Source organism: Coffea arabica, unplaced genomic scaffold (genome assembly GCF_036785885.1).
Source record: "Coffea arabica cultivar ET-39 unplaced genomic scaffold, Coffea Arabica ET-39 HiFi ptg000028l, whole genome shotgun sequence".
NCBI classification, from domain to species: domain Eukaryota; kingdom Viridiplantae; phylum Streptophyta; class Magnoliopsida; order Gentianales; family Rubiaceae; genus Coffea; species Coffea arabica.
The window spans coordinates 1-114993 of record NW_027266176.1 but is presented as its reverse complement, the minus strand read 5'-3'; the positions used below and the strand labels follow the sequence as shown (position 1 = coordinate 114993).

The window sequence follows — 114993 nt, the reverse complement described above, 5'->3', positions numbered from 1 at the left end:
ATTGTAGGATAGTGACTGGTGATATTCATGTCATTGTGCTCCATTGTGGGGGGACCAAAGTATGAATTCCTAATATGGATCCTCAAAATTATTTGTTCATTAATCTGCTGAATGATATTGCCGAGAAGGCATTACATGAAATGCCTGGAAATGTTAATCTTCTGCTACATATGAGGTGTGCAATACCTGGAACAGAAGGTTACATTGATGTGAATGATAATGAAAGCTGTCCATGAAATATTCAAGGTATATGAAGGTCAACTAGTCATCAACATACAGGTGTTCAATATGGACATTATCCCTGCTAAACAGGGGTGACATGTTGAACAGAAATATTGATGGTGACTATGAGAATTTAGGAATTCAGAATAAGCATGTTGTGAGGAAAGAGCAGCATATTGATGGTGTTATCAACTCTGAGGATAAGGGATATGGATGTGAATCTAACTCTGATGAATCATGGAAGCAAGGATTTGATGATGACAGTAAAGATGATATAGGTGATGAGCATATGACAATGTCTTATAGTGATAGCAGTATGATGATTTTTCTAAGTTTGATGATAATGAAACAGGTGAAATTGTACCAGATTCTGAATCTAAGCAAGAAATTGACCCTTTAAGAGAAGTGTAAAGATCAAGGATGTAGACTTACAATCCAAGGGACAACATAGAGTTCAAGAAGAGGCAACTATTCACTAATATTGATGCCTTAGAGCAGCATCGAAGGATTATATGATCCAAAAAGGATTTCCCATTAAAAGGCTGAAGAATGAGAAAACTAGGTGTACTGCCAATTGTGCTGTTGATGAATGTAGTTAGAGGATTCATGCGTTCCCTGTAGTTGATTCAGTAACATTTATGATTAAATCATCCATACCTGAACACACATGTGTAATGGATATCAAAAATTGTGAGGCCACCTCTGATTGGATGGCCAAGAAACTTGTTGCTGTGATAAGAACCCATCCTCACATGTCAAGAAAGGGCATTGAAGCTGAGATACTAAAATGTGGTATTCATCCTAGCAAATAGCAAATATATAGAGCCAAACAAAAGGCCAGAGAAGAAATTGAAAGCAAAGATCCTGAATCATATAGTAAACTACCAAAGTATGCTATACTTCTAAGGTAACATAATCCTAGTAGCATATGTAAAATTCATTATGATAGACCAAATCTACTAGTTGAACCAAGGTTCCTGAGACTTTTTCTCAGCTTTAAAGGACAAAAAGATGGCTTTTTGGCAGGTTGTAGAGCCTTTGTTGGATTTGATGGATGTCATTTGAAAGGCAGTTTTGCTGGAGTATTGTTGACTGCTGTTGCATTGGATGCTAATAACAGCATATTTCCCATTGCATTTGCTATTGCTGAGGTTGAAACAAAGAGATATGGAGTTGGTTATTTCATTTCTTTGAAGAATTCTTTGGACCATTTTATAACTATATTCGCTTAACTTTCGTGAGTGATAGACAAAAGATATTAAACACATTATCTTATCAGTTAAAATTTCTACAACCTATTGTGTACCTTGGTATCCTCTGACTGGTTTTGCTCTTCATGTAGGGCTTGAATCTTGCATATGAACAGCTACTGCCGTCTGTGACTAGAAGATATTGTTGCTGACACATTTGCAGTAACTTCAAAGCTCAGTTTCTTGGAGTGTTATGGACCAGCTTCTTTTGGCAGGCTACTAAGAGTTATGATGCAATTGGCTACAATAAAGCAATGCAAAGTATCAAGGACATGAATGTAGAATCATGGAGATACTTGTCCAAGATTCTAGTCTCTGCTTGGACTAGGCATGCATTCTCAATAGAGATGAAATGTGATCTTGTCACAAGCAATTTTCTCAGTTGTAATAGCAACCTTGGTTTTTTCCATCAGTTTCATATACACCCCCTGAAATTTCGTTGTTGTACCTTTGTACTATTCAACATAAATTAACTCACTGATGACAATCTTGAGGGCAGAGGTGGAATATAGTTATTTTCTCTCTCCTGATCATATTTTATATTGATTTTCCACCTCAAATGGGTTGAATTTGATACCACCTATTTAGTTCTAGGGGAAGTTGCTGATAATTTGCAAACTTCAAGAGAGATGACTGAGACTGTTAGAAATTTCAAGGAAAGTTTCTGAAATTATCCCTTTATGTTATGTAGAAGTGTTCAAGAACCTGTTTGCAGAAGTATGCTTGGACTCTTAGAATGCTCATTTGGCACTAGTGATTTTCTAAATATTAAATTCCTGTCCTATATTATTTAATTTGTATGCTGCAAGGTTAAACAATATGTTGGAAAACCGTTAATATCTAATTAAATTATATGGATAATTTCACAAACCTCTCCTAAAGTATCTAATAGTTGCAGAGAGTTTCTCTCAAGTTTTAGAAATTACGCCTAGTTCCCTTGCTTTTACTATTTAGGTAACAAGATAGACCCATCAGGCTAAATTTTTCCTCAAATACCCTAAATTACCTTTGTTCTATTAAAAACAAAGAAAACTAGTTTCCTTAACATTTTCTTCCAAATTTGCAACAACACCACCACTATGCAAACACTTCAAACTTCAATGCCAAATCTAATTATTTCCAAACATGCAACAAACCTACTAGGCAAACAGTTTGAATAATTCAAGAATTTCAGTAGCTTCAAAAATCCCAACATCTATCTTGTAATATCATCCCAGCCTAAATGTTTTTGAAAAATCAATCCTCCCTTGACAACTAATAACCAAACTCATACTCTAAACTTCAATTCAATACCTACCACTATCTTAAAACAAGTAATAATCTAACCATCCACTACTAGTAGAATAATATTCTGACCTCTACAAAAATATATATTAACATTGTAAAACAGAGTAAAGCCATCCAAAACAAAATAGAACCAACAATATTAATCAAGTAAAGAAAATCAAATGCATTTATTAACATCCTATACAAGTTTTCAGGATAATAACCAGCCCAACAATTTTCCCACTAATCCCTCCTCTTCCATGCTTCTTAGTTATCAATTACATTATTTGTTTCTTTATCATCACTATAAGCATATTCCTTTCTATTTAGTTGACAATGAAATTTGCTTCTGCGAGTAAAATAGTGCCATATTCATCAAGTAAATAGAAATGGTTATGGTATGGTAGGTCATCATTAAGATAAACATAGATATGGATATAGCAAAAAAATAAGAAGAAAGGAAAAGCAAAGAGACAATAAGAGAAAGGAAGAACTTTACAAGAGTGAGAGAAAGGAAGAAAGAAAGAATGGTTACTGATGGAGAATAGAAGAGGTAGGGTTTCTTTTTCTTTTTTCTTTTTCTTGGTTTTTTTATCCCTTGCATCATAGTGTAAATTATTTATTAAATGAAGGACATTATAGTTGTATTATCACACCAAGAGAGATTAGTGCAATTTCTTAAACTTGAAAGGAGTTGAGTAAAATTGTCAAAAATCTCACGGGACGTTTGTGAAATTATCCCTAAACTATATCTATTGTGTCAATTCGTGAATAAACCGGTAATGATCACGAAACTTAATGGTCCATGATTGGGTTCAAAGTTTCTAACGAGAACGCGATAACTACTCAATACAATATTGACACCATACTCCCCCGGTTTTTTTTGGGGCAATGGCCACGGACCCTAGAGACATTGACCGTTGTCAATCAAAACTTGTGTTCAGATTGTGATGTGAATGCTACATGATTGATCACCAGTTTGATTATTCAATCACTGGAGTTCTGAAATCGATAAAACGTGGTTTGAACAAGAAAACACAAAGGTGAGAGAGGAAAACAAATTGTAGGCTTGAAGTAATGCCATTTTGCTTTAGTTTCAATACTGAAGAAGAAATGGACTACCTTTTAATTGTACTAAAATTGGCATGACACCTATCAGACCAGGAGAATATACGGGAGAGGATGTGACTCAACCCCCAAGCCCCAAGGAAAAAGAGAAGCAAAATTTAATCAGAATTCCGGTGAAATGGTTTTTCACTGCAAATTTGGCATTGCTTTAAGAGTAAATCAAGAATTTATGTTATTTTTAATTTGAATAAACAAACGATGAACACGAATTTTTCTTAAATCCCAAACAGGCGTCTGCAGACCAATTTATCGCTTTTGAAAGAAATTGCTAATATTAGTGTCAGTTAACCACGCAATGACTCGATGATCATGATAATTTTTTCTTGGGATTCTTAGCTTGTGGAAAAGATTGTTGGGAAAGTTGGCTAAAAACATTTTTCAACTTTTTAAAAATTTATCTCTTATGCTAATCCAGACAAATGACTAGCTTGGGAGTATGTGCATTACAATGTGTCTATGCCGTTTGTCGTAATTTTTAAAATTTAAAATTAATGAAGTGAAAGAAAGAAAGTCTACATCTTTCATATGTTTCTTTGATTTTAAATGTGATCTGAAATGTTCTTAAATTTTATTGACTTCGATTTTTTGTAATTTAGTTTTAACACTTGAATTTTTTTATTGGTTTAAGGCATTGCTGACTGCTTGTACTTGAGCCTAGCAGTCAGCAATGCCTTTAATTAACTATATTAAATTATAATCCATTTAAAATTCTATAAATAATCAAACTTCAGATAAATCAAATAATAATGGAACGAACGACTCAGACTCCAGCGATCAATCGACAAGTATTTGATGGCCATGAGTTTATCTTTTGATCACATATATTTATCTGACTCATAACTCAAACTCATCGAGCAAGTAAGTATCACAAGTTTATTTTAGGCCTGTGATTGCGTTCAGGTTTTTAACAAGAACACGGTAACAACCGATGATTTTCAAATTCTGTTCTCAGTTTGTAATGTAAACGCCACTGATTGATTATAAAAAGTCTTTATTCAATAATTGAATTCTGAAATTTATAGAACGTGTTCAGGAAAAGAAAACACAAGGGTTGAATATTGGTATTGAAATTTTCAAAGTACCTGTCGGGGCCAAGAGAACACACGGTACTAAGGGAGGTAAAAAATTGACTACCTAATTATTTTCAACGTGTAGTCCGAGAGTGATACATGATCAACCCTCAAACAAGATTTAGGAAGAATCTTAAATATCTTATGCCCTCACAGGAAAACTTGATAGAAATCATGGATATTGATTAATAATAAGAATATAGTTTGAAAAGTAAAGTTCTACCGCGGCCTATTTATAGGCCAACATGCTCGAAACTGAAAAATTCAAACTCTTGCCAGTAGCAATAATGATATTTCCCTAATCTTCCCTATATATATATATATATATATATATATATATATATATAATTGAGCAATTGCACCAACCTGTCCAATAGGTGGTGGCTTTCGAAGTTTACCGATTTCTCCAGCACACATGGACACCAACGCTCTCACCACAATTTTGTTTCTCATCTTACTTTCAACTTCATCCATGTCATCTGCAACATCAAGAACACTTCTCCGCACACCAGGTGAGTTTCGTAGACCACAAGTACCTTAAAAACATGCCCTTTTGCACTAATGTATGCTGTGATCTGGTCTTATGCAGATGAATTCAGGGGCAGCGGTTCTAATAGTCATCCGAAGTTAAAGATTTCCCGACCTCCCTACCATTCACCACATTCAGGCAACTTCTGGGTGGATCCTCCTCCTCCTCCTCCAGGCAGCATTGGATGATTTATTTCCCACAGGCAGACGATACTTCAGGATTTGGGCTGGGATGTTGCTTCTTTTTATAGTGGTTTCTTGTAACCCTATATATTCGTATATGCATGTCAAGTATCAAAATGATATGAAATCGTGAAAATTTGTTTTCATATGTCCTCGTTTTTTTACTCAGTGGAAAACATCTATAATCAGTTTTCTGTTGTTTGCTTTGTGGTCCATTGGACAGTGCTTGATCTGTTCATGTTTGGTACATGTCTAAACAATCATCTCATGATTGAAGTATCATATCCATGGTTCAAAGTCACGGTCGCGATCTCAAACCGTTCCATATCGATCTCAGCATATCAATCGCGATCTTAACGAGACGTAAATTTTTGAAATATTTAATATTCTAAAAGTTATAAAAAAATATGACAAAAAATTAAAAAAATTAACAAAAATAATAAAAATTCAAATTGACTTGAGATGATTCGGGATGACTAGAGGTAACCACACACACACAGAGATACATCTCGTTTGTTTCCTCTAGAATAGCCACTCTGATTTTCTAAATCATGCTGGATATTTTCCAATATTTTTGTCAATAAAAACTTCTCCTTTTATAAAATGCTCTCACCAACAGTTTTTTTCTACATATTAACTCGCTCTTCATCGCTTATATCACTCGGTTTATTCTTATCCTTTAGAACACATTCAACTAAATCTATATAATACAAGTGGTCTTTCATTCTAGTTTTTCAAGCCGAATAATTAATTATATTTAATTTTATCATACAACAACTATTTGAGTCATCCATTTTAATCAGTATAAATGAGCAACCCAACATGATTGCTTAGATACCACTTTGTGGAGCAGGCACACAATATTAAAATTAACCTAGGATAAATTACTCTTTCCCCAAGTGCTAATCAAAGTAGATTTAACCAAATTACCAAACAATGATATCAATAACAATAATAAAATATAAAAAAGTAAAAGTCACAAGACACCAAGATTTCTTCTTATTACATTTGTGTTAGGTTTGTAATGTAAAATCTAAATGCCACATTGATTTACTTTTCAAAGTCCTTACTAAATAATTGACTTCTGAAATTTGATGGACGTGTTTAGAAAAAGAGAACTGTGGGTTTGAATTAAACAACCTGACAGAATTGCCTTCATCATAACCGGGAAACTACCTGACAGGCCAAGACCAAACTAGGGTCCAATTAACGACGAAGAATCAATTTTCAATGTGTACTTATCTATATGACAGAAGAATGGGGAGAAGAAAGAGAGAAAGGGACGAACTCTGGAGTCTTGTATTTAAAGGGATGAACCATCAAATATCTCATCATGCAGTTCACTAGATAAACAAAGTGAACAAATTTGATCCAGCTTCAGCTGAGCGTGAGCTCCAGAATAGTTGTAACATCCCGAATATTAGGAGATTGTTTGTGAAGAAAATATTAAAGTATATTTCTTCGGGTTTGATTTAAAACCTTATTTCGTTTTAAACGACTAGAAACCCTAATGTTTTAATCAAAAAACCCTAGTTTACTTGTGACTAAACGGTTTCTTAAATCTTTCCTATTTTACTAGAGATTCTAATGTTAATTATTAAAATTGTAAATTCCTCACGTTTTCTTAAAAAATTTCCTTTTATTTGAAAATTATTATTTATTAAGGCCCTACTACCCAATTGTTCAACAATAAGTGCAGATGAACCTGGAAATAGGGTTTTACACTTCGGTTTCAAGATTTGAGCAAAATTAGGGTTTTCGCGATTTTTCGCCGGATGAATTTTCGGTACTGACCAAGGATCAATTTGGTGATTAAAAGTGACTTTTAAGTGAAAAATCATATGTGAGTAGTAGCAATGATATAAGGTTAGAGTATGGGAAGAAACAAAAAACAGTAGTACGTGAGTTTTTAAGAAAAACGGCGCGAACCGGCGGGTCCCGCGCACTACCGGTTGAACGTACCACTTGACCACCACTTTCTTACCATACAAGCTTATTGACTTTTGAGCAAAATATCTTCTTGTTTGGCAGCTGCTTTGACCGAAAATTTGAGGCTAGAAAATAGCAAGGAAGAAAGAGAAAAATGAAAGGTGGTGGTGGCGACAAGTGTCGCCACCCTAGAGTTTCTTGGCCAAGTGATTAACTAGCCTTCTTAAACCAATTTTCTGCACTTTCCTCTTCATTTTTCCAGCAGCTGGTCGACCAAGAGGGAGAGAGAAAGTGAGAGCAAGAAACAATTCCTTCTTCTTGATTCTAACCAACCAAGTGACAAATTAAATTTCTAAACCGATTAAACTTACCTTTGAGTGATTAGTTAGTGATTGTTGGTGAAATTTTGGAAAGAGAAAGCTTGGGCTACACTTGGTGAACTCTAATCAAGGTAAGAGGATGATATCTCTCTAACTTTCTCTTTCAATCATGGTTAAAGTAAGCTTAGTAGCTTGATTGGTGGTGGATTCATGGATGCTAGCATGTGTAGAAGTTTTTCCCCAATTTATTTGATGAACTAGGGCTGTGGAATTTCTGCCCAACTTGATGTATGATGCTTGTATGTTACAATTAATGTTGTATAAGATGTTTTGGTAGTGTGAGAGGTGAGAAATTGGGGAAAGTTGCACTAGAAACTACAAATTTCAGATTTCTGGAAATTCTAGCTTACATTCTGTCCGAATTTGTATCTGTGTGTTAGAGGCCGAATTGGCTTTGGGTCAAAGAAGGAAAGTTGTAGAGAATGGTATTTTGTAGGTACCTGTAAAATTTCAGCCCAATCGGAGCAACGTAGGTCATGAAAAGTCCGAAATACCCTTACTGTTTCAAATATTTCCCAGCAGTCCGTTTCATCAGTTAAGTCCAGTTTATCACGTTTTTTGACTAGGATCCGTACTGATTTATCTCTGGGCCAAAACATGAAAGTTGTAGTATTCTGAATTATCTTTCAAATGCCTCTAAGAACACCTGATTCGGACCTTTGTACTCTGAGATATGACCATTACAGGGTAATGCGGTTATATAGCCGACGAATTGGTTTCTGGTTTAGTAATTTGAGGATTTGACTAAGCTACATTAGGAACTGGACTAAGTGACCTTCATGAATATTGCATCCCTATATCTTAGCTTTGAAACGGCATAAGTTGCGTCTTAATCCGATAAGCGTAGCCTCGGATAAGTTATTTCCGCTTTCATACGTCAAATCTGTCTTGTGCTAAGTTGAATTTCTGCACTTGTCATTGTTGTGATTCTTGTTATTATGATATTGTGAGCCTATGGAACGGCTCTGGACATGAATTGTTGACATATGTGATGTTGGGTTGTGGTTGAGAAAAATAATGAAGCCTAAATGGCTGGAAAATTAGGTAAACACAAAGGGCATGCTGCCCGAATTTACGCTCGAGAACTATATAAATACACTTGCGACTTGGGTCGAATTGATATGAATAGTGCTTGAACCATCTAGGGTACTTGAGTATTTTTGTTCCGGGGTATATAAGGAAGGACTTGGCCGAACTTGTACCCTTGAGAAAGGAAATAATGATTGCTCGGAGTATGTTTTCCTTATACTTTCGACTTGCATGGCATTTTCAAGTATAAATGTTACAAAGTTTTACCATTTAAAAAGCGAGCAAGTGTTTCACGACTACCATTCGAGTGAATTTCAATTTCTTGATTTTATTGAACGAAACGTCTAAGTTTCGAATCTTAGTCATGTTTCAAAGTTCTCAAACTGAGTTTTATCGCAGATTTGGACTCCGAACCCGGAGTATAACCTGAAAGTGACCAGTAAAGGCACTATATCTTTTGGTGAGTGCTTTCAAATACCGAATTGCACTAGATACTTGAACTTGATACGTGACCAATATGAGTACATGTTATATACGTGAATTGATAGGGCAAGAGTGTACTTTATCGCACTTGCCCTTACGTGATATACTTGTTTATTGTTGCAATTGACTTGATATACTTGATTATGATGCGCGCACTTCCTGGAATTCCAGAAACCCTGTGGCGAGTTACTCTAGTCGAGCCGGCAAGGGCTTGGTCGATTGGGTAACGAACCCTGGGTCTCTTGTATTGTCGAGTGGAGTGATATCTCCTCGACTAATCGGTATACTCGAGTATTACCACCCATGTTCTTGAGGATTTTGGGCCCAGCTGGGGGTTGAACGGTGGACGGAGAGTCGTTTAAGTGGTGTTCTACTGGATTGGTTACTTACTTGAAAGTTGACGGAGTGTCAACTACTACGGGATCAAGCTTCTGGTAATGTAATGGGAATTTGGCTCCTGAGAGTCATCCGTATCCTTATACTTTGGAGTAATTATTGTTTATTGGATTATTGTTTCTTTTGAAAAATTTTCTACATTCGTTCATTTTAAGATTGCTACTTGACGTGTTATTGCTCACCTTTATGAACTCTTCATGCTTGTTACTTTGCTATACCGAAAACTTGTACTTCTAAATAATGGTCAATTTGCTATTTGGAACCTCACTGGGCTTTTAGCTCATTCCACTCCATTTGTTTTCCTTTCAGGGGTACGAGTGACGCGTGAGACTTGTAAAAGACTAGCGTAGCCTTTTGTTTTGACTTTTGACTTTTTGGTCTTGTACTCGCGCTATTCCTCGAATGGAACATGTTGTACTTGGATTGTATACGTTTTGAACTAGTTTGGTGTATTGAGACTTTGTACCTCGATTTCTATCAATGTAAATTATAAGCTTGAATTGGGAATGTTATTTATGGTTCATGGATGTGTGTACATGACTCGTTTGAGATAGGGAGTGAGTCCTGGCGAGAGCTGGGCAGGCGGTCTGCCGAACCCTTTGGTACGCCTTAGGGGGAGGTGGGGTCGTCACAATAGTTCCCTCTTGATTTCATGGAATATTAAGCCTACCAAAGCCAAGAATTCTTCCAGCCCTTGCACTTGGGCGGGTGTCTCATGCAACATTGGTGGAAGCGTCAACGGATTGAACCTCACAAATTCCAGAAGTCAGCTCTACACTCTATGACTTCCCATTTTCATCCTTTAAATACAAGAATACGTTGATCTGTCCAAGAATGAACTTTTTGGCAGCATACCACCCCAGGTTGGTAATCTTTCCAAGCTCATTTATCTCGATTTCTCGGCCAATATGTTGTCAGAAGAAATCCCACCGGAAATTGGCTTGTTGAAAAATCTTCAAGTTCTTCATCTAAACGAAAATCACCTGTCCGGTCCAATTCCGAGGAATTAAGCCATTTAGTCCGTCTAACTGAGCTTGACTTGAATACCAATAACATCAGCGGCACTATTCCATTTTCCTTGGCAAATCTGAGAAACTTGACATACTTGTCTTTGTATGAGAATTCAATTTTCAGGCCCCATTCCTCCAGAAATAGGAAACTTATCCAATCTAGTCACTGCTTTTCTGAGCTCTAATCATTTGACAGGTTCAATTCCACATGTTCTAGGTAACCTCAATAAGCAAGAGACCTTGTTCCTTTTCCAAAACGATCTGTCCGGTCCCATTCCAGTAGAGTTAGGGCAGTTGAAATCACTCCAGAGTTTGAGCTTGTTTGGAAATAATCTCATTGGCACAATTCCAACATCACTGGGTGACCTGACGAATTTGACTGTCCTCCATCTCTATGATGACCAACTCTCAGGCTCAATTCCTGAAGACTTGGGCAACCTAGAGCTACTTACAGATTTGGAACTAGACAGGAATGAACTGAATGGTTCTATTCCTAAATCATTTGGTGATCTGAGCAACCTGGAATTTCTGTTTCTCCGTGAAAACCAGCTTTCCGGTTCCATTCCAGTGGAGCTCGGGCAATTGACAAAGTTGGCTGTGATGGAACTGGATACAAATCAATTGTCTGGTCATCTGCCAGAACATCTTTGCCAAAACGGAACACTTCAAAACTTCACAGTAAGCAACAACAGGCTGACTGGTCCAATCCCTGTAAGCTTGAAAAACTGCTCCAGTTTAATCAGAGTTCGATTTGAAGGAAACCAACTAACCGGGAACCTGTCAGAGATGTTTGGTATCATCCAAACTTGAATTTCATGGATCTTAGGAACAATGATTTCTATGGTGGACTTTCTGGCAACTGGGGTAGATGCCCAAACTTGGCAGCACTTTTGCTTGCAGACAATCACATCACAGGTAGAATCCCTTCGGAGCTGGGAAATGCGTCTCAACTTCAAAGGCTTGATCTTTCTTCCAATAACTTGATTGGGAAAATTCCAGAGCAAGTTATGAATCTGGCTTCTCTGCTAAATCTAACTCTTCAATATAACCACCTTTCTGGCAAAATACCTGAAGAATTAGGTTTGCTAAAAAATCAGCTTTATCTAGACCTGTCAGGAAACTTCTTGAGTGTATCTATCCCAGAAAATTTAGGACGTTGCCAACAATTGTTTTACCTGAACTTGAGCAACAACAATCTAAGTCAAATGATTCCACCTCAGATAGCCAAGTTAACTCACCTTTCTATCTTGGATCTGAGTCATAATTACATCACGGGAACAATACCATCTGAGTTCAGGAGTTTTCAGAGTCTAGAAATATTGGATCTTTCCCATAACAACCTCTCTGGTTTCCTTCCAAATGCTTTGGCAGAACTGCCTGATTCATTGCATATTAACATATCTTTCAATAACTTAGAGGGTCCAATTCCTTATGGCGGAGCCTTTAAAACTCTCTGCCATAAAAGAATTGAGGGGAAACAAAGGATTGTATGGCAATATTCCTGGTTTACAAGCTTGGGAAAGTCCTCAATTAATTAGAAAGAATGTAAAGAATAAGGGGTTGAATCTTGTACTCGTAATTGTGCTCCCTCTTCTAGGATCACTCTTACTTCTTCCTGCATTCTTTGGAGCTCTTAAAATATGTCGACAAAGAAAAAGGAAGACCACAGAGAATGTCAAGGATGCTGATTTGTTTTCCATATCCACATATGATGGCAAAGCAATGTACAGAGAAATTATAAAAGCAACAGAAGAGTTCAGTGAAATATTCTGCGTATGTGAAGGAGGTTTTGGAAGTGTCCACAAAGCAATTCTAGCACCTTCTAACTTAGTAGCTGTAAAGAGACTTCACCTGTTGCCCCAGAAGGTGTACTTCAACAGTTTCTTGAACTAGATAAGGGCATTGACAAACATCAAGCATAGAAACATTGTGAAGCTCCATGGTTACTGCTCAAATTCTAAACACTCCTTTTTGGTATACGAGTATCTCAAGCCAGGTAGCTTGGCCAAAAGTTTCAGCATTGACGAACAAGCTAAGGAACTAGATTGGGAAAAGAGGGTGAACATCATCAAAGGTGTCGCTCAAGCACCATCTTATATGCATCATGATTGTTCACCTTCAATAGTTCATCGAGACATTTCAAGCAACAATGTGTTGCTTGATTCAGAATATGAGGCTCATGTTTCGGACTTTGGCACTGCTAAACTTCTCAGGAGGGGCTCATCCAATTGGACCACTCCTGCTGGCACATTGGGATACATTGCACCAGGTAATTAACAGTGTTATAGGTATTAAGTGTACAGGTTTCGCTGATAACATGATTTTCCATGCAGAATTTGCCTACACAATGAGAGTCACTGAAAAATGTGATGTTTATAGCTTTGGGGTCCTGACATTGGAAATAATCAAGGGGAAGCACCCTGGTGAATTCGTTGCCCATCTGATGTCTTCAACAACTGGACATATAGAATTGAAAGACTTGTTAGACCAGAGACTTTCGCATCCCACACAAGAAATTGAAAAGATCCTGGTATTCATCCTCAAGATTGCAGAGGCATGTTTACATGTAAATCCAGAATCCAAGCCAACATGTGGCCAACAAGAAGGTAGGCAATAGTTAACAAATGGCCCCAGAAAAGATATTTTTTATTTTTCTTTTTTTGGTAACAAATAAATTAAGGTGTAATTTCATTTTGCCTTGAATTTTGCCTCCTTTTCATTCAATATCTCGTGTTTATTATTTTGTCCGTGATAGGACAGTGAGCAAAGCAGATGAGCATTTTACTTACTAAGCCCAGTTAAGCAGATTTAACGCTGATTATTGCCATCAAAACCGGCTCAAAATATTCAACATTGAACCATTGAATAGATATGCATTTTGCCTAATTTTCAATCCACAAAAGGAGAACTTGACTTCATATGAATCATTCTAATTTCCCTGTCCCCCTCCCTATTGCTTAAATTCCACACTTTCCCGACTAGAAAAAAATTATACAAACTCCATGTAAATCTAATCATCAAATCTGGTCCACTATTAAGCCAAAATATGAGAAGAATTCATCTCAAGACAATAGTATTTCTTTGCCTGGTTATTTAGCTAAATAAGAGTCTCCATCTCTTTTAAAAAATTGCATTATATTCATATATTTCATGTTTGTTTCTATAATAAAAAAAATCCCTTATTTTGTGAATTTCAAATTTTTTTAAGAAATATTCACAGAATTTAGCTATATATATATATATATATATATATATAAAGCTTGTGATAAACTTGCCTCATATTATACTTCACAAGTAACGGTTCAATTTATGAAAAAAATTTTAAATTCTGTCAAGGATGATGTCATTTCTTTTCAAGTTATAAAGCACATAGTTATTATACATAAGAAAATTCAGATAAATTTATACACATAAAATTCAAAAGATGATGAAAATTAAAATACTCTTTTGTCTCATACATAAGGAAATGAGGTAAAATTGATATTAATGTAGTATAATCTTTCAAATTCGTAATAATTTACCAATATTTTTTTAACCCGATAAATTATGAATTTGGTCATACTATTCACACACACATTTATATGTGCTATTTCCTTCAACTCATAATTTTGTATCAAATTTTTAATCATACTTAAAAGTTTTTTTGATAAACGTATGTGGAATAATTGATATTATAATCGTTCAGTGTTTTACTAAATATGTCTCTCAATTAAATACAAGGAAATCCAAGTAGAACAGAAAGTATTACTGCCAGTATCTGAATCAGTTCCAAACATCATTGAACAATATTCCGTATAGAGATTTTGGAAAATTTCCCCTTCACCATTGCCCTTTTACTCTTGGATATAACGCCAATAGGGAATATCTTCTCCCATAACATAACAAACACGGACTAATTCAGAACGGTAACTAACAAGTAACAACACAAGTACTAAGTGTTACGTACATTTTCTTGAATTTATAAAGGGGCACAAGTACGATTCCTTTTAATGTAAAGTAGTAAAGAAGTAAGCATGACTGATCATCAAGTATAGAACTGGCAAAAAAAATCCATAATCCAACAACTCATCCAACTCGTTCACTAATCATCTAGAATAGAACTTCCAACAAAACCCATAACCTAACAACTCATCCCCATTAATTTTAAAGGATAGGTTGGGTCAGTTGAGCTATGGATTTTGTTGGGTTGAGCAATAACAACCCAAATTATTCATTTGGTGGGTTGAGTTTTTTATTGGGGCACCCAACACCTAACTTGTTTAAAAATAGTTCAAAACAATAAATACAAAATTCAATACACATACGCCAAACTACTTATATTTGGACATGTGTTAAGAATTTATTGACCAATTTATATTCAAAAGTTTCATATATATGCTTTCAATCATTTTTTTAATTTTATTTAAAAGAAAAAAGAAACTTGAAATAAAAACTCATGCTTATTTTTCTTTTACAATAGTATTTGTAGTTGCTCAACTTCTATAATTGTTTATTATGCCTTTTAAGAGTATGTTATTTTCCTCCCCCTTTTTTTTGTGATTGTTAATCTCTGATTGTTGCTTGATTCTGTTTATTAATATTTTTGTGTACCTGGAATAGAGTTTTAAATTTGTTCTAATTGCATTATTTTACATTTTCTAATTTGTTTTATTTCATTGTTAATAATTCCTCATCAATATTATAATGCAACAAATTATATGTCTTTTAATTACATTTTCAAGCATAATATAATCTAGCATTCAATAATTTAAAAACAATTTAGAACTTACAATAAAGCAAATGTGAATAGTAAAAGTGTTAAATAAGTTGTGACAAAAATAAGTTTCAATCAATTAGAAGTTCTAAAAAGTATAAAGTAAACAAAATTTTTTAACTAATCTATTTTTTTTCCTTTAGTGGGGTAAAAATTTTTTTTTTAACTAATCTATTTAAATGTACAATTTATTATCTAAAATTCACAATACAAACAATATGAAATATTATTCTATTTATGATGTGTTTCAAAGATGGTTAAGAAGTGAGTGTGCGTTTCTGTGTGTGAAATATATTTATGTAAGTGAAAATGTTTTTATGTATGTCAAAAAATCTTTTCGTGTGAGTAAATACATGTGAGAAAGTTTATATATCAAAATGTATTAATTAAAATGTTGAGTTATATTTGGATCATGAATTTGACGTGACCTAATATGATCCAATCCAAAATCTACCAAATCTAAAGTTGGACCAATTAGATATAACTTATTTAAGTGAAAATCCAATATAAACCCATCTAAAATAAGCTCAACCTGCCCAATTGTCAGGTATAATCAAGAACATGTAATTTGTCCTTCCAGATGGATTGGTCAATTGCTAGTTGTTGTGTACAGCCCAAATTGGCACCTTTCGGTTGATGCGTTGAGTCCATTCTTATCTGGTTTCTCATTCACTGCTTCATTGGAATTCATGATAGCTCAAGTTGACTGAAATCGGTATAACTTAGAAACCAGGGCGAAGAAGACCTTTAATTTCTAGCCATAGATGTACAGATTATACATTTAGAAACAAACTCTTCTCAGCCGCATTGAGGGGTAAAGAAATCATGAATTTTTTGTCAATATTTTCACTTTCATTTTGGTCCTACTTATGTGCTTGTTATGTTCTCTTCTAAGCCATCTTGTCTACTCTTAAAATTATATTTTTGTACATTTTTAATTACTCACCATTCTTTCACAAATTTATCCAAATTAGACCCTTTTGATGAATTTCCACTCTTTCTTTTTCCATTTTCTAAATCTTCCCTCTATATAATTGTTGGTTTTTAGAGTATAAACTAAGAAACAATATCTTAGTTATTGTTACAAAAAAAAAATTATAATAGACTTGTATTAAGGGTTGGAAAATGAACTTGAGTTCTTTATTCATCAGTAACCTATTTATAGTATTTATACAACAACAAACTAGCACAATATCACTCATATCACATACTTCTTTTTGTGCTTTGAAAACTTTTAAAAACCACGTTTGGATTGCATTTTTCTGGATTTTTTTGTAGAAAAATTACTGTAACAATTTGATGTATTTGAGGTAAAAAGGTGACAGGGAAATGTGTTCATGGAAAACGTAACAATTTTTCTGAGAAAAATCGCAATCCAAACGGGAACTTTATGTTATGTAGAAGTGTTCAAGAACTCTTTTGCGGAAGTATGCTTGGACCCTTAGAATGCTCATTAGGCACTAGTGATTTTCTAAATATTAAATTCCTGTCTTATATTATTTAATTTGTACGCGGCAAGATTAAACTATATCTTGGAAAACCGTTAATATCTGAGTAAATATATTTATTGTGTCAATTCGCGAATAAACAGGTAATGATCCATGATTGGGTTCAAAGTTTCTAACAAGATTCAGGAACACGATAACTAAATACAATATTGACACCATAGAGACATTGACCGTTGACAATCAAAACTTGTGTTCAGATTGTGATGTGAACGCCGCATGGCTGCTAACCATTTTCATTATTCAATAACTGGAGTTCTGAAATCGATAAAACGTGGTTTGAACAAGAAAACACAAAGGTGAGAAAGGAAAACAAATCGTAGGCTTGAAGTAAAGTCATTTTGCTTTCGTTTCAATACTGAAGAAGAAATGGACCACCTTTTATTTGCACTAAAATTGGCATAATACCAAGAGAATATACGGGAGAGGATCTGACTCAACCCCCAAGCCCCAAGGAAAAAGAGAAGCGAAATTTAATCAGAATTCGGGTGAAATGGTTTTTCACTGCAAATTTGGCATTGCTTTGAGAATAAACCGTGAATATATGTTATTTTTAATTTGAATAAGCAAACGATGAACACGGATTCTTCTTTAATTCCAATTTATCGCTTTTGAAAGAAATGGCTAATATTAGTGTCAGTTAACCACGCATTGACTTGATGATCATGATAAATTTTTTTTGGATTCTGAGCTTGTGGAAAAGATTGTTGGGAAAGTTGGCTAAAAACATTTTTCAACTTTTTTAAAATTTGTCTCTTTTGCTAATCCGGACAAATGACTAGCTTGGGAGTATGTGCATTACAATATTGTGTCTATGTCGTTTGTCGTAATTTTTAAAATTTAAAATTAATGAAGTGAAAGAAAGAAAGTCTACATCTTTCATATGTTTCTTTGATTCTAAATATGATCTGAAAGGTTCTTAAATTTTATTGACTTCGATTTTTTGTAATTTAGTTTTAATACTTGAATTTTTGTAATTTGAAATTTAGTCAGCAATGCCTTTAATTAACTATATTATGATTTAATCTATTTAAAATTCTTTAAACAATCAAACTTCAGATAAATCAAATAATAATGGAACGAACGACTCAGACTCCAATATCAATCAATGTCTACTTGTCCAGCCATCAATCGACAAGTACTTGATGGCCATGAGTTTATCTTTTGGTCATATATATTCATCTGACTCATAACTCAAACTCATCGAGTAAGTATCACAAGTCTCTTTAAACAATTTCCTAAAACATGATTTTACAGCAAGCATAATTCCAAAGAACGATATGAGCAAAATTTTTTATTTCCATTAAGGGATTTTATGTACTTATCAAACTTTTCTTTAATAAGTTATTGTGTAAAAAAAGATTTTTACCTTCAAGATTTTTGAAAAACAACATCCAGACCTGTGCTATGCACTGTTTTATATTTCAGCCTTCAAATTGAAAAGTTAAAATTTGAAGCAAAAGAAAATATTCTCATAACTTGCAATTTAGTTTTACACTTTCAGAATATACTTACTTTTGCATTTTCAAAATAAAAGCATTAGGTTTAGTTATCTGTAATATAAGTTAAGATTGAATAGTGTCAACTTTTCTTTTGAAAATGTTTACAGTTGATTCTACATTCATACTCCAAATTGGAAGGTAAATTTGAAGCAAAAGAAAAAAAAAATCCATAATCTACAATTTGGTTTAACATTTGTAGAATATATTTAATGTTACCTCCCATAATATGCAAACTATATAAAACCAAGAATTGACCATAATGGTTGCGAGTATTAGCATCTGGAAATGCACATGAAAAATAATATCTCATAATACCCCCAGCAACTACAAAAAAAAAAGATTTAGAATATAAAAATGACATAGTAGTGTTACATATTTACATATGAAGAAAACAATAAAAAATACAAAATAATCAATAATACCCAAGTAATTCTCAGTGGTTGGGTTTGACACTCTTATTCAAACCTAATTAGGATAGAATTTAGATTAGGTATATACAAATTAAGTAGATATGTTTTACGGTCAAATGTTATATATATTTCTATTAAATTATATTATTTTTTTGTATTTATTTTTGATAAGACTAATGCTGTTTTAAGTATTATTTTTTATAAAAAAATAAATATTTTAAATAAAAATTTCCACTTTGAAGAGCCAATAGGACTTTGTTTGTAGTTTAGCAATTTTATAATATAGGTTTCAGGAATGCTACCATTGTTGACATTTTAAATCTAGGACCGATGAATATTATTTCTTTTTTATTTTTATGTAATTTGTCCTTTTAGTTAGGATTACTAAGTTGAAGGGTAAATATTGATAATTACTTTTTACTTTGAGTAGGACTTATGATGCTTCATCTTTATTTTATACTTCCATGAATCAACTTCAAACCAAATTCTTAAATTAGTGGAGCCACTTCTTACATATTAAATTCAAAAAGACATGAAGGGATATTTGATAATTAAAAAAAATTCAAAATTCTATAGAAAAAAAAATTGGAAGCATTATGATTTGACCATCCTAAAAACCCAGATGTTTAATATCTCAGTCCTTTAAGATTATATTGTTTAAGTAAACCTCTTAGCTTCAAGCTTTTTGATAAATATTTTCTTGATTCAGAAGTATAATAACTGCTGTTGTACATCTAATATAAGCGGAAGTGTACATTTACAAAGTGTGCACTGTCAGGAGTACGTGCTCATTTATGGGTGGCAATTTCTAGAATGAGGGCACGATTTAAATACAACTCGACTCAAAATCAATAGGTACTCAAAAACTTACAATTGCTTAACCCAAAATCAATGACATGGCTCATTTATGCTATTTGACATATTAATTTAAATTGCTTTTTTTTTTTTTTTTGCAATATTCAAACGTCACAGTGGGTGTATAAGGTAATTCATAATAACTCTAAAATATCCAACTTATTCACTCGTATCGCATAATTATTTTCTGCTTTGAAAACTTTATGTTATGTATTAAATCTCTGAAAACTCTTTAGCAAGACTACGCCTGGGCTCCTTTGAATGCTCATTAGGGACTAATGATGCTCTAAATATTAAATTCATGGCCTGTGGTTGCGTTAAGGTTTTTAACAAGAACACGATAACAACAGGACACAATATTGGTAACACGAGACCAATGGCCTCCCAGACCCTAGAAAAACTAACCGTAGATTTTCAAAATCTGTTTTCAGTTTGTAATGTAAACACCACACTGATTGATTATTCAAAGTCTTTATTCAATAGTTGAATTCTGAAATTTATAGAACGTGTTCAGAAAAAGAAAACACAAGTGGTTGTGAAAGGAGGCTTGAATATTTCAAGTCATTTTGCTTTCGTCTCAATGCTGGGAAAAAAAAAAAGTGCAGCCTATTATTTGTCTTGAAATTTTCGAAGTACCTATCGGGCCAAGAGAACACACGGTACTAAGGGAGGTCCAAAATGCTCCAGAGCATTGTATTTAAATAAATCAGAAAGAATTTCACGAATCTCTTTAACAAGAGTCCGAGAGTGATACATGATCAACCCTCAAACAAGATTTAGGAAGAATCTTAAATATCTTATGCCCTGACAAGAAAACTTGCTAGAAATCATGGATATTGATTGATAATAACAATATAGTTTGGTAAATAAAGTTCTAGCACGACCTATTTATAGGCCAACATGCTCGAACCTGATAAAAGGAAGCGAAAATTCAAACTCCTGCCAGTAAAATATTTCCCAAATCTTCCCTATATATATAATTGAGCAATTGCACCAACCTGTCCAATAGGTGGTGGCTTTCAAAATTTACCAATTTCTCCAGCACACGTGGACACCAACTCTCTTACCACAATTTTGTTTCTCATCTTACTTTCAACTTCATCCATGTCATCTGCAACATCAAGAACACTTCCCGGGACACCAGGTGAGCTTCGTAGACCACAAGTACCTTAAAAACATTTGAGATCTTGGTTTACCGGCTTATGCATTTGTAATCTGGTCTTATGCAGATGAATTCAGGGGCAGCGGTTCTAATATTCATCCGGAGGTAAAGATTTCCCGACCTCCCTACCTTTCACCACGTTCAAGCGGCTTCCCCGTCAAACCCCCTCCTGGCAGCATTGGATGATTGATTTCCCACAGGCAGACGATCCTTCAGGATTTGGGCTGGGATGTTGCTTCTTTTTATAATAGTTTCTTGTAAGCCTCTATGCGAATATGCATTTCAAGTATCAAAATGATATGAAATCGTGAAAATTTGTTATCATATGTCCTCGTTTTTTCACTCATGGAAAACTTCTATAATCAGTTTTCTGCTGTTAGTTTTGTGGTCCATTTGGACAGTGCTTGGTCTGTTCATGTTTGGTAGATACCTAAACAATCATCTCATGATTGAAGTATCATGGTGATGCTTCCTGATAACATAGCTTCTTATATCCATATAAATTGAATCCTATGGTAAGTTGATGGATTTGAATCGATTATCATGTCATCAACATAAATCTAATTTACAAAAAAAAAAAAAAAAAAGAAGAAAAGATCACACAAAGTCTATGGAAGACTGTTTGACTTGAACAATGCAATCTCGATTGAACAATGCTTCTTATATCCATATAAATTGAATCCTATGGTAAGTTGATGGATTTGAATCGATTATCATGTCATCAACATAAATCTAATTTACAAAAAAAAAAAGAAGAAAAGATCACACAAAGTCTATGGAAGACTGTTTGACTTGAACAATGCAATCTCGATTGGAGATGGCTAATAATCGCAAGGGTGCAAGCAGATCAGATATCTGAGCCGCAGCTCCGATCTGCTCCGATCTGATTTTCTAAATCATGCTGGATATTTTCCAATATTTTTGTTAATAAAAAGGGCAAATTACATTTTAGCCCCCTGTGATTTTCGCAAAAACCACATAACCCCCCTATGATTCAAAAAGCTATACATAAACCCCCTGTGGTTTGGGTTGAACTGTCAAATAGACGGAAAGCACGAATCGTTCATGGGCAAAATGTCCAAATTACCTTAATATAAATCCAAAAAGGAAGCAGATGAAGTCAGATGCTCTGGTCTTTGTCGTGAGAAAGAGAGAGAAAAACATGACCGCCGAATGAAGGAGAGAAAATTTAACCCACATGATTCAAACCGTAGATCTACCATTGAAGATGAAAAAGTAGCAGTGAAAGAGTTTGACAAAAGCTATTGTTGCATCTGGTAAGTTTTTTTACATCAGTTTAGCATACAAGATGCACTTGAGCATTTTGAACAGAAACTACCAGGATTTTTACTAAATCAGTGAACCTGTTTAAGCGTTGATTATAATGCTTAAGTGTTGATTAATTCAAAATTTTGCTGCTTTGGGACAACCTGTATTATCATATTTAAGCATAGAGTATTTTATCGACTAGAATTGAACTTATGCATTAAGATTAGGGTAAAAAAAATTGCATTCGGGAGTTCTAAAATCACCAAAATTAAACAAGGGTAGAATATGGTTTTGTTAGTTTGAGAAATGTTGATTAGTGTCAGATTTGGGTCAAATTTGGGTGGCTTGATTGTCAATAATATAGAGTGATTTGGCTGCTGATAAAGTTTTGGCAATTTGGACATTGAATAATTTTTGCTTGTCGGCTTGTTGGTCATCATGTGGTCCATTGAAGTATGCGGTATGCTATATGTCCTTTTCTTAATTAGATTGTATTTTTTTGTATTCATGTGTTTTCATTGAAGTGTGTAACATATTAAATGTCCCTTTCTTAATCAGATTGTGTTTTTTTTCTTATCATGTGTTTCACTATTTGTAATGCAGGGTTTGAAAAAAATGAGAATTTCAAAAAGAATTACTATAAAATTGCATTTTGGTGGTATATTCATATGGGAACCAGAAACTGTCTATACTTGTAACAATGTTGCCATTTTTAAAAATTGTGAGACAAGGAAATTGTTCAGGGATATGTTGTGTAAATTGTATAGTAGGTATGGTGATGCCTCGAATGTGAACCTATTTTTTGAAATACCAAATTGTGGGTTGTATGTTGGAGCAGCTGAAATCAAAGGAGATAAAGAAATGGAGTTAATGTTAACTGCACATGAAGGAGTAGATGTTGTCAACATATATGCTGAATTGCGTGATGAAATCCCTAGTCAAGTTGCTTCAGTTGGAGAAAAAAGTCATGTTAAAAGTGCCCCCACCGATGCCCCACTTTTGATGAGCTGTCATAATGATGAAAGAAACAACCTGTTAGGCAAGAACATGCAAGAGGATAGTGGAGCACAAAATGTGGCATCTGATAAAGATGCCCCTAAAGACCTACCAAGCTAGCTGGCAACAAAAAGCACAGCAAAACAGAGGCTAATTCAGCAAAGGAAAAAGGTGAAAAAGCTGTAGAGAATAAAGATGAAGTTGGAAAACAACCTGCAAGTGAAGATGATTACGGTGATGCTACATCTGATAGTTTAGAAGAGCCTGAGTGGTTGAAAGAGGGATTAGAAGGACCAGAAGATGAGGATATTTTTGCAAACAAAGCAAACACTAATGAAATAGAAAATCAGCAGCAAGCAAAAGGCACAAATGAAGAACCAGCAACAGCAAAGCAGACATATACAATGGAGGATCTGCAACCACCAGGTTCTTCTAAGAACAAATTTGAAGAAGGGGAGAGCTCTAAAACTAATGAAGAGTGGAATGAATTTGCTGTTGATGATGAAGAACTGCTTGACATTATGTGGGGAGATGATGAAAGAAATGGGAAAGGTAATGGCTGTCGAGATTTTAATGCTACAGTTGAGTTCAGAAAATCAGAGTTTGAGTTGAAAGTTGGGGATAAATTTAAGAACTTACGGGCCTTTAGAGAAGCACTTGTGGAATGGAATGTCGGGGAAAGATACACCCTTAAGTACAAAAAAAAATGAAAGAGTAAAAGTTATTGCCATGTGCAAAAAGGGTTGTTCCTGGAAGATACGGGCAAGTCCAATTCAAAATGAAAACACTTTTCAGATCAAATCAATAAAGGAAGTGCATGTGTGTGGAAGAGAATACAGCAACCATCATGCAAATGCAAGATATTTGAGCAAAAAATATTTAGACAGGTTCAGGGATGAACCAAATTCTTCCATTGAAGGATTTGTCAAAACTGTGAGGAGAGAGATTATGGTGGACATAAGCATGAGATAGGCTTATAGAGCTGAAAGATTGGCAAGAGAGGCACTACAAGGGGATGATATAAGACAGTACCATGTCATCAAAGATTATGCTGCTACCTGGTTGATCCTGAATCCTAGTAGCCATATTGTCCTGCAAGTGGCTAGACTGGATGAAAATGAGATTGGGACATTTGAAAGAACTAGTAATGGAGCACGTGCTTTGCACATGAACATGATACTTTTATATTTTTTTCCTTTAAAACTTTTAGAAAATCAATTATTTGAAGGAATAAATATAATTGAGGAAAAAATGTGATATTTAATATTTATATTAGTTTATATTTTTTGAACTTAGTTTGCCCTAACCAATACAATTGTACAAGCAATGAATCATTCTTTGTTCCAAGAGCACTTTTATTTTGTAACAATATTGACATTTTTTGTTTTATTTTTGTCTTTTGTTTAAATTCAGATGATCTAAATGCTTTTTTTTATGCCATTTGAGTTTAAATTTTAAATTTTTTGAATAATTTGTTGCTTCCCTTTAAGTCATTCTATGAATTGTTTATTAGTCTCAGTAAGATTTTCTAATTATTATTATTTTTTTGCTAACGGTGGATTGTAAAATGATCTATAATGCTATTGTAATTATAATAGTATATAAACATATTGAAATTCCATAATTCAAATTTAAATAGCTTAACTTTGAAGAAAAATATTTTGATATGATGAAATTTATTGTATTTCTCACTGATGACATGCTTTATGATTATAAAGTTTATATGATTAAAATTTGTCAGACTTTAAGATTATTTGTTATGTAATAGTCAAATTGAACATGAATATATTTTTATTCACTTGTAAAGTTCACCTTGAAATTGATATTTATAAAAAAATATTTTTTTGGCTTAGTTCAACATAACTCAAAGGGATGTTTCACCGTTGTAATTATTATTATGATTGCCATTGATGGATATAATATTCATTAATTGTAGTTCAATATTGTTAGTTGTTACAAGAATATGATTGATAAAGTTCATTAAATTTAATCTTTATTGCAATTTAAATAAATAAATTCCTAATATAAAACTCTTTGCCTACCTTGGTACTCTATTTCCTATTATATTTTGAATTAAAGTTTTTTTTTACTCAAAACTGATAAACGCATATTAAAATGGTGCTCTTAAGGCTTAATTTAGTTGCATCTAAAAAATAAAAAGACTTGTGATACTTTTTAAGAGACTCATAGTACCAATTTATTCTATTTTGTTTCATGTTTGAAGTACTCTCTAAACTTGGATTTTGAAAAAAAAATTTTGTTCTTCTTTCTTTTGGTAAATTAAAAAGTAAGGAACCTTTCATTTTTGTAACTGTTAGCATGTTTGATATTATTTATTAACGATAAAATGCAGCACAATTTGTCCATTTATTAGAGAGGAATGTAATTTTGGCATCACAAAAACTAATATAATTTTTTATTACACTATTAACCACTAAGATTCACCATATTATTTTATAATTCATAAATAAAACTTGTCCTTCTTTTTTTCGATTAATTCACTATAACTCAAGGGAATGTTTTTCATTCTTGTAATTGTTGGCATAATTGATATTAATATTGATGAAATGCAATGAATTCGTTGTTCTTTTTTTGGTTTAATTCACCAAAATCACCACAATTCAAGAAATGTTTATTTGTAACTGTTAGCATAAATCTTATTAATTATTAAGAAAATGCAATGTAATCTTGTCTATTTATTAGTGTCGAGGGCAATATTAAAAACTAAGATCGATTTTTGCTTACACTCGCAATAACAACTCATCATGCTTTTTATATAGTAATAGATAATAGATAATAGATAATAGATATACTGGAGTTTAAGTGCAATGAAGAATGGGTTTCTAGCTGGTTGTCGACCAATAATTGGATTAGATGGCTGCTTTTTGAAAAATCCATTTGGTGGATAGCTTTTGACAGCTATGGGTAGGGATGGCAATGACAACATGTTTCCCATTGCAATTGCTGTAGTGGAAGCCGAGAGATATGACTCATGGAAATGGTTTTTGTTGGATTTGAAAACTGAATTTGGTGTTGAAAATGGAGCTCCATAGACATTCATATCTGATAGGCAAAAGGGGTTAGTCAGTGCAATTGATGCTGCGTTTCCTGAATCAGAGCATCGGTACTGCCTTCGTCATATATATCAAAACTTCAAACAGAAGTTCAGGGGAAAGGAGTTGAAGGAGTACTTTTGGGCAGCTGCGTCTGCTGGGAACATTCGTGACTTCAAGACAGCAATGGCTAATTTAGAAAGGGCTGATCCAAAGGTGGGAGAAGCTATGAATGCAGCTGGTTGGTTAAATAGGATTCCTGCACATTTATGGTCCAGGTCACATTTCAGCTCCTTATGCAAGAGTGATATTCTTGTTAATTATTTGAATGAGTCGTTTAATTCCTACATACTTCCAGCAAGAGAGTTTACAATCATCTCCATGTTTGAGTGGATAAGAAGAAAACTGATGCAGAGACTAAATGTGAAAAGGGAAGGCATGCAAAAGTATCAAGGGAACCTCTGTCCAAACATACAAGAACGACTTGAGAAGACCAAGCTGAATAGTAGGTTCTGCATAGCTCATTATTCTTGAGATGCTGAGTATGAAGTGGATTGTGGGACTAAAGTCTATGGTGTTGATATAAGTCATAGGACATGCACATGTGGATCATGGCAACTAAGTGGGATTCCATGCTCACATTCTATTGCTGCCATTCAAAGGGATAAATCACAGCCTGAACGCTATGTTGATAATTGTTATAGCTAAGAAGCATACTTGAGCACCTACAACTACACTATAGCTGCAATGCCCTCTGAAGAGTATTGGGATTCAAAATGAGCTGAACAGGTGAATCCTCCAAAGATTAGAAAACAACCTGGAAGACCCAAGAAAGTGAGAAGAAGAGAAGCTGATGAAGTTAGAGGCACTACATCTATAAGAAAAGGACTTGCTGTACACTGTAAGAAGTGTTTTAGGCCAGGACATAATTCTAGGACTTGTAAATTCCCAATCTATCCAAAGTCAAAGTTTTACAAGGTAAATTGTAGTAGTAGTTAATTTGTAATATGTGTTACTGTCTCTTTTCTATTTATTATGTCATCTGTACTTAATTTGTTACCATTAAAATAGGTGCCTGTTGGAGCTAGTGGTGCTGGAAATGCAAGTAGTGATGTTGCAAATGCTGGAAATGCAAGGAATGATGCAGCAAATGAAACGGATATTACTGGAAATGTAACAAGTATTGGATCTGTCTCACAACAGGGTTCAGTGCCACAGGTACTATTAATGATGTTGGTTATTACTGCAATTAACTGACTTAAATCTATCTATTTATGCAGCCTTGTGCAACTTCTGCTGCTAAACCAGTTTTTGAAACTAGAAGATCAACTGATGAACCTGTTTTGGATAATACAAGATCAACAGATGAACCTGTTGAACCTATTTTGGATACTAGAAGAGCTGCTTCTGCTGTTGAACCCATTTTGGATACTAGAAGATCAACTAGAGTCAGAAAACTTGTACCAACAGTTGAAAGTGTGTTGGAAAATTTGAGGGCTAAGAAAGCTAAACGTGTTTAAAAAATTTAAGGGTTAAGAGAGCTAAACGTGTTTGTAATTCAACTAAGTTATTTGTCTGCTTCTGCTTTTTGTTAATATGTTGGTGCTACACTTTTTGTTGAATCTTGGTGGCTGCTGGACTTTTTGATTAGCTACTTATGTACCTTATTTTGTTTTGTGAAAACTGGTTGATGTATTACCAGATTTTTGTGAACTTCTGGACAGCTATATTGTCAAATGAATCCAAAGTTCAGCTGTGAGTACCAAAGCAGGTTCATACCAACTTGAAATCGTGTTTGCCCATTTATATCAATTGACTACCAAAGCAGGTTCATTCATTCATTCATTGAACACAACAGGTTCAGATTTACAGCACTTTCATAGCCACAATTTACAGCACTTTCAGATGTAATATTTTCACTTAAACATCAAAACGAGAAATGATAGCACATATATAGCAAAACAGGCACCCACGCAAATCTTCATGACTCCTAAGCTTTCTTCAATGTTTTTCATTTTCCTCAAATATAAACCACCATCCATGCGCAAGCCTTCCAAATTTGAACTATCAATACTTGATTCTCCACTAAATATGTCTCTCCTTGTAACATTCAAATCACTAGTGTAATTTTGTCTTATTCTCCTTGTTGGATTGCACCATGAGAAAAATTCATAAGTTCTTGTCGCACAAACAAATATAGCTTTCCTTTTGAAGGTTTGTCGGATTCAACAATTTTTACCACTGCTTTTCTCGCACATGAACAATGCAGGTATTGGTACCTTAGATCTTCAGTACTTCCACCAGCACTGCTTGAGCATGACATCTAGAGTTTATTGAAAAAAAATTAATCATCCATTCAAGTTATATTTCAGGAAAAAGGAAAAGACTGCACTTTGATTTTATAACTCACCTTTAGATTTCCTTCGTTCTCTATCTTGGTTTGGTTTCTTCACTAAATGTATTGCCTTCACCAACATTCAGTGGAAAGTCAGCTGCAAATTACGTTCGGAAGCTGAAAAGAGATGAGGACCACAGATCTCAACTTTATTGGGTGCTTTAAAGCTGTCTGGGGTAATATAGGAATGTTTGTGACTGCTATCAGTACAACCAGCATGTTTTGCCCACGAATCATCATGATTCGTGCTTTCTGTCTATTTAACAGTTCAACCCAAACCACAGGGGGTTTATGTATAGCTTTTTGAATCATAGGGGGATTATGTGATTTTTACGAAAACCACAGGGGGCTAAAATATAATTTGCCCTAATAAAAACTTCTCCTTTTATCAAATGCTCGCACCAACAGTTTATTTCTGCATATTAACTCGCTCTTCATCGCTTATATCACTTGGTTTATTCTTATCCTTTACAACATATTCAAATAAATCTCTATAATACAAATAATCTTTCATTCTAATTTTTCAAGTTGAATAATTAATTACATTTAATTTTATTATACAGCCACTATTTGAGTCATCCATTTTAATCAGTATAAATGAGCAACCCAATACGATTGCTCGGATACCACTTTGTGAATTAGGCACACAATATTAGAATTAATCTAGGATAAATTACTCTTTCCCCAAGTGCTAATGAAAATAGATTTAACCAAATTACCAAACAATGACATCAATAACAATAATAAAATGTAAAAAAGTAAAAGTCACAAGACACCAAGAGTTTAATATAAAAAATCCAAATTGAGAAAAACTATGAGACCTAATCTTGTCAAAGAATCTCTATGATGACAATGGGATACACAAGTCTTTTTAGGAAATATAAAATAAGAATGGTAGATTAGTAGAGTTTGATAAAAGGGTCACATCTCTAAAATTTCTTCTCAATCATATTTTAATTCACCATCCAATCAAGGTTTTGAAGATTCACGAACTACTCTCTTCTGGCCTTGTCTCCCCAGTCTCACCCATTATCTCTCTTCGTCACCTCACTCGGTTGGCGGCCGCTCACAATTCTTGCTTCAAGCGAAATCCTCGGCTTTAATCAAGAATTCAAAATAATCCAAGTTGTTAGCAAACGTGTTTGACTTTAGAAAATTAACACCATAGAACTCGAAGCTACAGCAGACTTCCACGCACCATTCCGGACCTATGACCTATCCGGCCCACTATTTCGACCGAATTGCTCCAAGGCCACCACCGTAGCCACACCTCAACTGGGTCACTTCAATTCCTGTAGCACATGCTGGGGAAATTTTTTTTTTTCAAAGTTCTTAATTTTTTGTAAAACCTCTTGACTGTTCTTGTTGCAATAGACTAACCCTTGTTTGATAGTTCAATTTAATATTTAAATTTAATGGGTTCAAATTTTAACATGTTTATACATGTTTGATAATAAAAAATAAAATATCTGAATTAATTAAGTAGTACTTAATTTCTTAAGTAAAATTCATTTCCAAAAATAAATATTATTTATCACTTAATGTGATATACACTCAAATGTATCAGATTTAGTATTTAACAATTCAGTAATTTAATGTATTCATATTTCAAATTTTAGTTGTTACAGTTCGGTTTTATCAAATGCATCCTAAAAGAATTATTTTTCTAAGAATTTGGCATAAGTGCTTGATTCTTATTTTGATACCAAAAGTATAGCCATAGAAACTTCTAAAATCCTTCCCTTGGAATTGCTTTCAAATATGAACTTTTATTCTTCAAGAAAATTAAGGTAATATATTTCAATATCAACTTTATTTCTAAAATTACATAAATAAACTCAAATAGCATAAGTAAGGCAAGACTAAAAAAACTACATTAAATTATGGGAAAAGTCTGAAGTAACGATAGTTATGGTAACGAAACTATTTTTACCTGATATAACAGGTAAAAATACTTTTAGCGACCATTTGATGACCTGTTGTACTGGTCATCTAAATGAAATAATACCTAAAATGCTGGTTAGTAAGTTTTGCATAAAAAATAGTAAGTTAACTCGATATATTAGTAACTTTTATGTCTCAAAAAGTAAACTTGAATAAATATGGAACTAACTTTGTTTTTTATGAAGTAAAATATTACTCTATATCTGAAACTTAGTTTTTGGAGGGTAAATTTAGTTCAAGTAATAGTAAGTTTTTATAGATTAATAGTAAATATTGTTGATAGAATAGTAAATTTGGTTAATCATCAAAACTTAATAGTTTGTGGCATAAATTTACTATTTTACTTAAAGAAACTTACAATTGTACGTATCATTTATAAATGTTATATGTTTGAAGCATTTTAAATATACTATGAAAACTTTTTTTTTTGCATATGACCTTATAAAATATGTAAGAATAATTTGTCATATATTAAATTTTTTGTTACGGGAAAATAAACAACTAAGTTCCCAAAATATTTCACTTTTATTGTTTAAAAAATCTCAACTTGTTGGTTAAATTCAAAATAATTCTATTGTCAAAAATAGTTTTTCTCAAATTAACTTTCATGATTAGATGTGAGATACAAATATGGTAAAATATCTCTCATACATATGTCATGGATATTTCAGACTTTTAGTTAAAAAAAATTTTTGTGTTAAAATAACATTTATCATAGTGTACTAATTATTTTAGGACCATTTTATAGGTGAACTAAATTTAATTTAAATTATACAATAGATTATACATGCATGTGATTTTCATTTATAATTATTGGATCCCATTCTTATGAACAATCTCCCAAGGAAAAAAATCAAGATCATACTGATTTTCTTATATTAATTGTTATACTAATTTTGTCATTTTTATTATTATATTATTTCTCATTTTGTTTAGGCTTTTACTCTTATTATTTCTTGTGTCTCAGATGTAAATTTATTAAAACTTTATCATCTTATTATATTCATAGGTGTTAAATTATAAAAATTTTGATATATAAACAAGTAATATTCTATATATAACTAGTAAGATTTGTTGTTATTGTTATTCGAACTTTCAAACCTTTCAAAAATTGAAAATGATTAAAAGCTTATAATACGACAAAATTTTATTTCATATTTTACAAGATTATGTGAAAAGTCAAACTATTTTTCATAGTATTTTAAAATATATAAATAATTTTTTTAAATTATACCTATAATCAGGTATTATATAGGTATATTATGAGTACTTACTAACTAAGGTACTAAGAATTAATTATTAATAAAACATCTTATCATTATTTCAAATAAACTTCCTAATACTAGTTTGAAATATGTTTTAAAATAAAATAGCACATGTGTCCCATAAATCAGTAAGTTTGGATTATTAATCAATTTACCATGTTATTAGTAAGAGTTACTATTTATGTATAAAAGCTTACTATTACTTGAATTAAACTTACTCTCTAAAAAGTAAGTTTGGGAAATAAAGTAGTAATTTATTTATTTAAAAAGTAAGTTTAATATTTATTCCAACTTACCTTTTGAAGTATAAAAGTTACTAATTTATTACTGTTAACTTATTATTTTAGATAGAAAACTTACTTTCTTATTTTTAAGTGTTATCCTATTTAGGTGGATAGACCGATCAAATAATCAAATGGTCGCTAAAAGCAAATAAAAAATAAATCGAAAATGGTAACGAAATCTGTTATCCTATTTATGTCTTAAAAAGTAAATTGAAATAAAAATGAAAGTTACTTTTTAAAAAAAAAATAAATTAATACTCTATATTCGAAACTTTCTTCTTGGAGAGTAAGTTTAGTTCAAGTAATAGTAAGTTTTCACGGATTAATAGTAAATCTTGTTAATAGAATAGTAAATTTGGTTAATCATCAAGACTTACTAGTTTGTGGCATAAATTTACTATTTTACTTAAAGAAACTTATATGAAACAAGTATTAGAAAGTTTATTTAAAATAATGCTAAGATTTTTTTATTAATGATTGAAACTTAATATTATAGTTAGTAATTGTTGGTAACGTAAATGTATAATATATGATTGTATGTATCATTCATCAATGTTATGTGTTTTAAGCATTTTAATAAATGTATGTATCATTTACAAAGGTTATGTGTTCTAATAAATTTATTTTCTAGGTCACAAGCATAAAAGTTAAATTTGTACTAATGTGGCATAATCTTTGAAAACTATAGTAAATTTACCCATAGATTAAGTTTCGTGAGATTCAAATATATTTTGTATCATTTACAATATGGATTTATATGCATATATTTTTTTATCAAACTTACTTTTAATTGGCAAATAGTATGTAAATTATTATAAAATGTCATTTTATAATAATCATAATTTTTATAGGTGAATGGTATATAAACTGCTAAAATTGCCAATTTATAAATGATAAAATCTAGTTACTTTATGGCATATATTAGTTTGGTCAACTAAAAAATTAGCGTAATTAAGTGTACGTTGGTTGTTGATTTGAAATTTGTACCCTTGTCACTATTTCGTTATTTGTACCACAAGTTTTTCTGATCAAAGTAAAATAAAGTCAAATATATTTCCTTTTGTATGTTGTATTTATATTTAGTAAAAAATTAATAAACCATGATTACATTTCATAATTTCTAATGAAATTAGTAACATTTTCTAAATAAATTGGAATAATTTGTAAAATATGTTATTTTTTTGACAATATAATTAGGGGCGGCAATCGGGTCCAAATTGGAGTGACAGGTCGGGTTGATAATGCAAATCAAGTTTTTCTACCAATAAAGAGACAGGTTTTAAACAAGAAGTCACCGTCAACCCCCTCCTCCCCAAACAAAAATGAAAAGTCTTCTAAACTAACCTTGAAATGGTTGAATATGGATTTCAGTAATCACACAGAGTTTGGCCATCAATTTATACGTTAATGTCTCAGGGACTGCAGAATCAATTTCACCCTTGCTCGACCAGTAAGAAGGTCTCTGACCAATCCTGTCACTTGGTTCCGGGGTATTCTGAATGCTTTCATCTGGGTAATTGTCAGTGCTTGAAGCACCAAGTGCCTCAGACAAGCATTCTTTTCTTGGGAAGGAGGCAATACCTTGAGCCAAAAATGCATATACTTTATGGTCCCGTTTCAGACATGCCCATTCAATAGGCTCATTGGTCCTGGATTCCACAGGTTCTACAATGTTACTAATTTCAATAGCACGAGTAACAGTGGACATCTCAGGGAACACCTTTAAACAGAGTTGCTTGCATATTCCATTCACAATCACTGCATAAGGTTCAAAGCCCTTAAAAGAAACAGAGATAAAAGTACAGACAGCTGTGAAGCACCTCAATTTCTCTAGTTTGATCAAACACAGAAAAGATTGACAGACACGTCCTCAAATTCTTTTATTTTTCCCCCACCATAAGGCACAGATTGCCGCCCTGCACATAAACTTCTTTACTTTGATCACACAGAGAGAAGAGTTGACAGACAAGTGCTCAAACTCTTTTCTTTTCCCTGATCAAGGCATACATTGCTCAGTAACTTGTACAAAAGTGAAGCATATCAAAAGTCATATTGAGCAACACGGGAACCATATTCAAAACTTCCATTGTCATTTTGTTTGGACCTCTACTAATGGCTTACTGAGGAAATCACGGCACTTAAATCAAGTAAGCCAGTCCAATTTGAAGTAAACAACAAAATTCTACATGTCTCACGACATTTTATATAAAACTGGTATTTCAAAATAGGATGAAACGGCTCATTTTGAGCATCAGTAATAATCTACTCACCAATTTATTTAGTACTTGGACTAAACAAAGGTCCATCTAATGCAAATTGGCCGAAACAAAGAATGGCAACCTCAGATCTTATATAATTTACTAACTTTTAATAACTGATACTTACGCACCAGAATTAAGGCGGCAGGTTACTAGATATGGATATCTAAGCATGACAAGATTACATGGCCAAGAACTGAATTTAGAGCACAAAGACTTTGGGTTCAGAAAACTGAAACAATCAAGAGGCTAGTAACTTGATTTGAGACTATGATCACCTGCAAATCAAGGGCTCTGAAATCACTATCAAAAGATTCGGTTTGAATTGAAATTTCTCGTTTACAAACCCAAGAGCACTTGGATGTTGAAAGTATTCACATTAAAACAAGTAAACACCAATCATTGCAAACTAAGGAGATTGTGTTCAGATTTACAATCAAAACGCATTACACTACCTTCGGAGAAACGTAAATCATCCTAAAATTTTTTAGCAAAGTCCATCTGAAAAATCTGTACCCTCTCAAGAATAAAATTTCTTAATGGTCTTGGCTGAAATCTGGTTCATTCACTACAAAACCATCACAAGATTTGTATTAAAAAAAGGCCACAACAACACATAATCATAGCAAATAGGTAACATAAAACTTAGGCGTGAAGAAGAAAAAAATGTACCTGATTTTCGTCTCCTAACAAGCTAGTGTTTCGTACATGACTTTGGATTAATGAAGGATTGCATGCCCACATTAATGCCTATTCAAATGCAAATACAGCACAATTATATTGCATGTCTCGAGACAAAAATAAAAGCAAGCTATATATTACCTGACCAGGAGGAATGATCTGAAACCAGTTACTATCCATTAACTCCTTTTTGGCCCCTTTACAAGATAAGGCAAAGAAAGTCTTACAACTCTAGCTATTGTATCTGACAATAATTTCACCTTGTTCTGCAGCCGTTGTTTAAAAAAATGATACAAGTTTAACACTCCTAAAATCTCGAGTGGATACTACCAGAATAAGATATATTCAAAATCACCTTTTGAATACTCGATTAACAATTGAGTAAGCAAAATTGTGGCTCTCAAAGATAGACTGCTCCTTTCATTTAAATTTTGGAAGAATTATTATGAAGCTGTTAGGTTGGATAGCCAAGAACAACTACATAACGATAGAACAATAGCAGAATATGTGCTATTCTTCCTTCAGGTAATTATTTATGGTATTTTTCATCCTTTTGTAGTGATGAAGTAAATGTTAAGGGTTATTTTGTATGGCCATCCACGGAATAATTCAACTGGAAGTAAATACATTTCAAAATGTTTCATTATTGCATAAGATTGATTATGTCATTTTTTTTATTTGTTTGTTCTTCTATACTGAAGATGAAATAAATGAAAGTACAAGTAGGCACATTGATTGCGTATTTGTTTAGCAAGATGTACTTTGTACCATGCGTTTCCTGTCTTAGGAAATATATAAGTGAGCTTCTCAAATATTCAAATATTGAACAAAGTTGATTTTCTCAAAGAACATGCGACTCAAAAAAAATTTTTTGCAAATAGGATTGGTCGAAAGTTGCAGAAGAGAGCCTAGTACAACCTACAAATGCCTGAAAGAGATTGCCTAGTTCTTATGCAAAGGAAACCTATAAGCAGCAAAAACTTGTCTGCAACATCAGTTTTCCGTTCATTAAAGAAGACAAAATTCCTTCTTTTAGAGGAATTCAAGAAGTCAAAATTGATTATGTCATTGCGTATTTTGCCTTCATGCTCTTTTATGAATGTTCTTACAGATATCGAACCATTTGACTGCTTCTGAAAGTTGACCCTAAAAGACTATAAATTATGATTATGTATATATGCCAGGAACGTGCTTACGAAATTATTAGAGACAAAGTCAATGGTAGTTATCAAAAAGCTTATTATCATAAAAAATATTAAAATGTTTAAGAATCAATTGTATTTTGTCCGCCAAACTGAAAATCAAAACCACCAAGTCAAATTTCTCTTTGACATTTCACCGAACATCTTATATGCATTCACATTTAACTTAAACACCTAGTCTCAAGTCCTTTCCTAGATGTTTCATATGGCTATTAAGCATATTTTACCCGTAAACAATCAAAACTACAACCATTTCCTAGATGTTTCAATAGACAATTTCAACCCCAAAATTGCAATAAATTCTTCAAATTCTCAGCCCTGATTTCACAAGAAAATCTTGACAAACAAAACAAATGAAATATAAATAAATTACAGCAATATAAACAAACGATTTCAAGAGAACATGATGGTCTAACCTCGTCACCGCTATTTTTCATATGCTCTTTGGTTGGCTACCACCATTGCTAACTCTTTTGTTGTGTCTGATAGAGGGGAAACCCTTTCTCCTGAACCTGTGCTATCTATAAAGCATATTTAGCTTTTCCTCCGCGCCTAGGCAGGCCAATTGATTGACCGAAATGAGAATCAATACTTAGTAGAAGGCAGAAATAGAGACTGAGGCATGAAACCTACCAGAAGAGTTTAGCCTGAAGATAGAATTGCTTAGCCCGCTTGATCAATTTTCTAAATTTTAGCAAAAGCTAATCCCGTTCCATAAGATGATGATCGTACTCCTTCCTTTTCCAGGGAAAATTTTCTACAATCTTCCGTGAGGTGAGAAGATAATAAAAAGAAGGGAAGCAACTTTAGAGAGATGTGGAAACCCAAACCGTTTTAGAAATCGATTATTTTCTTACTTTAATATGTAATTTTTTTACTTTTAGTATTAATAAGTTTTAATTAAACAAAAGTAATATTTATCAAATAATAAGTAAATTAAATTACTGAAAGGGTAAATTTCTATTTTTGACTAAAACTTATTTTTTAGGTATATACTTACTCGTTTTAATTAAAAACTTACTAAAGTTAATATTAATTATTTTAATATAATATTTAAAAAGTCGCTAAAAAATTTGATTTGTCACTAAAGGTAATAGAAACCTGTAATAGTAGGTTTCCCTAACATCGTTACCATAACTATAGGCACTACAGCACTGTCCTAAATTATGTATTGAGGACATCGTCGGAGTACGAAATCTAATGCACCAATCAGCTACTAGATAGTATAATATAGAAGGTCTTTTCAACTGCCCTTTTGAAGCATTGACTGTTGACTATTAAAATCTCTGGTAGGTTTGTAATGTAAAATCAAAAGGGCAAATTATCCAATTGGCCCTTTAACTCTTTGTCTAGGTAAAATTAAGCCCCTCACCTATTTTTTGCTGACTTTAAGCCCTTGAACTTGTAAAAGTGGGAAATCGTGGCCCTTTTAGCCAGTTTCTCCGGTTTTGCAACCGGAGGACCAATTCACACGAATGCAAGTGTGCTTCTTCAAAGGGCATTTTTGTCCGCATATTCTAAGTAAAAAGGGCACAACTCCTCCACCTTCCCTCCATTTTTCTAACCCAACCCAACTGCTAGTCAAAACTTCACAGCAACAATGGAAGCAACAATGGAGTGGCAAGAGAAAATCTTTCCTACAAGGAGTTTCGACTTGTTGCTAAATTCTTTCTCTTGCCACTCCATTGTTGCTTTTTGTCTACAGCAAATTTAAGAATGCTCAACAAGATTTCAGAATGATTCCAAAGATTCTCATTTTTCGTGCAAGTATCAAATGATCTAAAGACAATACCGCAATACACCAATTTTGGCAACATTATGAACTACCAGTCGCAAGATCTCAGACAAAACTAAAGATGAGAGAAAAGGAGGAGGTTAGTAAAATTCTCTCTTTTTTTGATAAATAAATATGGGCAAATTCTACAAGATAATTTGTACAGAACATCATTTGAAAAAGCGCACCGGAACCCCACCGCCGGCGGCTTCATCGGTCGAGGCTCCGGTGACCGATGCACCTGCCAGTTCGAGGAGGAGAGGCGGAGGACAGAAGAGAAAAGCAAGCACCACCGGCAGCGGCAGCAGTTCAACTCCTCAAACAACCTCGTCCAAGCGCCAAGCTCGTGAGAAGCCGCCGCCCGTACCTTTCCCTCCGATCCACAATGGTCCGTTAACCAGAGCTCGGCAGCAGTCGAATAATGGGGCCGCTTTTGTACCTTCGCCTTCCGGTGTGAAGAATGAGTTGGACGAGGTGGCTAAGAGAGAGGCTGGAGGTGGAGAAGTTTTGAAAGGGGACGAACCAATTTAGGAAAGATTTTTCTCCAACTCCATGGATTCTGTCTCCAATCTCAAGAAAATCTTTCTCTTGCCACTCCATTGTTACTTCCATTGTTGCTGTGAAGTTTCGGCTAGCAGTTGGGTTGGGTTAGGAAAATGGAGGGAGGGAGGAGTTGTGCCCTTTTTGCTTAGAATATGCGGACAAAAATGCCCTTTGAAGAAGCACACTTGCATTCGTGTGAATTGGTCCTCCGGTTGCAAAACCGGAGAAACTGGCTAAAAGGGCCACGGTTTTCCACTTTTACAAGTTCAAGGGCTTAAAGTCAGCAAAAAATAGGTGAGGGGCTTAATTTTACCTAGACAAAGAGTTAAAGGGCCAATTGGATAATTTGCCCAAATCAAAATGCCACATTGATTTACTTTTCAAAGTTCTTACTGAATAATTAACTTCTGAAATTTGATAGACGTGTTTAGAAAAAGAGAATAGTGGGTTTTTATTAAACTCTACTGATCTACTTTCGTTTTCATACAGAAAGGTGACAAGAATGGCCTTTATCAGAACCGGGAAACTGCCTAACAGGCCAAGACAAAACTTGGGTCCAATAAAGGACAAAGAATCAATTTTCAATGTGTACTTTATCTGTATGACAGAAGAATGGGGAGAAGAAAGAAAGAAAAAGACGACCTCTGGAGCCTTGTATTTAAAGGGATGAACCATCAATATCTCATCATGCAGTTCATTAGATAAACAAAGTGAACCAATTTGATCCAGCTTCAGCTGAGCGTGAGCAAAAGAAATCATGCGTCCTTGCGCGACAAGAGAGACCTTTTTCATGTTTCTTTTTGTGCTGTATACACTAGCCCCATCATTTCCTCCCAAAGTTTGTGCATCAGCTTTTGCGAAAGAGGCTGCTGCCCTCTTGAAATGGAAAGCCAGTTTTGCCAACCAGAATAGTTCCCTCTTGATTTCATGGAATATTAAGCCTACCAAAGCCAAGAATTCTTCCAGCCCTTGCGCTTGGGCGGGTGTCTCATGCAACATTGGTGGAAGCGTCAACAGATTGAACCTCACAAATTCCAAAGTCAGCTCTACACTCTATGACTTCCCATTTTCATCCTTGCCAAATCTTGAATACGTTGATCTGTCCATGAATGGACTTTCTGGCAGCATACCACCCCAGGTTGGTAATCTTTCCAAGCTCATTTATCTCGATTTCTCGGCCAATATGTTGTCAGAAGAAATCCCACCGGAAATTGGCCTGTTAAAAAATCTTCAAGTCCTTTATCTAAACGAAAATCACTTGTCCGGCCCAATTCCAGAGGAATTAAGCCATTTAGTCCATCTTACTGAGCTTGACTTGAATACCAATAACATCAGCGGCACTATTCCATCTTCCTTGGCAAATCTGAGAAACTTGACATACTTGTCTTTGTATGAGAATCAATTTTCAGGCCCCATTCCTCCAGAAATAGGAAACTTTTCCAATCTAGTCACTGCTTTTCTGAGCTCTAATCATTTGACAGGTTCAATTCCACATGTTCTAGGTAACCTCAATAAGCTAGACACCTTGTTCCTTTTCCAAAACGATCTGTCCGGTCCCATTCCAGTAGAGTTAGGGCAGTTGAAATCACTCCAGAGTTGGAGCTTGTTTGGAAATAATCTCATTGGCACAATTCCAACATCACTGGGTAATCTGACGAATTTGACTGTCCTCCATCTCTATGGTAACCAACTCTCAGGCTCAATTCCTGAAGAGTTGGGCAACCTAGAGCTACTTACTGATTTGGAACTAGACAGGAATGAACTGAATGGTTCTATTCCTAAATCATTTGGTGATCTGAGAAACCTGGAATTTCTGTTTCTCCGTGAAAACCAGCTTTCTGGTTCCATTCCTGTAGAGCTCGGGCAATTGACAAAGTTGGCTGTGATGGAATTGGATACGAATCAATTGTCTGGTCATCTACCAGAACATCTTTGCCAAAACGGAACACTTCAAAACTTCACAGTAAGCAACAACAGGCTGACTGGTCCAATCCCTGTAAGCTTGAAAAACTGCTCAAGTTTAATCAGAGTTCGATTTGAAGGAAACCAACTAACCGGGAACCTGTCAGAGATGTTTGGTATCTATCCAAACTTGAATTTCATGGATCTTAGGAACAATGATTTCTATGGTGGACTTTCTGGCAACTGGGGTAGATGCCCAAACTTGGCAGCACTTTTGCTTGCAGACAATCACATCACAGGTAGAATCCCTTCGGAGCTGGGAAACGCGTCTCAACTTCAAAGGCTTGATCTTTCTTCCAATAACTTGATTGGGAAAATTCCAGAGCAAGTTATGAATCTGGCTTCTCTGCTAAATCTAACTCTTCAATATAACCACCTTTCTGGCAAAATACCTGAAGAATTAGGTTTGCTAAAAAATCTGCTTTATCTAGACCTGTCAGGAAACTTCTTGAGTGGATCTATCCCAGAAAATTTAGGACGTTGCCAACAATTGTTTTACCTGAACTTGAGCAACAACAATCTAAGTCAAATGATTCCACCTCAGATGGCCAAGTTAACTCACCTTTCTATCTTGGATCTGAGTCATAATTACATCACGGGAACAATACCATCTGAGTTCAGGAGTTTTCAGAGTCTAGAAATATTGGATCTTTCCCATAACAACCTCTCTGGTTTCCTTCCAAATGCTTTGGCAGAACTGCCTGATTCATTGCATATTAACATATCTTTCAATAACTTAGAGGGTCCAATTCCTTATGGCGGAGCCTTTAAAACTATCGCCATAGAAGAACTGAGGGGAAACAAAGGTTTGTGTGGCAATATTCCTGGTTTACAAGCTTGTGAAAGTCCTCAATTAATTAGAAAGCACGTAAAGAATAAGGGGTTGAATCTTGTACTCGTAATTGTGCTCCCTCTTCTAGGATCACTCTTACTTCTTTCTACATTCTTTGGAGCTCTTAAAATATGTCAACAAAGAAAAAGGAAGACCACAGAGAATGTCGAGGATGCTGATTTGTTTTCCATATCCACATATGATGGCAAAGCAATGTACAGAGAAATTGTAAAAGCAACAGAAGAGTTCAGTGAAATATTCTGCGTAGGTGAAGGAGGTTTTGGAAGTGTCTACAAAGCAATTCTTCCACCTTCTAACTTAGTAGCTGTAAAGAGACTTCACCTGTTGCCCGAGAAGGTGTACTTCAACAGTTTCTTGAACGAGATAAGGGCATTGACAAACATCAAGCATAGAAACATTGTGAAGCTCCATGGTTACTGCTCAAATTCTAAACACTCCTTTTTGGTCTACGAGTACCTCAGGCGAGGTAGCTTGGCCAAAATTTTCAGCATTGACGGACAAGCTAAGGAACTAGACTGGGAAAAGAGGGTGAACATCATCAAAGGTGTCGCTCAAGCACTATCTTACATGCATCATGATTGTTCACCTTCAATAGTTCATCGAGACATTTCAAGCAACAATGTGTTGCTTGATTCAGAATATGAGGCTCATGTTTCGGACTTTGGCACTGCTAAATTTCTCAGGTGGGACTCATCCAATTGGACCACTCCTGCTGGCACATTGGGATACATTGCACCAGGTAATTAACGGGGTTATAATTCCTCTCTATTTTCGGGTATTATGTGTACAGGTTTCGCTGATAACATGATTTTCCATGCAGAATTTGCCTACACAATGAGAGTCACTGAAAAATGTGATGTTTATAGCTTTGGGGTACTGACATTGGAAATAATCAAGGGAAAGCACCCTGGTGAATTTGTTGCCCATCTAATGTCTTCAACAACTGGAGACATAGAATTGAAAGAGTTGTTGGACCAGAGACTTTCGCATCCCACACAAGAAATTGAAAAGATCCTGGTATTCATCCTCAAGATAGCAGAGGCATGTTTACATGTTAATCCAGAATCTAGGCCAACCATGCATATGATTTCTAGTTTGTTATCTGTGGGTGCAACATGTGGCCAGCAAGTAGGTAGGTATTAGTTAACAAATGGCCCCATAAAGGATATTTTTTATTTTTCTTTTTTTTGGTAACAAATAAATTAAGGCGTGATTTCATTTTGACTTGAATCTTGCCTTCTTTTCATTCAATATCTCGTGTTTATTATTTTGTCCGTGATAGCACAGTGAGCAAAGCAGATGAGCATTTTACTAACTAAGCCCGGTTGGCTCCTCTACATTTTTGGGTGCCATTCAAGTATTTTTTCCATATCATTCCAGCTATATCAAACATCACGTCTACCTTTGAAAAATCATGTCTCTATAATATACGTCTTACATGAGCACTTTTTTTTTGCCCTAATAACTTCAATTGATCACATGAATTGCCAAACATGAAAGATATACAACATCACGTTTACCTTTCTAAGATCAAATCTCTATAATATAATATTTTGTATCTGAGAACCAAATTGACCCTGCCTAAAACTTACCTAACTTAAGATTCGGAACATATTATTGCAACATTATTCTAGTCAAACAATTATTCTTTGTCTATTACTCTTGTTCATTTTTGTAAATTTATCCAAAATACTATTGTTGATTAAAGAAAAAAATCGCCCAACACATAGTAATAAAACTTGGCTTGGTCCGATGGTCAAACCGATCAACTTGGTGAATCAGTCATAGGGTCGGGTTGAGTCAATAATTAGATCGGTCAAGTGACAAACACGTTGACTAGTCAGCGACTCTACGGTCCAATCGGTGAACCAGGAAAAGTCCGTCCAAGCACCGTTGATTGAGAGTTATTGTGGAATCTGCGATTGAACCGGTAATGTGATGAACTCATCACCTTTCTGACTCGAACTTCAAGTCAGATTTAATAACTATGCCCCAATGAGTTAAATCAGTTATGAACATCAAGATATGAGTGCTTCATGGATTTTGCCTAAATTCACTCGGGCCCAATCAGCACAGAAATAGCCTAAATTGACTCTTGAACGTCAATGTATCAGTCATCTTTAGATTTAGACCCAAATCTGCATATACAGATAGACCCAAAAAAATTTGGACCATTTCTCAATCTGTGCGTGTGATCGTTGCACAGGGGTAATGCTAATCTTTTCTGTATCATTCCAATTTTATAGAATGTGATGTTTAAGGACAGGCAAATATAATTTCATGTACACGACCGATGAGGGAACTAAGCAGCAATTAGAAGGATTTAACGTTGATTATTGCCATCAAAACTGGCTCAAAACATTCAACATTGAACTATTGAATAGGTATGCATTTTGCCTAATTTTCAATCCACAAAAGGAGAACTTGACTTCATATGAATCATTCTAATTTCCCTGTCCCCTCTCTGTTGCTTAAATTCCACCCTTTTCCAACTAGAAAAAAATTATACAAACTCCATCTAAATCTAATCATCGGATCTGGTCTACTATTAAGCCAAAATATGAGAAGAATTCATCTCAAGACAATAGTATTTCTGTGCTTGGTTATTTTATAAATAAGAGTCTCCATCTCTTGTAAAAAATTGCATTATATTCATATATTTCATGTTTGTTTCTACAATAAAAAAAAATCCCACAATTTTTTTAAGAAATACTTACACAATTTAGCTATATAAATATAAATAAATAAATAAATAAATAAATATATATATATATATATATATATATATATATATAAAGCTTGTTCAATTTATGAAAAAAATTTTAAATTTTGTGAAGGATGATGTCATTTTTTTCAAGTTATAAAGCACGTAGTTATGATACATAAGAAAATTCAGATAAATTTATACACATAAAATTCAAAAGATGATGAAAATTAAAATACTCTTTTGTCTCATACATAAGGATATGAGTTAAAATTGATATTAATGTAGCATAATCTTTTAAATTCATAATAATTCACCAATTTTTTTAACCTGATAAATTATGAATTTGGTCATACTATTCACACAGACATTTATATGTGCTATTTCCTTCAACTCATAATTTTGTATCAAATTTTTAATCGTACTTAAAAAAAATTTTGATAAACGTATGTGGAATAATTGATATTATAATCGTTCAGTGTTTTACTAAATATGTCTCTCAATTAAATACAAGGAAATCCAAGTAGAACAAAAAGTATTACTGCCAGTGTGTGAATCAGTTCCAAACATCATTGAACAATAGTCATGATCCATTTTGGTGTCTCCAATTCCATATAGAGATTTTGGATAATTTCCCCTTCACCTTTGCCCTTTTACTCTTGGAAATAACGCCAATAGGGAATATCTTCTCCCATAACATAACAAACACGGACTAATTCAGAAAGGTAACTAACAACACAAGTACTAAGTGTTACATACATTTTCTTGAATTTATAAAGGGACACAAGTACGATTCCTTTTAATGTAAAGTAGTAAAGAAGTAAGCATGACTAATCATCAAGAATAGAACTGGCTACAAAACCCATAACCTAACAATTCACCCCCATTTATTTTAAAGGATAGGTTAGGTTAGTTGAGTTATGGGTTTTGTTGGGTTGAGTAATAACAAATCAAATTATTCATTTGGCGGGTTGAGTTTTTTATTGGGGCATCCAATACTCAACTTGTTTAAAAATAGTTCAAAACATTAAATACAAAATTCAATATACATACGCCAAATCACTTGCATTTGGACATGTGTTAACAATTTATTGACCAATTTGTATTCAAAATTCTCATATATATGTTTTCAATTATTTTTTAATTTTTATTTAAAAGAAAAAAAGAAACTTGAAATAAAAAATCATGCTCATTCTTCTTTTACAATAGTGTTTATAGTTGCTCAACTTCTATAATAGTTTATTATGCCTTTTAAGAATATGCTATTTTCCTTCCCTTTTTTTCTTTTTTTTTTTATCGTTAATCTCCAATTGCTACTTGATTCTATTTGTTAATATTTTTGTGTACTCAGAATAGAGTTTTAAATTTGTTCTAATTGCATTCTTTTACTTTTCTCTAACTTGTTTTATTTCATTGTTAATAATTCCTCATCAATATTATAATACAACAAATTATATGTCTTTTAATTACATTTTCAAGTATAATATAATCTAGCATTCAATAATTTAAATACATTTTAGAACTTACAAAAAAGCAAATATGAATAGTTAAAGTGTTAAATAAGTTGTGACAAAAATAAGTTTCAATCAATTAGTAGTTTTAAAAAGTATAAAGTAAACAAATTTTTTTAGCTAATCTATTTAAATGTTCAATTTATTATCTAAAATTCACGATACAAGCAATATGAAATATTATTCTATTTATGATGTGTTTCCAAGAAGGTTAAGAACTGAGTGTGCGTTTGTGTGTGTGAAATATATTTGTGTAAGTGAAAATGTGTTTATGTGTGTCAAAAAAATCTTTTTGTGTGTGTAAATATATGTGAGAAAGTTTATATATCAAACTGTATTAATTAAACCTGGCAATTATGCTCAAAACCCAACAACCCACCCAACCCTTGCTTTCATAACACAATTCTTTCTGCATTTTACTGCAAAATACACACTACGCTAAATCCATTTCCGACACCACTAACCCACGCCAAAACCCCCCCATCTCCTCCCATATCATACATGTGTATTTTAGTGTGTTTATATGTGTAAAAATAAAGTATTTCAAAAGAACTTAAAAGGTGAGTATGCATTTATATCTGTGAGTGTTTTAGTGTGTGAAAATATATGTCTATCTATGTGAAAATGTGCTTATGTGTGTGAAAAAGTTTTTTTTTATGTGAAAATATATTTGAGAGAGTTTATGTATCAAAATCTATTAATTAATATATTTGGTCATATTTGGGTCATGAGTTTGAGATGACCCAATATGATCAAACCCAAAATTAACCCAATTTAAAGTTGAACAGATTGGATGTAACCCATTTAAACGAAAACCTAATAATAATCCGTCCAAAACCCGTCCAATCCACCCAATTGCCAGGTTTAGTATTAATTAACATGTTGGGTTATATTTGGGCCATGAATTTGACATGATCTAATATGATCCAATCCAAAATCAACCAAATCTAAAGTTGGACCAATTGAAGATAACTTATTTAAATGAAAATCAAATATAAACCCACCTAAAACAAGCGGAACGGTCCAATTGCCAAGTATAATAAAAAATGTAATTTATCCTTCCAGATGGATTGGTCAATTTCTGGTTGCAGTGTACAGCCCAAATTGGCGCCTTTCGGATGATCCGTTGAGTCCAGTTACTCCAGTCCACTCTTATCTAGTTTCTCATTCACTGCTTCGTTGGAATTCATGACAGCTCAAGTTGACTGAAATATTGTACTGTCTAATACCGTATAACTTAGAAACCAGGGCGAAGAAGACCTTTAATTTCTAGCCATAGATGTATAGATTATATATTTAGAAAGAAACTCCTCAGCCGTCTTGAGGGGTAAAGAAATCATGAATTCTTTGTCAATATTTTCACTTTCATTTTCGTCCTACTTATGTGCTTGTTATTTTCTCTTCTAAGCTATCTAGTCTACTCTTAAAATTATAGTTTTGCACATTTTTAATTACTCATCATTCTTTCACAAATTTTTCCAAATTATACCCTTTTGATGAATATCCACTCTTTCTTTTTCCATTTTCTAAATCTTCCCTATATATAATTGTTGGTTTTTAGAGTATAAACTAAGAAAGAACATTTTAGTTATTGTTACAAAAAACTTATAATAGACTTGTATTAAGGGTTGGAAAATGAACTTGAGTTCTTCATTCATCAGTAACCTATTTATAGTATTTATAAAACAACAAACTAGCACAATTATAGTTAACAATTCTCTAAAAAAATCTCAACAAAACTACTTGATAAATTAATTCTCTGCTTAGCAAATCTTAGCTAAAATATATGTTAACAAACCAACATCATCTTCGATTAACAAATATCCTAACAACAAGATGTATTTAGCTACTAACTAAATTATTCTAATATAAAAAATAATTTAAAAATTTATAGAAAAAGTTGGCACATCTCAACAATAATTGATCATTTGCATCAAGTGTTCCATCAAATCCTTCTTTAACCATTTCCTAAATCTTCCCTATACATAATTGAGCATTTGCACCAACTTTTCTAATACGTGGTGGCTACAAAGAATTTGCCGCTCTCTCCAGAATTCATGAATCCCAACGCTCTCACCACACTTTTCTTTCTGGTCTTACTTTCAACTTCATCCATCTTATCTGCAGCATCAAGAACAGTTTCCGGGACGACAAGTAAGTTTCGTAGTTCAATACCTTAAATAACCCCTGATATCTTGGTTTATCGTTTTATGTATGCCGTACTTTGGTCTCATGCCGGTGAATTTTGAGGGTTACCTCTAGAACCTACCGGACTAAGTGCCATATTGGACTAGAGTAGCGCTGCAAACGCGTTGAGTTGAGTCGAATTTTGGCCTAATTGAGCTAAGTTTTGATTTAATTTTATCAAGCTCGAGCTTGATGAGCTCTCAATGTAAAGTTCAAATTTAAGTTTGATTCAAATTTGAGTGAGCTTGAGTTTGAGCTTAAAAAAATAAAAAATAATTATTTTATTTTTTAAAATATGAATAAAAAATAATTTTTCTTAACATATAATAAAATATTAGGAATATATATGTAATTTCGCTAATAAAATAAAAAATATAAATATAAATATATAAAATTAAGTCGACTCACGAGTTAACGAGTTAAGTATCTTTGAGTTCGAGTTCAACTTGGTTAACTCGAACTCAATTCGAATTCGATATTGACTGAACTCGAGTCAAGTTTTGAGTCGAGCTGCTCGCGATCTATTCGTGAATAGCTCGACTCGTATGGAGCCCTAGATGGAAGCCACCTCTAGAGTTCGAACATGATAAAGTGGATAGTTTAGATTTTGATGGGTTTTGCGAGAACGCAAAGTCCTAAAAGTGGGGAAAATGTAGCATTCCACATCGGAAGAGGAAGAGCAAAGTAAATGGTTTAGGAACTAGGGTTCATGGGCTACTATGTAACTTGGGTTAATCATTTTGGGCCAGTGGATTTCAACCCAAAAATTACTTGGGCGAGCTCTTGGACTCGGGTTGTGACAAAGATCACACGCGTCAGTCACAGGTCATCCGGCTCAGTCCCCCTAGTGTCCTCCTCCAGGCAGCCTTAGATGATTGATTTCCCACAATCAGATGATACTTCAGGACTTGAGCTGGGATGTTGCTCCTTTTTATAGTTGTTTGTAAGCCTATATTCGAATATGCATGTCAAGTATCAAAATGATACGAAATCGTGAAAATATTCAGTTTTCTGTTGTTTGTTTTCTGGTTCATTTGGGCAGTGCTTGATCTGTTCATGGTTGGAATATATCTAAACAATCATCTCATGACTGAAGCATCATGCCATGACAGACAAGATAGTGAACTCACCATAGTGATGCTTTGAAATTAACATAACATAACATAGCTGGTTATATCCATATAAAATTGATGCCTATGTTAAGTTGATGGATTTGAATAAATTATCTTGTCATCCGTATAAACCTAATTAGAAACAAAAAAAAATTAAAGAAAAGAAAGGACCACACATAGTCTATGAAAGATGGCGTCTAATTCAGGGGTGCCAGCGGATGAGATATCTAAGCCACTGATCCAATCTGCATTCATATGATTATTCGTGTATAGGAGAGGATATCTGCTCAATCTGCTTGAGCAGATAATGAGCAGCTATCCTGTTTTAACGGATCCGGTTCCGTGCATGCGCGAACTGCACACTGTTATATGTTTTGCCAAATAGATTTAAGGACAAAATTCACATCACATTATCATTAATGCACTCGAACAAATATCTACTGCAGAATGATGAATGATGATATAGAAATATCTTTGAAAAGGTTGATTGTCTTAGCTACGGATTAGATTCTTAAGGAAGCCAATAGAGTTGCATATGAGTTAGCCAATTTTGTCAAACAAGATAAGACATCTCGATTATTTTGTCTTAGCTGTGGGTTGGATTTCTCGGATTTACTAATTTTTGCAAACCCCTACCTAATTCCACCCAAACAGCGGGTATAGCCATACCAGAATTTTTCCAAAAATTGATTATCGGAAGTGTCAGCGGCAGCAATGAATCAACTCACTAGTCGAGAGGTACATATACAAGTAGCTAATTACAGTAATTTAATCTAGTTTGAATGTCAACATGAATTCGTATGGTGTTTTACACGCTACTAAAGTGAGTACCACTACGGAAGGCCCATGACTGACTGAGAATTTTTTACTTGCTCGTGTATTCCAATACCAACGTAAACTATGGACGTCAAGTAGAGTAGTCACTTGAGTCAAGGGAAAAGAGAAGTGGAATTTGGTCTGGCTGAAGTGGTTTTTCCCAAAATGTAAAAATTGCAATTGAGCTCATTCAACATGCTGACTTATCCACTCATGAATATGCACCTACCTATTCTTGCTCATCGCAGTCCCTCATCGCATCACTAAACCAAATCACTTCTGTGCTGATTGGCTAGCAAGAAAAGGAAGGGACCAACAAGAAGACTTTTTTGTTATTGAATATAATGCCATCAGATGCAGCTTCCTGACCTGAAGCAGATTTCTTAGGAGTATATACTCCGCGTTTTGTACTGGATGATGTTTAGTTTCAGTTAACGTTTCTTGTTTTACCAAAAAAAAAAAAAAAGTGGTTTTTTCAACGTAAAATCGTAACAGCCCCTACCGTTATCAATGCCAAACATAGAGAAAGCCAAATATCTGAAAGCACCACAGATGTTGCAATTCTTGGTTCAGGGTTTCGCGAGAACATGGAATTTAACACGGCACAATAACGACACTACACAAGGCATTATCAGCCCCTACCGTTATCCCTCTGAAAATGTGGATTAGAATAAATTGCCATTTACTTCAACTGTTGTCCCAAACAATTGGTCCTTAGTTTATGATGTTGTCTTTTTCAACTTGCTTTTAAAGGAGCTGACGGGCGACTGTCAAATTCTACTTTTGATTGACTTCACAGTGTCTTTTATACTCAATACTTGAATTCTGAAACTTCATGAAACTTGTTTAGAAAAAGAAACACAAAGGTGAGAAAGGAAGACAAATTGTTGGCCTGAATTAAACTCTATTGATTTCGCTTTCGTTCCAATTCGGAGGACAAATGGATTTCCTTTGTCTGCATTGGAAAGGGATAATTTAAGAAATCTCTGTCGAAGTTTTTAAGAATTTCAACTAACACCCTTCTAATTTCAAAAAATTACACCTTCACCCCTTATTTCGATGAACTCGATCACTAATAAACCCCAGTTTGCTTATGTCAACAAAAGATATTAGATGAATATCCAATATATCATTGTGGACCTTTATACTAAAAGTTAAAAAAAAAAGTAAAGAAAAGATAAACTCTTTTTCGCTCCTTTGTCTCGCACCAAAACTATGACCTTAGCTATTTTTTTTAGAGTAGAATTGAACCACTATTGGGGGAGAGTTGGATTGGATGATATGGGAAGAGAAATTGTAAGTAGGAAATCCTAAACTCAAAATCTTTCACTTCTAAAAAAAAATAAAAACACACCACTGTCACCAAGTCCGCGTTTATTACTAGGATCATAGACTATAAGCAAAAAAAAAAAAAAAAACAAAAAAAAGAAAAACAAAAAAAAACAATAGAAAACTCAAGAAAAACAAAAAAAAAAAAAGCAATAGAAAACTCTTTGTTCTACTATTAGAGCCATGACCACCACAATCAATTCCACTATGTTTCTACTATCATAACCCAAAGGCACAAATTGCCGCCCAAAGAAGAAAATATCTCAAAAAGATATTCCAACAACCCAAAATGCACATTCTACAAGCCAAAAAGCAAAAACTCAAGCAGACTGATGTGCTTGCATATCATCTTTATTACATCCACTTCTGTGTTACTCATCTTTATTGCATCCACTTCTGTATTAGTCATTGTCAATAAAATTCAATATATCATTGCTGAGTTTAATTTTAGTAAACAAAGTGGCGAAGGAAGGTTGAATTGGATGGTAAGATAGAAGGGATTATAAATAAGAGATCCTACTTTCAAAACCTTCCACTTATCCAAAAAAAAAAAAAGGTGACTACTGCCCTCTTAAAATGAAAAATTAGTAGGCTTGTCAATCAGGCCTTGTAAATTGGGTTTTAACAAATTCAATCTCGACTCATGTAATTAGTACCACTTTCGGGTTTACGATTATGAGTTTTAGGTTGATAAATATGAAACTCATATTTGGTCATAAAATATTCGGATTGTGAGTCTAATTTTGGCTCAACCAAACTGACTGATTACTCTTTAGTTTTCTTAATATAATTACTATAACTATTAAGTTCTAAAGTTAATTTAACATCCATAAGACCACAATATTAAAATATACACGAACTAGTAATATTTCATTAAAAAGCACATAAATCAAGAATTTTTTAACAATAATATATCCAATTAATTCAAAATACATGAAAAATAGTAATAAAATATAATCAATGGTTAATACATCTTGAAAGGTCCTCAATTTGTTCATACTAACTCGTCCAGTCCCTTTGATCACAATGACCAGATTTAAAGAGAAATACAGTTTTTGAATCGAAATAGAAGTAAACAAATTGATTTGTCTCATGAATCACAAACAGAACCTACAAAAAAGAATAAAATGGATCAAGAAATGATGGTGGTCAGTTTTAGTAGAGTTTAAGAAGGGGGAGTATATAAAAGGCATGCTTTGTCACTGGAACTACACGTGTATGTTTAGATAAAATACAAGCAGCTATTACAAAAGGCAGTGAATCAGTATCTAGATAACATATTAAATATATTGAGATAGCTAAACCAAGAATTTGACTACTTGGCATTTACTAAATCAAAAGAAAGTTAGAATTTAAGCTATGAATTATCAGTATTGACCCTCAAGAAAGCAACAGAATTGTTGATTCTAACTCATAAGTATATTTAGGGATTTGGATAGTTGCCTATGTTTTGAAACTTTTGACATAATTTTGTATATTTAATATTTCTTATGTATATTAATGTATTTGGACACATAACTCAAAAGTATAAAGTATTAATATTACATATCTAGATATATAATTATATATGTCAAAATATGAATATATTATAATAACTATTTATATAGATACAAATCATAAGGTTGGACATATATCTAGTTTGACCCTAATAAAGTTTAAACTCAACTTACAATTAATTCGGCTTATATTTAGGTTCAATCTCAACCTTTTTCCTTTTCTTACAGAAGTAAAAAATTGTTTAATTAAACATAATCCCAAATTTAACCTCAAAAGCCAGCAACTTTTGAGGCAAATCTGGGGATTTAACTATCTAACCCTTAACCCTCCAAGAACGATGTGGGATAAACAGAATAGGGAAGCCTGTAAGGCTGCTGCTACTAAGGGATAAAGACACCCCGCAAACCTCAACCTCAACCCAATTCAACAAAAGTTAGGATCATCGGACTTTTTTTTTCTTGTGTCAAACGAGCCAAATTTGGGTTGGCCGGGCCTTATTGCAAGTCCTAAATGTCAGTTTTGCCAACCAGAATAATTCCCTCTTGATTTCAAGGAATACATAGCCGACCAAAGCTAAGAATTCTTCCGACCCTTGCACTTGGTGTTTCATGCAATAATGATAGACGTGTCAAATGTCAACAGATTGAACCTCAAAAATTCTACTATCAGCACTACACGCTATGACTTCTCATTTTCATCATTGCTAAATACTGAATACGTTGATATGTCCATGAATGAACTTTTTGGCAGCATATGACCCCAGATCTTTTTGGCAGCATATCAGCACTACTCGCCAGTCGCCACGAAAAATCCAACCTGAATTTCGCTTGTTATGAAATCTTCAAGTCCTCCACTTAAAACGAAAATCACTTGAATAATTCAATTCCAAAGACAATAAGCCAGCTAGTCTCGGAAACTCATCATTGCACGCTTTTTGGACCTCTAGCCATTTTTTTATTTTTATTTTTCCGGTCTAACCATTTAACAGGTCCAATTCCACCTACTTTACATAACCTGAATAAGCTGGAGAATTTGTTCCTCTCCCAAAACAACATTTATTGTCTCATTCCAGTTGAACTGCGGCAGTTGAAATCACTTTTACTAATTCTCACTAGATGATTTTACTAATTAATCACAACAATTGAATTAAATACGATTCTACTGGAAATATTCTGGTTGAACAAAATTAATATGTTACTCACTAATTCAAGAATTTTTATTAAAACTACAATGTATTTTTTTCGTTATAGTCATGAATTAACAAGTTGGTAAAAGAATAATTCCCGGAGAACATGAGTTTTGTTAACATATAATTCATTTTGGAATAGCAAGTGCAAGTTATGAAACCAATAGTTGTCACTGGTTGTCTTTTAAGGTAAGTGGCATCGGTTAAATTCAATTCAAGGCTACTTAAACATTTTCTTTATACAAAATCGGTACTTTATGCACAAATCGGGTAGTGTTTGTTCAATTATGAGTATTTTTTCTCATAGACAGAAATCAATTTAAGCAACATTTCACCTAAATTTTAATAAAAATGTTTAGAAAAGAAATTGCAAAAGGTGAGAAAGGAAAACAAAAAGTACGTAGGCTTGAATTGAACTCTTTTGATTTTGCCTTGGTTTCAATACGGAAAGGAGAAATGGACTGCTTTTATCTGCATTACAATTAGCAAAGTATCAATCAGGTCAAGAGAATATAAGAGTCCAATTGACGGCAAAATATTAAGTTTCAACTTGTACGTTCATAAGGAAAGAAGAATGGCCAAAAAAATAAAAAGATAAAACGACCTCCGAAGTCTTGTATTTAAAGGGAGGATCCATCAATGTCTCATTTTGTAGTTCATACAAGTAAACAAATTAACCAATTGGTCCATCTTCAGCTGAGATAGAGCAAAAGCAATCATGCTTCCAAATTTCATAAGAGAGGTTTTTTTCATGTTTATTTTAGTACTACATATACTAGCGCCAACACTTCCTTCCAAAGTTTGTGCATCAGATTTTGCTGAAGAGGTTGCTTCACTCTTGAAATGGAAAGCCAATTTTCCAACAAGAATAGTTGCCTTTTCATTTCATGGAATATATTCGCCAACCCAAGCCAAGAATTGTTCCAGCCCTTGCACTTGGGCTGGTGTTTCTTGCAATATTAATGGAAGTGTAAACAGATTGAACCTCACAAATCCCAATGTCAGCACGACACTCTCTGACTTTCCATTTTCATCCTTGCCAAACCTTGAATACGTTGATCTTTCCATGAATGAACTTTTTGGCAGCATACCGCCCCAGATTGGTAATCTTTCCAATCTCATTTATCTCGATTTCTCGTTCAATCAGCTGTCACAAGAAATCCCACCTGAAATTGGCTTGTTACGAAATCTTCAAGTCCTCCATCTGAACGAAAATCAATTGTCTGGTCCAATTCCTGAGGAATTAAGCCATTTAGTCTGTCTTACTCAGCTTGTTTTGAATACCAATAACATCAGTGGCACAATTTCATCTACCTTGGCAAATCTGAGAAACTTGACATACTTGTCTTTGTATGAAAACCTATTATCAGGCCCCATTCCTCCAGAAATAGGAAACCTATCCAATCTTGTCACTGCCTTTTTGAGCTCTAACTTCTAGAAGGTTCAATTCCACCTGTTCTAGGTAACCTCAATAAGTTGGAGACCTTGTTCCTTTTCCAAAACGATCTGTCCCGTTCCATTCCAGTTGAGTTAGGGCAGTTGAAATCACTTCAAATTTTAGAGGTGGAAAATAACGAACAACTCAAATTTCATTGTTTTTTAGAAAAAGGCAATAGTGGTAAACTATAAATATGTCAACAAAAAATGACAATAATACTAGTCCAAAAGTATATATAAAATAAAATAATAAAAAATTATTTTTTAAGCTAAAACCAAGTTTAGTATTGCCTTTGTTTCAAAATTTTAGTAATTGTGTTTATTTTTAGTATTGTTCTATTTATCCATTTTGATTGACATAAAGTCTAATAAATTGACCGAAGCATATATAAGTGAATAGTAGTCCAATAAAAATTTTTTTAAAGATATAAATTAAATGTAAATTTTTTAGCTTTTTCAATTTTATATTTTTGTATAATTGATATGATAGGGAAGATGTATATCTTTTAACAATGAAAGAAAATAATTCTAAGTTATAGTTAATTTCATAACAAAAGGATAATAATTTTTGTCTTTGTATTTCCAACCTTGACTTAGGGCTGTGAATCGGCCATCTGAGCCGAGTTTTAACAAGTCCGGGTTCGACTGATCCTACTAGTAAGACATTCAGGTTTCGAACCATGAGTTTTGGACTAATAAATGTATAACTCATACCTGGCTCATAATATGTTCAAGTTTTGAGACTAATTCGAGTTTAGCCAAACTCGTTATTCCTTAATTTCCTTAAGGTAATCACTATAACCACGAAGTGGTAAACCTAATTTGAAATCTATAGCATTAAAACTACACATAAACCAATACTGATTACTAATTATACATTAAATATATTTAAGGTTATACATTAAAACTACACATAATATATTCACCAGTCCAGTAGTCACAATTTATCTTTTTCCTTTGGAAAGGAGCGGTCCACCATTTGAAACCCCTCCATAAACAACCACCACTATGAATATTCCCTCTGGTTATAAAGACAGCCGGAGCATCTAGATATCTCAAGCCTTTTCAATTTCAACATTTTGTTAAGGGTTGCATGGCTGCCCTTCAGCCATCGGCTGAGGGGCAAGGATCTCCTACAGGGAAAAAAACTTTCTCCCAACTTTTCTCACAGCCTTCAACATCTCTTATCCAAATTCGGCAGGCAACTGTTTACAAAGGTGAAGCTGCGGTCATCTTCTCGAGAGCAGATGTGGAAAAACTAGCAGTGCCGTTTCGATGGGCTTTGGTTGGAAAATTTTCTCATGGGAGACCTTCGTTGGAGGATATTCGCAAGTTCTTTGCTTCTTTAAATCTAAAAGACCACATCTCCATTGGATTGATGGATTATAGACATGTCCTGATTAAGTGCTCTGCTGAAGTAGATTTTAACAGGATTTGGACAAGAGGGATTTGGCAATTGGGCAATTATCCGATGCGGGTATTTCGCTGGACCAGGGAGTTTCATGTGCAAAGAGAGTCATCTCTGGTTCCGATTTGGGTAGAGCTTCCAAATTTACCCATTCATTATTTCGATAAACACTCTTTGTTCTCCATATTATCTCCAGTAGGAAGACCATTGTTCCTGGATTCGGCAACGGCTGCTGGGACACGTCCTAGTGTGGCCAGGGTGTGCGTGGAGATCGATGTAGCGAAGATTGTTATGCCAAGGATATGGGTAGCTGTTGAAGGAGAATCAGGATTTTGGCAAAAAATTGTTCCAGACAACATGCCACCATATTGTTCATCCTGCTGGAGATTGGGTCATTCGTCTACCAACTGCAAGAATAATGTTTCCAAGGGAGAACTTCAATACCACAATCATCAAACCAACCGGCTGCAGCATGGTTCTAAGATACTTGGGAACAATCAGTATGGGTTAGTTATTACTCCTGCGGACAATCCAAAAGATGAAGGGAAATCAACAAGGAGCTTCCACAAGGAGGTTACGACTGAAGATGCGACTGAAATCAACAAGGAGGTGTCGACTGAAGATGCGCGACTTGGTGCTGTTGCAGTCCAAGGAGCTTCCACATCTGGAATGGAGAAATCTGTTGGACCTGATCGGATAGCTGAGAAAGAGAATACAACTCCTCCACAAGATGATAAGCTCAACAGCATTACTGCCCAAGCTCAAGCTGCCGAAGCTTCCGCTGCTGATGCAAATGGACAGTCGGTGGTTGATGATGACAGGGAGGGACCATTGCACAACGTTCAAACGAAAATTGCAGGCCAAGACCATGCACATAATTGTGAAGGGTCCCATAGTCTAGTGGAGCAAGTCTTGGGAGATGTTCAACAGCAAATGGCCGACACTACCACCTTGGTTAATCAAAATGCCGACAATCACAGTTGGAACAAAGGTGACGGGTCCCAACCTGCTGAGGAGAAGCATTTGGCAGGTGAATATCTTCAACAGTCCGACTCCACTGAGCTTGAAACTCTTTATGTCGACTTGTGTGGGGTCGAGGAGGAAGATTCCAAATCCGATGCGGTTGATGAAGCAGCCTTGCCAACTACAGCAGGGAATTTATCTCCAAGATTGGTTGTAACAAGTGAGAGGTCAGTGGAGCCATCAATTAACACTTTAAACATTGACCAATCTGTAGCTTTGGAGAGGGATTGCCGACAAGATAAGGTTAAAGGTGTGCAAGCTTACATCCCATCCGACAGGCAGCTACGTTCGGCAACATCATCCCATAACTAATTCCAGGTTTTTTCTCATGATTAGTGGAATATTTTGGAATATTAGAGGGGTAGCTAAGGCCCCTAATCTACGAAGATTGATTAAATTAGTTCGTACTCACCATGTTCAGTTTGTCGTGATTTGTGAACCAAAGTTAGATGAGTCCAAAATTGACTCCATTCGTCTACGATTATTATTTGATCATACCTTTGTTAATAACTCGGGTGATATTTGGGTTTTCTATAGTAGTCCTTTTATATGTTCCATTGTGGGTAGATCGGAGCAGCATATTTCTATACATGTCCAAAGTCAATTGCTTTCTTCTCCAATCGTCATGTCTTTTGTTCATGCTAAGTGCTCAGTGCAGGAGCGCCGTGTCTTATGGTATACCTTATTAAATGATAAGCCAATTTCTCTTCCTTGGTGCATTGGGGGTGATTTTAATGTTATTTTAGCGCCTCATGAAAAACGAGGGGGACGTCCATTTGTTATAGCGGAGGGGATGGAATTCATGTCTTTTATGGAAGATGCCGGAGTTTTTGACGTAGGATTTTCAGGAGCTAGCTTCACATGGTCTAACAATCGTAGAGGAAGAGCTCGGGTTTCAAAGAGGTTGGATAGGTTTTTAGTCAATGGGGCTTGTTTGGATCTCTCAAATGCAATTTCTGTGCTTCACCTGGCAAGACACCCTTCAGATCATGCACCGTTAAAAATTTCATTTAAGGAGAGATCAGATCATACGCCACGGCCTTTCAGATTTTTGAACGTCTGGACAACCAAATCTGAACTCTTGGAGGTAATTCGATATGCTTGGAATCAAGATGTGTCTGGTTCTCCATTGCGCGTTTTGAGCTCTAAACTTTTGGCAACGAGGAGGGCTATTCAAACTTGGAACAAGCAACACTTTGGGAATGTATTTGATGCTGTTCGCTCTGCGGAAATGGGGGTCCAACGCGCAGAGGAAGCTATGGATCAATATGCATCGGATGAATGTCAGGTTGAGCTTAGCAAGGCTCAGGCGGAGTTGCGGAATGCATTGTCAATTGAAGAGCAATTTTGGAGCCAAAAAACCCGGGTCAAATGGTTTAAACACGGAGATCGTAATTCAAGGTATTTTCATGTGGTAGTAAGACAGAGACGGGCTCAAGGAATGATACACCGCATCAAAAAGTCAAACGGTGTTTGGGTGGACAAGAATGATGATATAGCAACTGAGGCAATAACATATTTTTCTGACCTATTCACGTGTTCTTTACAGTCATCTTCCGATTTGCGGTACCTAATTCCATCTATAATCTCGGAAGAGGACAATGGAAAATTGGAAGAGGTTCCTTCGATTGAAGAAGTCTATCGAGTCGTGAGATCAATGGATGGGGATAGTGCTGCTGGCCCAGATGGTTTTACAGGAAAATTTTTTACATTTGCCTGGGAAGTTGTCGCCCAAGATGTATATAATGCAATACTCAGCTTTTTCTGTGGGGCAAAGTTGCCTCGATTCTTCACATCTACCTCCATTGTGTTAATTCCGAAGATGCCAAATCCTCAGGATTTTTCTCAATATAGGCCCATCAGTTTGTGTAACTTCTTCAACAAATTACTATCCAGGATCTTAGCTGATAGAATTGCTTATGTACTGCCCAAAATTATTTCACCCCAGCAGACAGGCTTTGTGAAGGGGCGCAATATAACAGATAACTTTCTGCTAGCTCAGGAGATAGTTTCGGGTATTAGGAAAAAGAATAGAGGAGGCAATGTGGTAATGAAGCTTGACATGTCTAAGGCTTATGACCGGGTGGCATGGGATCATATTATTGATGTTCTCAGGAGGTTTGGCTTCGGAGAAATATTTATTGATTTAGTATGGCGATTGATCTCTAATGTCTGGTTTTCGGCCATTTTAAATGGGGCATCTCATGGTTTTTTTAAATCTACGAGAGGCCTCCGTCAGGGTGATCCTTTATCGCCTGCTTTATTCATTATAGGGGCTGAGGTGTTATCTAGAGGATTGAATAACCTTGCCAGGCAATCGGGTTTTGTGGGATTCAAAGTCCCGTATGCTTGTCCTACTATAACTCATTTGGCGTTTGCGGATGATGTTCTCATATTTGCAAACGGATCCTCTTATTCTCTAAAGGTCATCATGCAGGTGCTAGAGGCGTATCAAAGGTGTTCGGGTCAGCTAATAAATGTGCTAAAAACTTGTTATCTGGTTCATCCATCTTTACCACCGGCAAGACGAAGGGTGATTGAACGTATCACCAAGTTTACCTGGCAACCATTTCCAATTCGGTATTTGGGGTGCCCCCTTTACTTTGGGAGATGCAAATCATCATATTTTGGAGAAGCGTGTCAGTCTATTTTAGGAAGAATTATATCATGGAAATCAAGGATGCTTTCCTTTGGAGGTAAGATAGTTCTAATCAAACATGTCTTGGCATCGATGCCAGTACATCTGATGTCGGCTGCGGTTATCCCGAATAAGGTGTTTAGAACTATAGAAAAGGCTTTATCGACCTTCTTATGGAGCTCATCACCCGAGGAGTCGAAATTTCACTGGATACGTTGGTCCCATATGTGCTATCCGATAGATGAGGGAGGAGTTGGATTTCGGAAGCTTCAAGACATCTATACAGCTTTCTCATTCAAACTTTGGTGGAATTTTAGAAAGGGTTTGTCATTGTGGGCTGAATTTATGAAAGCAAAATACTGTAGACACCTTCATCCTTGTCAGGTAGAAATCAAGGCAATGGACTCCGCACTCTGGCGCAGGATGGTCAATGTGAGTCGACAAGTGGAATTCTCTATGCTATGGATTGCAAAAGACGGCGCTTGCCATTTTTGGTACGACAATTGGTTGGGGGGTGGTGCTTTGTTCCACCAAGCGACCGTTGTCCCACATTTGTCTTTTGCTAATTTCATCATCAATGGACACTGGGATGTGAATTTGTTATATCAGATACTGCCGAAGGAAATGGTGCCCTCTATTTTAGAGCACCCGATTCCAGAAGAAGGGGGTGAATCTGAAGTCATTTGGACGCTCACAACATCTAGAAACTTCTCTATAGCTTCGGCATTTCGGGATATTAGGCAGGCCCGCAACAAGTCCATGGTCTTTAATACAATTTGGCATTCTCAGCTCCCTTTCAAAGTTTCATTCTTCATGCTACGATTGTTGCTAGGGAGACTGCCGGTTCCAGATCGGTTATGTAAACTTGGTTTACATTTACCTTCAAAGTGCTTTTGCTGTTCTTCGGCATCTGAGGAATCAATTGAACATTTATTTTCTAATGGCCATATAGCGTCGACAGTTTGGCACTATTTTGGAGCTTCATGTGGTTTGTCCTTTCCAGGATCATCTTTAAGGCCCCGTATAGTGGGTTGGTGGCTCAACTCATATGATTCTGAAATACAACGATTTATTGGGCAAATTCTACCCAGCATTGTCTGTTGGCAGATTTGGAAAGCAAGGAATAAAGCAATGTTTGAGGATGTTCAGATGAGGCCAATTGCCATTTGTAGTGCCATTTTCTCGGAAATCCAGAACATGGTGGGAATTCATTTCAAACAAGTATTCAGAGTACAGTCATTTCATCATTTGTATGATTGGTCGTATTCCTCTCATACTGAGGTTACATACAAACTTGTTCGTTGGGAAGCAAAGGAATCCGATCGGTTCATATTAAATAAGGATGGCTGTTCTAAGGGCAATCCAGGAGTGAGTGGAGGTGGTGGGGTTCTTCGGGATTCAAATGGCATACCTTTGATTGGCTTTTCGGCATATCTTGGGGAAACTACAAGTCTATGTGCAGAGGTTCGGGCACTCCTTATTGGTCTTCAAACTTGTGTACATAGGGGTTTTCGAAATCTCTATGTTCAATCCGATTCTTTATTATTAGTTGGAATTCTTCAGAATCGCATTCAATGCCCCTGGAAGATTCGATCAGAGATTAGGCAGATTTGGCAGTTGGTGAAAGATCCTGATCGTTTTTCGCATTGCTATAGGGAAGCTAACAAAGTTGCTGATGCGCTGTCCAATGTGGGCGTATCTCATCCAGAGCATCAAGTCAAGCTTTACGAGGCCTTTAATTGGTTCCCAACTATGGCTCGTGGGGCCATTCGACTGGATAGATTAGGAATGCCTTCAATTCGGAAAAGTAAGCGTATGAAGGGCTGAGAACAAAGGACAACTGGAGCTAATATGCGGTTGAACGAGACATGGAGGTTTTGTGTTTGATTTATTACCTTTTCAGTCGATTGCTGTACTTCGAATTGGTCTTTCTCAGTGTGTAAAATTTACTCCTATCAATAAAATAAAATAATTTATAAAAAATATATATATATATATATTCACCAGTCCGGCTCGGCCCTACTGTTAGCCCTACTTTGACTAGTTTTTATGAGGGTATATTGCATATATTTAAGGTTGACAGAGAGTAAAGTGTGACTATCTCCTAAATTCAGGAGGGCAAAGTGTTATTAACCCTTGTTAATTTTTTTTTGTTCTCACATTACCTGTAAGTGCTATATGAGTAAATGGATTAGAGTTTCCGGGTATATTTGAGGTGAGCGTGTCAATCATAGTAGACCATTAATATGTTGGAAAACGTTTAACGGATTTAACTATTTGTAGAGTGTCAATTCATGAATAAACAGGTAATGATGATGACAACTTAATAGCCCGTGATGGGGTTGAGGTCTCCAACAAAAACACCATGACAACCCGGCAAAATATTCACACCACGCTGCCAACGGCCACTGATTGTTTTTTTTTTGTTTTTTTTTTTTACGTAACCAGACGGGTGCACCACACATCCGTATGAATTTCGAACAAATCTCATAGTGAGACACATTGATGGGAGGTAAGATTTGAACCTTTGACCTCCCACCCCACAGTTAATGTGATAGCCAACTCCATTAGTTAATGGCCACTGACTGTTAATTAGTTAAATTTGTGTTCAGTTTGTGATGAACACCACTGTTAAGTGGCTAATTGTGCATATAATTGGTACATATTATCCCCTTTGTTTTGCTAAAATATGGCGTTAATCGATATATTTTACTCATATTTGAATTTTGGTACTGTTTGTAGGAGTTGTTAGTGAGAATGAAGTGAAAGGCACGTTAAAAGTCGACTTTGCAGAAGACATCTTGTAAAGCGTGCCCACGCTTTGTCAAACTCGAAGTGGTGCTTCTAAAGGTCCATGTCCAGAAGAGCTTTCGTTATAAAGCGTGCCCACGCCTTATTTGACAAAGCGGTCAAAAGTTCACAAGACACAAGATAAATCTGTCAATTGGTCAAGGAGCCGGTTGCATCCCATGGGCTGACATATTAGCCAAGGATTGGAGACCTTGAGGGACCATGATTCGATGTAATTATTTTAGGAAACCAATTAAAAGGTCTTAGTTGGTTAGTTTAGGGGAACTAGGAGTCTTAGAAGAAAAGAGGAGCCCACCCCCTTTTAATAGGGGAGAAAACAGACGTGGGCAGGGGGGCTTCCACTGGCTCTTATTCTTTTTTCCTCTTTTTCTCTACACAAACCCTAATATTCCTTATGGAAGCGAATCTATCATGAGGAGTGGCTAATCTCTTTTCTAGTTGAAGGATAATTGAAGCTTTGGTTCGACAACTCTGTGAGATCTAATTTGATTTATTTGCTTCATCTATTTCTGAGTATTTATATATTCTCTGTCACTCATGTTTATGATTATTTTTCTACAGTTAAATACCTGATCAATATTTAATTGTTGAAATAGTCTATTGCCATCTAAAATATCAAATCCATAATTGTTTGAGGGTTTTAGTATCTGTGGCACGTGATGTAATTTGATTGTAAAAGAGACTTTCGAATCTGTCACGAGAATATATAATCTAACTTAAATGAACCGAGCTTGTGTGTTTGTTGGTTAGAATTGGTAGCTTCTCTAATTATTTATGCTGTCAATAGGTTAAATTCTAAGAGCTTGTTTAGGGTTGCTTAATTGGCAAGAGAAATAGCCACAGAGCGTGTTGTGGTTATCGAAACAATAAGGTGAGGCAGGTTGTCAGAGCGTGTTGACGACCATAACCAGTTTATTCATGAATAAGTGATTTCACCTTTGCATCGATGATCAGTGAAATGAACCAAAGTGGAAATTAGACCTTCGACTAGAGTATTGTCTTTCATTGGTTTAGTTTTACTTAATTTTGTGATATTGTCTTTATTTTTATTCAAGTGAGCTATTTAGTTAATTTTCCCTAATCCCCCATTTTTCACAAAGAAATAAATCACCCAGTCCCTGTAGATACGACCCTACTCACAGCTACACTCAAATCCATATTATTAGAGTAGGAAATTTTCTTTTTGCTGGTTTGACACGCTAACAAATTTTGGCGCCGTTGCGGGGGACTGGTGCTTTATTGATTTATTTTCTTTAAATTTTTTTATTTTTATTTTGCCCCTCACTCTGGAGTTAGTTTATGGCTAACTATACTCAACATTTTGGTGATAGTCAGGATTTCATTCACAGGAGGGTTAATAATGTGGGTATCTCTTCTATTGATCAACGTTTACATTTTATAACATTTCTTGTAGAAAAGTTGGTTGAAGGGCAAGTACAACAAAGAAAAACTTGTGGAATATGTTGTACCTCAAATCATCCAAGTAACATGTGTCCCACATTACAAGACGGTTTGAATGCCCAAGTTTATGCTGTTCGAGGATTTCCAAATCCGCCTCAAATGACATATAATTCGTGTTCCAACATGTACACTCAAGAATGGAGGGATAACCTTAGCTTCAGTTATGCAGCGAGGCCACCAAATTTTCAACAGCAATATCAACAGCAACAACCAACTTTTGAGTCAGGTATATCTCTTGAAAAAATTGTTAAATCACTAGCTACTAATATGCAACAATTTCAACAAGAGACAAGAATGAGTATTCGAAACCTGGAGAATCAATTGAGTCAACTAGCATCTGCAATGAGCTGGGTGGAGTCTCAAATTTCAGACGAATCGCACTCGCAGACCATTGACAGCTCTAAACAAAATATGAGTGCAATTACCCTGAAAAGTGATGAAAGGCTGCAAGAGTTTCAAAAAGTAGGATTCAAGCATGCAGTCGAAGAGGAAGTTGAGAAAGAAGGAATGAGATCCCAACCTCAAACTTCTTCAACAAAAGAGTCTAATGAACAACCCCCAACTGTGGTGATACATCCTCCATTCCCTAATCAATTTACAAGATCCAATGAAGAGGAGGAGGAGCGAGAAATTCTGAAAATGTTTAACAAAGTTGAGAAACTGAATTGCAATGAGAAAATTTGTATGGAGAAAAATGCTTCACCCTTACTGTTGCAGAAATTACCTCCTAAGTGTGAGGATTTAAAAGTTGTTGAGGTGGATGGCTTGGATAAGATAGGAGTTGCAATGATCAAACCTCTTGAACCGAGAAACAAAGTAGCTCGTTTGCTTCAGAATTACTGGCACGAGGATGAAGTAGTGAAACAAGCTAAAAGATTTTATCCCCCTTGATCGAACATGGTATCGTCTAGCCAAAAACGTTAAAGAAAGGCGCTACTTGGGAGGCAACCCAAGAGTTTCAATTTTTAGTCATTTTTGCATTTTTTTTATTTCATGATTTTATGTGGAAGTTAAGTTTATTTCATTTCTTTTTGACAAAAGGCTTTTTGTTGCAGGCCATGGACGTGCTCATGAAGTTTTCGCTTTGATTGGATGAAAATTCCTTGGTTAGAAGACATTCTGTTATAAGACGTGCCCACGCTCTATTTTCAGAGGGCATTGTTCGTTTTAGGTCGGATTGGACTATCAACTATTTGTTACAAGACGTGCCCACGCTCTATGTCCAGAAGGAGTTGTTTGTTTTACGATTGGAAGGTCAAAAGACTATTTCTTATACAGCGTGCCCACGCCTTACAACAAAACCTCCAATATTGCGATCCCAAGTTGAACCTCACTACGTGCTTCGCCTGCAGTGATTTTTAAGCAACTTATTCCCTCCCGAATGTTCAGTTTAATAATTAGGGAAGTCCTCTTTTCTTCTTTTTGCACTTAAATTTCATCCATTGAGGACAATGTCTGATTTAGGTGTGGGGGAGGGAATATTTCAAGTGAAAAAGTTGTCATAAATTTTTTTTTTTCAAATCTAGTTTTGGAACTTCTATTGTGTTTTACGAAAAGCAATCAAGATGCAAATATGAATAGTATAATGTTATTAGCATGAATATGTTATTTTCTTGCAATTGATTTGAATGATGGATGTGCTAGATTTGACATAATTTTAATCATTTGTGAGCTTTTGAGCCTAATGAGCAATTCATTATAGTGTGTTCTATTTTCTTTTATTGAGTGATATCACACATGGTTTGACATTCTAGAACTTGCTTTGTTATACATGTTGAGACCATACTTGAATTTGATGCAATAAAAGGACAAGGGCAATTAGGTTTAACCCTTTTGACTTTCTACATGCCTTCCCTAATTATGTTTACCCATAGTCAACCATGTTTGAGCCTCAATCCTTCTCTTTGTTTAATAGTCCTAATTGTTACCGTAAACCTTTCGTTTGAACCTTCTCATTTGAACCTTGTGTCAAAGGAATACATAAATATTCTTGCATGAAATTTCAAGTGTGTTCCAAAAGTACGTTTATGGTTGGCAAGTGTGATAGTTATGTTATGCATTTTTAAAAAAAAAGAAGAGAGAAATGAAAAAAATACAAAAAAAGAAAGAAAAAAATATTGAAAGAAAAGAGAAAAATCGAAAAAAAGAAGAAAAAGAAAAAAATTTGTTGTGAAGTGCCCTTGTGTTATTTTGTGGTAGTTGGGATAATACCCGAATTGCGTTTGCACTTGCCAAGTTTAGTGAAGTTATTGATACACCTGGAAGCCAACTATACATGTGAATGACAAAGGAGTTTGATTTCATGCAGAATATTATTGATGTTTCCTTTGATATATGTACACCTAAATTATTCCCTTTTATCCAACCCTTAACCCAAGTCTCGTTGCAACCCTTATAAAGACCCTTTGATTTTTGCATTGAATTCATTTTAAGTGGTGGAAATGTGATATATTAGCAAGCTTATGGTAATGTCATTTCATGGAGTTGATTTGAGTGTTAAATATCCCTTTAAACACTTGAGTGCAGAGTATATACACTATTATCCATGTGAGAACTGTTGAATCCAGTGCATCCTGATTTCGATAAAATTGTTGAGAAGACACAATACTTGTGTTAGTATGCACTGTGCTATGAAATATTTGCCATCTTGACTGTGATTCTTGGGTCGTGAATGCTTGAGGGCAAGCATTATTTAGGTGTGGAGGAATTTGTTAAGTGACTAATTGTGCATATAATTGGTACATATTATCCCCTTTGTTTTGCTAAAATATGGCATTAATCGATATATTTCACTCATATTTGAATTTCGGTACTGTTTGTAGGAGTTGTTAGTGAGAATGAAGTAAAAGGCGCGTTAAAAGTCGACTTTGCAGAAGACATCTTGTAAAGCGTGCCCACGCTTTGTCAAACTCGAAGTGGTGCTTCTAAAGGTCCATGTCCAGAAGAGCTTTCGTTATAAAGCGTGCCCACGCCTTATTTGACAAAGCGGTCAAAAGTTCGCAAGACACAAGATAAATCTGTCAATTGGTCAAGGAGCCGGTTGCATCCCATGGGCTGACATATTAGCCATGGATTGAAGACCATGAGGGACCGTGATTCGATGTAATTATTTTGGGAAACCAATTAAAAGGTCTTAGTTGGTTAGTTTAGGGGAACTAGGAGTCTTAGAAGAAAAGAGGAGCCCACCCCCTTTTAATAGGGGAGAAAACAGACGTGGGCAGGGGGGCTTCCAGTGGCTCTTATTCTTTTTTCCTCTTTTTCTCTACACAAACCCTAATATTCCTTACGGAAGCGAATCTATCATGAGGAGTGGCTAATCTCTTTTCCAGTTGAAGGGTAATTGAAACTTTGGTTCGACAACTCTGTGAGATCTAATTTGATTTATTTGCTTCATCTATTTCTGAGTATTTATATATTCTCTGTCATTCATGTTTATGATTATTTTTCTACAGTTAAATACTGATCAATATTTAATTGTTGAAATAGTCTATTGCCATCTAAAATATCAAATCCATAATTGTTTGATGGTTTTAGTATCTGTGGCGCGTGATGTAATTTGATTGTAAAAGAGACTTTCGAATCTGTCACGAGAATATATAATCTAACTTAAATGAACCGAGCTTGTGTGTTTGTTGGTTAGAATTGGTAGCTTCTCTAATTATTTATGCTGTCAATAGGTTAAATTCTAAGAGCTTGTTTAGGGTTGCTTAATTGGCAAGAGAAATAGCCATAGAGCGTGTTGTGGTTATCGAAACAATAAGGTGAGGCAGGTTGTCAGAGCGTGTTGACGACCGTAACCAGTTTATTCATGAATAAGTGATTTCACCTTTGCATCGATGATCAGTTAAATGAACCAAAGTGGAAATTAGACCTTCGACTAGAGTATTGTCTTTCATTGGTTTAGTTTTACTTAATTTTGTGATATTGTCTTTATTTTTATTCAAGTGAGCTATTTAGTTAATTTTCCCTAATCCCCCATTTTTCACAAAGAAATAAATCACCCAGTCCCTGTAGATACGGCCCTACTCACAGCTACACTCAAATCCATATTATTAGAGTAGGAAATTTTCTTTTTGCTGGTTTGACATGCTAACAAATTTTGGCGCCGTTGCCGGGGACTGGTGCTTTATTGATTTATTTTCTTTAAATTTTTTTATTTTTATTTTTCCCCTCACTCTGGAGTTAGTTTATGGCTAACTATACTCAACATTTTGGTGATAGTCAGGATTTCATTCACAGGAGGGTTAATAATGTGGGTATCTCTTCTATTGATCAACGTTTACATTTTATAACATTTCTTGTAGAAAAGTTGGTTGAAGGGCAAGTACAACAAAGAAAAACTTGTGGAATATGTTGTACCTCAAATCATCCAAGTAACATGCGTCCCACATTACAAGACGGTTTGAATGCCCAAGTTTATGCTGTTGGAGGATTTCCAAATCCGCCTCAAATGACGTATAATTCGTGTTCCAACATGTACACTCAAGAATGGAGGGATAACCTTAGCTTCAGTTATGCAGCGAGGCCACCAAATTTTCAACAGCAATATCAACAGCAACAACCAACTTTTCAGTCAGGCATATCTCTTGAAGAAATTGTTAAATCACTAGTCAGGTATATCTCTTGAGTCAGGAGTTGCAATGATCAAACCTCTTGATTCGATGTAATTATTTTGGGAAACCAATTAAAAGGTCTTAGTTGGTTAGTTTAGGGGAACTAGGAGTCTTAGAAGAAAAGAGGAGTCCATCCCCTATTAATAAGGGAGAAAACAGACGTGGGCAGGGGGGCTTCCACTGGCTCTTATTCTTTTTTCCTCTTTTTCTCTACACAAACCCTAATATTCCTTACGGCTGCGAATCTATCATGAGGAGTGGCTAATCTCTTTTCTAGTTGAAGGATAATTGAAGCTTTGGTTGGACAACTCTGTGAGATCTAATTTGATTTATTTGTTTCATCTATTTCTGAGTATTTATATATTCTTTGTCATTCATGTTTATGATTATTTTTCTACAGTTAAATACCTGATCAATATTTAATTGTTGAAATAGTCTATTGCCATCTAAAATATCAAATCCGTAATTGTTTGATGGTTTTAGTATCTGTGGCACGTGATGTAATTTGATTATAAAAGAGACTTTCGAATCTATGTCACGGGAATATATAATCTAACTTAAATGAACCGAGCTTGTGTGTTTGTTGGTTAGAATTGGTAGCTTCTCTAATTATTAATGCTGTCAATAGGTTAAATCCTAAGAGCTTGTTTAGGGTTGCTTAATTGGCAAGAGAAATAGCCACAGAGCGTGTTGTGGTTATCAAAACAGTAAGGCGAGACAGGTTGTCAGAGCGTGTTGACGACCATAACCAATTTATTCATGAATAAATGATTTCACCGTTGCATTGATAATCAGTTAAATGAACCAAAGTGGAAATTAAACCTTCGACTAGAGTATTGTCTTTCATTGGTTTAGTTTTACTTAATTTTGTGATATTGTCTTTATTTTTATTCAGGTGAGCTATTTAGTTAATTTTCCCTAATCCCCCATTTTTCACAAAGAAATAAATCACCCAATCCCTGTGGATACGACCCTACTCACAGCTACACTCAAGTCCATATTATTAGAGTAGGAAATTTTATTTTTGCTGGTTTGACACGCCAACAACCACATTTGACCATTCAAAGTCATTATTCGATAACTGGTATTTTGAAATTCATTAAACGTGTATACAAAGAGAAAACACAAAGGTGAGAAAGGAAGACAAATTGTAGGGCTTGAACTAAAGTCATTTTGCTTTCGTTTCAGTATTAGGTGAAAGAGAATATACGGGACTAAGTGTGGTCCAAAATTAACTACGGAATTACTTTCAATGCGTAGTTTAAAGAGTAGAAAGAAAGCCTTAAGTTGGCCTTGTTTGAAAAGCAATTTTTCAAAGAAAAATGCTACGTTTTCCGTGAATACATTTTTCAATCACTTTTTTACCTCACATATATTAAATCGCTACAGTAATTTTCCTACAAAAAATTCAGAAAAATACAATCCAAACATAACCTTTCTTTTGCACTCACAAGAAAATTTGGTTAAAAAAAATTCGAAGATATTTGATTAATAATGAGAGTAGTTCGAAAAATAAAGCCCTAACGAGACCTATTTATAGCCCAATATGCCCGAAACTAAAAAGGAAAGAAAAATTGAACTCTTTCCAGTAACAAAATTGGTAAAAAAGTTGCAACAGCGCTTATATATTTTGGGCTTTAATAAAAGGATATTTTTTTATTTATAAAATTTGGCCAAAATATGAGGCATACCACTAAAAGCTTGGCGGCAAAGTTTTAGTTGCAGCAATTCATATTATTTTTCTTTTTTTTTTGGCCTTTTCAGTAAGCTTTTCAAGGTTTCGTGGTAATTCCGAATGGCATACTACACTTGTGAACTTCAAATCTCTCTCACCATTTCCTAAATCTTCCTATATATAGTTGAGCAATTGCACCATCCTTTCGATAGGTGGTAGCTTCCAAAATTCACCGGTTTCTGTAGAATTCATGGCTGCCAAAGCTCTAACCACACTTTTCTTTCTCGTCTTACTTTCAACTTCATCCACCTTATCTGTAGCATCAAGAACAGTTTCTGCGACAAGAAGTAAGTTTCGTAGTCCAATACCTTAAATAAGCTCTGATATCTTGGTTTATCGTTTTATGTATGTTGTACTCTGGTCTCGTGCAGATGGATTCCGGGGTAAAGTTGCCAATCTTCCAGAGGTAAAGATAGGCCCAGGTGCCTATCATTCACCACATTCTTCGACGGGGTTGCGGGTGGCGTTCGAGCCGTACGGATAGGCCCAGCTCCCTGTCATTCACCACATTTTGGGGGAGGAGGACGCGTACCAGCAGTCGGCCGATGATTGATTTCTGTTAGGACCGGGCCAGGAAATAGACAAACTCAAGTTAGCACAAATTAGGCGGTATAACCGACCATTTAATAGATAGGCGGTAGATACCAGCCATATAATAATTAGGCGGTAAAACCGACCATATAAAGACGGATAACAAAGCAAATAAGAGACACAAAAGATTTACGTGGTTCGGTCAAATTGACCTACGTCCACGGGCGAGAGAGGAGCAATATTTCTACTATGAAGAAGAAATACAAAAGCCGTAGGAAAGTGGTTCCTAGGCCAATAGGCACTTACAAAAGAGTTTAGGAAATATTCCTAAACTCAAAACAAGAGAGCCTAAAATATTTAACTGAATGGGCTAGATGACTCAAGAAGCTAATAGCCCATATAACTCTCTTGAGTGGTGCAAATTAAATCCTTCAAAGGACCCTTCTATTTATAGGCCTCGAGTAGCCGGCTTCTCTTCAGCAGGCTCCGATGTGGGATGAGAAGGAAATGAAAAATTATGCCACAAGTCAAAGCTTGCGGCTCTGACAAAACAACAAATCTCCACCTTGGCATAATTTTGAATTCTATCATCGACAATAGTAAAAATTTCTCCACCTTCTTCACATAAGCCCCAATGGGCTTAAATCACAAACGAACACCAATCAAGTCCAAGCACTGCTTGAACTTGTAATTTGGAAGAGGCTTCGTAAACATATCGGCTGGATTGTCCTTAGTATTGATTTTCTGAATAAGGACTTTTCCCTCAGCAATGATATCCCGAATGAAGTGATACTTCACATCAATATGCTTCGTCCTCTCATGATACATCTGATCTTTAGTCAAGTGTATGGCACTTTGACTATCACAGTGAATATCAGTAACACCTTGATATAGACTTAACTCGCTAAATAAACTCTTCAACCACAAGGCTTCTTTGATTGCCTCGGTCACAGCCATATATTCTGCTTCAGTAGTAGACAAAGCTACGACAGGTTGTAGAGTAGCTTTCCAACTAACAGCACAACTGCCAATGCAAAATACATAGCCTGAAAGTGATCTTCTCCTGTCAAGATCCCCAGCGTAGTCTGAGTCTACAAAACCAACCAAAGTGTTATTATTTCTTCCAAACTCCAAACATACATTTGAAGTACCTCGCAAGTATCTGAGAATCCACTTCACAGCCTGCCAATGTGTTTTACCAGGGCAAGACATATATCTGCTAACAACACTGACTGCTTGTGCAATATCTGGACGAGTACAAACCATTGCATACATAATACTGCCGACTGCACTGGAATAAGGAACCCGTGCCATATAATCTTCCTCTTCATCTGATTTTGGTGATTGAGCAGCAGATAGCCGAAAATGGCTAGCAAGAGGAGTAGATACTGGTTTAGCATCTTTCATGCCAAAACGCTCCAAAACTTTTTCAAGGTAATTTTTCTGGGTCAAAAATAACTTCCCTACTCCTCGATCTCGCTTGATATCCATGCCAAGAATTTTCTTAGCTGCTCCCAAATCTTTCATTTCAAATTCACTATTTAACTGCAGTTTCAAGGTGTGAATTTCTGACAAATTCTTGGCAGCAATGAGCATGTCATCAACATAAAGCAGCAAATAAATGAAAGAACCATCATTTAACTTCCGGAACTAAACACAACTGTCATACATGCTCCTCAAATAACCATGACCAATCATAAAGGAATCAAACCTCTTATACCATTGTCTTGGAGACTGCTTCAATCCATATAAGGATTTCTTCAATAAGCAAACATGGTCTTCCTTACCTTCAATTTCAAAACCCTGGGGTTGTCTCATATAAATTTGTTCTTTAAGTTCGCCATGTAAGAAAGCTGTCTTAACGTCGAGCTGTTCTAACTCCAAATTATACATGGCAACTAAAGCAAGCAAAACACGAATAGAGCTATGTTTAACAACAGGTGAGAATATATCATTAAAATCAACACCTTGTACCTGACTATAGCCCTTTGCAACTAATCGTGCTTTATACCTTGCATCTTCAACCCCTGGAATACCTTCCTTCTTCTTGAAAACCCATTTGCATCCAACAATTTTCTTAACTGACGGCGGCTTTACAAGAACCCAAGTTTCATTACGATGAAGAGATTCAATTTCTTCATTCATTGCAATCAACCACTTTGCAGAATCATCACAAGAAACTGCTTCTGAATAGGTGGAAGGCTCACCAACTGCATCAGTTTCTTCTGCAACAGACAAAGCATATGCAACTAAATTTGCATATCTTTGTGGTGGTCGAATGTCTCTCCTTGCTCTATCTCTGGCTATGGAATACTCTTCTTCTTCAGAACTATCTTCAACAGTAGATTCAGGTGTATCTACTGGCATTTGAATAGAAGATTTGGATTGAGAAGGACCAGAACTGCCAATATCAAGCTCCACCTGCTTCTGTGTACTATCAGTAGTACAAGGACTAGAAGACTCCTTCTTGGAAGATAACAGAGATAATTCATCAAAAGTAACATCTCTACTGATTACAAATTTTGGGGATTTGGGATCAGGACACCATAATCTGTATCCTTTCACCCCAGAAGCATACCCAAGAAAAATGCACTTTTTAGCCCTAGGCTCCAATTTTCCATCATTCACGTGCATGTATGCTGGACACCCAAAAACTTTTAAATTGGAGTAATCAGCAGGAGTACCTGACCAAACTTCCTCAGGAGTTTTGAAATCAAGAGATGCAGAAGGAGAACGGTTGACAATATAACAGGCCATATTGATCGCTTCTGCCCAAAAGTCGTTTGTCAACCCTGCATTTGAGATCATACATCTTGCTCTCTCCAAAAGCGTTCTGTTCATACGTTCGGCCACACCATTTTGTTGAGGCGTCATCCTGACGGTGTGATGCCGAACAATTCCTTCATTTTTGCAAAATTCATTAAATTCACCTCCACAAAATTCCATGCCATTATCTGTTCTCAACCGCTTAACATGTTTTCCTGTTTGTTTCTCAATCAAAACTTTCCATTGCTTGAAAGTTAGGAAAACATCATTTTTGTGCTTAAGAAAATAGACCCAAACTTTCCTTGAATAATCATCAATGAAAGTCAACATGTACCTGGCACCACCTTTAGAAGGAGCACGAGAAGGACCCCATAGATCTGAATGAATGTAATCAAGAGTACCTTTTGTCTTGTGAATTGCTGGTGAACTGAAGCTGACTCTTTTCTGCTTCCCAAAAATACAATGTTCACAGAATTCTAATGGACCGGTACTTTGTCCACACAGAAGTCCTCTTTTGCTCAGTATGCCCAAGCCTTTTTCGCTCATGTGCCCCAAACGCATATGCCATAATTTGGTGATGTCTGTATCTGACAAAGATGATGTTGAAACAGCAGCAGCACCTGTCACAGTAGATCCCTGCAAAATATACAAAGTACCAGATCTGTGTGCCTTCATAACAACAAGAGCTCCTCGAGTGATTTTAAGAACTCCGTCTCCACCTGAATACCTGCACCCGATAGACTCAAGAGTGCCCAAAGAGATGAGATTTTTCTTCAAATCTGGAACATGTCTAACATTTGTGAGCGTCCTCACAATACCATCGTACATTTTAATCTGGATTGTGCCTTTGCCAACAACTTTACAAACAGCGTTGTTGCCTATTAAGACAACTCCACCTTCAGTTGATTCATATGTTGAAAACCAGTCCCTGTTGGGACACATATGATACGAACAACCCGAATCTAAAATCCACTCATTGTTAGACCTAAAATTATTTTCCGTTGCACAGAAAATGGTTCCATCATTCTCATCAGCTGCTATACTAGCTTCAGCGGATTCAGTATTTCTCTCAACAAATTTCCCCTTTTGCTTTTCTTTATTTTTCAATTTAAAGCAATCAGAGATAACATGGCCCTTCTTTTTACAATAATTGCACATCACATTTTTATGTCTGGACTTGGATCTACTTCTATTTTCTGTGTTTCTCTTTTCAGATCTACCCCGAACAAACAAGCCATCAGCTTGACTCCCACTAGTTTCCCCAGTAATATCCCTATCTATCTGCTCTTTAGATTTTAATGCAGATTTAATTTCCCGATACGAAATTGTTTCCTTTCCATATATCATAATATCACGGAAATGCTTAAAGGATTGGGGAAGGGAACACAAAAGTAATAGGGCTTGATCTTCAACATCAATTTTCGAATCTATATTCTCCAAATCCATAATAATGGAATCAAATTTATCAAGATGGGAGAATATAGATGTACCTTCAGACATCCGAAGCATATACAAACTCTGCTTCAAATATAGCCGATTCTCGACTGTCTTCTTCATATACAAGGCTTTCAATTTATCCCACATAGCCTTGGCCGAAGTCTCCGTTGCTACCTCACGCAATACCTCATCGGAGAGATTTAGGATTATGCTGGATCTTGCCTTCTTATCCATCTCAGCAAAATTTGCATCTGTCACATCTTCTGGCTTTTTCTCAATTCCTTGAATTGCCAAATCAACTCCGTCTTGAACAAGAATGGCCTCCATCTTGAGCTGCCACATGCCGAAGTTGACATTCCTGTCGAATTTCTCGACAACCGTCTTTGTTATCGTCATTATTGCCACAAAATCTGTAACTTGAAATTTGTCTCAAAAAAATTGGCCAAACAAATATGCAAGTCTCGTGAGCGGGCCCCACAGGGTGAGCGGACCCCACGAGATAAGCGGGCCCCACGGGGATGAACGGACCCCACAAGGTGAGCGGGCCCCACGGATAAACGGACCCCACAGGATGAGTGGGCCCCACAGGATGAACGGACCCCACCAGATGAACGGGCCCCACCAGATGAACCTGTCTTGCAAAATATAACAACCAGCTCTGATACCAGTTTGTTAGGACCGGGCCAGGAAATAGACAAACTCAAGTTAGCACAAATTAGGCGGTATAACCGACCATTTAATAGATAGGCGGTAGATACCAGCCATATAATAATTAGGCGGTAAAACCGACCATATAAAGACGGATAACAAAGCAAATAAGAGACACAAAAGATTTACGTGGTTCGGTCAAATTGACCTACGTCCACGGGCGAGAGAGGAGCAATATTTCTACTATGAAGAAGAAATACAAAAGCCGTAGGAAAGTGGTTCCTAGGCCAATAGGCACTTACAAAAGAGTTTAGGAAATATTCCTAAACTCAAAACAAGAGAGCCTAAAATATTTAACTGAATGGGCTAGATGACTCAAGAAGCTAATAGCCCATATAACTCTCTTGAGTGGTGCAAATTAAATCCTTCAAAGGACCCTTCTATTTATAGGCCTCGAGTAGCCGGCTTCTCTTCAGCAGGCTCCGATGTGGGATGAGAAGGAAATGAAAAATTATGCCACAAGTCAAAGCTTGCGGCTCTGACAAAACAACAATTTCTCCCAGTCGGACGATACTTCACCATTTGGGCTGGGATGTTGCTTCTTTTTATATTTGTTTGTAAGGCTATATACGAATGGGCATCTCCAGTATCAAAATAATCTGTTTTTATGTGTCCTCGTTTTGCATATGGAAAGCTGTATATTCAGTTTCCTGTTGTTTGTTTTGTGGTTCATTTGAACAGTGCTTGGTTTGTTCATGGTTGGCAAATATCAAAACAACCATCCCATGACTCATGCATGACTTAATCGGTTATATCCATATAAATTGATGCCTTTGCTAAGTTGATGGATTCGAATTGCTTATCATGTCATCTATATAAATCTAAGGATTTTTCTAACGAGTGTTTCATAAACATTCATTAGCACTCACCTAATCTACTATATTATTCTCAGTTATATTTATGTACTTTCTCTATTTAATCTTACATACTATTCTTTGTATTTATTTCCTTTCCCTAATTAATCTTGTATTTTAAAAAATAGGACACATGAAATATGTCTCACAAGTGCTATAGTTGACAAACCCTAAATGTAATTATTAAAAAAAAAAGGAAAAATCGTTCAAAACATCCCTCACATTTTACAAAATAACTTTTTTCATCCCTTATTTTTAAAAATGTACTTTTACATCCCTTACAAATTCACATTGATCAAATTTGATCCCTATCTGGGTTTTAGACTGGTTTTTTGTCGGAATTCACCACGTGCTTTGCACGTGATCATTTTTTAAGGACAAAATTGTCACATCAAAATTTACATCATCCAATCCATAGTCTCTCACATTTCACAAAATGAATTTTTTTGTCCCTCATATTTTACAAAATGAATTGTTTCATCTCTCACATTTCACAAAATGAAATTTTTCATCCCTCATATTTTACAAAATAAAATTTTTCATTCCTCATTATTTATGTGTTCGAATACATTTTTTTTAAACTAATGTATATATCTATTTGATCTCACCTGAACAATACGAATAGTATGTAATATATCTTTATTTGATTTCTCTTGAACGTAGTTCATATGAAATTAAAATAGATATATACAGGGGTTTAAAAAAAATTGTTAGTTTTTCACTCATGTTCATTCCTTTTACTTGAAAATTGAAAACAAAAAAGACATTTAATTCTAAACATTATCAAATGTTTATATCAAATCGAATTTAGATAGAAAAAATAGACAACGGAAAAGTATGACAAAAAGAAATAAGTAATTGACAGCTTCAAATTTTAAAATAATCATAAGGCAAGAAATCAACTGATTAATCCGTATATAGAATAGGATGGGCTTATTCTCAACTAATTTTTGAAACTTGGTTCTAAATTCTGATCTTCGAAAAGTTAATTTTTATGCTGTTAGCTAAATTTTGAACACTCGATGATTATTCCGTATATAGGAGAGAATGGGTATGATAGGTTGCGATTTTATCATTTATTTTATTATTAATTTTCCCTATTACCTGACCCGATGTGAATTAATTGCTGGATTCTACTCACTTTTAGTATTTTGCATTTATTTCAGGGAGTAGAACGAAAATATAATAACAGGTGCTAATTTGGCAGGAAAAGAGTTCAGATGATAGAGCTTGTCCTGGGGGCATTTTTGAAACAACAAAATGTGAGCCCTTGTTGGGCAAATTGGGCCGAAGTCTTCATTTTTCCGCACAGGAGCCGTCGCAAGGAACACTACTTTATATAGGAAAATTGCGCAGGGAAAAGAGAGCTCCTTCTTCTCCCTCTCGGGAGAGAGCCGCCGCACAAGGGAACTACTTGGAAGCTTTAGTTTTTGACTTTTCTTTGGTTGGCTTTTGGCTTAACCTCAATTCTCGTATGTATGTCAGAGGCCATAAGAAAGCAAAGAAATCATTCTTTGTAGCAAGTTTTCTTTTTGACTTTAGTCTTTCGTCCTTTGTGGCTCTCTTGTCGCATATGCCTGGAACAATTAGGACAATGGTCACTGCTTTCTTTACACTTTTGCGTGGGTTTTTCGTACCAAGTATGAATTAATCTCCTCCCTCAAGTCAAGGGGACAACTGAAGATTTGGTTCAACAATTGCTGTGAGATCTAATTTATTTTAATTGCTTCCTTAATTTATTGGTATTTATATGTTTCCTGCTTTTAATTGCTATAACTCGTGTGAGTGATTGAATAGATGCGCAATATTTAATTATTCACATAGGCTATTTTGCTAAATAGGGATAATTGAATCCGTAATTGTTCGTTATCTCTATCTTAGTAGCAACTGGCATAATTGGGTTTATGTTAGGGGAGCATACGATCTAATTTAAACAAACCCTCGTAGCGTGTTTGTTAGTTAGGATTGGGCCTTTCTAATTATTAATGCAATCTAGAAATTAAATCCTACGGTCGTACCTAGGGTTGTTTTTGGGTTAGAGAAATAGCTAACAGTCGTACCTTAGCTATCGATAAATTAAGGAAGGGCTGGTTGTTTAGCGCGTGCGAGACAACTATAACCAATCTATTAATATTTGTTGGAATTATCTGTGAATCGATGATCAGTTGCATGAACCATTTCTGAAGTGTACCCTTGGCTAGAGTTTCTCTTAGTTATTCCTTTTAATTAATTATTTTTTGCATTTAGTTTGTTTAGTTGGCATTTGACACCAAAACCCCCCATTAATCTTGATTTGAAAAGAAACAAAATATCTTGCTAGTCCCTGAGGAGACGACCCTGCTTACCATTGTCTACTAGTTAGGGAATTCAGTTAAATAATTTATTCAGGTATATCGGATTAAGCAAACTCTTCGGGAACAGGGTGAATCAAGTAACCCATTGCACACCTAGAGTCCCTGCTCCAGTACTCGATTTGATTATTGACTGTTTTAAGTGGTAGTTAGGTTTTATTTATTATTATTGCACAGGTTCGGCACCTGTCAATTTTTGGCGCCGCTGCCGGGGACTGGTGCCAGATTAAATTGTTTCTTTTTGAGTTTATCTTGTTTTCATTTTTTAATTTATTTTTCTCTTATTTTTTTTTATTTTTTATGGCTGCTAACATTCCATATTTTGATGATAGACTGGACTTTGTTCCTGAATGGGGTTATGAGACTCATGTTTTTCCTAATGCTCAATGGGCTGTTGCAAATTGTGGAACTTATTTTGACTCAGGTTATTCAACTGACACATGCCCCGTATTTCAAGATAATTTAAGTTCTCCACTTGATACTTTTGGAGATTTTCCACCCCAATATCAAACGCAGTATGACCCTTATTCAAACGGGTATGATCAAGGATGGTGGGATAATTCCAATTTTAATTATGCGACGGGGCCAATGGATTTTCAACAGCAAGAGTCTCAGCAATCATCCTCCGTGTCAGGTATGTCTCTTGAAAAAATGATAGGTTTACTAATTGCTAATTCAAATCGATTTCATCAGGAGACACAAGCGAGCCTAAATCGATTTCATCAGAAGACACAAGCGAGCTGTCGCGACCTGGCGGATCAAATGCGTCAATTGACAGCCAGGATAGAGCGATTAGAGGCTCACCTTGAAGAATTGCCCTCACAAAACAATATCAATCTTAAGGAAGATGAGAGTGCAATTGTCCGGCCAAATGACATGGAACTGCAAGAGTTTCAAGAAAACGGATTTAAAGATGCAGTTGAAAAGGAAGCTGAAGTGCAAGAAATGAGACTCCAAGATCAACTCGTTCAAGTGAATGAATCCAGTGAACAATCTCCAAATGCGGTGACATCTTCTCCACTCCTTAATCAATATTTTCCTGGCTCCTATTCTTCAACTCCTGTTACTGAAATTGATTTTATTATACCAGAAAATTTAAAATTTCATGACAGGAATAAGTTAAGAGTGGAGATGGCAAAATATCTTGAACCAATGAATGCGTGTGATGGAGGAGTGAGTGGAGAATGCAGATCATTGTTGACTTGTTTAGCGCCATTTACTAGTCCATGGAAGCCCGTAACTCTTGTGCCCAAGAATTACTCCATCTATGAGGGTTACCAGGATCACGTTGAAGATGAAGCATTGAAGCGAGCCACAAGATTTTATCCTCCATGAGCAAAACATGATAATGTCTAGCCAAAGACATTAAAGAAAGGCGCTCATTGGGAGGCAACCCAATTTCTTTTAGTTGTTTGTTTGATTTTATTTGTTAGTTTAAATCTGTCTTCCTTGAATTTGACTGATTTTGGGTGTTAATTTTCGTTTTTGCTGATTTGTAGGTGACCTTCAGTCATGACGCGCCCGCGTGGTGACGTGCAGGAAGCTCACGATCAGAAACTTCTGGGAGCTCTCTTACCCTCATGACGTGCCCGCGTCAAGTCACCTGGAGAGTTCCAGATTCCGTGCCTTCATGGCGTGCCCACGTCACGTTCACGGGAGAGATAAGTATTTAAAAAAAATTCAAAAACGATTGTTGATTGTTGGTTATCTCTGCTTTTGAATCTCGAAAGTAAAATTTGCTAATGAAAAGAAATTTCAAAAAATAAAAAATAAAAAAAATTAAAAAAAAATTTTTAAATTTTTGTTTCACGGTAGCTTAGATTTTCAAAGTATAAAAAAAAAAAAAAAAATTTCTCTTTCTTTTTCTTTTTCTTCTTTTTTTTTTCTTTCTCTTATTCTTTCTTTCTTTCTTCCTTTCTTCTTCTTTCTTTCTTCTCCCTTGTTCCCTCTCTTGTTCGACCGAATCTCTGGTCTGCCGCCGCCCACAGCTACCGCCACTAGCTCTACCTCCTTTCTTTCATCTTCGCACCATCTCGCGACCACCTCCACCACTCCGCGGCTCCTACCAGCAGCCCCATCGCGGCGCGGCACCACCATTAGCTCACGAAGCCCAAGCCCAAGCTCGCCGCGACTGCCGCAGCCTGCCGTCGCACGCACCGCCCACGCTGCCAGCTCTTCTCCACCTCGGCTCTAGCTCCACTTTTCTCTCCTCCCTCGCTCAGCCGCGCCACCCCTTTCTCCCATCCGCGCCGCCCACTGCCTCTCTCTCCTCGCACTGTTCTGCCGTCAGGGTAGAGCTCTCTCCGCCGTCGGATCTGCTCCACGGCCGCGCGCCTCACCCATCGCGCAACAGCTCCTCTATCCACCGTCGCATGCCAACAGCTCTGCCATTAGCTCGCAGACGCCGCGGCCTCGCTGGTCTCCGGACCGCACGCCGCCGTCCCGCGCGCTCTACTCTTCCGCGCACACCAACCACCCGCAGCCGCTGCCCCCACTCCAAGTCACGGTCGCGATCTCGAACCGTTCCACATCGGTCTCAGCATATCAGTCGCAATCTTAACGATACGTAAATTTTTGAAATATTTAATATTTTAAAAATTGTAAAAAATATGATTAAAAAATTAGCAAAAATAATAAAAAATTCAAGTCGGGATGACTTCGAGGTAACCACACACACACACATACATCTCGTTTGTTTCCTCTAGAATAGCCACTCCGATTTTCTAAATCATGCTGGATATTTTCCAATATTTTTGTCAATAAAAACTTCTCCTTTTATAAAATGCTCTCACCAACAGTTTTTTTCTACATATTAACTCGCTCTTCATCGCTTATATCACTTGGTTTATTCTTATCCTTTAGAACACATTCAACTAAATCTATATAATACAAGTGGTCTTTCATTCTAGTTTTTCAAGCCGAATAATTAATTACATTTAATTTTATCATACAACAACTATTTGAGTCATCCATTTTAATCAGTATAAATGAGCAACCCAACATGATTGCTTAGATACCATTTTGTGAAGCAGGCACGCGATATTAGAATTAATTTAGGATAAATTACTCTTTCCCCAAGTGCTAATCAAAGTAGATTTAACCAAATTACCAAACAATGACATCAATAACAATAATAAAATATAAAAAAGTAAAAGTCACAAGACACCAAGATTTCTTCTTATTACAATTGTGTTAGGTTTGTAATGTAAAATCTAAATGCCACATTGATTTACTTTTCAAAGCCCTTACTAAATAATTGACTTCTGAAATTTGATGGACGTGTTTAGAAAAAGAGAACTGTGGGTTTGAATTAAACTACCTGACAGAATTGCCTTCATCATAACCGGGAAACTACCTGACAGGCCAAGACTAAACTAGGGTCCAATTAACGACGAAGAATCAATTTTCAATGTGTACTTATCTATATGACAGAAGAATGGGGAGAAGAAAGAGAGAAAAGGACGACCTCTGGAGTCTTGTAGTTAAAGGGATGAACCACCAAATATCTCATCATGCAGCTCATTAGATAAACAAAGTGAACAAATTTGATCCAGCTTCAGCTAAGCGTGAGCTCCAGAATAGTTCCCTCTTGATTTCATGGAATATTAAACCTACCAAAGCCAAGAATTCTTCCAGCCCTTGCACTTGGGCGGGTGTCTCATGCAACATTGGTGGAAGCGTTAACGGATTGAACCTCACAAATTCCAAAGTCAGCTCTAGACTCTATGACTTCCCATTTTCATCCTTTAAATACAAGAATACGTTGATCTGTCCAAGAATGAACTTTTTGGCAGCACACCACCCCAGGTTGGTAATCTTTCCAAGCTCATTTATCTCAATTTCTCGGCCAATATGTTGTCAGAAGAAATCCCACCAGAAATTGGCTTGTTGAAAAATGTTCAAGTTCTTCATCTAAACGAAAATCACCTGTCCGGTCCAATTCCGAGGAATTAAACCATTTAGTCCGTCTTACTGAGCTTGACTTGAATACCAATAACATCAGCGGCACTATTCCATCTTCCTTGGCAAATCTGAGAAACTTGACATACTTGTCTTTGTATGAGAATCAATTTTCAGGCCCCATTCCTCCAGAAATAGGAAACTTATCCAATCTAGTCACTGCTTTTCTGAGCTCTAATCATTTGACAGGTTCAATTCCACATGTTCTAGGTAACCTCAATAAGCAAGAGACCTTGTTCCTTTTCCAAAACGATCTGTCCGGTCCCATTCCAGTAGAGTTAGGGCACTTGAAATCACTCCAGAGTTTGAGCTTGTTTGGAAATAATCTCATTGGCACAATTCCAACATCACTGGGTAATCTGACGAATTTGACTGTCCTCCATCTCTATGATGACCAACTCTCAGGCTCAATTCCTGAAGAGTTGGGCGACCTAGAGCTACTTACAGATTTGGAACTAGACAGGAATGAACTGAATGGTTCTATTCCTAAATCATTTGGTGATCTGAGCAACCTGAAATTTCTGTTTCTCCGTGAAAACCAGCTTTCTGGTTCCATTCCAGTGGAGCTCGGGCAATTGACAAAGTTGGCTGTGATGGAACTGGATACAAATCAATTGTCTGGTCATCTGCCAGAACATCTTTGCCAAAACGGAACACTTCAAAACTTCACAGTAAGCAACAACAGGCTGACTGGTCCAATCCCTGTAAACTTGAAAAACTGCTCCAGTTTAATCAGAGTTCGATTTGAAGGAAACCAACTAACCGGGAACCTGTCAGAGATGTTTGGTATCATCCAAACTTGAATTTCATGGATCTTAGGAACAATGATTTCTATGGTGGACTTTCTGGCAACTGGGGTAGATGCCCAAACTTGGCAGCACTTTTGCTTGCAGACAATCACATCACAGGTAGAATCCCTTCGCAGCTGGGAAACGCGTCTCAACTTCAAAGGCTTGATCTTTCTTCCAATAACTTGATTGGGAAAATTCCAGAGCAAGTTATGAATCTGGCTTCTCTGCTAAATCTAACTCTTCAATATAACCACCTTTCTGGCAAAATACCTGAAGAATTAGGTTTGCTAAAAAATCTGCTTTATCTAGACCTGTCAGGAAACTTCTTGAGTGGATCTATCTCTGAAAATTTAGGACGTTGCCAACAATTGTTTTACCTGAACTTGAGCAACAACAATCTAAGTCAAATGATTCCACCTCAGATGGCCAAGTTAACTCACCTTTCTATCTTGGATCTGAGTCATAATTACATCACGGGAACAATACCATCTGAGTTCAGGAGTTTTCAGAGTCTAGAAATATTGGATCTTTCTCATAACAACCTCTCTGGTTTCCTTCCAAATGCTTTGGCAGAACTGCCTGATTCATTGCATATTAACATATCTTTCAATAACTTAGAGGGTCCAATTCCTTATGGCGGAGCCTTTAAAACTCTCGCCATAAAAGAATTGAGGGGAAACAAAGGATTGTGTGGCAATATTCCTGGTTTACAAGCTTGGGAAAGCCCTCAATTAATTAGAAAGAATGTAAAGAATAAGGGGTTGAATCTTGTACTCGTAATTGTGCTCCCTCTTCTAGGATCACTCTTACTTCTTCCTGCATTCTTTGGAGCTCTTAAAATATGTCGACAAAGAAAAAGGAAGACCACAGAGAATGTCAAGGATGCTGATTTGTTTTCCATATCCACATATGATGGCAAAGCAATGTACAGAGAAATTATAAAAGCAACAGAAGAGTTCAGTGAAATATTCTGCGTATGTGAAGGAGGTTTTGGAAGTGTCCACAAAGCAATTCTAGCACCTTCTAACTTAGTAGCTGTAAAGAGACTTCACCTGTTGCCCCAGAAGGTGTACTTCAACAGTTTCTTGAACTAGATAAGGGCATTGACAAACATCAAGCATAGAAACATTGTGAAGCTCCATGGTTACTGCTGAAATTCTAAACACTCTTTTTTGGTATACGAGTATCTCAAGCCAGGTAGCTTGGCCAAAAGTTTCAGCATTGACGAACAAATAAAAGGAACTAGATTGGGAAAAGAGGGTGAACATCATCAAAGGTGTCGCTCAAGCACCATCTTATATGCATCATGATTGTTCACCTTCAATAGTTCATCGAGACATTTCAAGCAACAATGTGTTGCTTGATTCAGAATATGAGGCTCATGTTTCGGACTTTGGCACTGCTAAACTTCTCAGGAGGGGCTCATCCAATTGGACCACTCCTGCTGGCACATTGGGATACATTGCACCAGGTAATTAACAGTGTTATAGGTATTAAGTGTACAGGTTTCGCTGATAACATGATTTTCCATGCAGAATTTGCCTACACAATGAGAGTCACTGAAAAATGTGATGTTTATAGCTTTGGGGTCCTGACATTGGAAATAATCAAGGGGAAGCACCCTGGTGAATTCGTTGCCCATCTGATGTCTTCAACAACTGGACATATAGAATTGAAAGACTTGTTAGACCAGAGACTTTCGCATCCCACACAAGAAATTGAAAAGATCCTGGTATTCATCCTCAAGATTGCAGAGGCATGTTTACATGTAAATCCAGAATCCAAGCCAACATGTGGCCAACAAGAAGGTAGGCAATAGTTAACAAATGGCCCCAGAAAAGATATTTTTTATTTTTCTTTTTTTGGTAACAAATAAATTAAGGTGTAATTTCATTTTGCCTTGAATTTTGCCTCCTTTTCATTCAATATCTCGTGTTTATTATTTTGTCCGTGATAGGACAGTGAGCAAAGCAGATGAGCATTTTACTTACTAAGCCCAGTTAAGCAGATTTAACGCTGATTATTGCCATCAAAACTGGCTCAAAATATTGAACATTGAACCATTGAATAGATATGCATTTTGCCTAATTTTCAATCCACAAAAGGAGAACTTGACTTCATATGAATCATTCTAATTTCCCTGTCCCCCTCCCTATTGCTTAAATTCCACACTTTCCCGACTAGAAAAAAATTATACAAACTCCATGTAAATCTAATCATCAAATCTGGTCCACTATTAAGCCAAAATATGAGAAGAATTCATCTCAAGACAATAGTATTTCTTTGCCTGGTTATTTAGCTAAATAAGAGTCTCCATCTCTTTTAAAAAATTGCATTATATTCATATATTTCATGTTTGTTTCTATAATAAAAAAAATCCCTTATTTTGTGAATTTCAAATTTTTTTAAGAAATATTCACAGAATTTAGCTATATATATATATATATATATATATATATAAAGCTTGTGATAAACTTGCCTCATATTATACTTCACAAGTAACGGTTCAATTTATGAAAAAAATTTTAAATTCTGTCAAGGATGATGTCATTTCTTTTCAAGTTATAAAGCACATAGTTATTATACATAAGAAAATTCAGATAAATTTATACACATAAAATTCAAAAGATGATGAAAATTAAAATACTCTTTTGTCTCATACATAAGGAAATGAGGTAAAATTGATATTAATGTAGTATAATCTTTCAAATTCGTAATAATTTACCAATATTTTTTTAACCCGATAAATTATGAATTTGGTCATACTATTCACACACACATTTATATGTGCTATTTCCTTCAACTCATAATTTTGTATCAAATTTTTAATCATACTTAAAAGTTTTTTTGATAAACGTATGTGGAATAATTGATATTATAATCGTTCAGTGTTTTACTAAATATGTCTCTCAATTAAATACAAGGAAATCCAAGTAGAACAGAAAGTATTACTGCCAGTATCTGAATCAGTTCCAAACATCATTGAACAATATTCCGTATAGAGATTTTGGAAAATTTCCCCTTCACCATTGCCCTTTTACTCTTGGATATAACGCCAATAGGGAATATCTTCTCCCATAACATAACAAACACGGACTAATTCAGAACGGTAACTAACAAGTAACAACACAAGTACTAAGTGTTACGTACATTTTCTTGAATTTATAAAGGGGCACAAGTACGATTCCTTTTAATGTAAAGTAGTAAAGAAGTAAGCATGACTGATCATCAAGTATAGAACTGGCAAAAAAAATCCATAATCCAACAACTCATCCAACTCGTTCACTAATCATCTAGAATAGAACTTCCAACAAAACCCATAACCTAACAACTCATCCCCATTAATTTTAAAGGATAGGTTGGGTCAGTTGAGCTATGGATTTTGTTGGGTTGAGCAATAACAACCCAAATTATTCATTTGGTGGGTTGAGTTTTTTATTGGGGCACCCAACACCTAACTTGTTTAAAAATAGTTCAAAACAATAAATACAAAATTCAATACACATACGCCAAACTACTTGTATTTGGACATGTGTTAACAATTTATTGACCAATTTATATTCAAAATTTTCATATATATGCTTTCAATCATTTTTTTAATTTTATTTAAAAGAAAAAAGAAACTTGAAATAAAAACTCATGCTTATTTTTCTTTTACAATAGTATTTGTAGTTGCTCAACTTCTATAATAGTTTATTATGCCTTTTAAGAGTATGTTATTTTCCTCCCCCTTTTTTTGTGATTGTTAATCTCTGATTGTTGCTTGATTCTGTTTGTTAATATTTTTGTGTACCTAGAATAGAGTTTTAAATTTGTTCTAATTGCATTATTTTACATTTTTCTAACTTGTTTTATTTCATTGTTAATAATTCCTCATCAATATTATAATGCAACAAATTATATGTCTTTTAATTACATTTTCAAGCATAATATAATCTAGCATTCAATAATTTAAAAACAATTTAGAACTTACAATAAAGCAAATGTGAATAGTAAAAGTGTTAAATAAGTTGTGACAAAAATAAGTTTCAATCAATTAGAAGTTTTAAAAAGTATAAAGTAAACAAAATTTTTTAACTAATCTATTTTTTTTTCCTTCAGTGGGGTAAAAAATTTTTTTTAACTAATCTATTTAAATGTACAATTTATTATCTAAAATTCACAATACAAACAATATGAAATATTATTCTATTTATGATGTGTTTCCAAGATGGTTAAGAAGTGAGTGTGCGTTTCTGTGTGTGAAATATATTTATGTAAGTGAAAATGTTTTTATGTATGTCAAAAAATCTTTTCGTGTGAGTAAATACATGTGAGAAAGTTTATATATCAAAATGTATTAATTAATATGTTGAGTTATATTTGGATCATGAATTTGACGTGACCTAATATGATCCAATCCAAAATCTAACAAATCTAAAGTTGGACCAATTAGATATAACTTATTTAAGTGAAAATCCAATATAAACCCATCTAAAATAAGCTCAACCTGCCCAATTGTCAGGTATAATCAAGAACATGTAATTTGTCCTTCCAGATGGATTGGTCAATTGCTAGTTGTTGTGTACAGCCCAAATTGGCACCTTTCGGTTGATGCGTTGAGTCCATTCTTATCTGGTTTCTCATTCACTGCTTCATTGGAATTCATGATAGCTCAAGTTGACTGAAATCGGTATAACTTAGAAACCAGGGCGAAGAAGACCTTTAATTTCTAGCCATAGATGTACAGATTATACATTTAGAAACAAACTCTTCTCAGCCGCATTGAGGGGTAAAGAAATCATGAATTTTTTGTCAATATTTTCACTTTCATTTTGGTCCTACTTATGTGCTTGTTATGTTCTCTTCTAAGCCATCTTGTCTACTCTTAAAATTATATTTTTGTACATTTTTAATTACTCACCATTCTTTCACAAATTTATCCAAATTAGACCCTTTTGATGAATTTCCACTCTTTCTTTTTCCATTTTCTAAATCTTCCCTCTATATAATTGTTGGTTTTTAGAGTATAAACTAAGAAACAATATCTTAGTTATTGTTACAAAAAAAAAATTATAATAGACTTGTATTAAGGGTTGGAAAATGAACTTGAGTTCTTTATTCATCAGTAACCTATTTATAGTATTTATACAACAACAAACTAGCACAATATCACTCATATCACATACTTCTTTTTGTGCTTTGAAAACTTTTAAAAACCACGTTTGGATTGCATTTTTCTGGATTTTTTTGTAGAAAAATTACTGTAACAATTTGATGTATTTGAGGTAAAAAGGTGACAGGGAAATGTGTTCATGGAAAACGTAACAATTTTTCTGAGAAAAATCGCAATCCAAACGGGAACTTTATGTTATGTAGAAGTGTTCAAGAACTCTTTTGCGGAAGTATGCTTGGACCCTTAGAATGCTCATTAGGCACTAGTGATTTTCTAAATATTAAATTCCTGTCTTATATTATTTAATTTGTACGCGGCAAGATTAAACTATATCTTGGAAAACCGTTAATATCTGAGTAAATATATTTATTGTGTCAATTCGCGAATAAACAGGTAATGATCCATGATTGGGTTCAAAGTTTCTAACAAGATTCAGGAACACGATAACTAAATACAATATTGACACCATAGAGACATTGACCGTTGACAATCAAAACTTGTGTTCAGATTGTGATGTGAACGCCGCATGGCTGCTAACCATTTTCATTATTCAATAACTGGAGTTCTGAAATCGATAAAACGTGGTTTGAACAAGAAAACACAAAGGTGAGAAAGGAAAACAAATCGTAGGCTTGAAGTAAAGTCATTTTGCTTTCGTTTCAATACTGAAGAAGAAATGGACCACCTTTTATTTGCACTAAAATTGGCATAATACCAAGAGAATATACGGGAGAGGATCTGACTCAACCCCCAAGCCCCAAGGAAAAAGAGAAGCGAAATTTAATCAGAATTCGGGTGAAATGGTTTTTCACTGCAAATTTGGCATTGCTTTGAGAATAAACCGTGAATATATGTTATTTTTAATTTGAATAAGCAAACGATGAACACGGATTCTTCTTTAATTCCAATTTATCGCTTTTGAAAGAAATGGCTAATATTAGTGTCAGTTAACCACGCATTGACTTGATGATCATGATAAATTTTTTTTGGATTCTGAGCTTGTGGAAAAGATTGTTGGGAAAGTTGGCTAAAAACATTTTTCAACTTTTTTAAAATTTGTCTCTTTTGCTAATCCGGACAAATGACTAGCTTGGGAGTATGTGCATTACAATATTGTGTCTATGTCGTTTGTCGTAATTTTTAAAATTTAAAATTAATGAAGTGAAAGAAAGAAAGTCTACATCTTTCATATGTTTCTTTGATTCTAAATATGATCTGAAAGGTTCTTAAATTTTATTGACTTCGATTTTTTGTAATTTAGTTTTAATACTTGAATTTTTGTAATTTGAAATTTAGTCAGCAATGCCTTTAATTAACTATATTATGATTTAATCTATTTAAAATTCTTTAAACAATCAAACTTCAGATAAATCAAATAATAATGGAACGAACGACTCAGACTCCAATATCAATCAATGTCTACTTGTCCAGCCATCAATCGACAAGTACTTGATGGCCATGAGTTTATCTTTTGGTCATATATATTCATCTGACTCATAACTCAAACTCATCGAGTAAGTATCACAAGTCTCTTTAAACAATTTCCTAAAACATGATTTTACAGCAAGCATAATTCCAAAGAACGATATGAGCAAAATTTTTTATTTCCATTAAGGGATTTTATGTACTTATCAAACTTTTCTTTAATAAGTTATTGTGTAAAAAAAGATTTTTACCTTCAAGATTTTTGAAAAACAACATCCAGACCTGTGCTATGCACTGTTTTATATTTCAGCCTTCAAATTGAAAAGTTAAAATTTGAAGCAAAAGAAAATATTCTCATAACTTGCAATTTAGTTTTACACTTTCAGAATATACTTACTTTTGCATTTTCAAAATAAAAGCATTAGGTTTAGTTATCTGTAATATAAGTTAAGATTGAATAGTGTCAACTTTTCTTTTGAAAATGTTTACAGTTGATTCTACATTCATACTCCAAATTGGAAGGTAAATTTGAAGCAAAAGAAAAAAAAAATCCATAATCTACAATTTGGTTTAACATTTGTAGAATATATTTAATGTTACCTCCCATAATATGCAAACTATATAAAACCAAGAATTGACCATAATGGTTGCGAGTATTAGCATCTGGAAATGCACATGAAAAATAATATCTCATAATACCCCCAGCAACTACAAAAAAAAAAGATTTAGAATATAAAAATGACATAGTAGTGTTACATATTTACATATGAAGAAAACAATAAAAAATACAAAATAATCAATAATACCCAAGTAATTCTCAGTGGTTGGGTTTGACACTCTTATTCAAACCTAATTAGGATAGAATTTAGATTAGGTATATACAAATTAAGTAGATATGTTTTACGGTCAAATGTTATATATATTTCTATTAAATTATATTATTTTTTTGTATTTATTTTTGATAAGACTAATGCTGTTTTAAGTATTATTTTTTATAAAAAAATAAATATTTTAAATAAAAATTTCCACTTTGAAGAGCCAATAGGACTTTGTTTGTAGTTTAGCAATTTTATAATATAGGTTTCAGGAATGCTACCATTGTTGACATTTTAAATCTAGGACCGATGAATATTATTTCTTTTTTATTTTTATGTAATTTGTCCTTTTAGTTAGGATTACTAAGTTGAAGGGTAAATATTGATAATTACTTTTTACTTTGAGTAGGACTTATGATGCTTCATCTTTATTTTATACTTCCATGAATCAACTTCAAACCAAATTCTTAAATTAGTGGAGCCACTTCTTACATATTAAATTCAAAAAGACATGAAGGGATATTTGATAATTAAAAAAAATTCAAAATTCTATAGAAAAAAAAATTGGAAGCATTATGATTTGACCATCCTAAAAACCCAGATGTTTAATATCTCAGTCCTTTAAGATTATATTGTTTAAGTAAACCTCTTAGCTTCAAGCTTTTTGATAAATATTTTCTTGATTCAGAAGTATAATAACTGCTGTTGTACATCTAATATAAGCGGAAGTGTACATTTACAAAGTGTGCACTGTCAGGAGTACGTGCTCATTTATGGGTGGCAATTTCTAGAATGAGGGCACGATTTAAATACAACTCGACTCAAAATCAATAGGTACTCAAAAACTTACAATTGCTTAACCCAAAATCAATGACATGGCTCATTTATGCTATTTGACATATTAATTTAAATTGCTTTTTTTTTTTTTTTTGCAATATTCAAACGTCACAGTGGGTGTATAAGGTAATTCATAATAACTCTAAAATATCCAACTTATTCACTCGTATCGCATAATTATTTTCTGCTTTGAAAACTTTATGTTATGTATTAAATCTCTGAAAACTCTTTAGCAAGACTACGCCTGGGCTCCTTTGAATGCTCATTAGGGACTAATGATGCTCTAAATATTAAATTCATGGCCTGTGGTTGCGTTAAGGTTTTTAACAAGAACACGATAACAACAGGACACAATATTGGTAACACGAGACCAATGGCCTCCCAGACCCTAGAAAAACTAACCGTAGATTTTCAAAATCTGTTTTCAGTTTGTAATGTAAACACCACACTGATTGATTATTCAAAGTCTTTATTCAATAGTTGAATTCTGAAATTTATAGAACGTGTTCAGAAAAAGAAAACACAAGTGGTTGTGAAAGGAGGCTTGAATATTTCAAGTCATTTTGCTTTCGTCTCAATGCTGGGAAAAAAAAAAAGTGCAGCCTATTATTTGTCTTGAAATTTTCGAAGTACCTATCGGGCCAAGAGAACACACGGTACTAAGGGAGGTCCAAAATGCTCCAGAGCATTGTATTTAAATAAATCAGAAAGAATTTCACGAATCTCTTTAACAAGAGTCCGAGAGTGATACATGATCAACCCTCAAACAAGATTTAGGAAGAATCTTAAATATCTTATGCCCTGACAAGAAAACTTGCTAGAAATCATGGATATTGATTGATAATAACAATATAGTTTGGTAAATAAAGTTCTAGCACGACCTATTTATAGGCCAACATGCTCGAACCTGATAAAAGGAAGCGAAAATTCAAACTCCTGCCAGTAAAATATTTCCCAAATCTTCCCTATATATATAATTGAGCAATTGCACCAACCTGTCCAATAGGTGGTGGCTTTCAAAATTTACCAATTTCTCCAGCACACGTGGACACCAACTCTCTTACCACAATTTTGTTTCTCATCTTACTTTCAACTTCATCCATGTCATCTGCAACATCAAGAACACTTCCCGGGACACCAGGTGAGCTTCGTAGACCACAAGTACCTTAAAAACATTTGAGATCTTGGTTTACCGGCTTATGCATTTGTAATCTGGTCTTATGCAGATGAATTCAGGGGCAGCGGTTCTAATATTCATCCGGAGGTAAAGATTTCCCGACCTCCCTACCTTTCACCACGTTCAAGCGGCTTCCCCGTCAAACCCCCTCCTGGCAGCATTGGATGATTGATTTCCCACAGGCAGACGATCCTTCAGGATTTGGGCTGGGATGTTGCTTCTTTTTATAATAGTTTCTTGTAAGCCTCTATGCGAATATGCATTTCAAGTATCAAAATGATATGAAATCGTGAAAATTTGTTATCATATGTCCTCGTTTTTTCACTCATGGAAAACTTCTATAATCAGTTTTCTGCTGTTAGTTTTGTGGTCCATTTGGACAGTGCTTGGTCTGTTCATGTTTGGTAGATACCTAAACAATCATCTCATGATTGAAGTATCATGGTGATGCTTCCTGATAACATAGCTTCTTATATCCATATAAATTGAATCCTATGGTAAGTTGATGGATTTGAATCGATTATCATGTCATCAACATAAATCTAATTTACAAAAAAAAAAAAAAAAAAGAAGAAAAGATCACACAAAGTCTATGGAAGACTGTTTGACTTGAACAATGCAATCTCGATTGAACAATGCTTCTTATATCCATATAAATTGAATCCTATGGTAAGTTGATGGATTTGAATCGATTATCATGTCATCAACATAAATCTAATTTACAAAAAAAAAAAGAAGAAAAGATCACACAAAGTCTATGGAAGACTGTTTGACTTGAACAATGCAATCTCGATTGGAGATGGCTAATAATCGCAAGGGTGCAAGCAGATCAGATATCTGAGCCGCAGCTCCGATCTGCTCCGATCTGATTTTCTAAATCATGCTGGATATTTTCCAATATTTTTGTTAATAAAAAGGGCAAATTACATTTTAGCCCCCTGTGATTTTCGCAAAAACCACATAACCCCCCTATGATTCAAAAAGCTATACATAAACCCCCTGTGGTTTGGGTTGAACTGTCAAATAGACGGAAAGCACGAATCGTTCATGGGCAAAATGTCCAAATTACCTTAATATAAATCCAAAAAGGAAGCAGATGAAGTCAGATGCTCTGGTCTTTGTCGTGAGAAAGAGAGAGAAAAACATGACCGCCGAATGAAGGAGAGAAAATTTAACCCACATGATTCAAACCGTAGATCTACCATTGAAGATGAAAAAGTAGCAGTGAAAGAGTTTGACAAAAGCTATTGTTGCATCTGGTAAGTTTTTTTACATCAGTTTAGCATACAAGATGCACTTGAGCATTTTGAACAGAAACTACCAGGATTTTTACTAAATCAGTGAACCTGTTTAAGCGTTGATTATAATGCTTAAGTGTTGATTAATTCAAAATTTTGCTGCTTTGGGACAACCTGTATTATCATATTTAAGCATAGAGTATTTTATCGACTAGAATTGAACTTATGCATTAAGATTAGGGTAAAAAAAATTGCATTCGGGAGTTCTAAAATCACCAAAATTAAACAAGGGTAGAATATGGTTTTGTTAGTTTGAGAAATGTTGATTAGTGTCAGATTTGGGTCAAATTTGGGTGGCTTGATTGTCAATAATATAGAGTGATTTGGCTGCTGATAAAGTTTTGGCAATTTGGACATTGAATAATTTTTGCTTGTCGGCTTGTTGGTCATCATGTGGTCCATTGAAGTATGCGGTATGCTATATGTCCTTTTCTTAATTAGATTGTATTTTTTTGTATTCATGTGTTTTCATTGAAGTGTGTAACATATTAAATGTCCCTTTCTTAATCAGATTGTGTTTTTTTTCTTATCATGTGTTTCACTATTTGTAATGCAGGGTTTGAAAAAAATGAGAATTTCAAAAAGAATTACTATAAAATTGCATTTTGGTGGTATATTCATATGGGAACCAGAAACTGTCTATACTTGTAACAATGTTGCCATTTTTAAAAATTGTGAGACAAGGAAATTGTTCAGGGATATGTTGTGTAAATTGTATAGTAGGTATGGTGATGCCTCGAATGTGAACCTATTTTTTGAAATACCAAATTGTGGGTTGTATGTTGGAGCAGCTGAAATCAAAGGAGATAAAGAAATGGAGTTAATGTTAACTGCACATGAAGGAGTAGATGTTGTCAACATATATGCTGAATTGCGTGATGAAATCCCTAGTCAAGTTGCTTCAGTTGGAGAAAAAAGTCATGTTAAAAGTGCCCCCACCGATGCCCCACTTTTGATGAGCTGTCATAATGATGAAAGAAACAACCTGTTAGGCAAGAACATGCAAGAGGATAGTGGAGCACAAAATGTGGCATCTGATAAAGATGCCCCTAAAGACCTACCAAGCTAGCTGGCAACAAAAAGCACAGCAAAACAGAGGCTAATTCAGCAAAGGAAAAAGGTGAAAAAGCTGTAGAGAATAAAGATGAAGTTGGAAAACAACCTGCAAGTGAAGATGATTACGGTGATGCTACATCTGATAGTTTAGAAGAGCCTGAGTGGTTGAAAGAGGGATTAGAAGGACCAGAAGATGAGGATATTTTTGCAAACAAAGCAAACACTAATGAAATAGAAAATCAGCAGCAAGCAAAAGGCACAAATGAAGAACCAGCAACAGCAAAGCAGACATATACAATGGAGGATCTGCAACCACCAGGTTCTTCTAAGAACAAATTTGAAGAAGGGGAGAGCTCTAAAACTAATGAAGAGTGGAATGAATTTGCTGTTGATGATGAAGAACTGCTTGACATTATGTGGGGAGATGATGAAAGAAATGGGAAAGGTAATGGCTGTCGAGATTTTAATGCTACAGTTGAGTTCAGAAAATCAGAGTTTGAGTTGAAAGTTGGGGATAAATTTAAGAACTTACGGGCCTTTAGAGAAGCACTTGTGGAATGGAATGTCGGGGAAAGATACACCCTTAAGTACAAAAAAAAATGAAAGAGTAAAAGTTATTGCCATGTGCAAAAAGGGTTGTTCCTGGAAGATACGGGCAAGTCCAATTCAAAATGAAAACACTTTTCAGATCAAATCAATAAAGGAAGTGCATGTGTGTGGAAGAGAATACAGCAACCATCATGCAAATGCAAGATATTTGAGCAAAAAATATTTAGACAGGTTCAGGGATGAACCAAATTCTTCCATTGAAGGATTTGTCAAAACTGTGAGGAGAGAGATTATGGTGGACATAAGCATGAGATAGGCTTATAGAGCTGAAAGATTGGCAAGAGAGGCACTACAAGGGGATGATATAAGACAGTACCATGTCATCAAAGATTATGCTGCTACCTGGTTGATCCTGAATCCTAGTAGCCATATTGTCCTGCAAGTGGCTAGACTGGATGAAAATGAGATTGGGACATTTGAAAGAACTAGTAATGGAGCACGTGCTTTGCACATGAACATGATACTTTTATATTTTTTTCCTTTAAAACTTTTAGAAAATCAATTATTTGAAGGAATAAATATAATTGAGGAAAAAATGTGATATTTAATATTTATATTAGTTTATATTTTTTGAACTTAGTTTGCCCTAACCAATACAATTGTACAAGCAATGAATCATTCTTTGTTCCAAGAGCACTTTTATTTTGTAACAATATTGACATTTTTTGTTTTATTTTTGTCTTTTGTTTAAATTCAGATGATCTAAATGCTTTTTTTTATGCCATTTGAGTTTAAATTTTAAATTTTTTGAATAATTTGTTGCTTCCCTTTAAGTCATTCTATGAATTGTTTATTAGTCTCAGTAAGATTTTCTAATTATTATTATTTTTTTGCTAACGGTGGATTGTAAAATGATCTATAATGCTATTGTAATTATAATAGTATATAAACATATTGAAATTCCATAATTCAAATTTAAATAGCTTAACTTTGAAGAAAAATATTTTGATATGATGAAATTTATTGTATTTCTCACTGATGACATGCTTTATGATTATAAAGTTTATATGATTAAAATTTGTCAGACTTTAAGATTATTTGTTATGTAATAGTCAAATTGAACATGAATATATTTTTATTCACTTGTAAAGTTCACCTTGAAATTGATATTTATAAAAAAATATTTTTTTGGCTTAGTTCAACATAACTCAAAGGGATGTTTCACCGTTGTAATTATTATTATGATTGCCATTGATGGATATAATATTCATTAATTGTAGTTCAATATTGTTAGTTGTTACAAGAATATGATTGATAAAGTTCATTAAATTTAATCTTTATTGCAATTTAAATAAATAAATTCCTAATATAAAACTCTTTGCCTACCTTGGTACTCTATTTCCTATTATATTTTGAATTAAAGTTTTTTTTTACTCAAAACTGATAAACGCATATTAAAATGGTGCTCTTAAGGCTTAATTTAGTTGCATCTAAAAAATAAAAAGACTTGTGATACTTTTTAAGAGACTCATAGTACCAATTTATTCTATTTTGTTTCATGTTTGAAGTACTCTCTAAACTTGGATTTTGAAAAAAAAATTTTGTTCTTCTTTCTTTTGGTAAATTAAAAAGTAAGGAACCTTTCATTTTTGTAACTGTTAGCATGTTTGATATTATTTATTAACGATAAAATGCAGCACAATTTGTCCATTTATTAGAGAGGAATGTAATTTTGGCATCACAAAAACTAATATAATTTTTTATTACACTATTAACCACTAAGATTCACCATATTATTTTATAATTCATAAATAAAACTTGTCCTTCTTTTTTTCGATTAATTCACTATAACTCAAGGGAATGTTTTTCATTCTTGTAATTGTTGGCATAATTGATATTAATATTGATGAAATGCAATGAATTCGTTGTTCTTTTTTTGGTTTAATTCACCAAAATCACCACAATTCAAGAAATGTTTATTTGTAACTGTTAGCATAAATCTTATTAATTATTAAGAAAATGCAATGTAATCTTGTCTATTTATTAGTGTCGAGGGCAATATTAAAAACTAAGATCGATTTTTGCTTACACTCGCAATAACAACTCATCATGCTTTTTATATAGTAATAGATAATAGATAATAGATAATAGATATACTGGAGTTTAAGTGCAATGAAGAATGGGTTTCTAGCTGGTTGTCGACCAATAATTGGATTAGATGGCTGCTTTTTGAAAAATCCATTTGGTGGATAGCTTTTGACAGCTATGGGTAGGGATGGCAATGACAACATGTTTCCCATTGCAATTGCTGTAGTGGAAGCCGAGAGATATGACTCATGGAAATGGTTTTTGTTGGATTTGAAAACTGAATTTGGTGTTGAAAATGGAGCTCCATAGACATTCATATCTGATAGGCAAAAGGGGTTAGTCAGTGCAATTGATGCTGCGTTTCCTGAATCAGAGCATCGGTACTGCCTTCGTCATATATATCAAAACTTCAAACAGAAGTTCAGGGGAAAGGAGTTGAAGGAGTACTTTTGGGCAGCTGCGTCTGCTGGGAACATTCGTGACTTCAAGACAGCAATGGCTAATTTAGAAAGGGCTGATCCAAAGGTGGGAGAAGCTATGAATGCAGCTGGTTGGTTAAATAGGATTCCTGCACATTTATGGTCCAGGTCACATTTCAGCTCCTTATGCAAGAGTGATATTCTTGTTAATTATTTGAATGAGTCGTTTAATTCCTACATACTTCCAGCAAGAGAGTTTACAATCATCTCCATGTTTGAGTGGATAAGAAGAAAACTGATGCAGAGACTAAATGTGAAAAGGGAAGGCATGCAAAAGTATCAAGGGAACCTCTGTCCAAACATACAAGAACGACTTGAGAAGACCAAGCTGAATAGTAGGTTCTGCATAGCTCATTATTCTTGAGATGCTGAGTATGAAGTGGATTGTGGGACTAAAGTCTATGGTGTTGATATAAGTCATAGGACATGCACATGTGGATCATGGCAACTAAGTGGGATTCCATGCTCACATTCTATTGCTGCCATTCAAAGGGATAAATCACAGCCTGAACGCTATGTTGATAATTGTTATAGCTAAGAAGCATACTTGAGCACCTACAACTACACTATAGCTGCAATGCCCTCTGAAGAGTATTGGGATTCAAAATGAGCTGAACAGGTGAATCCTCCAAAGATTAGAAAACAACCTGGAAGACCCAAGAAAGTGAGAAGAAGAGAAGCTGATGAAGTTAGAGGCACTACATCTATAAGAAAAGGACTTGCTGTACACTGTAAGAAGTGTTTTAGGCCAGGACATAATTCTAGGACTTGTAAATTCCCAATCTATCCAAAGTCAAAGTTTTACAAGGTAAATTGTAGTAGTAGTTAATTTGTAATATGTGTTACTGTCTCTTTTCTATTTATTATGTCATCTGTACTTAATTTGTTACCATTAAAATAGGTGCCTGTTGGAGCTAGTGGTGCTGGAAATGCAAGTAGTGATGTTGCAAATGCTGGAAATGCAAGGAATGATGCAGCAAATGAAACGGATATTACTGGAAATGTAACAAGTATTGGATCTGTCTCACAACAGGGTTCAGTGCCACAGGTACTATTAATGATGTTGGTTATTACTGCAATTAACTGACTTAAATCTATCTATTTATGCAGCCTTGTGCAACTTCTGCTGCTAAACCAGTTTTTGAAACTAGAAGATCAACTGATGAACCTGTTTTGGATAATACAAGATCAACAGATGAACCTGTTGAACCTATTTTGGATACTAGAAGAGCTGCTTCTGCTGTTGAACCCATTTTGGATACTAGAAGATCAACTAGAGTCAGAAAACTTGTACCAACAGTTGAAAGTGTGTTGGAAAATTTGAGGGCTAAGAAAGCTAAACGTGTTTAAAAAATTTAAGGGTTAAGAGAGCTAAACGTGTTTGTAATTCAACTAAGTTATTTGTCTGCTTCTGCTTTTTGTTAATATGTTGGTGCTACACTTTTTGTTGAATCTTGGTGGCTGCTGGACTTTTTGATTAGCTACTTATGTACCTTATTTTGTTTTGTGAAAACTGGTTGATGTATTACCAGATTTTTGTGAACTTCTGGACAGCTATATTGTCAAATGAATCCAAAGTTCAGCTGTGAGTACCAAAGCAGGTTCATACCAACTTGAAATCGTGTTTGCCCATTTATATCAATTGACTACCAAAGCAGGTTCATTCATTCATTCATTGAACACAACAGGTTCAGATTTACAGCACTTTCATAGCCACAATTTACAGCACTTTCAGATGTAATATTTTCACTTAAACATCAAAACGAGAAATGATAGCACATATATAGCAAAACAGGCACCCACGCAAATCTTCATGACTCCTAAGCTTTCTTCAATGTTTTTCATTTTCCTCAAATATAAACCACCATCCATGCGCAAGCCTTCCAAATTTGAACTATCAATACTTGATTCTCCACTAAATATGTCTCTCCTTGTAACATTCAAATCACTAGTGTAATTTTGTCTTATTCTCCTTGTTGGATTGCACCATGAGAAAAATTCATAAGTTCTTGTCGCACAAACAAATATAGCTTTCCTTTTGAAGGTTTGTCGGATTCAACAATTTTTACCACTGCTTTTCTCGCACATGAACAATGCAGGTATTGGTACCTTAGATCTTCAGTACTTCCACCAGCACTGCTTGAGCATGACATCTAGAGTTTATTGAAAAAAAATTAATCATCCATTCAAGTTATATTTCAGGAAAAAGGAAAAGACTGCACTTTGATTTTATAACTCACCTTTAGATTTCCTTCGTTCTCTATCTTGGTTTGGTTTCTTCACTAAATGTATTGCCTTCACCAACATTCAGTGGAAAGTCAGCTGCAAATTACGTTCGGAAGCTGAAAAGAGATGAGGACCACAGATCTCAACTTTATTGGGTGCTTTAAAGCTGTCTGGGGTAATATAGGAATGTTTGTGACTGCTATCAGTACAACCAGCATGTTTTGCCCACGAATCATCATGATTCGTGCTTTCTGTCTATTTAACAGTTCAACCCAAACCACAGGGGGTTTATGTATAGCTTTTTGAATCATAGGGGGATTATGTGATTTTTACGAAAACCACAGGGGGCTAAAATATAATTTGCCCTAATAAAAACTTCTCCTTTTATCAAATGCTCGCACCAACAGTTTATTTCTGCATATTAACTCGCTCTTCATCGCTTATATCACTTGGTTTATTCTTATCCTTTACAACATATTCAAATAAATCTCTATAATACAAATAATCTTTCATTCTAATTTTTCAAGTTGAATAATTAATTACATTTAATTTTATTATACAGCCACTATTTGAGTCATCCATTTTAATCAGTATAAATGAGCAACCCAATACGATTGCTCGGATACCACTTTGTGAATTAGGCACACAATATTAGAATTAATCTAGGATAAATTACTCTTTCCCCAAGTGCTAATGAAAATAGATTTAACCAAATTACCAAACAATGACATCAATAACAATAATAAAATGTAAAAAAGTAAAAGTCACAAGACACCAAGAGTTTAATATAAAAAATCCAAATTGAGAAAAACTATGAGACCTAATCTTGTCAAAGAATCTCTATGATGACAATGGGATACACAAGTCTTTTTAGGAAATATAAAATAAGAATGGTAGATTAGTAGAGTTTGATAAAAGGGTCACATCTCTAAAATTTCTTCTCAATCATATTTTAATTCACCATCCAATCAAGGTTTTGAAGATTCACGAACTACTCTCTTCTGGCCTTGTCTCCCCAGTCTCACCCATTATCTCTCTTCGTCACCTCACTCGGTTGGCGGCCGCTCACAATTCTTGCTTCAAGCGAAATCCTCGGCTTTAATCAAGAATTCAAAATAATCCAAGTTGTTAGCAAACGTGTTTGACTTTAGAAAATTAACACCATAGAACTCGAAGCTACAGCAGACTTCCACGCACCATTCCGGACCTATGACCTATCCGGCCCACTATTTCGACCGAATTGCTCCAAGGCCACCACCGTAGCCACACCTCAACTGGGTCACTTCAATTCCTGTAGCACATGCTGGGGAAATTTTTTTTTTTCAAAGTTCTTAATTTTTTGTAAAACCTCTTGACTGTTCTTGTTGCAATAGACTAACCCTTGTTTGATAGTTCAATTTAATATTTAAATTTAATGGGTTCAAATTTTAACATGTTTATACATGTTTGATAATAAAAAATAAAATATCTGAATTAATTAAGTAGTACTTAATTTCTTAAGTAAAATTCATTTCCAAAAATAAATATTATTTATCACTTAATGTGATATACACTCAAATGTATCAGATTTAGTATTTAACAATTCAGTAATTTAATGTATTCATATTTCAAATTTTAGTTGTTACAGTTCGGTTTTATCAAATGCATCCTAAAAGAATTATTTTTCTAAGAATTTGGCATAAGTGCTTGATTCTTATTTTGATACCAAAAGTATAGCCATAGAAACTTCTAAAATCCTTCCCTTGGAATTGCTTTCAAATATGAACTTTTATTCTTCAAGAAAATTAAGGTAATATATTTCAATATCAACTTTATTTCTAAAATTACATAAATAAACTCAAATAGCATAAGTAAGGCAAGACTAAAAAAACTACATTAAATTATGGGAAAAGTCTGAAGTAACGATAGTTATGGTAACGAAACTATTTTTACCTGATATAACAGGTAAAAATACTTTTAGCGACCATTTGATGACCTGTTGTACTGGTCATCTAAATGAAATAATACCTAAAATGCTGGTTAGTAAGTTTTGCATAAAAAATAGTAAGTTAACTCGATATATTAGTAACTTTTATGTCTCAAAAAGTAAACTTGAATAAATATGGAACTAACTTTGTTTTTTATGAAGTAAAATATTACTCTATATCTGAAACTTAGTTTTTGGAGGGTAAATTTAGTTCAAGTAATAGTAAGTTTTTATAGATTAATAGTAAATATTGTTGATAGAATAGTAAATTTGGTTAATCATCAAAACTTAATAGTTTGTGGCATAAATTTACTATTTTACTTAAAGAAACTTACAATTGTACGTATCATTTATAAATGTTATATGTTTGAAGCATTTTAAATATACTATGAAAACTTTTTTTTTTGCATATGACCTTATAAAATATGTAAGAATAATTTGTCATATATTAAATTTTTTGTTACGGGAAAATAAACAACTAAGTTCCCAAAATATTTCACTTTTATTGTTTAAAAAATCTCAACTTGTTGGTTAAATTCAAAATAATTCTATTGTCAAAAATAGTTTTTCTCAAATTAACTTTCATGATTAGATGTGAGATACAAATATGGTAAAATATCTCTCATACATATGTCATGGATATTTCAGACTTTTAGTTAAAAAAAATTTTTGTGTTAAAATAACATTTATCATAGTGTACTAATTATTTTAGGACCATTTTATAGGTGAACTAAATTTAATTTAAATTATACAATAGATTATACATGCATGTGATTTTCATTTATAATTATTGGATCCCATTCTTATGAACAATCTCCCAAGGAAAAAAATCAAGATCATACTGATTTTCTTATATTAATTGTTATACTAATTTTGTCATTTTTATTATTATATTATTTCTCATTTTGTTTAGGCTTTTACTCTTATTATTTCTTGTGTCTCAGATGTAAATTTATTAAAACTTTATCATCTTATTATATTCATAGGTGTTAAATTATAAAAATTTTGATATATAAACAAGTAATATTCTATATATAACTAGTAAGATTTGTTGTTATTGTTATTCGAACTTTCAAACCTTTCAAAAATTGAAAATGATTAAAAGCTTATAATACGACAAAATTTTATTTCATATTTTACAAGATTATGTGAAAAGTCAAACTATTTTTCATAGTATTTTAAAATATATAAATAATTTTTTTAAATTATACCTATAATCAGGTATTATATAGGTATATTATGAGTACTTACTAACTAAGGTACTAAGAATTAATTATTAATAAAACATCTTATCATTATTTCAAATAAACTTCCTAATACTAGTTTGAAATATGTTTTAAAATAAAATAGCACATGTGTCCCATAAATCAGTAAGTTTGGATTATTAATCAATTTACCATGTTATTAGTAAGAGTTACTATTTATGTATAAAAGCTTACTATTACTTGAATTAAACTTACTCTCTAAAAAGTAAGTTTGGGAAATAAAGTAGTAATTTATTTATTTAAAAAGTAAGTTTAATATTTATTCCAACTTACCTTTTGAAGTATAAAAGTTACTAATTTATTACTGTTAACTTATTATTTTAGATAGAAAACTTACTTTCTTATTTTTAAGTGTTATCCTATTTAGGTGGATAGACCGATCAAATAATCAAATGGTCGCTAAAAGCAAATAAAAAATAAATCGAAAATGGTAACGAAATCTGTTATCCTATTTATGTCTTAAAAAGTAAATTGAAATAAAAATGAAAGTTACTTTTTAAAAAAAAAATAAATTAATACTCTATATTCGAAACTTTCTTCTTGGAGAGTAAGTTTAGTTCAAGTAATAGTAAGTTTTCACGGATTAATAGTAAATCTTGTTAATAGAATAGTAAATTTGGTTAATCATCAAGACTTACTAGTTTGTGGCATAAATTTACTATTTTACTTAAAGAAACTTATATGAAACAAGTATTAGAAAGTTTATTTAAAATAATGCTAAGATTTTTTTATTAATGATTGAAACTTAATATTATAGTTAGTAATTGTTGGTAACGTAAATGTATAATATATGATTGTATGTATCATTCATCAATGTTATGTGTTTTAAGCATTTTAATAAATGTATGTATCATTTACAAAGGTTATGTGTTCTAATAAATTTATTTTCTAGGTCACAAGCATAAAAGTTAAATTTGTACTAATGTGGCATAATCTTTGAAAACTATAGTAAATTTACCCATAGATTAAGTTTCGTGAGATTCAAATATATTTTGTATCATTTACAATATGGATTTATATGCATATATTTTTTTATCAAACTTACTTTTAATTGGCAAATAGTATGTAAATTATTATAAAATGTCATTTTATAATAATCATAATTTTTATAGGTGAATGGTATATAAACTGCTAAAATTGCCAATTTATAAATGATAAAATCTAGTTACTTTATGGCATATATTAGTTTGGTCAACTAAAAAATTAGCGTAATTAAGTGTACGTTGGTTGTTGATTTGAAATTTGTACCCTTGTCACTATTTCGTTATTTGTACCACAAGTTTTTCTGATCAAAGTAAAATAAAGTCAAATATATTTCCTTTTGTATGTTGTATTTATATTTAGTAAAAAATTAATAAACCATGATTACATTTCATAATTTCTAATGAAATTAGTAACATTTTCTAAATAAATTGGAATAATTTGTAAAATATGTTATTTTTTTGACAATATAATTAGGGGCGGCAATCGGGTCCAAATTGGAGTGACAGGTCGGGTTGATAATGCAAATCAAGTTTTTCTACCAATAAAGAGACAGGTTTTAAACAAGAAGTCACCGTCAACCCCCTCCTCCCCAAACAAAAATGAAAAGTCTTCTAAACTAACCTTGAAATGGTTGAATATGGATTTCAGTAATCACACAGAGTTTGGCCATCAATTTATACGTTAATGTCTCAGGGACTGCAGAATCAATTTCACCCTTGCTCGACCAGTAAGAAGGTCTCTGACCAATCCTGTCACTTGGTTCCGGGGTATTCTGAATGCTTTCATCTGGGTAATTGTCAGTGCTTGAAGCACCAAGTGCCTCAGACAAGCATTCTTTTCTTGGGAAGGAGGCAATACCTTGAGCCAAAAATGCATATACTTTATGGTCCCGTTTCAGACATGCCCATTCAATAGGCTCATTGGTCCTGGATTCCACAGGTTCTACAATGTTACTAATTTCAATAGCACGAGTAACAGTGGACATCTCAGGGAACACCTTTAAACAGAGTTGCTTGCATATTCCATTCACAATCACTGCATAAGGTTCAAAGCCCTTAAAAGAAACAGAGATAAAAGTACAGACAGCTGTGAAGCACCTCAATTTCTCTAGTTTGATCAAACACAGAAAAGATTGACAGACACGTCCTCAAATTCTTTTATTTTTCCCCCACCATAAGGCACAGATTGCCGCCCTGCACATAAACTTCTTTACTTTGATCACACAGAGAGAAGAGTTGACAGACAAGTGCTCAAACTCTTTTCTTTTCCCTGATCAAGGCATACATTGCTCAGTAACTTGTACAAAAGTGAAGCATATCAAAAGTCATATTGAGCAACACGGGAACCATATTCAAAACTTCCATTGTCATTTTGTTTGGACCTCTACTAATGGCTTACTGAGGAAATCACGGCACTTAAATCAAGTAAGCCAGTCCAATTTGAAGTAAACAACAAAATTCTACATGTCTCACGACATTTTATATAAAACTGGTATTTCAAAATAGGATGAAACGGCTCATTTTGAGCATCAGTAATAATCTACTCACCAATTTATTTAGTACTTGGACTAAACAAAGGTCCATCTAATGCAAATTGGCCGAAACAAAGAATGGCAACCTCAGATCTTATATAATTTACTAACTTTTAATAACTGATACTTACGCACCAGAATTAAGGCGGCAGGTTACTAGATATGGATATCTAAGCATGACAAGATTACATGGCCAAGAACTGAATTTAGAGCACAAAGACTTTGGGTTCAGAAAACTGAAACAATCAAGAGGCTAGTAACTTGATTTGAGACTATGATCACCTGCAAATCAAGGGCTCTGAAATCACTATCAAAAGATTCGGTTTGAATTGAAATTTCTCGTTTACAAACCCAAGAGCACTTGGATGTTGAAAGTATTCACATTAAAACAAGTAAACACCAATCATTGCAAACTAAGGAGATTGTGTTCAGATTTACAATCAAAACGCATTACACTACCTTCGGAGAAACGTAAATCATCCTAAAATTTTTTAGCAAAGTCCATCTGAAAAATCTGTACCCTCTCAAGAATAAAATTTCTTAATGGTCTTGGCTGAAATCTGGTTCATTCACTACAAAACCATCACAAGATTTGTATTAAAAAAAGGCCACAACAACACATAATCATAGCAAATAGGTAACATAAAACTTAGGCGTGAAGAAGAAAAAAATGTACCTGATTTTCGTCTCCTAACAAGCTAGTGTTTCGTACATGACTTTGGATTAATGAAGGATTGCATGCCCACATTAATGCCTATTCAAATGCAAATACAGCACAATTATATTGCATGTCTCGAGACAAAAATAAAAGCAAGCTATATATTACCTGACCAGGAGGAATGATCTGAAACCAGTTACTATCCATTAACTCCTTTTTGGCCCCTTTACAAGATAAGGCAAAGAAAGTCTTACAACTCTAGCTATTGTATCTGACAATAATTTCACCTTGTTCTGCAGCCGTTGTTTAAAAAAATGATACAAGTTTAACACTCCTAAAATCTCGAGTGGATACTACCAGAATAAGATATATTCAAAATCACCTTTTGAATACTCGATTAACAATTGAGTAAGCAAAATTGTGGCTCTCAAAGATAGACTGCTCCTTTCATTTAAATTTTGGAAGAATTATTATGAAGCTGTTAGGTTGGATAGCCAAGAACAACTACATAACGATAGAACAATAGCAGAATATGTGCTATTCTTCCTTCAGGTAATTATTTATGGTATTTTTCATCCTTTTGTAGTGATGAAGTAAATGTTAAGGGTTATTTTGTATGGCCATCCACGGAATAATTCAACTGGAAGTAAATACATTTCAAAATGTTTCATTATTGCATAAGATTGATTATGTCATTTTTTTTATTTGTTTGTTCTTCTATACTGAAGATGAAATAAATGAAAGTACAAGTAGGCACATTGATTGCGTATTTGTTTAGCAAGATGTACTTTGTACCATGCGTTTCCTGTCTTAGGAAATATATAAGTGAGCTTCTCAAATATTCAAATATTGAACAAAGTTGATTTTCTCAAAGAACATGCGACTCAAAAAAAATTTTTTGCAAATAGGATTGGTCGAAAGTTGCAGAAGAGAGCCTAGTACAACCTACAAATGCCTGAAAGAGATTGCCTAGTTCTTATGCAAAGGAAACCTATAAGCAGCAAAAACTTGTCTGCAACATCAGTTTTCCGTTCATTAAAGAAGACAAAATTCCTTCTTTTAGAGGAATTCAAGAAGTCAAAATTGATTATGTCATTGCGTATTTTGCCTTCATGCTCTTTTATGAATGTTCTTACAGATATCGAACCATTTGACTGCTTCTGAAAGTTGACCCTAAAAGACTATAAATTATGATTATGTATATATGCCAGGAACGTGCTTACGAAATTATTAGAGACAAAGTCAATGGTAGTTATCAAAAAGCTTATTATCATAAAAAATATTAAAATGTTTAAGAATCAATTGTATTTTGTCCGCCAAACTGAAAATCAAAACCACCAAGTCAAATTTCTCTTTGACATTTCACCGAACATCTTATATGCATTCACATTTAACTTAAACACCTAGTCTCAAGTCCTTTCCTAGATGTTTCATATGGCTATTAAGCATATTTTACCCGTAAACAATCAAAACTACAACCATTTCCTAGATGTTTCAATAGACAATTTCAACCCCAAAATTGCAATAAATTCTTCAAATTCTCAGCCCTGATTTCACAAGAAAATCTTGACAAACAAAACAAATGAAATATAAATAAATTACAGCAATATAAACAAACGATTTCAAGAGAACATGATGGTCTAACCTCGTCACCGCTATTTTTCATATGCTCTTTGGTTGGCTACCACCATTGCTAACTCTTTTGTTGTGTCTGATAGAGGGGAAACCCTTTCTCCTGAACCTGTGCTATCTATAAAGCATATTTAGCTTTTCCTCCGCGCCTAGGCAGGCCAATTGATTGACCGAAATGAGAATCAATACTTAGTAGAAGGCAGAAATAGAGACTGAGGCATGAAACCTACCAGAAGAGTTTAGCCTGAAGATAGAATTGCTTAGCCCGCTTGATCAATTTTCTAAATTTTAGCAAAAGCTAATCCCGTTCCATAAGATGATGATCGTACTCCTTCCTTTTCCAGGGAAAATTTTCTACAATCTTCCGTGAGGTGAGAAGATAATAAAAAGAAGGGAAGCAACTTTAGAGAGATGTGGAAACCCAAACCGTTTTAGAAATCGATTATTTTCTTACTTTAATATGTAATTTTTTTACTTTTAGTATTAATAAGTTTTAATTAAACAAAAGTAATATTTATCAAATAATAAGTAAATTAAATTACTGAAAGGGTAAATTTCTATTTTTGACTAAAACTTATTTTTTAGGTATATACTTACTCGTTTTAATTAAAAACTTACTAAAGTTAATATTAATTATTTTAATATAATATTTAAAAAGTCGCTAAAAAATTTGATTTGTCACTAAAGGTAATAGAAACCTGTAATAGTAGGTTTCCCTAACATCGTTACCATAACTATAGGCACTACAGCACTGTCCTAAATTATGTATTGAGGACATCGTCGGAGTACGAAATCTAATGCACCAATCAGCTACTAGATAGTATAATATAGAAGGTCTTTTCAACTGCCCTTTTGAAGCATTGACTGTTGACTATTAAAATCTCTGGTAGGTTTGTAATGTAAAATCAAAAGGGCAAATTATCCAATTGGCCCTTTAACTCTTTGTCTAGGTAAAATTAAGCCCCTCACCTATTTTTTGCTGACTTTAAGCCCTTGAACTTGTAAAAGTGGGAAATCGTGGCCCTTTTAGCCAGTTTCTCCGGTTTTGCAACCGGAGGACCAATTCACACGAATGCAAGTGTGCTTCTTCAAAGGGCATTTTTGTCCGCATATTCTAAGTAAAAAGGGCACAACTCCTCCACCTTCCCTCCATTTTTCTAACCCAACCCAACTGCTAGTCAAAACTTCACAGCAACAATGGAAGCAACAATGGAGTGGCAAGAGAAAATCTTTCCTACAAGGAGTTTCGACTTGTTGCTAAATTCTTTCTCTTGCCACTCCATTGTTGCTTTTTGTCTACAGCAAATTTAAGAATGCTCAACAAGATTTCAGAATGATTCCAAAGATTCTCATTTTTCGTGCAAGTATCAAATGATCTAAAGACAATACCGCAATACACCAATTTTGGCAACATTATGAACTACCAGTCGCAAGATCTCAGACAAAACTAAAGATGAGAGAAAAGGAGGAGGTTAGTAAAATTCTCTCTTTTTTTGATAAATAAATATGGGCAAATTCTACAAGATAATTTGTACAGAACATCATTTGAAAAAGCGCACCGGAACCCCACCGCCGGCGGCTTCATCGGTCGAGGCTCCGGTGACCGATGCACCTGCCAGTTCGAGGAGGAGAGGCGGAGGACAGAAGAGAAAAGCAAGCACCACCGGCAGCGGCAGCAGTTCAACTCCTCAAACAACCTCGTCCAAGCGCCAAGCTCGTGAGAAGCCGCCGCCCGTACCTTTCCCTCCGATCCACAATGGTCCGTTAACCAGAGCTCGGCAGCAGTCGAATAATGGGGCCGCTTTTGTACCTTCGCCTTCCGGTGTGAAGAATGAGTTGGACGAGGTGGCTAAGAGAGAGGCTGGAGGTGGAGAAGTTTTGAAAGGGGACGAACCAATTTAGGAAAGATTTTTCTCCAACTCCATGGATTCTGTCTCCAATCTCAAGAAAATCTTTCTCTTGCCACTCCATTGTTACTTCCATTGTTGCTGTGAAGTTTCGGCTAGCAGTTGGGTTGGGTTAGGAAAATGGAGGGAGGGAGGAGTTGTGCCCTTTTTGCTTAGAATATGCGGACAAAAATGCCCTTTGAAGAAGCACACTTGCATTCGTGTGAATTGGTCCTCCGGTTGCAAAACCGGAGAAACTGGCTAAAAGGGCCACGGTTTTCCACTTTTACAAGTTCAAGGGCTTAAAGTCAGCAAAAAATAGGTGAGGGGCTTAATTTTACCTAGACAAAGAGTTAAAGGGCCAATTGGATAATTTGCCCAAATCAAAATGCCACATTGATTTACTTTTCAAAGTTCTTACTGAATAATTAACTTCTGAAATTTGATAGACGTGTTTAGAAAAAGAGAATAGTGGGTTTTTATTAAACTCTACTGATCTACTTTCGTTTTCATACAGAAAGGTGACAAGAATGGCCTTTATCAGAACCGGGAAACTGCCTAACAGGCCAAGACAAAACTTGGGTCCAATAAAGGACAAAGAATCAATTTTCAATGTGTACTTTATCTGTATGACAGAAGAATGGGGAGAAGAAAGAAAGAAAAAGACGACCTCTGGAGCCTTGTATTTAAAGGGATGAACCATCAATATCTCATCATGCAGTTCATTAGATAAACAAAGTGAACCAATTTGATCCAGCTTCAGCTGAGCGTGAGCAAAAGAAATCATGCGTCCTTGCGCGACAAGAGAGACCTTTTTCATGTTTCTTTTTGTGCTGTATACACTAGCCCCATCATTTCCTCCCAAAGTTTGTGCATCAGCTTTTGCGAAAGAGGCTGCTGCCCTCTTGAAATGGAAAGCCAGTTTTGCCAACCAGAATAGTTCCCTCTTGATTTCATGGAATATTAAGCCTACCAAAGCCAAGAATTCTTCCAGCCCTTGCGCTTGGGCGGGTGTCTCATGCAACATTGGTGGAAGCGTCAACAGATTGAACCTCACAAATTCCAAAGTCAGCTCTACACTCTATGACTTCCCATTTTCATCCTTGCCAAATCTTGAATACGTTGATCTGTCCATGAATGGACTTTCTGGCAGCATACCACCCCAGGTTGGTAATCTTTCCAAGCTCATTTATCTCGATTTCTCGGCCAATATGTTGTCAGAAGAAATCCCACCGGAAATTGGCCTGTTAAAAAATCTTCAAGTCCTTTATCTAAACGAAAATCACTTGTCCGGCCCAATTCCAGAGGAATTAAGCCATTTAGTCCATCTTACTGAGCTTGACTTGAATACCAATAACATCAGCGGCACTATTCCATCTTCCTTGGCAAATCTGAGAAACTTGACATACTTGTCTTTGTATGAGAATCAATTTTCAGGCCCCATTCCTCCAGAAATAGGAAACTTTTCCAATCTAGTCACTGCTTTTCTGAGCTCTAATCATTTGACAGGTTCAATTCCACATGTTCTAGGTAACCTCAATAAGCTAGACACCTTGTTCCTTTTCCAAAACGATCTGTCCGGTCCCATTCCAGTAGAGTTAGGGCAGTTGAAATCACTCCAGAGTTGGAGCTTGTTTGGAAATAATCTCATTGGCACAATTCCAACATCACTGGGTAATCTGACGAATTTGACTGTCCTCCATCTCTATGGTAACCAACTCTCAGGCTCAATTCCTGAAGAGTTGGGCAACCTAGAGCTACTTACTGATTTGGAACTAGACAGGAATGAACTGAATGGTTCTATTCCTAAATCATTTGGTGATCTGAGAAACCTGGAATTTCTGTTTCTCCGTGAAAACCAGCTTTCTGGTTCCATTCCTGTAGAGCTCGGGCAATTGACAAAGTTGGCTGTGATGGAATTGGATACGAATCAATTGTCTGGTCATCTACCAGAACATCTTTGCCAAAACGGAACACTTCAAAACTTCACAGTAAGCAACAACAGGCTGACTGGTCCAATCCCTGTAAGCTTGAAAAACTGCTCAAGTTTAATCAGAGTTCGATTTGAAGGAAACCAACTAACCGGGAACCTGTCAGAGATGTTTGGTATCTATCCAAACTTGAATTTCATGGATCTTAGGAACAATGATTTCTATGGTGGACTTTCTGGCAACTGGGGTAGATGCCCAAACTTGGCAGCACTTTTGCTTGCAGACAATCACATCACAGGTAGAATCCCTTCGGAGCTGGGAAACGCGTCTCAACTTCAAAGGCTTGATCTTTCTTCCAATAACTTGATTGGGAAAATTCCAGAGCAAGTTATGAATCTGGCTTCTCTGCTAAATCTAACTCTTCAATATAACCACCTTTCTGGCAAAATACCTGAAGAATTAGGTTTGCTAAAAAATCTGCTTTATCTAGACCTGTCAGGAAACTTCTTGAGTGGATCTATCCCAGAAAATTTAGGACGTTGCCAACAATTGTTTTACCTGAACTTGAGCAACAACAATCTAAGTCAAATGATTCCACCTCAGATGGCCAAGTTAACTCACCTTTCTATCTTGGATCTGAGTCATAATTACATCACGGGAACAATACCATCTGAGTTCAGGAGTTTTCAGAGTCTAGAAATATTGGATCTTTCCCATAACAACCTCTCTGGTTTCCTTCCAAATGCTTTGGCAGAACTGCCTGATTCATTGCATATTAACATATCTTTCAATAACTTAGAGGGTCCAATTCCTTATGGCGGAGCCTTTAAAACTATCGCCATAGAAGAACTGAGGGGAAACAAAGGTTTGTGTGGCAATATTCCTGGTTTACAAGCTTGTGAAAGTCCTCAATTAATTAGAAAGCACGTAAAGAATAAGGGGTTGAATCTTGTACTCGTAATTGTGCTCCCTCTTCTAGGATCACTCTTACTTCTTTCTACATTCTTTGGAGCTCTTAAAATATGTCAACAAAGAAAAAGGAAGACCACAGAGAATGTCGAGGATGCTGATTTGTTTTCCATATCCACATATGATGGCAAAGCAATGTACAGAGAAATTGTAAAAGCAACAGAAGAGTTCAGTGAAATATTCTGCGTAGGTGAAGGAGGTTTTGGAAGTGTCTACAAAGCAATTCTTCCACCTTCTAACTTAGTAGCTGTAAAGAGACTTCACCTGTTGCCCGAGAAGGTGTACTTCAACAGTTTCTTGAACGAGATAAGGGCATTGACAAACATCAAGCATAGAAACATTGTGAAGCTCCATGGTTACTGCTCAAATTCTAAACACTCCTTTTTGGTCTACGAGTACCTCAGGCGAGGTAGCTTGGCCAAAATTTTCAGCATTGACGGACAAGCTAAGGAACTAGACTGGGAAAAGAGGGTGAACATCATCAAAGGTGTCGCTCAAGCACTATCTTACATGCATCATGATTGTTCACCTTCAATAGTTCATCGAGACATTTCAAGCAACAATGTGTTGCTTGATTCAGAATATGAGGCTCATGTTTCGGACTTTGGCACTGCTAAATTTCTCAGGTGGGACTCATCCAATTGGACCACTCCTGCTGGC

The 114993-nt window shown here is 34.8% G+C and overlaps 2 protein-coding genes, 4 long non-coding RNA genes and 1 other non-coding gene across 8 annotated transcripts; 4 read left to right on the top strand and 3 right to left on the bottom strand.

The window, feature by feature from the left end:
* Positions 1–20913: 20913 nt before the first annotated feature.
* LOC140032735 (uncharacterized) lies at positions 20914–21444 on the top strand. The gene is made up of 2 exons (XR_011836650.1): positions 20914–21043; positions 21129–21444. It is a non-coding gene; the product is annotated as an uncharacterized lncRNA (long non-coding RNA).
* A 12065-nt stretch (positions 21445–33509) lies between these two features.
* On the bottom strand, positions 33510–37226 carry LOC140032732 (uncharacterized). Its single transcript, XR_011836646.1, has 4 exons — positions 37042–37226; positions 36825–36929; positions 35198–35275; positions 33510–35093 (listed from the first exon to the last, which is right to left on the bottom strand). It is a non-coding gene; the product is annotated as an uncharacterized lncRNA (long non-coding RNA).
* A 1091-nt stretch (positions 37227–38317) lies between these two features.
* LOC113735518 (uncharacterized) lies at positions 38318–55320 on the top strand. Its single transcript, XM_072073491.1, has 4 exons — positions 38318–38678; positions 39544–42279; positions 42361–42672; positions 54695–55320. Exons 1-4 carry the CDS (start codon positions 38318–38320, stop codon positions 55318–55320), a joined length of 4035 nt encoding a protein of 1344 aa, XP_071929592.1.
* On the bottom strand, positions 43701–43804 carry LOC113736109 (U6 spliceosomal RNA). The gene has a single exon (XR_003459602.2). It is a non-coding gene; the product is annotated as a U6 spliceosomal RNA (small nuclear RNA).
* A 30385-nt stretch (positions 55321–85705) lies between the features above and the next one.
* Positions 85706–86225, top strand: LOC140032736 (MDIS1-interacting receptor like kinase 2-like). The gene is made up of 2 exons (XM_072073489.1): positions 85706–85877; positions 85942–86225. Exons 1-2 carry the CDS (start codon positions 85706–85708, stop codon positions 86223–86225), a joined length of 456 nt encoding a protein of 151 aa, XP_071929590.1.
* Positions 86226–93649: 7424 nt separating this feature from the next.
* Positions 93650–94180, top strand: LOC140032734 (uncharacterized). Its single transcript, XR_011836649.1, has 2 exons — positions 93650–93779; positions 93865–94180. It is a non-coding gene; the product is annotated as an uncharacterized lncRNA (long non-coding RNA).
* Positions 94181–106245: 12065 nt separating this feature from the next.
* On the bottom strand, positions 106246–109962 carry LOC140032733 (uncharacterized). 2 transcript variants are annotated; one of them, XR_011836648.1, is made up of 4 exons: positions 109778–109962; positions 109561–109696; positions 107934–108011; positions 106246–107829 (listed from the first exon to the last, which is right to left on the bottom strand). It is a non-coding gene; the product is annotated as an uncharacterized lncRNA (long non-coding RNA). The 2 variants fall into 2 exon arrangements; XR_011836647.1 differs by having other exon boundaries at positions 109561–109665.
* Positions 109963–114993: the final 5031 nt, after the last annotated feature.

Coding starts and splice junctions, on each gene's coding strand:
- LOC113735518 (XM_072073491.1), top strand. CDS start 38,318: ATGGGCAAATTCTACAAGATAATTTGTACAGAACATCATTTGAAAAAG. Junction 38,679..39,543: donor GGCTAAGAGAGAGGCTGGAG/GTGGAGAAGTTT, acceptor TGTATACACTAG/CCCCATCATTTCCTCCCAAA. Junction 42,280..42,360: donor ATTGGGATACATTGCACCAG/GTAATTAACGGG, acceptor TTTTCCATGCAG/AATTTGCCTACACAATGAGA.
- LOC140032736 (XM_072073489.1), top strand. CDS start 85,706: ATGCATCATGATTGTTCACCTTCAATAGTTCATCGAGACATTTCAAGC. Junction 85,878..85,941: donor ATTGGGATACATTGCACCAG/GTAATTAACAGT, acceptor TTTTCCATGCAG/AATTTGCCTACACAATGAGA.